At 40.1% G+C, this 144179-nt stretch overlaps 6 protein-coding genes and 1 long non-coding RNA gene across 16 annotated transcripts; 3 read left to right on the top strand and 4 right to left on the bottom strand.

The window, feature by feature from the left end:
- Positions 1-1883: 1883 nt before the first annotated feature.
- LOC122084591 (zinc finger protein ZPR1-like) lies at positions 1884-5533 on the top strand. 2 transcript variants are annotated; one of them, XM_042652964.1, is made up of 2 exons: positions 1884-2210; positions 3725-5533. In XM_042652964.1, the coding sequence occupies exon 2, from the start codon at positions 3834-3836 to the stop codon at positions 5319-5321; it is 1488 nt and encodes a 495-aa protein (XP_042508898.1). In that variant the 5' UTR covers positions 1884-2210; positions 3725-3833; the 3' UTR covers positions 5322-5533. The 2 variants fall into 2 exon arrangements, with proteins under 2 accessions (XP_042508898.1, XP_042508897.1); XM_042652963.1 differs by having other exon boundaries at positions 1885-2210; positions 3729-5533.
- A 4424-nt stretch (positions 5534-9957) lies between these two features.
- Positions 9958-12902, bottom strand: LOC122084497 (CASP-like protein 5C1). Its single transcript, XM_042652778.1, has 3 exons — positions 12285-12902; positions 10421-10553; positions 9958-10322 (listed from the first exon to the last, which is right to left on the bottom strand). Exons 1-3 carry the CDS (start codon positions 12422-12424, stop codon positions 10128-10130), a joined length of 468 nt encoding a protein of 155 aa, XP_042508712.1. The 5' UTR covers positions 12425-12902; the 3' UTR covers positions 9958-10127.
- A 1171-nt stretch (positions 12903-14073) lies between these two features.
- On the bottom strand, positions 14074-17228 carry LOC122084494 (RING-H2 finger protein ATL65-like). Its single transcript, XM_042652777.1, has 2 exons — positions 15335-17228; positions 14074-14573 (listed from the first exon to the last, which is right to left on the bottom strand). Exon 1 carries the CDS (start codon positions 17102-17104, stop codon positions 15890-15892), a length of 1215 nt encoding a protein of 404 aa, XP_042508711.1. The 5' UTR covers positions 17105-17228; the 3' UTR covers positions 14074-14573; positions 15335-15889.
- A 5556-nt stretch (positions 17229-22784) lies between these two features.
- On the bottom strand, positions 22785-30028 carry LOC122083140 (mitochondrial import receptor subunit TOM6 homolog). Its single transcript, XM_042650850.1, has 2 exons — positions 29722-30028; positions 22785-23033 (listed from the first exon to the last, which is right to left on the bottom strand). Exon 1 carries the CDS (start codon positions 29910-29912, stop codon positions 29748-29750), a length of 165 nt encoding a protein of 54 aa, XP_042506784.1. The 5' UTR covers positions 29913-30028; the 3' UTR covers positions 22785-23033; positions 29722-29747.
- A 31216-nt stretch (positions 30029-61244) lies between these two features.
- On the top strand, positions 61245-129385 carry LOC122084656 (exocyst complex component SEC3A-like). 3 transcript variants are annotated; one of them, XM_042653078.1, is made up of 25 exons: positions 61246-61548; positions 63888-63949; positions 65044-65124; positions 65303-65370; positions 65724-65826; positions 83954-84108; positions 94488-94605; positions 95309-95413; positions 96277-96378; positions 96502-96639; positions 104100-104228; positions 104334-104414; positions 104528-104602; positions 105076-105249; positions 105342-105492; positions 105613-105677; positions 106326-106496; positions 106597-106676; positions 109029-109110; positions 113600-113697; positions 113841-113949; positions 114235-114303; positions 125406-125476; positions 125548-125637; positions 129028-129385. In XM_042653078.1, the coding sequence occupies exons 1-24, from the start codon at positions 61365-61367 to the stop codon at positions 125594-125596; spliced, it is 2520 nt and encodes an 839-aa protein (XP_042509012.1). In that variant the 5' UTR covers positions 61246-61364; the 3' UTR covers positions 125597-125637; positions 129028-129385. The 3 variants fall into 3 exon arrangements, with proteins under 3 accessions (XP_042509013.1, XP_042509012.1, XP_042509011.1); XM_042653077.1 differs by having other exon boundaries at positions 61248-61548; positions 125406-125471; XM_042653079.1 differs by lacking the exons at positions 125406-125476; positions 125548-125637 and having other exon boundaries at positions 61245-61548.
- A 5124-nt stretch (positions 129386-134509) lies between these two features.
- On the top strand, positions 134510-141561 carry LOC122085109. 7 transcript variants are annotated; one of them, XR_006142020.1, is made up of 4 exons: positions 134510-134775; positions 134907-134949; positions 135469-141182; positions 141288-141561. It is a non-coding gene; the product is annotated as an uncharacterized LOC122085109 (long non-coding RNA). The 7 variants fall into 7 exon arrangements; XR_006142018.1 differs by having other exon boundaries at positions 134907-135048; XR_006142019.1 differs by having other exon boundaries at positions 134897-134949.
- LOC122085108 lies at positions 140850-143728 on the bottom strand. Its single transcript, XM_042653547.1, has 5 exons — positions 142513-143728; positions 142241-142318; positions 142021-142120; positions 141776-141912; positions 140850-141294 (listed from the first exon to the last, which is right to left on the bottom strand). Exons 1-5 carry the CDS (start codon positions 142870-142872, stop codon positions 141076-141078), a joined length of 894 nt encoding a protein of 297 aa, XP_042509481.1. The 5' UTR covers positions 142873-143728; the 3' UTR covers positions 140850-141075.
- Positions 143729-144179: the final 451 nt, after the last annotated feature.

Here is a 144179-nt window from a genome sequence, read left to right as displayed (position 1 = left end):
CCCGGAGCTCCTCAACTCTAGAGGTTTTAAACTCCCAACGACCTGCAGCCTTTGTCGATCTCAACCGCTTACCTCTAATCACCTTTTCTTTGACTGTCCATGCACTTATCAAAGGAAAATAAACAATCTCTATTCTGTTTCACTGTTTGGCATCTTTGGGTAGCCTTTTGGGGATGGGTGTTCCGTTAAGAACAGTTTAATCCGGCTACAGTTGTTCGATTGGCTATTAATGATTCCAGGGATTTTCTTTCTTCGCTTTCTACTTCAGTGAGACCCTCTGTACGCTTTGTCGCTTGGAGCCCTCCTGTTCCTGGAGTTTTTAAAATTAATGTTGACGGTGCCAGTCGTGGTAACCTTGGTCTAGCAGCTGTAAGCAGTATTTGTAGAAACTCTGAATCTCAGGTTATTGGGAGCTTCGCAATTGGAATCGGAGGGAATTATGCTATTGTCGCTGAAGCCTTGGAAGTTCGTCATGCCCTCCTTTTGGGCCACCGAGAAAGGTTTGCATTCAGTCACTGTCGAAGGAGATGATCTCTTAGTGGTGCAGCTCCTCTTGGGTTCTCACTCTTCATGTCCATGGCGTATTTTCTCTATTATTGCAGACTGCAAGCTTCTCCTCCCTTATTTTCCTTCGATCACTTTTCATCACATTCTTCGGGAAGGCAATGCCGTTGCCGATAAACTGGCTACAAGGGCAACGTCTGCGCAAACGAGTTACATCTTCTCCAATCCTCCCCCGATGTTTTCTTCTCCTTTATTTGCAGACTATATCGGAACTTTGTTCCCTAGGTATTAATAAAGTCTTTTTATCAGAAAAAAAAGAAGGTTATAAGGTAAAAGAATCAGGTTTTTCTTTAGATAATCAAGACCAATCGAGATCGGATCAGTGTCCAGCTTCCATCCTGTCCGATCCCGAGACCGATTCCGATATCTTTAGCCATGCCCAGAATCGAAAGTTGAAACAAAACTCTAAAACGAAATTTTTAATTTCTCTGGTTTTGAAACCCTAGCCCCTGCCCCCTTCTCCTCCTCCGTTCCCAATCGATAGCAGTGGCGAGTATCCATTCCCGGTTGATTGCAGCGGCGACCGGCGAGTCTCTTCTCTGTAAGCCTCTGTTTACCTTCTCTTCTCCGTAAGTCTTTTATTCATTTCCTCTTCTCTTCTCTGTAAGCATTTGTTCAGCTTTTGCTATCATCATAGTTTGTCTCATCACAAAAGTTTCAGAAACTACTGGAGTGGCGTAGTCAACGTATTCTTCAAAATCGAAACAAAAATGACCTACCTCGTTTCAAAATACAGGTCCAGCTTGATCTCCTCCATTTTCTGCATTATCATACTTCTGCAGAGGCACTAACTTGGAACTGCGCCTGTGTTCCATCCTGCATTTGTGTTACCCAGCCAGATTTCAAGAAACCAAAATAATGAAAGCAAAAATACATGAGCATTTCTCCATAGGGGATGCTATCGAACAGAGAATGTTCAATCCATCCTCCCAGGTTTAAGTTTAACCCATAAGTTTACGGGTCCCATTCAAATTGTCCCTGAATCAACTCGAAATCTTTAGGAAAATGGGAATTCTAGTTGGAAAAGTCCCTGAATTTACCTTGAGTGTACTCTAGAGAGGAAGAAGGCCCAAGCACAGCCGTTGATCTGTTGTCTAGGACAATTCTCAGTCAAATGAATCCTGTTAGGACTATTTTTTGCTGATCAAGTTCTGTTGGTCAAAATGCGTTTTAAACGCGGTTGCCGTTTGTAATCATTTAAAACGCGCTTTATATAATGCGGTAAAAAATGAAAACGGCAAAAAAAAATCATTTAAAACACGCACATTTAAAACGCGTATGCATATTTTGATGGTAAAATAAGGATTTTATCATACTCATGAGAGAGAGAGGGAGAGAGAAAAAAAAAAAACCATTCGATAGGGTTTTGGCGTTTGGACGGTTTCCAATTTTTTCCCCAATCCTTTAACCCTCATTCTCGGTCAGTCCGTCTAAGAAATCAGAGATTCAGAGCATATTGAATTTCGTGAGAAGAAACGGCGCATGGTTTCCAATCCCCCATACCCACTCCTCCGGTCCTCCACTCCTCAGTCCTCCCTCCTACATCCTTGAGAAGAAGCGGCGCACAGTGAAGTAGCAGGTCGAACTCGAAGTAGCAGTGAGCAGGTCGAACTTCGAAGTAGCAGTCGACAGCGTCGCAGCGGAAGGTTAGAAATCTGATTCAGATTTCAGAATAGCTCTCGCCATCTGAATTTTTTTTTTTTTTTTTTTCTTTTTCTTCTTGGTTTTCTCTCTTCATCTCAAAATCCTTTCTCACTTTTAATGTGGGTTCCTTTTTCTTATTAAATCCTTATTCATTTACAGGAAGCACCCTTGCTTCATTCGCTATTTAATATCCATGTATATCACTGTATTTTGTAACCGATACATTCATCCATTCACTTCCATAGATTGTCTCTGATATCAGATTCATCAGTTGGGATTCATTTTATTACAACTATTTTGGGTCTCAAATGTTTGGCATTGGCTTCGCATTATGATTTATGATTATGTTTTTGTATTCTTCATACTCTGTTTGTACTTTTAAAACAGTAACCATTTTCCCTGGTTTTTTATTTACCTGTCATTCATTATGTTTACTCCCTTGTGACTGTTGATATCAAACCCTCTAGATGAGGGAAAAATCACCCTGGTCTGTCTGGTTCTTTTTCATTTGTAAGATACTAGGATATGTACTAAATAAAACTGTAGGGAATTTTTTAAACCAAAAAAACTGGGAAAATGAAATAGATGTTTTTATTGCTTCTTAAATTAGGTATTTTTATGATCTCAGAAATCTTTTTTTTTTTTTTATGGTGTATTAATCTTTAATTTGGAATTTGCATTGGATATGCTATATTTTGGATGATATATGCATGAATTTTTTATGTTGTTGTAGTTTATAACATTAGATGTAGGTATACAGGTAATAATCTCTCAAATTGCATGAGTATACTGTCCTTTTTTTGGTTTCATATTTTTGAAAACTACATGTTTAATACTCGTACTGTTCATCTTCATCCGTTTGCCATTCCCTGTTTTTTTACCCTTTTTTTGACCGTACCATTCATCGTTTTTTTTATTCAAACATGGTCATTGATATATTACTGTCTAGGACAGTTCTCTGTAAAGTCTATCCTGCTCTGGCCTTTTTTTCTTGTAGTTGATGATTGCGGCCTAGGACAGTTCTCCGTAAAATCAACTCTGTTATGACCTTTTTTTGGTAAAAAATAATCCTTTTATGACTTTATTAATAATTTTGACTTCAGATTTTGCTTTCAATTTTGTTTAGCAAAAAGAATGAAGTGCCTAGCATGATCAGCTTCTTTTTTTGGTCTGTTATGACTTGATCAATGACTTTCACTTCAGATTTAGCTTCAATTTACCTGTAGTTATTTCCGTTGTGAGGCTTCCTTTTGATAAAATCATTTTCTGGGTGATATTATTTTGTTTACCAAGTGCTGTACATGTATGTTCCATGGTGAATTTATGCCTGTATTTGTGCTCTCAGATTTTTACAGAGCAACCGTATTAAAGATGTAGCATATCATTGTTGTACTCGCTTTATTGTGCCGGATTTTTGAATAGTATTATTGTTGTCTAGTCTGTTTAATTTTTGAGCCATATGTGCCCTTTTTTTCCATACTTGAACTTACTAACTATGCTCATATCTTATTGGAAGGAAGTATCAAGCAACTCAGGTGAGGAAGGAGCCTAGGTTTGCTGGAACTACCATATCCTATCTCTGGTTTCATTGAAGAAAGAAGGGTGAAAATAAAAGAAATAAAAGAATGGCATCTAGAGATCCAATTGTTGATGTAGGATCAGCAGTGGAAGCGGTCTCTGTGGATGATGATGCTCTGCCTCTTCATCAGATTGAGAGCCTTTGCATGCGTTGTGAAGAGAATGGGATGACAAGACTTCTATTGACTCGCATTCCTCATTTTAGGGAGATTGTGCTTATGGCCTTTGAATGCTCTCATTGTGGGGAACGAAACAATGAAGTACAGTTTGCTGGTCAGCTCCAACCTCGTGGATGTTTGTACCGTTTGGAGGTTCCATCTGGTGATCAGAAAATGCTAAACCGGCAAGTGATAAAATCTGATTCTGCTAGCATCCAGATACCAGAACTGGATTTTGAGATTCCTCCTGAAGCTCAACGGGGCAAGTTGTCAACGATAGAAGGGATTCTATTGCGGGCTGTGGATGAACTGCATGCCCTTCAAGAAGAACGAAAGAAAGTTGTTCCTGAGACTGCTGAAGCTTTGGACCAGTTCTTGATTAAATTGAAATCGTGTGCAACAGGAGATATACGATTCACCTTCATTCTTGATGATCCTGCTGGCAATAGCTTCATTGAGAATCCATTTGCTCCATCTTCGGATCCATCATTGACTATTAAATTCTATGACCGAACTCCTGAGCAACAGGAAGCACTGGGATTTCTTGTGGATTCATCACAATCGGGAGAACATGAAACACAGAGTACAGTGGAAGCATCAACTGAGGGAAGAAGAGGTGATTATGATGAAAGTAAAGGAGAGCCACATGGATCCATTGGAGCTGTTGCTGGTCATCGAGCTATTGCTCAGGGTAATAGTGAGGAAGTTGCTGCGGCCTTGTTTAGGTACTCTGCTCCAGAAGAGGTGATGACTTTTCCATCAACTTGTGGAGCTTGTGGTGTTAAATGTGAGACACGAATGTTTGTCACCAACATCCCATACTTTCAAGAAGTTATTGTCATGGCATCTTCATGTGATGCTTGTGGTTATCGCAATTCCGAGTTGAAACCAGGTGGTCGAATTCCTGAGAAGGGCAAGTCAATTACAGTTCGTGTGCAGAGTGTTAATGATCTAAGCCGAGATGTAATAAAGTCAGATACTGCAAGTGTGAAAATTCCAGAAATTGACTTAGAGCTAGCTAGTGGCACTTTAGGTGGAGTTGTTACAACCATCGAAGGCTTGATTACTAAAATTAGTGAAAGCCTTGAGAGAGTACACGGATTCACTTTTGGAGACAGTCTTGATGATCAGAGAAAAAGCAAATGGATAGATTTCAGGGTGAGGTTGATCAAGCTTTTGAGCTTGGAGGAACCTTGGACTTTAATTCTTGATGATGCATTGGCAAATTCTTTTGTTGCCCCAATCACTGATGCCCTCAAAGATGACCATCAGATGACATTTGAAGAATATGAGAGGTCATGGGAGCAAAATGAGGAGCTGGGTCTAAATGACATGGATACCTCTTCAGCTGATGTTTACAATTCAACAACGAATTGAGTAATTCCTCCACAGAGCTGGGTCAATTTCCTTTTTCTACTCTTGCCCTCCTTTTTCTACTGTTTCCCTTAATGTAGCACCTAAAATTTAATTTAATTTCCTTCTGGTTCCTAAAATTTTAATTGCTTTCTGGTTGGAAATTTTTATTTTTCTGAGGGATTGAGGCTGGCCAAACCATCTTGTATGAAAAAATCCTTTTTTTTTTTTCCTGGAACAGATTGCCATTTCATTGACTGCAATAAGAATACAAAGTAGGTTGAAATAAACAATTAAAATGAACTGATGATCCAAGAGTGTTTCCTCTTTTTGATCATCTTAACCTTTGTAGTCAAAAGAAACCCCCAATGCAATCAAAACAGTTAAATAAGAACAGTGGCATATTAGTAATTTTCTCACTTCAGTTCCATTAAATGCATTTTTCTGCAGGTATGAATTGTCGATACCATGGTGGTGACAATTTTATTTCATCGTCAGTAAAAAGGTCTGTTTCTCATTTAATACTGTGGAACAATTTTGTTTTGATGTGGTGATATATCTGTTCTTGGTTATATCTAGGGACTTATACCTTTATATTTTCTGCGGGGGTTAAGTCTGCATGCATTATGACCCTCCCCAGACCCCGTATTGGTGGGAGCCTTGTGCACTAGGTATGCCTTTTTTTATGCCTCGTGGGTTTGGTGAAGTATTGAGTGTTCCAAGAAATGGCTGTAACAAAGGGTATTCTGGGGAGTAGGAACAGGTTCACCATATTGATATTTGGAATGATCTTTGGATTCAGCAGTTGTCATTGTTTCATATTGCTCGTCCCTTACGTCCTATTCCAGATTTCCACAAAGTCAGTGAGATTATTACTGTTCAAAGAACCTAGAATTTACCCCTTTTGAATGTTATTTTCCCATATGAGATTGATGTACTGAAAGTGGGGATATCAACCAAATCTGCATTTAGGGGGGATCTTACCATCTAAAGAGGAAATGGATATTTCCACTTTATTCCAATGGGGGAAGATTTGGAAACTGAAGTTGACACTGAAATTCATGGTGTTCTTATGGAAATGTTGTCATAGTGCCTTACTGCCATGGGTAATCTCCCCAAAATGGGGAGAAAAACGTCATCTCTGTCATGCCCATTGGTGACAGTTACTTTTCTAGGGGAACCCATAGTATGTTGCTCTGTGCAGGACTTAATATTTGGCACTCTCCACTGTTGTCATTACTGAAAAAATCCTCTGAGAGAGGAACCTTAGTCGCCTACTCATTTGGGCAGGTTAGAAATAACCTATATTTTAATCAGCAACCATGGAACCCAAATCAAATTCTCAGTTTGTCCAACAAATGTTGTGGAGAAGAGTATCATTAAGCCTTTGGATTCTCTAATACTGTCCAGTGATGTACCTACGCCCAAGTGACTATTTTCCCACTCCTGAATTACTGCCATTACCTGGTCTCATTCTGGCTTTGCGGTGTAGCTGTTCACCTTGCCACTACAGTCACTCTTTGTTCTCACTGATGATGATTTTGATATGGTACCTGGCCTTGCTGGTTAGGCTGTTGTTTTATTTGACTAAGGTACAGGAGAACAGCGAGCATATGTTGAAAATGAAGATTTGGATCTGAGACATGCTATCATCGTCTCCAACTGTTTGGAAGCTGGCCTTGGCAACTATTCCCACTTTTATATGATTTGAGGAAAACGTTGTTTTCTATGGATGACTGTATAACATATTATATGCGGAGCAACGGAGGAGCAACGGAGGAATATGGTTTTCCATGCCTGCAATTTGGCCAAGGATTAAAGTATCGGTATCAGTTGCCATATCGGTCGGTCAAAATTAAGATACATATCGGAGGGTGTTGTATTTAAAGATGCACACATAAATGGATAGAAAACATTTTTTTAAACACTTTTGCATAAAGAATTTGTTAAAAAAAGCTATTGATAATATGTATTATGCATAAAACACTAAATTGAGGGTATCGCACTAAGAATTCAAGGTTTGTAGTTGTCTCATAAATGTAAAATCCTTGTTTCCAACCTTGATTTCCACTTTAGTTAGAGAGAAATATGATTGGCAGCAACTTTGGAACAAAAACCTCTCAAAAAATTGTGTTTTTCTGAATATCCATCTTGGTCATTATATGATCGTAGTGCATGTACTGATACTCACCGATAAGTACCGATCGATACATACCGATACGTATCGATACATACTGAAACGTACATTTCACCTTGATTTTATATTTTCCAGAGTCGTATCGGTGCATATCATGTCGTATCGTATCAATGTGTATCAGTGGTGTATTGATGCATATCGGTATGTATCGTAGGATATATATCGATATGAAAGGATTTTAAAAATTTCATGTATCATATCGGTGTGTATCATCTCGATCGGCTAAATATAAGATACGTATCGGAGGGTATCGTATCGATATCGAAAATACTTTAAACCATGAACTTGGCAACACTTTCTATCACAAATAAGCTTTCGAGATTTCTGAATGTGAACTTAGATTGCATGAACTCATCATTTTTGCAGTAGTGTAGTTCTATTTGCTACCAAAAAAAAAAACCGTTCTCAAATCTTGCTTGAACCTACCCTCAACGATCTCTGTAACTTAATCCTCCTTGCTTGTCTTTGCAACTCGATGTTAATAAAGGTGTCAATATATAACCGAAACCGTTTATTGGAACCGAAATAGATCATTTATAACCGAACTGAACCGTAGCATAGTAAATTAATCTGGTTTGGGTTTTATAGGCCATAATTTCGGTTTGGAACCGAATTGAACTGAATAACCGATGGTTAACCGGCACCTAGTATTAAAGACTTAAAGTGTTTTGAATTTTGATGGGTCTCTACAAAAAAAAAAAAAAAGCAAAGTACTAACCGAGAAAGGAACTTCACTTTCACATAATCACACTTACTTGATTTTTTAATTTCTAGGATCATAGTGAATTAGTTATAATATGTGTAGTCTTTTACATAGAAAGCATATTGTCCTTAGTAAAATAAATGTATATTGTATTAACTCTTTAGGAAATTTAATATATGTAAGATTCACATTAGTTAGGATGCAAACCAATTTCTAAAACGATACTATTAACCCCATGTAAATTGGTTGTAAACCAAATAACAAAAACTGATTAAAAACTGCTAAAACTGAAATCGGATGAAAACGATTCTGATTTCACCTTATTCCTATCCGATGCGGTTTTGATTTCACCTTATCAAAATATGAATCGAATTAGAACCGACCGAATAATCAAAACCGTACCTTTTGACACCCCTAGATGTTAATATCGACGGTGATATTGACATTGATGGTGTAGGGCAACAGGAATGGTGATGACATTTTGTAAGTTCTGCACCAGTGAACTCATGTTCAAGTTTCTAATGCATGTGGTAGCTTTCCAACGAAATTTACTCCCTCCCGAAGGAGACCTTCGAACTCCACCTAAGCACCTAAGCTGTGCAGGAAAGGCCCAAAGCCAATGTGAGATGGAGATACCGGAGGTCAAAAGTATACATTTGGGGCTGTGCAGTCTGATGGTGCCGACCAGGTGTCAATTGATTTCCAAGGAGATGATTCCATTTCGTGGGTCTGCATTGGCTGATGGAATGTGCATTCGTTTCATATATTCAAACAGGTGTCAAAACTATTTGATAAGCTCGCATGGAGGCTTCCAGTTGAAAAGGATGGGTTTGTGGTATTCAGGTTTGAGGGCCAAGTATTTCATAATGAATCCTTGTTGGACGATGGAATTTAGGAAAAAGAAGGTTTTGGTCATGGAATAGCATAGTGGGTGTGATACCTATCCTTCACCAAATGGCTTATAAAAGAATTGGAGACGGGGTATCAACCATGTTTTGGAAAGATCCATAAATACATGACATAGAAAGGTTTTGCATTCGCCCTTTTCTAAAGACTGTAAATGATGTTAGGAAAAAAGAAAAGCTACCCGATAGTATTGTATACGCTTAGACACATAGGAAGTAAAATCAAACTGTGAAAAGATCATTATGCCCCTGCTCCACTTCCCCTTGTCTGGGTGTACACAACATTATCGAGTAACATTCTTTCTCCCATGATTTTATTTGGAATGGGCAGTGGAACATTCCATCTCTGTCACACGTTTGTCTCGCATTTTATTTTGTCTGCTATCCTTGAAGATTTCAAGAGTCAATGGGGCTGATCGTTTGTGTTGTGTTACTACTAAATCTGCTTCCCTCTCAACCAAGGGGGCTGTCACTTTCCTGAGAAATCTTCCTCGGTGCTGGGGGCTTTGATCCCAGAAAATGTGGCAATAGGTTGCCCGTGGGAGTGCTTTAAAATGTTACGTGAAATTCATCCTTCTTGTCTCAGGATTCAAAACTGGAACATTAAGGTCTGTAATAGCAGTATAATAGAAAATCTTAACCCTCCTAGAAGACCTTCAAAGTTCAAACAATGCCTCAGTCCAGAAGTCTACATATTGCCCATCACCAATACACCACATTAGGCCTTTCTTCAAGAATCCACCACCTTCCAATATGATCCACTTCATTTTGTTTAAAATATGTTTGAAAATTACCACATTTCACCTTTTTTAATGGACATATATTTCACATTCATGAGAGTTGGCACTGATTCTATCTATTGAATTCTATGTATATTCGGTTATTCAGAAGTTCCCAACAACTTGATGGGATACATGCTTCAGCTAGCCTTCCTTGACTGTTCACTTGAACATTAAATCAAACACTAAGTTGGCTTTTTTACCAAATTAATCAAATGGTGACCACCACAAGGAAGTAATCAGTTATCACAAAGAAGGGAGTAGCCAAAGGTTGAAAAGAGATGAAGCTGCTGAGAGAAACCAAGAGAAGAAGGCCATCGCTGTAGATAGCTCATATCTGCAGCAGAACTTCGGAACACAGTGAAGCCCATCAATGGTGAGCATGAAATTTATGACACCTGCTGATGCACAAGCTGCTGCAAGTGAGAGAATCGACAAGACCTGTTGAAGGAGTTTTGCATTTTATTCAGAAGGAATGGTGGAAAGCAACACTTGGGTCCTAAAATGAAAGCAAAGGAAATCAAAAGAAGAATTATTACCCAATCTCCTATGACAATGATCAGTAGTATTCCTGAGTGACGAAGAGGACATCCAACAAGGACTAAGTACCCATCCACCAATGCCAATGTGAAACTCCATGGAATCACTAGACCCATGGTTGTCACCAAGAAGCTGCAAAGTTCAAAATTGGACAAATCATAAAAAATAAAAAATAAAATAAAATAAAATAAAAAATAAAACACTAGTTTATTACAAAACAGGAAAACATACTTGCAGATACAATAAGAAAAGAGGTGAGAAATGGGGTGTTGGGGGAACAGAGACAGAGAACTAATGAAATGTGAAATACAAATTTTCAAACAAAAACAATAACTTTGATGAAGTCCAATCACAAGTCTCTCTCTACAAAACAGGAAAGCATACTTGCAAAAAAATAAGAAAGGAGGTCGGAAATGGGGTGTTGGGGGAACAGAGACACAGAGAACTAATTAAATGTGAAATACAAATTTTCAGACAAAAACAAGAACTTTGATGAAGTCCAATCACAAGTCTCTCTAATGAAATTCTGAAACACAAAGAACTCCAACTCCCCCCCCCCCCCCCCTCCCCCACAAAATACAACATGATCAAGTCAAGTCAAAAGTGCTCTTACTTACACTAGAAGTAGAAGCCGGCTGTCTACTCCAAAACTTGAGGCCAAATCTAAAAAAGCTTGAACAAGCTTGAATGATGAAGATCCTTATGCAGCTATTCATGGGAGGGAAGGGGAGGTCTCTCTCTCCTATGACCTACCCAACCATGATTTTTTTCAAACATCTCTCCACAAATTACGAAATTTTATCGATGCTCGGTACAAAAAAAAAATAAGAAATAAAATAAATGCATGTAAATTGATTAAGATAAATAAAGTGGATTCCATTGTTTCTATGGTTACTTCTTTAAACAATGGTCCCCTCTATACACACCGGAGCCCTTCCCTTATTTATTGAATGTTATTGGTAACTTGTACAGTTCACACCCTTTAGCTACAAACATGACTGTAAATATAGTTGAATTCATAAAGAGTAGCCCAAGTGGAATGAAGTTCAGAAGTTGAATCACTTGGTTTTAATCAATCCCCAAATAATTATCTACAAAGTTCTGCAGACCCACTACCCAGTAGGCGAAAAAACCATATTCAGTTAGCTCAGCCACTGTTTCTCTTTATCTGAATTTGTGCCAGGGCCCATTGATCGATCTTGTCTTCCCTTATCAATGAAAACTTAAGACACTGTGACCAGAAATAATAAAGAGGATACACTAAACAATGAACCAAATCCACAAGTTTCTGATCAGCATTTTATAGAACTGAATAGTCTGAATTCCTCAGAGGGTCTTTGTGCAAGGAGCAAACCCTGACCATTTTGTTAAAAAATCCAAGCTTCCACTACAGACCTTCCTGGGTTGCAAACCTATATTCTCCTTCCCCGGCTAAACACTAATTAGATTTGAAAACAAATAAATTAATAAAAAATGAAGAAGACTATCATCATCAGACCAATGGGTCCCAATGAATCAACCAGATAAGCAATTAACTGGGACTGGATCATGTAATTAGGATTAAATAAACTTAATAAAAAATTTCATAGTTCCGTGTTGCATGGAAGAGAGCAGATTAACAAGTTCTGGGTTTTTGAAGATGCAAATAAACACAATCACCTTCCTTTATGAGGGCAAACTCTAAATATCCCAATATCCCACAGCATGAGATAGAAAGTAATTACAAGATTACAAGAATATCAGCTAAGCGAGAAAGACAGGGGATTGAGATAACCCCTTAAGAACACATATAAGAATGCCCAAAAATTTGCAGAGAAAACCAAAAAGGAAAGGGAAAAGACCAGGAAATCAGAGAGAGAGTACCAGAAAGCAGTGTAGCCGTAGAACTCAACTCCCAAAGACATAAAGAGAAGAGAAGCGGAGGAAAAGACGGTCTGCCCCAATCTCAAAGACAAGCTGCTTCTGGTTCCCAAGGACCCTGGAAGAACTTTAATTTCATCCATGGCGGATGTGATCTGCGGCTCAGATTATCATTTCCCTTGCAAAGTCTCATCTTGGTCGTTCACTCCTTCAATTTCTGCCATACCAAACTGCTCATGAATCCCAGTAATTAAAGAAGAAATTTTGATATCCCTTCTTCGAAACCTGTCGGCTATAGCTGTGAAGGAAGAAGGATCAGATCAAAACCAGGTTCAGAATTTTTTGCGAATTCACTTTTACTTCGATGCCTTCAACTTTATATCCTTTTTCTTCTTATTTACCATCCATTGAAAAGGAAAGAAGGAAATGGGTTCAGGGTACGTGGAACAGATTCGCGTAAACGTTCTAAGATGGAGAACTTACCTCCCTCAGATCATGGCAAGCAAATCTAGAAATTCGGAAAATTGTTTCGAGTATTCTGGGAGGTTACAGTCTAGGATAGTCATGGTAATTCAGTTTCGGCACATTTTATTCTTCCATCTTGGATCGACACTTGTTTTCGCTTTTCTCTCATGAGTTTAGTTTTATTTGATTTAATCACGTGAGTTTTATTTTTGCACGTGACCGAGAGCCTGCCAAGTGTCAAGTCGGCAAGGCTTAAAAGCACAGTGGATCCCATGCCACCACTCTAATTTGAAAAGTCATGTCCCCAAAAAGTGATGTGGTCCAAATGATGCTTAATAGCGACCATTAAAATCAATGGACGGTCAAAATTAAACGAGTTTGGCCTACTTGACATATGGCATATATTTTTGAACAGCCTTTTTTAGTTACTGTATTTGTCGTAATAAAATTGGGAGCAAGAGAATTATGCTCGCTTGTGTATTCATTACATCAGTATGTATCTCAATGAAAAATCTAATAAAGGCATTATGATAGGCGTAATATGATCTTTTCACGCATCAACATAGATCCACACAAGCGGACAAGGATCCTTTCTCTTAAAATTGGGGATCAATTGGTAAAACTCTTACTCGGCCTTATGCTTCCATGAGCTTGATTGCAAAGAATTTTTGCATGGGTGGGAGATACATACTGAAGAGCATTCTTAAGAAAGCAAATTTAAGTTCGAGATTTGAGAGAAATCAATATACATTGACACTACAAAGAATTTAAAAAAAAAAAAGATCCATATTTTGAAAATAATAACAAATTAGTCAAAATATGGAACTTATCCCAAGAGCTTATCGCTTTAAACAATGCAAGTATGCAACTACATACTATAGTCTGTATAAGAGCTTTTAATCATGAAGAGTTGATGGGACTAAGTAGTACCACTGCTCACTCTCCTTAAGAATGTAGTCGCTTCCTATGGTGCAATACATATTCGTGCAAATTGATGTCCAAGATAAAAGAACCCTTTAAGTCTTCCAGTAATTGTTGCACTCACTTGTTGGGTTATGTTCGAACACATTTAGGTTGTGCTCAATCAACCAAAGGAATGCAACTCATAAAAACTCCCAAAATGTAAGTGATAGGAGAGAGAGAGAGAGAGAGTATGGGAGAGAATAGAACACTTAGAATCTGTTTTAAAATGTCCAAAATATGCTCTTTATAAATGAGAAATACCCATTGGATACACTGGTATGGGAGGACCTAAAAGATCTAAGACTACGAAAAGATGCAAAAGACTACAAGAGAATTCTAAAAAGATACAAAGGAGGGAGTGTCATTGGATAGGAGGGTACATGATTGAATTCACAAAATTCAACATGTGACCAATTCAAACCACTTCCTAAATACCTAACAATGAGAATTAAACCCGTCACATCACTCATTTAACATGGCAAAAATAGATGTGCACATCAACCATTTTTCTCCATGGATTTCATCCTCCAATTGAGTTCACTTGCTAGACTTTTGAAACTTAAAATTCCACAATGGAATGTAGTCTAGGAATGGATAATGATGTAGATAATACATCCACCAAATTTGCGTTCAATTAAACTACCACATAACAAATAAGAAGGGCTGATAAAAGCCATCTCCCATTTTTATATTCTCATATTGCAAGTAAAAAGCACATTCCCTTCACTATCACAGATTCACTTTTTTACCTTCAATGCTCTATGTAATCATCTTGGCATCTGAAAATACATGATTCTTCTTGTATTCAGATTTTCTTGATTATCCCTCATTCTATAGATCAATTAACATTTTCAAATTCTCCACCTGCAACAGAAATAAACAACAAAAACTCAAAGCATAAGCCAAACCAGTCTTATCCTTGTGATATCATACACTAGAATTACCAGTAAAATGGTTTCTTCCACCTAATAATTAGTAGCATAACCAGTGACATGCATTGCTGTTACAATAGGGGCCGCATGCTTGCAGTTTAGGTGGAGCTTAAGTTTTATATATAGATGGACCCGAAGGTCCTGTGTTCACTTCTCAAATTTTAATGCAATCTGAGTTTTTCAAGTTATAAAATAAAAGTACCAAAAAAAATCAAGAACTACCGAGGAACTACATCTTGTTTAGGACCGAGTTTCCTCGTAGAATCTATTATTCACCACGGAACAGCCAGGCCGCTTGAGGAGCCTTCTCTATCTGATCCACATGGCAAATTCACAGCATGACTCAAAAAAACTTTGTCCCTTTGATTATAGTGTTATAGTTATCTTTTCTTCCCGTTCAACTTACTATAATCTTTCCCCCACACCTTTGTTCGGATTATTAACAAAGTCTTACGATATTTTTATAGCAATGTTTGGATAAAAACATATAAATTTACATAAAAAAAAGGAGTTATTGATTAAACAAAATATCAAATAAATAATTTGATAAATCAAATTTTATTATTATTTTCCCTAACTTTCCTAACGAATTATAAATAACTCTGCATGCTTTGTTGCCTGCGTTAAACCAGCAAGATTCTTCTACCCAAAAAATAAATTAAAGAACCACTGACCCAAATGTAAGAAATTTACCTTAGCGAGTCGTTGAGTCACTGAGTTGCTGAGTCACGAGCCCTTTACTATAATCCGCGAGTCACTCCATCAAACAAATGAAATTTTTTCTTTATTTTTCCTTATAATATATTCATGTCCACGTCCACGTTTTGCCCAATTTCTAGTTCCTTTCAAAACAGCAACACCACCGCCTGGATCGCATTTATGAGTTTACCCACCGACCTGCTTCGATACTTGTACTCCTCGTCCTCCTCAGTCAAGAGAGAGAACTAGAGATTCCCCACTTGCCCAGAAGTCCAATTATCTTCATCCCCTTCCACTCTCTCGTCAATTCTCATTAAATGCCCCCTCATTAAACCCAGAGACCAGTCACCAACAACAGAGCCGATCACCATTAATTCCTGCATGCGACCCTCATTAAATATACGGCCCCATTCAATTCAACTCTCCCCCCACTGTATTTATCAACTTCCCTCCACCACCCCCTACCCCAAATCCAACTCTTCCCTACCGTACCATTCCCAATCTCCCGACCGTCGATTCCCCGCCGAATATATCCACGTGGCAATCTGTTTACCGTCTGTTAAATCTCTCCGGCGACAACAGCGCCTCTGGATCTCCACACCTTAACCTGCTCGACGAGAACCCAACCCCAACCGATGTCCTCATGAACATCGGACTCGACGTCGATTTGCTCCGCCTCGATGACCCTCCGCCGTTAACTCCGCCGCCGCCCGAGAATCTTAAGCTCGATTCCGACAACGGAAAGAACCCCGATCTCCGTCTGAAGAACGGAGACTTCATGCCCCTGTATTGCCGGAACGAGAAAACTCTAGATTTTCCCAACGAGCTGAACGGAGATGGTCTCTTGCTCCAGAAGCTCGCTCGGCGATACCTCCACGGCGAAGCCGTGGTTGGCTCCAATACCAGACGATCGGTGGCGAAGTTACGCTCGAACCCGAACGAGTACGATCGCTTTAACAAAATATCACGACCGCCGTGATAGTTATAGCTATACCTATCTTCGCTCTCGTTTCGTCTGGGTGAGACTACTGATGCTGATGATTCTTCAACGGCGGGGCCGATTTCGGATTCGGGTGCCCGTCCGATTACCGGCTCGAGGAATAGGTTCTCCAAGACCCGTTCGTCAAGGCTTGGTCGTATCCGGCCGGCCATCATTGGAACAAATGGAGATTCCGGTCGGAATATGCCGGCGCGGCAGAGAGGACAGTTGGCATGGGACCTGAGCCACATGTCGATGCAATCAACGTGAAAGGCGTGGGCACAGACAGGGAGAGTACGGACGTAATCGTTGTCTTCGAACTCGAGTAAACAAACGGCGCAATCACGGGCGGCGTCGTAAGACCATTTCTTACTTCCGTTGCTGCCTTTGGTGGTTGTGTAGACGGAGAGAGGGATTGTTTTGATGACCATCTCATCGAGGCCGTAAGGTGGGGAGAGAAAGTGATAGGCGGCGGTGGCGGTAGCAGTGGAGTCGAATACGGCGTTCGATTGGATTGATTCGATGTCGCCGTTGGATGGATCGTAGGAGCGGCGGTGGCGCCAACGTCTCCACCGCCGGCGCCACCGCTTTATAAGGCTGAGAATAGGACGGAGGAGGTGGCGGTAGATGAGTCGAAAGTAAGTGATCACAAGGAACGCGGTGGCGACCACGACCACCATGGCAATTAGTGGCGGGCTGAAATTAACGGGAAGCTTCGCCGGTGTCTGATTGATTATCGCAGGAGATGGGCCCCATCCGTAAAACGGTGGCTCCGCCGGTGTCATTCTCTCTCTCTCTCTCTCTCCCTCTCCCTCTTAGTGCTTCACTGCTTTCTGCTAGGGAGAGGCTACTAAAGAGGGGTCTGCTTGCACTAGCAGTGTGGAATGTTGAAACTGGTAAATCTTTGTCAACTATGTCGACTCTTTGGGGACGACTATTTAGCCAGTAAAGCAACGTTAATCCTACGTAACTCAGACCACTTAAATCTAAATTTATTTTCTTTAATTAATTAAGGCAGAAGGTTCTTTGTTCTTATCCAGCTGTCAGCTAATAATTGGGTTTATGAGTCTTAGTGGGCCCGTTTGACTTCATGAAAATGACAGTATGTCGTGAATTTGTGAGTGGAGTAAATAGTGACGTGTGAAGATTGAAGGCCACGTCTTGGTTAAAGCCATACCACTTACCCCTGGCCCTGTATTGACATGGACCCGCATTATGTATATAATTCCATCAAAGTTTGAGTGCTTTTGTACTGTCTGCTAAGGATCAGAAAAATAAAAAAGCCCCAACCAGAATTTTGTTAACAAGTTCGGTAAATGTTGATGTCCCAAGTCACAACAACAGCTTGCAATTTAATTCGAAAATAACGACAGATATAAACCCTTCCCCACATTTTCCTTTTTGGTAAGGTGGACCCACGTATTCGGTAAAATCGTGTTTCTTCGTTGTAAATTTTCATGCAAATTATATTTTAAATGATTTTTTTATATTTTTATTGTCTTTTTTTTTAATATATTCATATTATACATAGTTGAAAAATCAAGGATTTTTTTACTCAATCCGTCCTTTTCAAAACTTGGTGAGTCAGACTAGTTAAGTGTCAAATAAAGTTGGGACGAATGATTTCTTTATTATCTCTTCTCTAACGGAGGAGGGAGTAAGACTATGGTGGTTGCTTCATATTGGGGTGTCAATCGATCGATTTGACTTGATTTCGATCCGAATTGAATTGGTTTTAGAATGAGAAAGATAAAACCAAATTAATAAGGAAATTTTAGTTTTGGTTTAATTTTAGATTCGATTTGGTTCCGATTTTGATTTGATTTAGTTCTGGTTTCTTGTATCGGTTTAAATCATGTTGATTTCGATTTTGATCCAATACAAAATTATGCAAAAAGAAAAAAAAAATTATGAGTTTTGGGCTTATTTCGGTTTCTTACCTAGATTAAAAATAAAAATTAAAAAAAAAAATCTTATTGACCTTTGTAAATGTGTCAAATAATTTGTAATTTTACTTTTTTATCATTTTAATCTTAGATTTTCTTTTTCCAATGAATATAAATCCAATCATTTTATATGTGTACTTGCAAAACATGTAAAACAATAGCAGCTCACTACATAATGTTAATTCACTTAAAAAAAAATATATATATATATATATATATATTGATATCCACTTTTCTAACTACGAGTTAAAGAAACTTATAAGATAAAACAACAGAAAATGAAAAGAATGTTACGAGTACTAAATAGACATAGAGAGAACAATCTATCTTCAAGGGTCCAACCAATCCGTTGCCGTCCTTTTGGGTTTTTTTTTTCTTTTTTTTTCTTTTTTTTTTTTCTTTTCATTTTTTTCTTTTTTTTTTCTTTTCATTTTTTTCTCTTTTTTTTTATGAAAATAAAAAACTTCATTAATTAAGGAAGATAAGATAGAACATTAATGTCTGGGTTAACAGTATTAATGTAGAGTCTATTGTTCATAGCCCTTTTGGCTGAGTTGTGCATTGATGACTAGATCGTTGTTGGGACTGAAACAAAAATTGTTTTAAACAAAACATTATGGACATCAAGCAACAGTCATAATGAGCTCCAGGGCCACAATTTAGTGCTTCCCTCAAAAAAAAAAGATCTTCTATCTCCTTAGAATCATTCCAAATCTCTTTTATCATCCATCTTCTATCTAATGTCTGCTTCATCCTATAGAGTATACCTCGAGCATTGACCTCCAAAGCTTGTCCTATGATCATATAATTAGCATATAATGAGACACACTTTCCTTCGTTTATAATGCAAGTAGTCCATCCAACAGTATTTTTTCTAGGGTCAATGATTGCCAAACATATCAGTAATGTTGGCATAATGCTCGGAATTACCCAGTTATGAAGGTTCTTATTATGATTAAAATGTATAGGATCAGGTGTTACCTTTCCCAAATGAGAGGTCCACTCATGAACTTGTTTTAAACAAAAAAAGGATTCGGCTTTACCTTGGTGAAGATAATTCAATTCCGAAGAGACCATAGAAAGTAACAAGTGATGATAAAAGTGCTAAAAAAATTGTTTAAATCTTCACCATGAACATTCATAGAATTAAACAACTGCATTATAAGGGATTGGAAAGGAGATACACATAGGAATTCAGTTCTTAATCCCAAAGGGCTAGCCGCCCATATTCTTTTGGTGAATTCAGAGGAGATAAAGATATGCCATAAAGACTCATTTTGGTTGTGATACAAACCACAATATTGATCTATCTGAATCCATTTACCCACAATATCTTTTGTAAATAGTCCATTATGAGCAATTCTCCAAAAGAATAGCTTAAATTTTGGGTGGATTTGGAGTTTTCAGAAGAATCGCCACCAATGAGAGCAAAGAGATATGCAAGTGCACATGTTTGAGATTCCAACTGGGTTAGTAGACGTTACATGATGAGAAATTGGCAGCCAATTTGAGATTCCTTTTGGGTTGTTGACACAAGCTATATAATAAACATTACAAGGAAAGTCTTTTGCACCAAAGGTATAGGTTGGTTTCATACCCTTGCTTATATCACTCCGATGGAGGGGATCATCTGGTTCTTCTCACCATTCAATAGGTTGGTAATCCTCTAAATAGGCCATGTATAAGTTAAACTTAATGCTCCATCTAAGCCATATGAGTATATGACCCATCTCTTCATCTCCTTTCTTCATAAAGTTTCAGATTCTTCAACAGAAGTAACCTTTTCATGCAATCTCATATCGGTTTGACTACATTGAAGTGGACTCAGATTCTATAGAGGTCATCACCTACACTGTGAACAATCAACAGAGCCCACCCCCCCCCCTCCCTCCCTCCCTCTCTTTTCTTGCTCTTCAACCTATAGTTCTATATTATCCATGTGTCCTCATACTTTTACATTGTAACTTCTGTTACATTCTTAGGGGATTGAACGTTTTGACGGATTCCGTAGCTTGGAAGGCCTTGTCTATATCATTTATAATAATTCGATAAATTTCATTCCATGATTGATGAAAAAATATACTCTAATTTCAACGAGTGTTACACAAAAATCAATAGATCTTTTTCGACCCTAAAAGAAAAAGTGAATAATTTTATAACGCTATAGTGGCATATGGAAAAATCAAATTGGGCCATAGGTTAACCCATTACAGATGGATGATGTGAATAGCATAACCACTTCAACTAAGATGAATAAAATTGTTATGTGGCAACTTTCAGTGTTCTTCATTCAAATGGTTGGTCTGGTTCTATTTTGATCGGTTTAATTTAGTTTTTATGCATGTATTGAGCCAAACCAAACCGTTAATGTGTTAGTCAGCTTTGGTCCGATCGATTTTGGGTTCTTAATATTTTTTTCCTAACGGGGCTCTCAATGTTAATCATCGATTTGTTTCTGGTTTGATTTCGATTTTTCATATATAAAATAAAGGGAGAGGAATAGGTATGCCGCCGATATCAAACATGCTAACGGATAGCACCAATAAGATCACATGATAGAGTATCATTAAGGAAGAATATGGGATCATTTCAGAAAAAGGGAAGAGAGAGAGAGAGACAAAATGGGTACAAGCATACTTGATATTGGCGACGACATACCCAACATTTTTTCATAAAATAAATATTGTACAAAAACTTTTTAAAACAGCGCTGGTTCCGGTCCAATCAGTTTCAGCACTGTGCTGGTTCCAAAAAACCAAAAACCGAACACAACCGATTAGATATTTGATCTGGTGCGGTTTGATTTTTCAGACCCGTTGTCCCCAGCCTTCATTAATATGCACTTCATAAAAATGGCTATGCATCCATACTCACGTATGACATTTCCATTGACCGAGAATCCTTAATTAATGTTTTAATGTCCTTATCTCATTCTCTGTTATGATTAGCAGATTGTTGTGAGTCCCTACCTTAACCAACTCCAACTCCATTCAGTCATTGGAAGCCCGGTTACTCCATTAATATTAACATGAGTTCCCCCTTGGCAATTAAGGCATCATTTGACAACGTTCCTAAAAATGCGTTTCTGCGTTTTCGTGTTCCTAAAAACTGAGAAACAGAATAAAAAACGTTTAATAATCTTGTTTCGTTCCACCCGTTTTTAGAAACATAAATAAGAATTTATGAAAATTTATGTTACAAGAAATGGCTATGAACATCATTTCTAGAAACAAACGAAGGCAATAAATCGTAGATTTGTGCCCCAAAAAAAGGAAAAAAGTGAGAAGCGTGACTCTTCTCAAGTTCAGAAGTAATGGAATTTTTAAAGCTCAAAAATGAAGAACATGTAATCAAACAATGTGTGCACAAATCGATCCAAGAAATAGGTTTATCAAATACTCAAAAATCCGTTTCTTGAAAATTCATTTCTGCTATTTCTGTTGTCAAACGGTGCCTAAGTTAGAATAATCATACCTGAAACACAAAGCCACTGGCTCCATTTCTTGAAACTCTGAGATTCCACAGGTTTAGATTTGGAAGTTTAAGACTAGTTTAGGTAGCTAAAGCCTAAATCAGATCATAGACTCTGATGAAAAACCTGTCTAGGGGAGAATATATCTAGATCAAGGTTCGGCGAGTCCAATGCCTATCACACCAGCTTGCAGCTTGAAAAGCAGGCACCATGAGAACAGAAGTTCAACCCGTCCCATGGGTGTGTTTGTTTGTATACAACCAAGCAGGCGCCATGAGAACAGAAGATCAACTCGTCCCATGGGTGTGTTTGTTTGTAGACAGCATGTCCCTCGTATCATTCCCCATAACCACGCTCTAATGCTTTTCAACGATTTATGTAGTTTTCTTCACCCATAGAGTAGGGATCATCAGCCAGACAGCCACCATTTTAGGGGTCATTCATACCTCCCATCCAAACAACTATAGACATGCACGCCTAGAAATTTCAGTCCCCTTGAGCTTCCAGAGTTTCAGGTATTAAGGAAACCAGTCTTCTCCCTGACAACTGCCACGGAAGGTGACCTACAGGTCGCACCATAAGACATTCATGCATAAGATTGATCAATAACCACCTTAGGCCTTAAGATACTTTTCCTGACCTCTTATAAAGGTAAGAAATAGAGGCTACACCCCCACTGCATGCACAGAAAACCATATATAGGGCGCAAAGAGTTATTGTATGTTCTTCAAAAGATAGATTGGTAGTTCTCTGAATAAGTCTCTTTTAACACTTTCTATTAGTCTTGTTTTACTATTTTCCTTACTCTTAAAAAATAAAACAAAATAAAAAAATAAAAAATAAAAATAAAAATATTCTGGTTACATCTACTTATTTAAACCCATACATCTCTTTCGTATCTGTCTTTTGGCTCTAATTTTGGCTAGTTGCCATTTAAAAAAGAGCTTAGTTGTTGGCAGATCAGTAAAAAAAAGACGGTCTTAGGTACCGGAATTACAAATTAATCAGAGGTTATGAATCCTTCTGTTTTCCCTTGTGCTTCAAGTATACAAGAAAAATATAATCATAGTTTTCATTCTGACCACTAGCACTTCATATGCACATAGCATTTATAGAACACATAATGAATCTAATTTTCCAAAATGTGTAAACCTCAATAAACAATCATTCATAAAAAATTATCCCTAGGCATAAGATCGAATGACAAGTTGGTCACAATGCCATAACTAAAAGAAATAATGAACTAAAGAACCGCAATACTTCTGCATCATCCTGATAATCCCCCTTCTGCATCCACTGAAAAGATTACAAATGAATTTAGGCACTTAACATTTGAACAATAAAATACAACAATCTTCCAACACTAATTAAGAAGGGGCAAAACTCTGATCATAAAATATCCAAGTCAGAATCAAGCACTCTGTCGTTGACACAAGGATCCTATTGATTTGCCACAAGTAATAACTATAAGAATAACATTTGACACAGGTGAATGTTACCTCCAAAGCACATAAAAGTCACCTAGCCATAACAACCATAAATGCAAGTTAGTTGGCCCTCAGTTTTTTCTGTGTTTGCTATTTGTCTCAACACACATTTAGTGGTTGCGGGTTCAAGTCTGGAAACAACCTAGTGATCGTGAGCCTAAGTGCAACGTTAAGGTTGCTCCATTGCGATCTAGTGGTCACAGGTTCGAGTATGTAAACAGCCTGACTCTCCCCATACCCCGCAGTGGTGGGAGCCTTGTGCACTGGGTACCCCCTAATGTAGTACTGAATTTGAAGAATCAAAACAGTACCAAAACAAAAACTTCTTCACAGAGAATAAAATATAGATTTAAGAGAGCTTGAATTAAAAAAAAATAAATAAATAAATAAAAATAAAAAATAAAAAATAAAAAATCAGATGAAACAAATGCTCTAAAACTCAAGTCGAGTTTAACAAATCAATGATAGAACAGCTGATGAAAATTAGGACTTGATCCACGGGTTGGATCAACAAGTATGGGGTAATCCTATTAGTACTAGGATAGGGGTAAAACAGTAATACCATGGAACTCAGAAATCAGAATTTAGGACAATGATGAACAATAGATTAAATAATCAACAGCAACAGCATAACAGTGTATTGATGGTAACTTCAGATGAATAGTGAGGAAAAGAACAGAATAGAGATTTCACAGCAGGGCAGATCAGCAGGTCTGATCTGGACAAAAAATGGAATCGGGTTCTCCTTTCAATGTGAGAACTGCTCAAAAGTTGAATGAATCCTAGTTGAAATAGGACTTAACCAATCCAAGATTGGAATCTAAAATTGATTACAGGTTTGGATAGAGAAAAAATTCAATTGAAATAAAAAGAATCAATAAACAGATTTGAAACCAGCACCATGAACCTATCAAAACTAAGCATCCAAGTAACAAATAGGATTACTGAAAATAACCATTAGAATCTGAAATTGAGAACAGCAATTGATTCAAGACAGAACCAACTGTTACGTTTATGAACCAAACCTCAAATCAGATCATTAATTCACCATCAAATCAGTAACCGACAATGGATAAACTGAACAGTCAACCAACACTTTAATGGCAGAAATCTAAGGGGAAAAAAATAGAACAGCACTTGTTTAATGGAAAGAAAGAAGATGGAATAATGGAAGAGCAAGAATAAACAAAAATTAAACACCCGGATTTCACACCGCAAGATGGTTCGACTGGATCAAACACCAATATAAACCTTGATCACACACACAAGAGGTTCCTTGATCAAGCACAAGGGATTTCTTCACCGGAGAAGACAGCAGCAAGTATAAACCCTTAAAATTGTGGGTTGCTAACTTGCTGTGTGCCCATGAGTTGCTTATACTGACAATTGAAACCTAGAGTTAGAGTTGGACTGGAAGATCCCCAAACAACTCTATCTGGTACATAACACAATCACCCCTGCTGACGTGAACTCCAATAACTTATAAGCTAATAAAGGAAAATCTCGTATGCAGACCCATATTTTAGGCTCATTAAAGTGGCCTATTACATTAAGAACCCAATGGACCAAAGGCCCAACATGTATAGAACCCAACCCTAAGCTTATTCCTAATAAAAACAACCCATTTTGGTTGTGTATCAACATCAAACCCACCCCACACCACTCAGCCCAAAAAAATAGGGTATTGTCTGCTGCACCATTTGCTCATGTGACAAGTTTCAGGATAAATGCATATTGCCACCTCATACAGATTGGTCTAACAGCTGGATATACAAAGGAAAAGTTAACAACATGGTTGGCTTGGCCAGATCAGCCATTCAGGTGGCATAAACACATTTTATCAATCCAAGCTTGCTTTACCAGGCCTGTCTAAAAGACATTCCCCAATAGAAAAAAAAAAAAAACCACCCTGTTAACCAACATAAGTTTCACTGATCAATTTATTTACAGAGATTCATAGTCCTACTTATGCAGATAAAGCCAGATTGGCATGACTTTGCAGAAACGCACGTAAGAACTGGGCACTAAATATGGGGCCAGTTTCTGCATCTTAAATTTACTTGCTGAGGAAATCATAAACCCTAAAAAGATACAAGGCATTTCACAGAGAATCTTGGACATGAAGGCAGCATGAGAATGGGGATTGACAGAGAATTTTGCATGCAATGATTCCTACAGCTATATTTGTTTGCTTTTCTGATCCTCTGTTGGTCGTGGAATCACAGTGCTGGGAGCATGTAGCTCTTGCTTGCATGCACATCTGGCATTAACCGAATTTATCAGTAATAACTTTGTAATAGCAGCTTTCCATAGGTAGGAATTATATAAAACCAACACAGCGAAACTAACCAGGAGGCAAATGTCCCAGTCACTTTAGTGAGTGGAAGTAAGAAGTAAATATCTCATTTGCCTCTTAGCTGAAATAACTGATAAACTGAAGAATGGGACTCAACCCAGGAAAGGAGCAACAAGAGCCAAGGCCCTAGACACCGTAGTAGACTACTCAGGGTCCAATGCAGAATATCCAAAAGTCTATGTTTTTGTACAGTGACGTCTAGGTTGCATTATGTTGTCCATGTAATGGGTTTTGTCAGACTTCGGTATTTCCACAAGGTCATGGACAAAAAATAAAATGTGTTAAGTGGGGTACAAATATCCCAGATCCCTTGGGGTCAGGCACCCAATATGGAACCAGGAGAGATTTAGAGCTAAAATTCATAGATACAAGGATTGAGTCCAGCTCTAACCCAATCCAAATGCAAGACACAAACATTTGACATATGAAAAATTACATGGCTCCCAAATCAGCTTGACTCATAATGTGCCGTGTTAGTAAAGAACTCTCCTAAATGAGACCAATCCTAAACAAAGCCAGCAACACAAAGAATTTCTTGAACTGTTTTAGCAGTCCTTGTTGGTAGAACCACAGAAGGGATCTTTCCAAAGCATGGAATCAAATCATCTTAGAGGTGCAACTGATAAGCAACAAGACCCCAAACTACCCTAGGATCTGACATTAACCCAGAGATCTCACATATTCAGATGAGAACAATCATCTAAAGCCTCAAATATCTATAGATCCTACTTGAAATATAAAAAATCAATTTCCACCAAAACAAAATGAAAACTTTATTTTAAAAAGTACGAATCACTAGACCAGGATCCACTCTCTGTGTGACTCCTAAATGACCCTTTGCGTTCAAAGGAACACCACATATATGCTTCTCCAATTAATGCCCCTACAAGTGCATGATCTCAAGTGCTCGTTATGATCTCAGTTGAAATCCTCTACAGTTCCAAGTTACTTACATAAATCCCTCTAACGGTGGCTGCATTGCAAAATGCATAGGCAAAACTGATGCAGATCCGGATCCCAAGGGCTGAAATCGGATCGCTTAGGGCCCACTTAAACACTCAATAAAACAAAGGCAACACCCAATAACAATTGTATTGAAATAAAGCTTCAACTAAATGGCAGAATTATAATTAAGCTGAAGTTTCCAATGAAGGTGGCAGTTTTGTAAATAAATGGAACTTTAGAAGGGAGTGGCAGACTTGTAATTAGATGGAACTAAAGGCCTAGGCTACAATATGCTAGTAAAAGGGTAATTTAGGACTAAGGAGAAAATAGCACAATAGATAAAAAAAAGAAATAAAAGTGATGGTAGTATGGAAAAGTAACAGTAATGGTGCTAAACAATAAAGAAAAAAAGGAAAAAAAAACCTCTTTTTCTTCTTCTTGTCGTGAGAACCAGAAACCAGCGGAGGCTTGCTGGTCTATGAGTACCGTTACCCTTCCGATAAGAACCCAATCAGCCAGAAATTTTGAAGAGAGTATTTCGACTCCTAATCTTCTTGATTGTAACTAGCAGCAGTTCGATCCACCCACCAGCTATGAAGATTGAAGCTCTGAAATCAAATCTGAGCGGCAGCTTCAGGTAACCAGAGTTGCAGGTCTTATTTCTCACAATAGGGGAATCAATAGGAAGTTAGGAACCAAGGTTCTAGGGTTCAGGTCGCATATGTGAGGGTTTCCTTCGATCACAGCGTCGACCCAAACAGATCTCACACAAGAGAGCTTGAAGCACTTCAATAGTGCTGCAACTCTCACCCAGAAACAGGGCAGATACTGTAGCTCAGAGCAGGGTAGGGGAAAAAATACGAAAATAATAATGGAGAGCAAGAGGAAGAAATAAAGAAGTAAAAGCATGGTAGGGAAGAGAGGAGAGAAATTCAAAGAGGGAGAAAGGTAAAATAAATAGCCATGGGTCACACCCAAAAATTCTTCAACCAAGTTGTAAGTCTCCAAAATTAAAACTGAAAAAACTCCATCGATTACATGTCCAATATAAAGGGAAAAAAAAATCAAACAATTAATGGAAACTACTTGAAAGGAAACTATTCTAAAATTAGAAGCTAGCTAATTTCAAAGGAAATTGTTTCTAAAACAAAAGAAAATCAAATCAAAAGATATTTATTTTTTTCTAAGTCCATCGTGCAACTGCATCAAAAACATTCAAGGCAAATGCATTGACAATTAGGCCTCTCACAACCCTCAGACCAAGGGTATAACTCGGACATGAAAAATACAAGTAGGGCATGTGAAGTGCAATAAAAGATAGTGCAGTTGACTTCAACCAAAAAAAAAAAAAGCAACGGTGATGCCACAATCATGTCCATCCAATCTTCAAGAAACAGTATGTTAGTACAGACTGCATCAACAAGGTTTTAACTCCTGATGAAATTTTTGAAACATCGGATGATTCCAGTTTTCAACAGTTAGTGAAACAGAACTTACATGAACAACTTAATATCTTAAATACCTACAGAGTACAGAAAAAAAAAATTAGATTAAAAAAAGATACAAGTTGAAGAAAGGGGAATCAGGGAAGAGCAAGACATTATTTCATTCCGACACAATTTCAGTACTCTCAGAGTATAATGTATGTTTTTCTTTTTTTCTTTTTTTCTTTTTTTTTTTTTTTTTTTTTTTGGGGGGGTGGGTGGTGGGGGGGTAAATAACTCTAGGAAAGGGTTTAGTTCCAAGCCAAATCAAAACCAGACTTTGACACCATTCAGAAATATACTTTCCATGAATCAAATTAAACAAGATGGCCAGATTAATCTACTAGCAGGTCACTTTGTCATCTCAAATAGCCACTTAGAATAATTGGATACTGACCAACAAATGCATATTCATCTTCCTTGTCAGTGACCTCATATAACACAGTTCAAACCCTCGTAAGCCTAACCAACCATCAGTGACCTTGAAACATGACAATGGAATGATTGAATCAAGTTCATCTCATTAACCACCATACATTAGAACAGAGCTCAAACGAACAAGTTCATTCTTGAATTTTCCTCATCTTAATGTAATATGCTACTTGATCATATGCAAGAGGCAGTTTTTTCATAATGGGGTAGCAATCGAAACCCTATTCGATTTCATCTGGATATTAAGCACATTAACACTGTGGTTGGACTAGAGGGCAGACCTTGGCACAACGGTAAGATTGCTCTATTGAACCTAGTGGTCATGGGGTTCAAGTTGGGAAACAGCCTCTCCACGAAGCCGGGAAGGCTGCGTACATTATGACCCTTCCCAAACCTCGCATTAGCGGGAGCCTCGTGCACTGGGTACACCCTTCTAACATTGCGGTCGGTCTCTTGATTGATGAGAGACTAAGCAAATGAAATCCTTTAATTCATAGCTGGATTGGATAGAAATTCATTTGAAATCGGAATGTTTGGTGAAAGTTTGTACTCTAAATAACAGTGGGAATTGTCTTCTAGGGACCTAATTTCCAATTCATGACCATTTTTATCTCAATCTGTTAAATGAACCACATTCTTCAGAGACTGAGCTACAACTATTCAAACACGTGCCTAGTCACTCTACACATCTATAAATCTGTATAAAGCTAACTCCCACTTAGACCTGAAGTAGGTAACGCTTCCAAGAGAAGGAACTATGGTCACCACATTCATGCCGGAGCACCCAGAGGTTCAGCCAGCGCCCCAAAGAAATCATTCTAATGTTCCATTCCTATTTGTGATATCTTTGCCACTTGAAAAGTCAGCTTTTCCAAGGACGCTAAAAATCATCGATTTTGTTACAAATTTAATAATAACCCTAATTATTTACTCTCTGCACAAATAAATCAAACATCTGTATGGCCAAAAGAGTTATCCTTTTGAATTGGGAGTACCCTGCAAGGCTCAAGCAATAAATCAAGAGAATGCTTCTCTATATAAAAATTAATAACCCTAAAATATTGACTCTTTGTACAAATCAATAAAACATCCCTATACCCAAAAGATCTATCCTTCCAATTCGGAATACCTTTTAGGCTTTCATAGAGATTGACAAAGTAAACGCATTTAAACCCAATAGAGATATCAACAGAACCCTTTGTTTCTCTAATCTAGACAGAAATTAAAGCAAATAGATAAGACTAAAAAAGGGATTCATGATTTTTTTCTCCTTCTCCTACCTCATATGCGCACACGAAGGTGAGAATCAGAGGTCGAGCTTGAGTTCCTCTTTTTCTTCGCAGAGGTAATGGAGAATGTAAGGAGTGACTCGAACAACTGCCACCCACACTCCAAATATCGTTACATGAGATCTCAGCTGCTTCAGCGCTACCGCCTTGTCCGGCTTCCGTGGAAATGCACCCAAAAACATCTTTCTCTTCTCCCCGCCGGCTTAAACCCTAGAGGTTTTTGTCCGCTCAAACTGATAGCAATAGAAAAAGCTTCCAAGGAGGACAAAAATCGACCCTAGGAGTTGTCCTGTGAAGCTGTGATGTGTTATAGACCACTAGTAAGTGCTAATCACGGGCTAAGAGATGCTCAACTTATGGGTTTGGTTGGGCCTAGTTTGATTAGACCATAATCAATCAGGCTGGGCTTGGACTATCGTTCCTGATCCAATTAGAAAACTTATTTGGCATCTGAGACTATGACCTATCACCTTATAATAGGGGTGTCAAAACCTAGCTTGAACCGATAAAATCGACCGAAACTGATCGATAAAACTCGAATCGAACCAAATCAAACCAAATCGATCTTTATTGGATTGGTTTTGGACTGAGGTATGTTGGGACCGGCTGAAAACTAGTCCAAACCAAACCGACCAATAACTAAATCGAAGAAAATCGATAAAAAATTAATAATTATGAGATTATAAATTGGTGAATTGATTATTCATTCTTTACAATATTAGTGAGAAAAAAATTTATTATAAGGGGATTTGTTACAAATCATTGAATATTAGGTTATGAATAGATAAATTGATTTGTAAATTGTAATAATGCTTCCATTGATTTCCTTATTCACCATACAAAACTAGTTGAATATTTAAATGAATGATTGGATAATAGGGTTCATTTTGTGATTTCAATCTTAGTTATCTTCTTAGTAAATTGTTATCTAATGGTTTCAATATGAGTTATCTTTCCCTTACAATGATCAACCATGATTTAATCATAATCTAAAGTGTTTTTTAGTCAAATCTTGTCACTATAAGTTATGAATGTAAGTGATACGCTCAAATTAGTTATCCAGTGAAGCAAGAACATGTGGCACTAAGGGATGGACACGTGGCGCCCAACCGAGAGATACCCACTACTACCATGACTCCAGAGATCAGAAGAAGGAGGAGACTTGGGTCCCCCTCAACTGATAGAGGCACGCGAGGACTCTAATTACATGAGGAGGAGGAGGAGATACCCGAATAAGAATATTCCCCACAAAGATAGGAAGGCGTATCCTAGTAGGACTTGGAAACGGGTAATCCTATAAGAAGGAACCCTAAAAGGCATAACAGGTAAGTCAATACGCTCCCACCATTACTCTTGTGAAAACACTGTTCTGCGAGTTTCTAACTTGGGCGTCAGAGGACTAATCCTGGAGCCACATCCGGGCCTCTGCCTTATGTGCTTGTGCAGGATCGGCACTCAACCTCATATAGATTCTAGGCAGCAACAGATCGGCGCCATCTGTGGGAATGACAGAGTAATGGTGGGGAAAACCTACAATCGTAAGAAAACAAGAGCAGTGCCGAGCATAAATATGAATGAGGGAGAGCCTTCAAAATCTCTCCCCCCCTCGGTAGACATCGGTGAAGAATGGGGAAACAACCACTAGGAGGGTTCCGCAAGGGACCAGCGCTCAGCTGGACATTCGGTGCGTAGAGATAGTAATCCCCCACCCCTCCTAGGACACAAGAATATGTGACTAAGGAGCAGTTTGACTCCCTTTAGGAAAAGTACGACTGAATGGCCGAGATAATGAAGGAGGTCTCCAAGGTCGTCTCTTAGAAGACCAATGGAGTAGCAAAAGGCTCGCATGTCCAGCTAGAGCGAGTTCAAGACAAAGACCAAAGTAGCTCAGGGTCGATAAGATTGGGCCAAAATCCTCAAAATCGAGCGATAAGGGAAAGCCCCGCACCCAAAGAAAGGACGCGATGCTCCACAGGGGCCAGGCATGAAGAACCACGTCAAGGAGATAGTAAGAGACATAAAGGCATAGGGTTGAAGCAGATGATCCTAGACTTGAAGGATAAAATCTGGAAGGTAGCAGAAAAACAGACAGGCACTCGTGAGCCAGACCTCACTAATGACATGGCTTTAGCTGATGAGGTCATGAGGGATCCACTCCCGATTGGGTTTCGTCTGCCTAAGTATGACACGTACGATGGGTCTGGAGACCCCGTCGATCACCTGGAGGCCTTTAAAATTACGACGCAATTTCATCGGGTTTTAGAAAATATCATGTGTCGCGCCTTGCCTTTGACATTCAGAGGATAGGCAAGGCTATGGTATAACCGCCTGCTGACGAAATCAATTCACACCTTTAGTGATCTGAGCTACTTATTCATGAAGGGATTCTCCAGCAGCCAACCCCTTTAAAATACCAAATTAGACCTGACCAATGTTAAAAAGTACGAAGGGGAGTCACTGTGAAATTACATGAAGCGTTTTCAGTAGGAGAAGATCACGATCAGAGGTTTGGACCCGAAGGAAGAGTTCACGGCCTTGTTGGGAGGCATCAAAGACAGAGCTAAAAAGGTCTTTGGCGAATCATACACCGAGGAACCTAGCTGAGTTGAGGCTCGGTGCAATAAGTACATTCACATGGAAGAAACCCTTCAAGCTGACAAATAAGCTGAAAGGAAGGCAGGGAGGAAAAGGACCTCAAGAGGTGATAATAAGCCTTCTGAAGGCAAGAGACGAAAGTCCGAACATGACCGGGCACCCAGTCCGTCGAAGAAGTTTGAAAGGTATGCACCCTTAAACCAGAGGAGGACAAACGTGCTAATGCAGATAAAAGATTCCCCTGACGCCAGAGCCATGAAGTGGCCAGGGAAGATGGGACGACATCTAGAGAGGTGCAATATGGATAAATATTGCCACTTCCATAGGGACCACGGCCACGACATCGAAGATTGTTTGCACCTGAAGGGAGAAATAGAAGGAATGATCTGAAGAGGATATATGGGCCGATTTGTAGACTACGAAAAGGAAGATGCCCAAGATGGCAACGACCGCAAGGACAACTGCGCAAAGGGACGGCAGAGGCCACCATGGAAAAAAGGGGCCAACCCGCAGAGGCAATCAGGAACGGTAAAGGAACCTGACACCCAAGGAAGCTGACCATCGCCCCCAGGATGATCATAAAAGCTCAACCAGGGTCATAACCACTATAAGTGGAGGCTTGGCCGCTAGAGAAAGTTCCATCTCAGCTAGGAAAGCAAAGGCCTATGCGAGAAGCGTACATGTGGCCGAATGGTCAAACAAGAAGGCAAGGATAGGGACAGTTATCTCCTTCTCAGATGATGATCTGGAAGGGGTGCAGACGCCACATGACGACGCCTTGGTAATTACCATGACCCTAGCCGATTGCAGAGTAAAAAGGATCTTGGTGGATAACGGCAGCTCAGCTGATATCGTGTTCCTCGAAGCTTTCTAGAATATGGGCCTAGACAGAGAAAAGTTGAAGAAGGTCGAACACTCGTTGCAAAGGTTCTCGGGTGCCCCGATCTAAGTAGAGGGGTCAGTCGAGTTGCTAGTAAGGGCTGGCACCGGAGACCGCCAAGTAACAGTCATGATCAGCTTCCTGGTAGTAGACATCACTTCGGCGTACAATGCCATACTAGGAAGAGTTGGCTTAAACCTGCTAAAAGTTGTCGTCTCCACACCACACCTCAAGATGAAGTTTCCAACTAAGAATGGGGTCGACGAATGTTGAGGTGATCAAGAGGCATCCTAGAAGTGCTACGGCACAACCTTGTGGGGAAAAGAAAAGGCAAGCGAGGCACTCTCGATAGAAGATCTGCGTGATGATACCAACTGTCAGAGGGGGAAACCAGCTAAGAAGTTGATCCAAGTCAACGTCAAAGAAGGGGATAATACTCACCAATTCCAAGTTGGGGCCTTAATACCAAGGCAACAACGAGAAAAGGTCATCTCGTTCCTCAGAGATAATTCTGACGTCTTCGCCTGGTCAGCCTCAGACATGCCTGGAATAGCCCGAGAGGTAATAGAGCATCATCTGAGCGTCAACCCAACTAAGAAGCCGGTATAGCAGAAGAAGATGACCTTCGCCCCTGAGAGGTAGCAGAAGATAGATGAAGAGGTAGAGAAGTTGCTAAAGGCCAAGTTCATCCGCGAAATCTGATACCTCGAATGGATATCCAATGTGGTGATGGTCCTGAAGGAAAATGAGAAATAGAGGATATACATCGACTTCACGGATTTAAACAAGGTCTGCCCAAAGGATAGCTACCCCTGCCAAAGATAGACTTGCTCATCGATGCCACTTCAGGACATGAGGTGTTGAGCTTCATGGACGCGTACTCAAGATACAATCAGATCAAGATATGTGAGGCCAATGTCTCGAAAACGTCATTCGTATCCGAAGGGGGGCTGTATTGTTATGAAGTGATGCCCTTCGGGCTAAAAAATACAGGGGCCACCTACCAAAGGTTAGTGAACAAGATCTTTAAGGAGATGATCAACAAAACCATGGAGTTGTATGTGGATGACATACTTGTGAAAAGCCTGAAGGAAGAACACCATATCCGAGACTTAGAGCAGGCATTCCAAGTACTGAGGCAATACGGCATGAAGTTGAACCCAACAAAGTGTGCATTCAGGGTAGCATCGGGGAAGTTCCTTGGCTTCATCGTCTAGGGAAGGAGGATCGAAGTCAACCCTATGAAAATATAGGCCATCCGAGATATGAAGTCTCCGTAGAATGTGAAGCAAGTCCAAGAACTGACAGGCAGAATGGCTGCCTTGGGATGGCTCATGTCTCGGTCAGCTGACAAGTGCCTTTCTTTCTTCAAAACCTTGAAGGGATCCAAAAAGTTTAAGTGGACGGAGGAGTGCGAGAAGTCCTTAGAGCAGCTAAAGGAGTACTTAGCGACACCCCTGCTATTGATGAAGCCAAACACTAGAGATACCTTGCAGTTATACCTAGCTATATCGACAGTGGTGGTAAGTGCGGTACTATTAAAAGAAGGAGAAAGACAATAATGGCCAATATACTATATTAGCCGAACCTTGTTGGATGCAGAAACAAAATACAGAAAGATAGAGAAGGTGGCATATGCCCTTGTGATAGCGGCAAGAAAGCTAAGACCTTATTTTCAATCACACACAATATATGTGCTCATGGACCAACCCCTGAAGAAGATACTGCAGAAGTCGGATATGTCCGGTTGATTAGTAAACTAGGCCATAGAGTTGGGAGAATTCAACATCCAATACAAATCGAGGACCATGTTGAAAGCACAGGTCCTAGCGGACTTCATAGCAGAGATAACACTCCCAGACGAACCCCAAGAGCTTGTCGAGGCTCGAGCGGAAAAGACTTAGACATTGTATGTGGATGGTGCATCCAACAGAACGGGAAGCGATGCGAGGATCATACTAATCAGTCCCAAAGGATTCAAAATCGAATATGACCTGCGATTCGACTTTAGTGCCTCCAATAATAAAGCTGAATATGAAGCACTGATAGCCGAAATTAATCTGGCACAGGCTTTGATGGTATAAGAGTTGGTGGTGCACAGTGCCTCGTAGCTCGTGGTGCGACAAGTGAATGAAGACTATGAAACAAAGGAACAAAGGATGGTTGAATACCTGAAGACAGTGCGAGAGAAAGTGGCAACCTTCAAGGAGTTCGAGGTAAAACAGGTGCCACAAGCAAAGAATGCCAGTGCAGATGCATTGTCGCAATTGGCCACCTCTGACTTTATGGACCTCGGACGTCAGTATATTTCAAAGTATTACCTCAACTAAGCACCAAAAGTGCCCAAGAGGTGTTGACCGTTAGTGAGAACGGCTCTAGCTGGATGGATCCCATAGTTAAGTACTTGAAGGAAGGAGTGCTCCCATAGGATAGGGACGAGGCGAGGAAGGTACGTATGAGGTCAGCATGGTTCCTATTGAAGGACGAGACATTGTACAAGATAGGGTTCACCACACTATACCTAAAGTGCTTGGACCCTACCGATGCCGAATATGCTCACCAAGAGGTGCACGAAGGGATATGTGGCCAACACCTAGGAGCTAGGGCCTTGGCTCACAAGGTGTTGCAGCAAGGCTTGTTTTGGTCGTCCATGAGGAAAGATACTGAGGAGTTCGTCAGGAAGTGCATAAAATGTCAAATGTTCGCCCCCGTCCCTCGGCAGCATGCCACTAAGTTTTCCTCCCTATTAAGCCCGATATCATTTGTCATGTGGGAAATGGACATCTTGGGCACGTTCACCCTAGCCATGAGGCAAAGAAAGTTTGTTGTGGTGACGGTAGACTACTTCACAAAGTGGGCAGAAGCCAAAGCACTGGCTACTATATCTGAGAAGAATATAAGGGATTTCTTTGAGAGGGCGGTGGTCTATCAATTCGGGATACCTCGGGTGATAGTATCAGACAATGGAACTCAATTCGCCAACCATACTTTTGGTTTGTTCTGTGAGGCCCTCTGCATTGACCACAGGAAAACGTCCGTCGGGTATCCATCAACCAACGGATTGATAGAGGTAACCATTCGTACCTTGCTCCAAGAAATAAAGAAAAGACTGGATAATGCCAAGGGGTTATGGGCAAAAGAGTTACACAACATCCTTTGGGCCTACCACACAACTAAAAGATCAGCCATCGGAGAAACACCCTTCAATTTAACTTACGGCACCGAAGCTGTGCTCCCAGTTAAGGTAGGAGCCATGACCCATCGAGTTTAGTACTACGATGAAGAAGAAAATGACAAAGGGCTTCAAGCTAATATGGACCTCCTAAATGAAGTACGAGAAGCCTCGCAGGAAATGATCGCAACCTACTAGCAGAAGGATGCGAGGCATTATAATTTCAAAGTCCGAAGGAACGAGTTCAGAATGGGTGACCTCGTCCTAAGAAGGGCAGAGGTATCAGACCCTAAGCATCAAGAAAAGTTGGCTCTGAATTGGGAAGGGCCTTACAGAGTCATCAGGATAATACTACCAGTCTCCTATCACTTGAAGACTATGGGGGGAGAAAGGGTACCCCGATCATGGAACTAGAAGAACTTAAGGACATTCCATCAGTAGCCGTAGCATGCACATTTACTTAGTCTTTTTCAATTATGGTTATTTGCCGCTTTTTAAGCACTTTCAATTTGTAGTGTTCCATCCCCATGCATTTCGGAGGATTTTTTATATATGAGCTAGTTTACGGCAATCGATTCCAAGTAATAGTTATGATTAGAAAAGGCATCCCTAGGTTGGGGGCTCAGGCTAATGCCGAGCATACCTAACCGAATGTCGTTCCCTCGGTTGGGTGCTCAGGGAAGGCCGAGCAGACCTAACCGAAGGTCTCTTTTTCGGTTGGGGGCTCAGGCCAAGGCCGAGCTGACCTGACCGAAGGTCTCCATATCGGTTGCATCTCTCAACATTCGGACATGAAGATAGCATCTTTGGCTAGAGCCGAGGGGAAACTCGACACTTAGTGAAATTCTATTTATGAAGGAGCCTCGGCTTTCATCAGGCCAAAAAACATACCAGGGCATCCCATGTACATCAAATAGGCTGAAGCGTACATTATACTTAGGGAGAAATTGGCATAAGAGCCTCGGCCTTCATCCCTATCTATGGGCCAAAGGCCCCCTGGCGGTCCGTCGGATTCGAGACTAGGCTTTGGGAATGCAAGAAAGAAAAAGGGAGTGAAGACAATATAGAAAGTAGGAAAATTTACAAGTTCATTCATAAAAAAAGGGCCCGAAGGCCAAAGTTACAAAAAATAAAAGAGGGGCCGAAGGCCAACAAGCTATATAATTAGGCTCGAAGGCCGAAAAGAACACTAAAGAGGGGCTTCAGGGAGCATCTGTCAGAAGGGTGGCCTCACCCTCGGCAGGATTGGGGACATCTCGGTCGGAGTCACCATGCCCAAGAGTTGGAGGGACCTTATGTTCTAGCTGGACCTCCTCTTCTTCGCTGCCACTCTCTTCATCGTCCGCAACCTCGGTGGCAGTTCGAGCTGCACTGACTCCCTTTTTCTTGAAGATGAGACTGCTCCCCTCGAAAGATATTTAGGGATGATGCTTGAGGATCCAGTCTCGAATTTTGATAGCACCCATGGTAAACCAGGGGTAACGGCATGCTTGACCACCTGCTGAAACTCCTCAGAAGCCTTGTATTATTCGATAGCTCGGGGTTCGACCTCCTGTAGCTTCGTGGTTGTTTGTGCCTCTAGCTCCGTGAGCTTCCGATCTCTCTCCTACCGAGTACGAAGGAGGTCGACCTCTAGATACTCCACCTTCTCTAGGAGAAAGGTACACTCATTGTCACGCTCGACCGCCTCAAGGTCTCGAGCCAAGGCCTCGGCTCGAATTATCAACTGGCCCACCTGGTTCTGGGCCTGAACAGGACACCAATAGTTAGAAAAGAAAAGTTGCGATAATAAAAAAACAACAAGGAAAATTAAAAGCTGAGGGTCGAAGATTACCGCCGCCATGAAGATGCAAACACTGGTGACTATGGCTAAGGTCCCTTGGCTCTGAGCCTCGACAACGGTCTCCCAGGAGACTACCCTTTTGTACTAACTCTCAGGCTACTCGCCCAACAAACAGGGAGTTGTCCACCTTGATGGACCACCGAGGGACGAAGCCAACCTCTACCCGGGCCCGGCTCATCCTCGGGCTTTAGAAGTCGGGACCAGGAGAAACAGAGCGAGGAGGGGAGATGGTGAGACCAGGGGCAGCAAGCGCCTAGACAGCCTTGGAAGTAAGGTCCCTTGCTCGGGCTTTCTTCTTTGGGGGAGCCTCGGAGGTGGAAGCTCCCCTCTTCTTCTCCTTCTTCTTTTGCTTCTGCTGGGCCTCTCGCGCCCTGGCCTCCCTCAGTTGGGCTTGCCTTTCGGTCGCGGCTTCCCTGGCTTCTACTCTAGAGCGTTGCACTACAATAAAGATAATGAAGATTAGTACGCGAAAAGGGTAATCCAAAGCAAAAACAATTTTGGGAAAACCTAGGACTCACCCGGGCTAAGCCCGAATCGAAATAGAAAAGCATCAGACTAAAGGCTACTAGACTCGACAGGCTGATGGTGGAGAATGTCCTTGGCCATCGACAATGACTTTGCATCTGTCCCGAAGAGAGCAGGTGTAGAGTCCCAGATATTACCGAGGGGAAACCCTTCGTGCACCCTCACAAAGAAGCACTTCAACTTCCAACCATGAATTGAGGTCAAATATTGCTTTACCAGTCAGAGATCCTTCCTGGGGCTGAAGTAATACCAGCTCGAATCTCCCTTGCTAGAACTGAGGGACAACCAGTTAAGGAAGAGAGGAAGGGAGAGGGGTCTCCCAATCCGAGAAAAGAAGATGATAAAACTAAGGACCTGTCACCACCCATTCAGGGTCAGCTGGATAGGACAGATACCATAGTGCCGAAACACTTGGCTGAAGAAAGGGTGGAGGGGAAGCCGAAGCCTGACCTTGAAGGCATCCCGATAGAAGCATAGCTCCCTAGGGTTTCTATAACTAGCTCTTTCCTCGGGCTTCGACAACCGAAGGACAAACTCGTCAGGGATACTACAGGAAGCCCGAAGCTCCATAATCTCGGCTTCTGTTATGGTTGAAACGGTTTCCCTAGCCTCAATGGCCAGGGCCTTATTAGTCTTCGCTCGAGACTCAATAACCCCCTCACTGATACCTTCACCACTCAGACCACTAGCGGTAGAAGAAGAGGAGACACCCGAAGAAGTGGACTCAGAGGACGAGTCCGAGGACATCCCTTGGATACGCCCAGGACTGCGTTGCCTAGACAGAGCCCCCTCGGAGGATGAGGGGTCATTACCTAAAGAACTAGACATGAACTTACTTTTGAAATCACTTTGGTCAAATCGAAGATCAAAGGAAAGTCAAGGATGAAGGACGAAGGGTCTGAGAAATGAGGAGGTGATAACAAAATAAGAGAAAGGGGCACTATTTATAGGCAAAGGGGCAATGATACGACTCCCTAGCCTCATTAATTGTAGTACACATCATCTGTGCGGGATTCCTAAAGCACGCTCTAGCAAAGCACACGAGCAGACCTGACCGAAGGTCTAAACCTCGGTTGGGGGCTCAGGCTAAGACCGAGCAGACCTGACCGAAGGTCCACACCTCGGTTTGGGGCTTAGGCCAAGGCCGAGTAGACATGACCAAAGGTCCACACCTCAGTTGGGGGCTTAAGCCAAGGCCGAGCAGATATGACTGAAGGTCCACACCTCGGTGGGGGCTCAAGCTAAGGCCAAGCAAACCTGACCAAAGGTCTACACCTCGGTTGGGGGCTCAGGCCAAGGCTGAGCAGACCTGATCGAAGGTCCACTCCTCAGTTGGGGGCTCAGGCTAAGGTCAAGCAGACCTGACTGAAGGTCCACTCCTCGGTTGGGGGCTCAGGCTAAGTCCGATCAGACCTGACCGAAGGTCCACACCTCAGTTGGGTCCTCAAACTAAGGGCGAGCATACCTGACCGAAGGTCCACTCCCCGGTTGGGGTCTCAGGCCAAGGCCGAGCAGACCTAACCAAAGCTTCACATTTCTGCTGGATGCTCATGTAATGGCCGAGCAAACCTAATCAAAGGTCTTCGCCTCGGACAGGACTAGGCCAAAGCCGAAGGAAGAAGGCCAAAGGAGCATAAAGAAAAAAGGAGGAAGAAAGACATGGTTACTCCCACTGGAAGGGTTTCTTAGTGGTAGCAAGGGAGCTTCTGATACGCTCAAATTAGTCACCCAGTGAAGCAAGAACACGTGGCATCCAAGGAAGGGACATGTGGCACCTAACTGAGGGATACCCACCACGACCATGACTCCGGAGATCAGAAGAAGGAGGAGACTTGAGTCCCCCTCAACTGATAGAGGCGCGTGAGGACTCTAATTACGTGAGGAAGAGATACCCAAATAGGGAATATTCCCCACGAAGATAGGAAGACGTATCCCAATAGGACTCAAAAATTGGTAATCCTATAAGAAGGAACCCTAAAAGACAGAACAGGTAAGTCAATACGCTCCCACCATTACTTCTATGAAAATACTATTCTACGAGTTTCTAACTTGGGCGTTGAAGGACTAATCTCGGAGCCACCTCTAGGCCTCTGCCTTCTGTGCTTGTGCAGGATAGGCGCTTAGCCACATATAGATTCTCGGTAACAATAGTAAGATTTTATTATGTTTCAAGCCCAATAATAAATGATCTAAACGTATTAACCCGATATTGAAAAATCGAAATAAATTGAAACCAAACCGGACCAAAACTGAAACCAGCCAAAAACTAAAGTTCCTTAATGAATTGGTTTTGGTCTCCCTCAATCTTATATCGAAACCGATTCAGCCTAACCAAAATTGAATCGAACTGACCGATTGACACCCCTACCTTAGAGCATGGCTCAAGTTCATGGTATCAGGTTCGATATTGGTGAATGGTGATTGCTGAAGTGCTAATAACAATCCTATACTTATTTGGTTCGCCGTATCGATTTGGTCAAATTTTTCACTCCTCTAAATACGGTATCGTCGTCTTTGACTCCTCCTTGAACCCTTCCACCCCACCACCCCACCCCAGAAAAAACCACTTGGGAGATGGGACCAAAGTTCAAAAATCCAAAATCAAACATGGGATCAATGTGTTATTATAATTGACAGGAATCTTCAACGTCATAAATTTATAATTGGAAAGAAGGGTTTAATATTTTTTCAAGCAAAAGTACCTTGTCCTGTTGGTCTAAGAAACACTTGCATGAGAGATCAATGAGAGGGTGCACGTCAGCATCTTCAGCGCCCTAGGCATAGGGTGCAGCTTTATCTTTTTGTGCGCACTGTCTTTGGGCATTTCTTAAGCTAGCAAGACAAGGTTCTTTTTTCCTTTTTTTGGTTTAATAGACTTGGGGGTCTTACAGATGAATTTTATTGTTTTTATATTATTTTACTAACTATAAATGAAAGAATGGAAAAAAAAAGAAAAAAAAGAATAAGATAAAAACGAATGGTGAGTGATTCAAAAAAGAGTTGCAAGTATCTTACCGTCCGAAATAATAATTGATTTTTGCCCCTTCGGATTTGAGTCTAACCGATTTGATTCTTATTCCTCAAACCATCCATGGAGGAGCTTATCTAATCAAAAAAGTTGTGGCAGGGAATTTATCACCTTGTCTCCCTTGTACTAGCCATGTGACAAATTATGGGCTCTATCTTCCTATGTGGTCTTCATAACAATAGGATTTTTTGTCCTCATATTTTCGATGATTAGAATGAACTTGAATATATATCGTGATGTATTTGCTAGTATGATGTTTGATCCTTTCCATATATGGTATGAACGAAACAACAGGAGATTTGATGGAAAAGGAGACCACCTAAAATAGTCCTTAAAGCGGTCATTAAGGATATTAGAGAAGCAGCTCTGGTTATGCCTTTCTGTTAAAAACAATGGGAGATTTCCTATTGGCGAGAGGGCTAGATATCAAAGTTAATATAATGCCAGGGAATTTATCAATTGTTGAGCTAAATGGATGAAACCGCTCTATGGTTGGACTAAGCTCAATGTTGATGGATGCTTTCTTGGGAACCCAGGCTTGCCAGGAGTTGATGGGGGCTTTATGCAATGATGTTGGTAATGTTATGTCTTGTTTCTCTTATTCACTGGTCATCAAAACTGACTACATAGCTGAATTTTCAGCATTTTTTATTGGGTTGAAGATTGCAAAGGAGCTACATATTACATGGTTATGGGTGGAGTGTGATTCAAAAGTTGTGGTAGCATCCATTCTCAGTCGTTCCATCCCATAGGATTTTCAGCAACATTAAAGGCATTACGTTCCCTTTTTTGGACATGATTACGTGGAGAATGATCCATTGCTTCAGAGAAGTAAACTATGTGGAGGACATTTTGGCAAAGTAGGGGGTTGTCTTACAAGTTTCTTCTATCTGGTCTATCCCTCCTAGTTTTGTCTCATCCGAGCTTACTTGGGACAGTGAAAAAAAGACCTAGGTATAGGTTCATGTAATGCGTCATAACATTTTCTCTCCAGTGTCTGTTGATGGCAAAACTAAAGATGGACCTCTGTCCAATTGTTTGAGTCCCTCTTTTTCCTTGCTGATGGCAATGCCGAAGGTGGGGGTGGGGGAAAATTTTGTATTATTGTATTTGTCTAGGTATGCTTGGACCTAAATCTGTACATCACTTTTATTTTTCATTAATATACTTTGCTTAACTTTGGCAAAAAAAAAAAGATTAAAATGAACTTGACCCAAAACTATAAAATCTTTTTTTAGGAGTGGGAGGGTTGGCCACATGAATGTTGAAAGTAATAATCCCGCATCAGAAGTGGGTAGCCCAATTCGAAGTTTTATAGGTACTTGGGCACCATCTCCTTAATAGCTAGCTTTTGAGGATGACGATGAGGATGAGTTTTACTCATGTCCCTAACAAGTTGTATTAGTCTATTAGGGCTGATGTCAAGGCGTGGGAGCTTGGTGTGCCTCCGAGGATGAAATAATAGAAGATCTAGCGGCTCCCACATTTAGGGAGAGATTGTTGGGGTTCTATGTGGATGGCAGAAGTGATAATCTCACATCAAAAGCGGGTAGCCCAATGTGGCGACTTGTAAGTACTTAAGCACATTCTCCTTTTTTTTTTTTTTTTTTGGTAAAACGAAATTCATTCAGATAAAAGGTGTTATAAACTTTTAGTTTGAAACATATTATCCAAAACCAAGGAATAAAGATTGATCAAACTGTCTCACATAGGACTAATAAAGTCATCCTGATTAGGGGATGAGGGAAACACTTCCCTAGAAACATCGTCGTAAACACATCATACATCAAAAGGATCATTAAACATATAAAAAAACATCTTGCTTGCCTAGGTAGGATTGACAGACAAGGAACGTGAGTCTCATACTTGCCTATACTGATGACAAGGATATGTGTGGGACTTCCAATCCAACCTGGCCATGTGACACCTACACCATACCAAACTTGGCTCCAGTAGTTCCGGTGATCATCCGCTTTAACATCTTCTCGATTGCACCCATTCAACCCATAACTCGGTGAAGCTCAAATACCAAACTCACCGCAACTGCCTCCACCACACTCGACATTATGTCCAACTCCGCCATAGTGTTCACTAAACTCATCGTACTCAAACACTACTGTTACGGGATGGACTGAGGTTGTCAAAGCCAGCCACTGCATCCCTTATTTTATGCTGAAAACAATGGCGTGAATATGGATTTTTTTCAGAGAAGGCCAAGAATATGGTTTGGTTGGTTGTGAAAGAGCACATGGCTACAACATATTTGGCAAGAAGAAGGCATTATAGTGGGGGGAGATTCGTAAATCTCCTTAACAGATCTAGGGGAGGAGCAAGAGTGGGAGTTGCAAGGGATGAGCGCAGGTGTTGAGGATGAGAGGGATAGGGGTGGAGCGGTGTGTGATTGAAGTGGAATAGAACGAGTAGAACATGTCTACTAGAGACTTGTACTAGCTCCTTAGATATGGCAAGAGAAATTCCATGTCATCTTCTTCCTCTCACCTACTGCCGTAGCAAGTCAAAAAAACATAGCAGTAACTAGGGTTGTCAATCCAAGCTTGCATTGATTCGATCGACCGTGGTCAACGATTTAAAGACAGGCCGGCTTGCCCGATTATTGAATGTGTTAGGCTTAGGCCTGAATTTGCCCGTTTACAAGCCCGACTAAGCCTGACACATTCAGTCCGAGGGGTTTATATGTATATTATGATTTTTTTTTATATATAATAGGGTATTTATTGATATTCTCTTATCAATTATTGAACATAATTAAGTGCAACATGTTTTCTAAATTGTTGATGATTTAATAAAATATATTAAAGTTTTTTGAATCTAAGACAATTAAAGACTGTTGAAGGCACGTTTAATTAGCTTAATTAGGAGAAGCCCGATTAAAGCCTAGAACCCGATCGAGCCCAACACGAGATCGATCGAGACAGACTCATTTCTTAAATAGGTAGGTAACAGTGCAAGGGTACATGCTCGCCAGGCCCGATCGAGACCGGTCAGTCTGGCTCGACCGATTGACACCCCTAGCAGTAACTGAATCGAGGCATAGAGAGGGCACAAGGTCATCATTGTCATTGATAGCTTCATCGCCATCGCCAACTGGACCACAACCAATGGTAAAGATTGGAAAAGGAGTAAAATTACACACATAGAGGCAGAAACTACAACATGTATAGAGGTAAGAACTTAACATGCACGGAAGCAAAGTCGCACCTTCTCCTTAATAGCTAACTTTTGATGATGAGTTATACCCAAGTCTATAGCGGGGGGTGGGGGGAGAGGGAGGCACTAGAAAGGAAAACTATATTAGTCATAGAAGATGACCAAGTTTTCCTAAGGCCACGACGTCCATTCACTGTGTGGCCTTAAGGCCACTCGATTATGTCTTGTCCCTTGGATCACGTAGTGAACATTGTTGTGTGGTCCAAGGAAACTTCTTCCAAAGAATATGTACAAGTGGGACTCTGTGAAGCTCAGGTACAAAAACTATTGGGGGGGGAAGAGTGAAAACTATTTGATCTATTGGTGTTGTCGGTGGCCCTGTTAAAATAAACTGATTGAAATGGTGAAAAGAGAGTGCTTGTTGATAATTAGGATGTTGACAATGGTTGGAGCCAACAGAGACAAGTCCCTTATCCATAGTATAGTGTCTGTGGGTGAGTTTCTTAAAAAAGGCAAAGCAGGAGGCGAGAAGTTTACAACCACGGCAAGGGGGAAATGATGGACCTTAAGAAGAATTGGTACTAGGTGGGATGTGGGAAGTGATATGCAACTATGAAGTGGGGGGGTCACCAATTGACATGGGTGAAGAAGCATCAGAGGATGTAGGTGATTAAAGAGAGCAAAGAGCCTTACAAAATTTTGTGCGGGTCACAAGTAACCTACCCGGAGGAGGTTCAAGGGGACATCTGTGACACCCTGTTCACACAGAACCGGGCCAGTGACCGGGTTAACACCGGTTAACCCAACCCTGCCAGGATCATCTGATACAGTATTCTACCACAGCATACACACAACTAAGAAAGAGCTTATCAGTTCAGCGGAAGACTTCATTTACCTGTGAATATTCCCGTAATACTTGATACCCGAATTGTGATACAATAGTTAAATACATGTGGGCCCGAAGGCATGATATTTACACAATAAGAGTACAATTCACATATCAAGTACATAAAAGAAATCATCAAAAATCAAAGTATACAGCTCGGCTCGGTATCAAAGCCTAGAGCTCAGCTCAGTATCAAAGGTTGAGCCCAGCTCTGCATCACAAGGTGGAGCTCAGCTCGGCATCAAAAGTGGAGCTCAACTCGGCATCAGAACTGCGGTCCCATAGCACAACTCTCACACGAGCAATCAGTGTTGTGCTCTAACTCCTCAGGGGCCCACCAATTCTCTTCAGGGAACTCAACCGTGGGACCCGCCCCGTGCTCATCTGGTTGATGACCTGCAAAATCATCTAAAAGGGGTGCACACGTGGGATGAGCTCACTAGCTCAGTAAGTGAAAATATGGACCACACAGCAGTCCACACAACAATTCACATCCATATGCACTACATGCTATGCAATACATTTTAAATCACATCCACCTAAGCAACATTACTAAGTCTTTGGCTTAGTGCTACTACAACCACAGTGCGCGTATGCTCTGGGTACGAGCCGCGAACTCCATCCCGCGAAACGCCTATAGGGCTATCGGAGAAGGCCCACCGTGAGTACTCGAAAAAATAAAAACATGCCGACCACCGGCTCCCAACATAAAGTAAATGACTAAAAATTAAAGGTGCTGACTCCAGCAATTTAAAAGCAGTACGATTGGCCCTCTTGAATATACCACCGGGTTTGCCGACTGTCCTAATGACCCTCCGGGCGTTATGTCTAACCGCCACAGTGACCCGACAACCGCGATCACTGCTTCCCCCCAAATGGTAACCCAACACCTTAACCCCTGTTGGGAAGGGTCGTAGCACGAGAAGGTGAAAATCCTAAACCGCATGCTCCTATATGACAATAGTACGATTGCATAGTGCCATCGCATCCCATACCACGGGCCACCAATACACTCGTTTCCAAGCCGACTACGGCATCTAGTCTATTTATGCATCATGCACAATGATGTCAACATTCATCACATAAGCACATCATCACTTGGCATTTAGAAGGTAAACATAACACCCATGCATAACAATGTGATGATGACTAATCTACATAGTATTTTCATGATGGCATGGCTAGACTAGATATGATTAAATGAATGCCAAACAATACCTTGAAACAAGGCCAAACGTTCTCTCCCCACTTACCTGTAGTGTACAAGGATTCACGCTCGGTACCGGTGAGATCCAGTGCGAGAAGCGTACAATTTGGTGAACCTATCATGAGTGAGTGGGGTTAGTACTTCACCACTTTGGAATCAATATTAACATGATCCAATGACAAGATCATGTTTAGAATCCTAAAAGATGGTCACACATCCGATTTGGGTCCAATCGGACGTAAGAATCACATTTGGAGCCTCTCGGGTGGGTCGGACAGCCCACCAGTCAGACCCACCGGTCTGGACCGACGAGTAGGTCGGCCCATGGTTGGCCCGCTGGTCTGGACCGTCGGTTGGGCCAGAGGGTCTGCTAAGACTGACGGGTAGGGTGGCCCGCCGGTCTGGCCCGCCGGTTGTGCCCGAGGCCCTGCCCTCTCAGGCGGGTGCCCACAGGCGGGCCAGATGGCCCACTGGTCTTGGCGGAAAACCTGCTGTTTCTTCCCAACTTCCCCCCAATCTTTGGGGATTCAAATGGGGCTTTTTCAAATCCATTATTCACACATTCAAGGTCTTATAGGATGGTTCTAACCTAGATCTAAGTTAGATTTAAGGAATGGGAAGCCATCTTACCTTATTTGCTCAAGAACACCTTAAAACCGCTTCTCCAACCTTGTAAATACTTTTTCAAATCCTTCAAGATCAACACATATATCATCTATTAAACCTTAGATTCATTATTTAAAAGGGGATTTACAAGATCTCAAGAAACCCTACCTAAATCAAGGGTTTTACTTGGGTATGGTGAAGGTTTAAGGAACCCAAACTTTGCTTACCTCTAAATGTTGATCTAGTGTTGAAGATCACTATTCCGGCGTCGGAATGGGAAGATCAAGCCTCGACGCCGTTGACATCCATCTCTTCTTCCTCTTCCTTATCTTCTCCTCTTCTTTCCTTTCTTTTCTCTCTCCTCTTTACTCCTCTCACCAACGTCCGAGTGTCATAAATGAGGAAGAAAAAGAAAATAAATGCTATATATATATACTTCTTAAAATAACTAAGTATTCACATAGGTGGGTCACTTAGGTGGGTGGATGCGCCCACCTGTCCGCCCACCTGAGGGTCAAAACTTGGGATTTTGACAGAATTCGGCCCTCGATGCGAATCTCACTCTTGACATATGATGTAATATACATATGCACCTTAATATACGGCTACATACCTGCTTTATCCGTACATGGCCTTATGATAGGTGCATGTACACGGCTTGGGTATTCCCGTCTGTTCTGGCACTAGCTCAGACTTGTTGGGCCAGTCGGTGTTTAAGGTCACCCTTGCCATCATAGTCCATAAGGAACCCGCTCTAATTCTCTCGGGTTCGGGTCCTGCATGGTTAAACCGAGTCAACCGTGTAATCAGACCGAGTTTAAGAAGTAGGGTATTACATTTACCCCCCTTCTGAAAAATTTCATCCTCGAAATTGGTACCTACTTGATAAAAAAGATGAGGGTACTTGGCTTGCATTTCATCCTCTTTCTCCCAAAATATTTCTTCAAGTGAATGATTAGCCCATCGCACCTTTACATAGGAAATGGAGCGGTTGCGAAGGGTCTTCACCTTTCGATCCAAAATTTCAGCTGGCTACTCTGTATAGGTCATGTCAGCTTCAAGGTATTCTGGCTCTACGGGTAATACATGAGAGGGATTATGAATGTATCACTTCAGCATGGATACATGGAATACATTATGAACATCCCCAAGTGAAGGTGGCAGAGCAAGCATGTAGGCTACTGAGCCCACCCGGGCTAAGATCTCAAATGGGCCAATGTATCTTGGGCTCAACTTCCCCTTTCTGTGAAACCTTTGCAACCCTTTAGTAGGAGAGATCTTGAGAAATACCTTTTCTTCTGGCTGAAATTCAATGTCTTTTCTGCGGGTGTCCGCATAGCTCTTTTGACGGGACTGAGCTGCTTTAATCCGTTCTCGAATAACGTCGACTTTGTCACAAGTCATCTGTATCATCTCAAGTCCTAACATTCGACGTTCACCTACCTCATCCCAATACAAAGGAGTTCTGCACTTCCTGCCGTATAACGCCTCATACAGAGCCATCCCAATTATAGCTTGGTAACTGTTGTTATAGGCAAACTCCATAAGGGGTATATATTCTTCCCAACTACCACACATTTCCATTGTACATGCCCTGGGCATATCCTCTAATATCTGTATGGTTCTCTCCGACTGACCATCAGTCTGTGGGTGGAAAGCAGTACTCAAATTCAATTGTGATCCCAAGGCATGTTGGAAGCTTTTCCAAAATCTGGAAGTGAACCTCGGGTCCCTATCTAATACAATGCTCACTGGCACTCCATGTAAGCGCACTATGTTGTCCATGTAAAGTTTTGCTAGTTTGGCCATAGAGAACTTGGTCTTGATGAGAGTGAAATGAGTAGTCTTAGTAAGCCGATCAACGATCACCCATATCGCATCCATCCCCTTAGGTGTACATGGTAGTCCAGTGACGAAGTCCATTGTAATCCTTTTCCACTTCCATTCTGGTACTGGGAGTGGCTGAAGAGTACCATAGGGTCGATGCCTCACAGCTTTTATTTTTGGCATGTGAGATAAGTCGCCACATACAGAGCTATTGTGACTTTCATGCTTGGCCACCAGTAATTTTGTTTGAGGTCTTTGTACATCTTTGTACTTCCCGGGTGGAGTGAGTACTCGGAGCTATGTGCCTCTCGCACTATCTTGTTTTGTATATCCAAATCATCGGGTACACATAATCTGCCTTGAAACATCAATGCCCCATTACCGGCTAAAACGAATCTGGGTCGTTCATTGTTTGATCTTGAACCTTAAATTTGATCCGCTGTAATTCAGGATCCAAAGGTTGTTTCATTATTACCTCTTGCCTAATAGCTGGATGCACCTGTAGAGCCGTCAAGGATACAGTCAACCATTTAAGGTTTTTTGGTTGACGTTTCAATTATAAGGTTGCTCCTTCATATAAGAGAGTTTCATCCATTAGTGTCGCCTCCTGCACAAGTGATGGGTTGACTGCTAAGCATGAGAGTGACACAGTCTGTGCCTTCCAACTCAACGCATCTGCCACTACATTTGCCTTACCGGGATGATACTGAATGTCACAGTCATAATCCCTCATGAGCTCAAGCCATCTCCTCTGTCTCATGTTCAAATCCTTCTGGGTGAAGAAGTATTTAAGGTTTTTGTGATCACTGTATATCTCACACTTCTCCCCATACAAATAATGTCGCCAAATCTTAAGGGCAAAAATGACTGCGGCTAGTTCTAAGTCATGAGTGGGGTAGTTCTTCTCATACTCCTTTAGTTGTCGGGATGCATACGCTATTACCTTACCGCGTTGCATGAGAACACAACCCAAACCAACTTTGGAAGCATCAGTGTAGACTGTCATTCCACCTGTGCCTTCAGGGATGGTCAACACAGGGGCTGACACCAACCTCTTCTTCAATTCTTGGAAACTCTTCTCACATTCCTCTACCCAGTCAAATTTTACACCCTTTTTGGTTAATTTAGTCATTGGCGCTGAGATTCGGGCAAAATTCTCAATGAAGCGCCGGTAGTATCCAACCAAACCCAAGAAGCTTCTAATTTCAGTGACATTCTTAGGGCTTTCCCATTCTACTACTGCTTTCACCTTATCAGGATCCACTTCAACTCCGGCCTTAGACACTACGTGCCCCAGGAATCCAACTTGTTCAAGCCAGAATTCACATTTGCTGTATTTGGCAAACAATTGTTGTTCTCTCAACCTCTGTAACACCATTCTCAAGTGTTGAGTGTGCTCCTCCTCTGTTTTGGAGTAGATCAAGATGTCATCAATAAAAATAATTACCCATTTATCGAGGACATCGTGAAATACTCGATTCATTAAATCCATGAAGGCTGCCGATGCATTGGTTAACCCAAAAGATAACACTAGGAACTCATACTGACCATACCGAGTCCTAAATGCTATCTTGGGGATGTCACTGCTCTTTATCTTGAGTTGATAATAGCCTGATCTAAGGTCTATTTTTGAAAATACCCTTGCACCCTGCACTTGGTCAAATAAATCATCAATGCGTGGTAATGGATACCGGTTCTTAATGGTTAGCTTATTTAATTCCCGGTAATCGATGCACATACGCAAGCTGCCATCTTTTTTCTTGACAAACAACACTTGGGCACCCCAAGGTGAAACACTTGGGCGAATAAACCCCTTTTCCAATAGTTCCTCAACTGCATCTGCAACTCCTTCAATTCAGGTGGTAAATGCATCAGATCATTTGGGAAGACGTCGGGAAACTCTTTAACCACCTTTACCTCTTCTAGAGGTGTAATCCTTGCATCAACATCAAGTACCGATGCTAAGTAGCCCTGACATCCACTTTCCAACAATTTTACATCTTGAAGGGCGGAGACAAGGACCTTTCTCACCCGTTTCATTTTATCTGCTCGGTATACCAATTCTTTCCCTTCATCATCTGTCACCTTAATCAGCTTCTTAGCACACATCACATTAGCTCGATGAGCCGACAACCAATCCATGCCCAGTATAACATCAAAATTCTGCATATTGAACTTAATGAGTTGTGCATCAAAGTTCCTCCCACTAATTTCCACTGGGCACGACCGATACACCTCCTTCAACTGTGTAACTTTACCAGTAGGCATACTAACAATCATTCCGTGATCTAGGATCCTAGGTGGCATCCCAAGTTTCTCGATAAATCTCTTAGATACGAATGAATGAGTAGTTCCTGAATCGAATAAAACATAGGCTGGTATGCCTGATATGGGTAGGACACCTAGTGTAACAATGCATATAATTTCAGCAGGTCATCAACATTTAACATAAGGAAATTCTTAATTTAAATATACCTGCTACTACTTCTGTACTGACCTCAGCTTCCTCAGCTGATAGAGCATACATCCTTCCCTACGGTTGACTTCCCCGAGTTAAGGGAGGTTGGTACGCCGAGGGCTGACTGGAGGGCAAGGTTGGTCTGACCCGACAGTCTTTTGCATAGTACCCATATGAATGGCAGTTAAAACAACGAATCTGAGATGTCGAAACTGGGGCGGGGCCCCTCTGCACTTGACCTGTTGCAGATGGAGGTCGGGGCGGCCTTGGAACTGTAGGTGCCGCACTAGTGTTCGGGCGAAAAGATGTGGAGCTCGAACCACCAGCTGGTCTAGGAGGGTAGCCAGATGGTCTATAGGGTTGCCTATACATAGGCCCAGAATTGTACGATCCACGGTATGCCTTGGAGGAGTTACCCATATCCGGAAATGGGTTTGTTCTCTTCCACAGTCCAGGGGTGAGGGACTGTTCTCCCTTTTGCTTATCCTCCATGGTCTTGGCCTTCTGCACAATCTGGCCATAGTCAGTCAAATTCAAGACCTCAAGTACAGACCCAATGGATGTTTTTAGGCCCTCTAGAAATCTCGCAGCCTTCTCTTCAGCTGTCTGCATATGCCTTGGGGCAAAATGGAACAAGCTCTCAAATTGCTGTTGGTACTCAAGGATAGTCTTACCTCCTTGAGTTAAAGCCATAAACTCAGTCTCCTTGCGGTCTCTGAAGCTGCGTGGATAATGATTGTACAAAAACAACTCCTTGAACTGTTCCCAGGTGGGTTCTGGATGGGCAGCCAACAATATGGGCTTAGAAGCTTGCCACCAGGAGTTGGCCTCCTTCTTGAGTTGCAACCCCGCACAAATGAGTTTCTGTGCATCAGTGCACTCAATCACCTCAAATATTTTCTCCAGTTCTTGGATCCACTAGTCTGGTTCCAAAGGATCACTCCCCACCTTAGAGAATACAGGTGGTAAGTTCCTCTTGAATGACTCCACTACCATTGACGTATTATTCGCCACCAGGTAATTGGGAGTATAAGTTGGGTAGTAATGGTATGGAGGGGGTACCCCATACAGAGGAATGCCAAATGGTGGATTTGGAGGTGTACCTCCCACTTGTGGCCCCGTACCAGACCCTATAGGCGGGTCCTGTGGAGTAAGTATTCGGGGAGGTTGACCTGATTGAGAAAGGTCCAATTGTTACTGAATAGCAGTCATAAATGCTTGCTGTTACTGAAGCATTTGTTGTTGAAAAGCCTGTTGTGACTGCTGAATTATGGTAGCAACATCTCCTGGAGTAATAACCGGTGGAGGGTCTGGGAGTGTAGTCATAGGTGGGTCCCCATGTGCCCCACCCTGACCAAGGGTCTCTGGAGGTGATGGAGGTGAGGTTTGCCCCACAGAGTGGGACCTCCTGGGATTCGGTGGTCGACCGACTAGACGAGGACCACGCGAGGTACCTCGGGCATTGCTACCGGATCTAGTATGTACCATCGTATCCCCGTACCTGGAACATATCATGCACCACATTGGTTAAACACCATAGAATTGATTTCGGCACACAAGTATATGCCATCACATAGGGTATTGTAGTGTATGATAGTTTACAACTAACCGCAACTTAATTCCAAGATACAAGACTGGTGCTCTGACAAGTATGTCAATGGTCCCACTTGACCATAACATGCAATTATAAGAATAGTAACAACAATCATAATAATTATATTAATAATAATAAAAAAAAGAATTTCCAATTTTTCCAAGTTTTCCTCAATCGGTGGGCTGCACCGGCAGGTAGGTTGGCCCGTCGGTCGGCCCGCCGGTCCAAATCAGCAACCGACGGGTGATACCGGTGGGCAGGGTGGCCCGCCGGTCCTACCCGAGTGAAAAACTTGAACAGGGCCCTTTAGGATTTGTTCTGTCTTATTTCCTTCATTTCCTGCCTCTCTCTCTCTCTCTCTCTCTCTCTCTCTTCCTCGGGCGATCTTGGAGGTTTACTTGACGCTTCCACTCGCGATTCCACTCATCAACCCGTCGCTTTTTACGAAGATTCAACTCCTCCGCTTCCAAGTAAGTTTCCTTCACTTTTTCTCAGAATTTTTACTTGGGGGGTAGAACTCATGTGTAGACTTCAATCCAGGTTCTTTTCCCATGTTTCTTTCCATAGAATAGTGATTTCATGTGTTTGTGATGTTCTCTATGTGATTTATTTCTAGCTTCTAGGAGTTACTTCTCCATTTTGAGAAAAACCCCAACCGTGCCCTAGTTTTTTTCTCAAATTTGGGGGTTTCTTCATTTCTTGCTCTTTTTCCCCAATTAATGATTCAATTGCGATGCATTATGCTTGATTTGTACTTAACATGCTGTAGAAATCATGGAAAGTCCCTTATGCTTGAAATCCCCATGTCTTCCCATAAAAATCCATCTTTTGTGTTGGGTTTTCTTTGATTTTCTTTACATCCTTGGTATTTGTGGACCTCAATAGCATATTAGCGTATGTTTTTGCATGTTCATGATCTCACTACAACGGCATTTCCGTCTTTGACCTGTAGCTTCAAGCTTTACTCCATTGTGAATGAACTTGCGCGTTGAAAATTTGAATCCTCTTTATCATTTTTTACTTGCCATGCTACATATGCCCCTTTCTGTCACATTGCTGTTTTTTTTTTCCATGATTCTATTTTGTCACTTACCGTGCATCTCGTCCATAGACTCCCTATCATTCCTCGCTTGTCGCATTTTCTGTTTTGCGAGAATTGGGTTTTGGGGCTCCCTCTTACTGCTCACCCCTCTTTTTTATTCGTTTTATCATTCTCTTTTTCCCTTACTCACCCTGCTTTCCTCTTTTCTTGCTAGGATGTCATCTCGTAAAGGCAAGGAGCCTGCATCCTCTGGCACTCGACGTAAGACCAACGCTTCTAAGCGGAAAAATGCGAGAACTAGCTCTCCAGCCCCCATATAGGGAGACCCGGACCTGCCCAGTTTTATCCTTCTGACTACGATGAGGAGCTCTTCCACAGTTCAGAGGTAGCACCCAACTGGCCGGCCTTCCTGAAGAGGTCGGTAATGATGGAGAAGACCGTGGTAGTCGACGACTTCCACAAGGCTCGGCTTCAGAAGAGGTTCTCAGCACTGGGCTGGGAGTCTATCCTCCACGTAGACTGTCCGTGCTACTAGCAGCTGGTTCGTAGGTTCTACTGCAACCTGGAGGTTTCCTATCGGTGCGGAGAGTACGCGATCATCAGTATGGTAAAGGGGGTGGACATCCAACTGACCGTGGACACCCTGGCCAGCATTTTGGGTATCTCTGCAGTTGGGCACCATTACTACAGTCCTCCCAGGAGTAAGCCCCTGGGCCCGTTCATGAGTTTGGAGACACCGGACTATATCTACGAGACCATTTGTGGCAGCAATGCCAGTCCGGAGTCCGAGACATCCTTCTACCCGGAGGTTCGCGTGTTTGCCTGTTTGGTCCAGTTCAACTTGCTCCCCAGAGGAGGTCATCGGAACCAGGTGGGCTTCATGGCGGCCTTCATAGCTTACTGCATCTACACGGCCTTAGAGGGAGGTGCCGAGCACTTGTGCTTTCCATACATCATCCTCAAGACGATGGAGCACCATACTTCTCACCCCGAGGATGGAGGATTTCTATATGGCCGGATCCTCACTAGGATCTTTGAGTTCTTCATAGTGGACCTGAGTGGTGAGGAGGGGAAGACTCCGATGGACAAGTTCGACAGGGGTAACCTCTTGAGGATGGGTCTCCATACCCTTATGGATACACCTCCGAGAGCAGGAGCTCAGAGAGGTATGGATAGGAGGGTTGTCCCTATGGAGGATGTTCTCATGGAGGAGGAGTCCAGTGAGGAGGATGAGGACTATGTTCCTCAGGATGAGGAGGATGACTTGGGGGATGAGGACATCCCTGAGGAGGTGCCTCAGGAGTCGAGAGGTACCAATCCTGGCTTCACCAGAGCTGTAGCCCCACAACATAGAGCCCCACCACCTGAGAGTGGTGCCTATGATTTTGAGGGCATGATGTCCACCATAAGGGTTTTGAAGGATGGCCAAGATCAGCTGCTAAGAAGGCTGGACGAGAGTGCTTCCAGGGAGGAACGCATCTTAAAGAGGCAGGCTACTTTGGAGGATTCCTTCCTCAGACTGGGTCAGGATTTGGACACCACGACCAATGCCATCTCAACAGATTTTGGCCGACTTCAGAGGAAGGTACGGCTGGTGAACTCGAGGTTTGAGTACTACGACCATGGCCTCGACGTTAACTCTAGACCTCAGGCGAACATAGTAATAATAGACGACGACGACGATCAGTGAGGACTTAGCTCGTCCACACCAGCTTCTCATCTGTTCCATGTTGTCTATCCGATTGTATTTTTCCTTATTTTTCCTTTCTTTTATCATTCTTTGTATTTGCTCTGTAACTGGACTTATTTGTGGGATAATGTACTTGATAGTGATTTTTGTGGTGAATTCGTATGTGTGATGACTTGTGTAGTTTAGTTGTGGTGTCTTTGTAAAATTTTTTATCATTGTTGTATTATATATATCTGTTGTTTATCAGGTGTTTGTGTGAAAATTTTTGGAAATTTCATTTTACGCCGTTATGCTGTCGAAATTTTGTTAAACTCTGTACTCGATGGGTTATGACACCAATTAATTTACCTTTTATCTACTCTCATGCATGCCATGAATGCAATCTATAAATGCAACCATCTTTAACACTTTCTTCATTTGGCTTTTAACTCTTTAAAGCTTTTACATTAACCCAATCCCATTTTCCTATTATAGATTCTACGGGATTATAATGGTATGCTGTGAGTGGAGCAGAGCATCACGCTCTGATACCACCGTTGTCACACCCCATTCACATAGAACCGGGCCAGTGACCGGGTTAACATCGGTTAACCCAACCCTGCCAGGATCATCTGATACAGTATTCCACCACAGCATACACACAACTAAGAAAGAGCTTATCAGTTAACCGGAAGACTTGGTTTACCTGTGAATATTCCCATAATACTTGATACCCGAATTGTGATACAATAGTTAAATACATGTGGGCCCGAAGGCATGAAATTTACACAATAAGAGTACAATTCACATATCAAGTACATAAAAGAAATCATCAAAAATCAGAGTATACAGCTCGGCTCGGTATCAAAGCCTAGAGCTCAGCTCGGTATCAAAGATTGAGCCCAGCTCGGCATCACAAGGTAGAGCTCAGATCGGCATCAAAAGTGGAGCTCAACTCGGCATCAGAACTGCGGTCCCGCAGCACAACTCTCACACGAGCAATCAGTGCCGTGCTCTAACTCCTCAGGGGCCCACCAGTCCTCTTCAGGGAACTCAACCGTGGGACCCGCCCCGTGCTCATCTGGTCGATGACCTGCAAAATCATCTAAAAGGGGTGCACACGTGAGATGAGCTCACTAGCTCAGTAAGTGAAAATATGGACCACACAGCAGTCCACACAATAATTCACAACCATATGCACTACATGCTATGCAATACATTTTAAATCACATCCACCTAAGCAACATTACTAAGTCTTTGGTTTAGTGCTACTACAACCACAGTGCGCGTATGCTCTGGGTACGAGCCGCGAACTCCATCCCGCGATACGCCCATAGGGCTATCGGAGAAGGCCCACTGTGAGTACTCGAAAAAATAAAAACATGCCGACCACCGGCTCTCAACATAAAGTAAATGACTGAAAATTAAAGATGCTGACTCTAGCAATTTAAAAGCAGTACGATTGGCCCTCTTGAATATACCACCGGGTTTGCCGACTGTCCTAATGACCCGCCGGGTGTTATGTCTAACCACCACAGTGACCCGACAACCGCAATCACTGCTTCCCCCCAAATGGTAACCCAACACCTTAACCCCTGTTGGGAAGGGTCGTAGCACGAGAAGGTGAAAATCCTAAACCGCATGCTCCTATATGACAATAGTACGATTGCATAGTGCCATCGCGTCCCATACCACGGGCCACCAATGCACTCGTTTCCAAGCCGACTACGGCATCTAGTCTATTTATGCATCATGCACAATGATGTCAACATTCATCACATAAGCATATCATCACTTGGCATTTAGAAGGTAAACATAACACCCATGCATAACATTGTGATGATGATTAATCTACATAGCATTTTCATGATGGCATGGCTAGACTAGATACGATTAAATGAATGCCAAACAATGCCTTGAAACAAGGCCAAACGTTCTCTCCCCACTTACCTGTAGTGTATAAGGATTCACGCTCGGTACCGGTGAGATCCAGTGCGAGAAGCGTACGATTTGGTGAACCTATCATGAGTGAGCGGGGTTAGTACTTCACCACTTTGGAATCAAGATTAACATGATCCAATGACAAGATCATGTTTAGAATCCTAAAAGATTGTCACACGTCCGATTTGGGTCCAATTGGACGCAAGAATCACATTTGGAGCCTCTTGGGTGGGTCGGACAACCCACCTATCTGACCCACTAGTCAGACCCATCGGTCTGGATCGGCGGGTAGGTCAGCCCTCCGGTTGGCCCGTCGATCTGGCCCGCCGATTGGGCCAGAGGGTCTGCTAAGACCGGCAGGCAGGGTGGCCCGTCGGTTTTGCCCGAGGCCCTGCCCTCTCAGGCGGGCCAGATGGCCCACCGGTCTGGCCCATCGGTCTTGGCGGGAAACCTGCTGTTTCTTCCCAACTTCTCCCCAATCTTTGGGGATTCAAATGGGACTTTTCCAAACCCATTTTTCATACATTCAAGGTCTTATAGGATGGTTCTAACCTAGATCTAGGTTAGATTTAAGGAATGGGAAGCCATCTTACCTTCTTTGCTCAAGAACACCTTCAAACCCCCAAAATCACTTCAAATCTACAATGCTTCTCCAACCTTGTAAATACTTCTTCAAATCCTTCAAGATCAACACATATATCATCTATTAAACCTTAGATTCATCATTTAAAAGGGGATTTACAAGATCTCAAGAAATCCTACAAAAATCAAGGGTTTTACTTGGGTATGGTGAAGGTTTAAGGAACCCAAACTTTGCTTACCTCTAAATGTAGATCTAGTGTTGAAGATCACTCTTTCGGCGTCAGAATGGGAAGATCAAGCCTCGGCGCCGTTGACATCCATCTCTTCTTCCTCTTCCTTCTCTTCTCCTCTTCTTTCCTTTATTTTCTCTTTCCTCTTTACTCCTCTCACCAACGTCCGAGTGTCATAAATGAGGAAGAAAAAGAAAATAAATGCTATATATATATACTTCTTAAAATAACTAAGTATTCACATAGGTGGGTCACTCAGGTGGGTGGATGCGCCCATCTGTCCGCCCACCTGAGGGCCAAAACTTAGAATTTTGACAGAATTCGGCCCTCAGCGCGAATCTCACTCTTGGCATACGATGTAATATACGTATGCACCTTAATATACGGCTACATACCTACTTTATCCGTACATGGCCTTATGATAGGTGCATATACACGGCTTAGGTATTTTCGTCTCTTCTGGCACTAGCTTGGACTTGTCGGGCCAACCGGTGTTTAAGGTCACCCTTGCCATCATTGTCCATAAGGAACCCGCTCTAATTCTCTTGGGTTCGGGTCCTGCATGGTTAAACCGGGTCAACCGTGTAATCAGGCTGGGTTTAAGAAGTAGGGTATTACAACATCCCTTCCATCGCTTAACTAATTGTAACTTGTCAAAGGGGCACCAAACGGCAAGAGGATGAGGTAGGTGTGAATGGCAACATAAGCGAATCGACATAAGTTCTATTTTAGAAGAAAAAAAAAAGCAAAAGATCTCGTTGAACAACATGATGTTGAAAACGTGTGGCCCAATACAAATGTATATTTTGTTTTTTTTTTTTTTTTACATACTATCAACAACAACAACAACAATGACAACAACCATAACCTTGTCCCAGCATGGGGACGGCTACATGGATCCGATATGGATCCCAACTTTATGTTTGTTTTTTTACACATTATCAACAACAATAACAACAACAACCATAACATATCCCAACTTGACGGGGTCGGCTACATGGATTTTATATGGTTTATGATAATAGTAAGCATAAGAATAAATATGAGTACTAAAAAATTTTTTTAGTAGTAAACAAAGGAAAAAGAATAAGGCAAAACAATAGCCAAAGCAACATCATTGGAACATCCCCTAACACATTATCATGGGACATTTATATTTATGTTTTATTGTGTGGCAAGTGGCATATATTTTTGTGGTCCGTAAAACTGATTATTTGGTACATTGTTTTTGGATTGACAACACCTTCCTCTATTTGCAATTTAACACGGACGTGATCTCGAAATCAAACCTATTCATATTGGAGTCAATAGTTTTATATGTGAGTCCTAAGTCCTAATTTAGGTGATGACTCTATTGTAGGGTCTGAGTCAATAGTTAAGTCAGCCATTTTCTTCTCCATTGCAGGTTCTGAGCTTCTTCTCCATTCGGTTCAGTGAGAAAGGGGAAGGGGAAGGGGAAGTGGGTTTGATTGACAGAGTATGGTATGGGGAAGAGGGGTTTATTTCATTAAGGGTATAATGGGTATTTCATGTTTAGGAGGGTAGTTTAGGCATTGTGAGAAAAAACTGGCTGGCAACAACCATTTCAAATGGTTGGGGATATTAGATAAAATCTTTTTATTTGGGGAAGGTGAGTGACATTTTTAAAAAAATGTAGGGTCAAGTTGATATTTAGACATAGTTCAGGGAGAGAAGTGATATTTCCTCAAGAAAAAATAGAAAGAAAAAAAAAAGGGAAAATTACATGATTACCCATTTTTGGGTTTCTCTTTACAAAATTACCCACAAAAAGTTTTGGTTAACAAAAATACCTAAAATTAGGTTTGAGTTTACAAAACTACCCACCCAAAGTTTTAGTTAACAAAAATACCCAAAATCAGGTTTGGGTTTACAAAACTACCCAAAATAGTGATTCTTCATCTTTCACAAATAATCATGTATTTTTTTATGACTAAAACTTTGAGTGGGTAGTTTTGTAAACCCAAACTCAATTTTAGGTATTTTTGTTAACTTAAACTTTAAGTGGGTAATTTTGTAAAGAGAAACCTAATTTTGGGTATTTTTGTTAATTGAAACTTTTTATGGATAATTTTGTTAAGAGAAACCCAGAAGTGGGTAATCATGTAATTTTCTCAGAGAAAAAAGCCCACGCATGGATAGCATGATTCACTCATGATACCAGTCCAACGGTTTACATTGGCATATCTCGTGCGGGACCCTCGTCTCACATGGTTCCCATCCGTACCGTGGACTGCCGGGTCCTCGCGATCGCAGTTCATTTCATGTCGGTAGAGGGATTGCCTGACTGAAGCTATTCCTCCAACGACACTCGGAGACCGCTAATATTTTGTCGTTCCCTGGGCTTGAATTGCAGGGTAACGATGGCGAAATCGAGCGCAGACGACGAGGAGCTCAGGCGAGCTTGTGAAACCGCTATAAACGACGGTGGTGGTGGCAAAGAGAAGGTCGTCTTGTCGATCCGCGTTGCAAAGAGCCGTGGGATATGGGGTAAATCGGGAAAATTAGCTCGTAACATGGCCAAACCTAGAGTTCTCGCCATCTCCGGTACGCACTTTCTCTTGCCTTTTAATTGATCTGCTTACCGATCTGCCTTGTAATTTACCTGTTCTTTTTCTCTTTATGTAGCGAGATTTTGGATAATCGCTACTAGTTGATCTTAGTCTCCTGCTATCATGCATGGTTGACTGTAAATTGAATCTATTGTAAATTTAGGTAGTTTTGTAAACAATTTTTTTGTCCTCCCGGACGTTTTGTTTTAGTCCATCTGCGTGAAGTAACTTGATTAAAGCTGCATATAATACGGCCGTACGAATTCCAGCTCACAATGGTAGCCTATATTGCCAACTCATTCCTTCATTCATATTACTTTCTGCCAATTTCTAAGTATCGAGTATGACATGGAACTGTGAACACGTAGAGAATTTCGTTTTGTAAGGCAGCGGTTCTGTCAATAAGTCACTTAAAGTTGGTCTTAGTTAATCCATACGTTGATAGCAATATTTTTGAACCTATTGGTTGCATCGGAGTAAGAATAATGAATAATGTTCATTGAATAGAGTCAATGCCAATTGCAGTTGGGTTACAATGGAGATCAGCTTCAAACTCCGATTTGTTTGCACTTATCATGGATGGATTAACCAGAGTTATTCAAGATGAGATTCATTGGTGTATGTTTTTTGCTGATGATATTGTTTTGGTGGATGGGACAAAAATGGGGATTAACGGCAAGTTGGAGTTATGGAGATTAACCTTGAAATAAGAAAGTTTTAAGGTAAGTAGAATGAAGATGGAGTATATGGCGTGTAATTTTAATTATATAAGAATGGATTATGAGGTGGTGAAAATTGATGAGAGGGGGGTTGTGCAAAGTGATTATTTTAGTTATATGGGTTTCAATCATAAATAAAAAAGGTGATGTAGAGGATGATGTTTCACAAAGAATTAAAATAGGATGGATGGAGTGGAGAGGTACGTCCGAAATCTTACATGATTGATATATTCATTTAAAACTTAGTGGAAAATTTTAGATGATACTCATACGACCTGCTATGATGTATGGTGTGGAATGTTGGGCGAGTAAGAAGCATCATGTAGCTTTGATACATGATAAGCTACGACAATGTTGTTTGAGGTGGCACATGACCATGTTCAACGGAGGTCTTAGGATGCTCTAGTACGGAGGAGTGATTTTATTCAGATTGAAGGATCTAAAAGCTAGGGGTAGACCTAAAATGACCTTAGGAGAAGTAGTGAGGAAGACATGCATAGCTTAGGCCTTGTAGGAAGTATGACGTCAAATAGAGTTGATTGTAGGGCAAGGATCCATGTAGTAGACCCCATTTAGTTGTAATAAGGCTGAGTTGCTGCTGTTGTTAAATAGAGTAAATGCCAAATTACAATTTTAGGGTAATGTGAACGTTAATGGCAAAAAGAAAAGGGTTTTGTGGATGATCTTGCCAAGTTCATGCTATACCAATTACCAAGCTATATTTACACGAAGATCTTATAATTTTGCATTCAGTTTCCATGGAAGTGATAAAACTTCATTAGTGAATCGAAGTAAATTTCCTTATTTCAAAATTGAAGGGGATGCAAAAATTCTTGGTGAAAAGTGAAGATTGCAGTGATGTTCTTGTTTGGGCTTTGGCCGTTTCATGCTGTAACATATGAAAACTTGTGGTTTTACACTTGGAAGTTTTCTAACATGAAAGGAGAATTTAGAAGTTTTCCATTGGAATGATAAAGTGCTTTAATACTAACATCTAGATGGTACAATCCTAGTTATGCTATTGCAGGCTGTGCAATTGTCATGTTGGATTGTTCTGGGTATTGCAGAAGAAAAAGCATACCTAGAAGCTGTTTTCCAGATTGCACAGGACAAACTGTGCATGATAATTCTCAACTTCTTGTTAGAACAGTAGTTTAGGATGAAATTGATGTGCATGAACATAACTACTCGTGAAACTAATGTCTGATGATCGAAAAAAGAAATTTCTCCGAGGAATCAATGTTGAAGGCATCAAACTACAACAACTCAGTGCCCCTTAAAGATTAAGGGAGAGTCACAAGGGCCCTGTGTCTAGTCTAATTTCTTGTAGAATCTTTTCGGAAATTCATGAGACCTAACTTTTCTAACACTGGCCTTTTGTGTAATCCCAGAGTTTTTGGTTGCTACTACTATCACTACTATCTCCTAAGTTCTAGGCTGCTAGCTATCTATATCGGAGAAAAATGAAGGCCTCATGTAGGTCCTTAATTGTAGTTATGTTCTGTCTTTTGTCAAGGAACATGCGCTGATGAATTTCAGCAATTTGTTGTTAGTTTGATTTATTGCCAAATATTATTTATGTTGTACGGGCTGTAACTGCTTGTTATTTATGCAGCCAAATCTAGATCTAAAGTTTTTCTTCGCGTCTTGAAATATTCTTCTGGTGGAGTCCTTGAGGTAAGTCAGTGATCTTTTTAATAAGTACTTGTGAGGCATTTGCTGCTCTGTGTTTGTGTAAAAACAAACTTTTTGGGAATCTTTTGTACTGCGAAAAGTATTATGCAAACTTTTTGTAATGATCCCACAGGATTTGATACAGCTGGGATGTAACTACTGACTACTAATAGTTGTATTATTTTGAAGAAAGTTGTGCCAGTGGTATGTTGAATCAGTTGCATGGCAGTGTGGCTTATCCATTACATTATTGGTGATACCATGATCCAAACTACAACCATCAATGGCTTTAATCAAAATCGCAAACCTGAAGGATTTATAAATTAGCAAAAGCTCTCAATAACTAAACAAGAAAACAAGTTCATAAACACTATACTTTGTTTTTTGGTTTGGGGGGGAGGGGGATAAGTCAGAGTTCTATCAGAGATTTATAGAGGAAGAAAGAAGGCCCTCTAAAGTCTATAGTCTATACTATACATCACCCTGCGCAAAAGCTGTCAAAACTTACTGGAATATCTGCAAATAAATGATGTGGAATGGTCCTTGAACTCCTTGTATGTCAGTGCCCAAAGCTGGATTTTATCTACCGCCTTTAGAGCCACTTTTTATGATGTTTCAGAACATCCCTCAGAAGCCCTGATTTTCCTCTCTTTCCGGAATACTTCTAGTGATGGCTCCCAAAGCCAATTGCATATCTTTTTCCCTTTAAATTTTCTAACAAAGATCATGAAGGTAAGTTCATAAATGCTTGAATGTGCAGGAAAAAGAATAAAATCATTTGTGCACTCCCTTAACCTGATAAACGGACATATGCCCTTGTGGAAAGACAAGTTCTGCTTTAATGACCATAGTAAATCAATAGTAAATCAAGAATCACTAATGGAAGACAGTCTTGCCTTCCTGCTTAGGGTATTTCCTGAATCAACCCCCTCCCTAGTCCCTGCACAAAAATATTAAAAAAGAAGAGAAAATGGACAAAAAAAAAAGTAGTGCCTATAACATATTGCTATTTAAGTTACAGTGATATTCTTTAAGGCTAGTACCTGATAGACTTGCCTTGACTGATTCCTTCTGAAAATCCATTGTTGCATTTGTAGCCTGCAAAATTGTACAAGCTAAAGCATCTTTCTAAAGTGGAGGTTATTGCGAATGATCCCAGTGGCTGTACATTTTTGCTGGTAAGGCCTTTCTCTTCCTCGTGAGATTTTTCTTTCACCTTCTGATATTTGATTGTGGTGACATATGCAGTGGGTTTGCCAAATGCCAAATTAAAGAAATCTTTGCTCACACTCATGATGAGAGGTTCAGTTATAATGTTTTGATTAGGAATTGGCTTATGATTTTGACTTATGTCAGGGATTTGATAACCTTAGGAGCCAGAGTGTTGCCCCTCCTCAGTGGACTATGCGGAACATTGATGATAGGTGCACATTATCTTCTTTGCTGTTCTTATAGAAGTCTTCTGAATCTATATTTTAATTCTATTTGTATCCATGATTCTTTTTGGTTAGTACCATAGTTGTTGATGCCTAGGCATCCAGGCACCTTGGCCACCTTGGTTGCCTAGACGCCTTGTTGGTGTCGCCTTTCGTCCAGGCCCCCTCCAACACCTTGGGTCACCTAGATGCCGTGAAAACTACGGTTGGTAGTTGTTACTATACTGAACTGCTGTATGCAATGTTATGGTTCTATTGATTTTTCCGAATGGTGAACTTTAGAGTCTTGATGTATAGATTAAGTTGTTGTTTCATCTTCATTTTCTTTTCTTTTCTTGTAGGAATCGTCTTTTACTTTGCATCTTAAACATGTGTAAAGAGATTCTGGGCCGTCTTCCTAAGGTTGTTGGTATAGATGTCGTTGAGATGGCACTTTGGGCTAAGGTGAATACAATATTGCATTTGTTTTTGTTTTCTTGGCATGCTTATTATCTTTCTAATCTTCCATTTTATTGCATGTCTATTGATGGAATATGGTGTTTATTCTTTTTTCTTTCATATGTTTATTGTCTTTCTATTTACATAATTTTGGGGGTGGGGATAAATCACAGCTTTACTAATGGCAAATCAGAATACATTGGTGGTACGTAGAGTACATAAGAGTAAGATCCTCATCAAATGGACACCATACTAAAGCCCCAAACAGTACAACTAGGGAATAGAATGCCCAAGACATGCTCAGGTTCTAATCACCCCCTGCATAGCAATTCATCTGCGATATCATTTGCAATTCTTTGTTTCCAATGGAACTCTATGTTTGCTTGAGCTACAAGTCGTAACCCCTACAACCATAGCTTGAAACCACGCCTTTCTGAACAAGAGTTCAATCTTTCTAATCTTACATTCATGGAGTTTCATTTGAAGTTGGTGCTGCAAGATATATTTTTTTGTTTGATAATGCTGCAAGATCGGGTCTTTTGATGATTTAAACCTTGTCAGATCCTAATTTATTAGTTTTATTAGCATAATAGCATGGCCTGATTCAAAATTCTTATGGAATCATTACCATATTTGGGTTTTGGTAGTGCAATGTTTGATCTGAGATGTATCAGGGAAATATGGTCCCTTTGGTAGTACTTCTGTTCATCTCTTAATAGCATTTATACCGTACACATTGTCTACTGTACTGACCCATTACTGCTTTTTATGCCTATTTTAACTAATGAAGTTTAGTTTGTTCCATTGGATGGTGGCTGTTTTTCCTATAAGATGCCTGCTCTTGAGGCAGATATGGAATCTGTCAATCAGTTGTTCATTCATTGTGTTTTTATGAAGGAGATATGGTATCATATGCTAGGTCTCTTTGGAGTGTGCTTGATGCCTTCTCTTGATATTCTGTACTTATCCTTTTTTGGTATGCAATCCCTTTGAAGTAAGGGGAAGACTCTGTGGAGATACACCTTCGTGGAGGTAATATGGAGTTTTTGGCAAGAAAGGAACAATCACATTTTCAGGGAGGAAAGCAGATCTCCAAAACAAACTCGTGAGGCAATCATGGTAAGGGTTGCTCATTGGACCATTAGTCAAGACAGTTTCTCGAATATACCATTTGATTACATCATAAGGGAGTGAGGAAATGTAGTATGATCATGGCTTGCTAAAGAGCTTGGTACTTGGGTGGATAGCACCCTATACATCGTTGGCGAAAATGAAATTGATGGAGTAGCTTGGGAAATCCAGGGCTGGCACGAACAGGGTGTGTGTTTAGAGATCGTATGGGCAACATTCTCATGAGTTTTTTGGGGTCCATTGGAAGAGCACACTCAAATGCAGCAGAAATTCAAGCACTGATCCGGTATTTGAAATTTTTCTCAACATCCTTGGGCCTATCATGTGAATTGTGATGGAGGGGGACTTGGGCACTAGTTATCAAATGAATTTCGCAAGAGTTCCAAGTTCCTTGGAGATTGGCTCATCTGGTAAGGAGGGGCAGACATCTTTGCAGCCGCAGGAATATCTCATTCTTATGGAATCCAAGGTCCACTAACTACTTAGCAGATCTTTTTTTTTTTTGGATGAATAAATAATTCATTACTAAGAGAAAAAGAATATATAAGGGAAAAAGGGGGGGGGGGAGATAACACAAGGACAAGCCTCAGCAAAAAGGAAAACAAGGGGGGCAACAACCCTAAAGGGGAAACAGCTTGCCAGTTACAGCCCGAGAAGCAAAAAACAAGGGAACACAAACTAAATAAAGGGGGGAGGGGGAGACAAGATGGACTAAATAAAGGGGGGAGGGGGAGACAAGATGGTGGAGGAAGGCCCTAGGAGAACAATGAGCCTGTTACTTGGGGAATCCCTAGCAGGTCTAGGATGAAGTGAAGCTAGCTTGAAGCGAACGTCAAAATAGATGGCATTTCAAATCTTGTCAAAGGTACGAGAGTTGGAAGTCCATCTTTGAAGATTCCGCTCCATTCAGATATGGTTGATAGTCATACAGAAAGCAAGTCTTTTAGCAGTGCCACAAATAGAGGAATCAACGATGGTCATGTCCATCCAAATCCATTCTTTGCTAAGGGGGAGGGTTCTCCTTCTGGAAGCCAACAACTGGGTATGAATTTTTTCCAAACAATGGAGGAAAAAGGGGCAGCAAAAGAAGAAGTGATTAACATCCTTTGTTGCATTCCAACAGAGGCAGCATGACGATGTCACCTGAATGTGTCGATAGACGAGGAAGGACTATGTGAGGCGGCAGTTGGACATGGCACACCAGGCTGTAAAGCTATAGCGGGGGATGTGACCTTTAAACTAGATGATTTTGTGTCAAGGAATGGTGGGACTAGAAGATCAGATGAGGTTCCAAGTGGAGGCAGAGCTAAACTTCCCGATAGGGTAGGGGTGCCAGGAGACAGAGTCCTCTCTTCCATGATTGCCTGAAGGGAGAGGAGGCAAGGAAGACCAGATTTCAGAGGGGGAAGGGGGGGTTACACCAGGTTTCATTCAAAATAATGGAGGAGACTAGTGATTTATCCCCTAGCGAGGAAGTGAAAATTGATGTGGGAGAGGTCCCGCAATGTGACTGCTTCAGATATCTGGGCTCTACGTTAAACAAAGAAGGTGAGATTGATGATGATGTTTCCCACAGAATTAAAGTGGGATGGATGAAATGGAGAGGGTGTCTGGAGTGTTATGTGATCGACGTATTCCTCTAAAGCTTAAGGGAAAATTCTATAGGACAGCCATAAGACCTGCTATGATGTATGGGGCAAAATGTTGGCAGTCAAGAAGCGTAACATAGATAAGTTGAGTATTGCTGAGATGAGGATGTTGAGATGGATGTGCGGAAAAACCCGGAGAGATAGAATAATGAACAATTAAGTTAGAACAGATTTAGGAGTTGCACCAATTCAGGATAAGCTCAGAGAATGTCAATTACGATGGTTTGGGCATGTCCAAAGGAGGCCTTTGGATGCCCCAGTACGAAGAAGTGACCAGATGCTGATGAATGGAGCTAAAAGGGCTAGGGGTAGGCAAAAAATGACCATTGAGGAGGTAGTTAGAAGAGACATGTAAAAGTTAAGTCTTCACCCTAATATGGCATCTAACAAAGCTGTCTGGAGGGTTAGGATCCGAGTTGCCGATTGTTCGTGAGTGGGATATCCCAAAATGAATTTTTTTTTTTTTTGTGTGTTTTGCGGATCCATGTAGCTGACCCCATTTAGTTGGGATAAGGCTAAGCTTTGTTGTTGTTGTTGTACTAGTGATTTATCCCCAAGCCAGAGGAATAGATAATTTTGGGGCTAAACATATCGAGCAGAATAATTGCAAGATGCTAGGGATCAAGCCAAAGGTTGGTGTTGGAGCCATTTCCTATGGATATAGAGATTGCTCTCAAGGCGTTAGGGCGAGCATGGAGGATATTGTGCCAGACCCAAGAGGCATCGGTGTTAGGGGAGACAATCCAGATAGAATCGTTCTTAAGGAGGTGAGAATAAACCCAGGAGACCCAAATACCACTATGATTGGAAGCAATTTTTCAGATGAGCTTGAAAAAGCCCATAGAGTTGACATCCTTGATTCTTCTAAGCCCAAGGCCTCCTTCCAATTTGGGGAGGCAAATAGAGGCCCAACCCAGAGGGCGAAATTTTTTTGAGGAATCCATCCCTTTCTAAAGGAAGGAGCAAAAAAGGGATTTAATGGATTTAATGATGGAAAGAGGGAGGACGAAAACGCCAGACCAATAAAGGTACATGGATTGAAGCACGGGTCTAGTAAGCTTTAGATGACCCGTATAGGAAAGGAGCTTGCCTTTCCAAAGCTAAAGCCTTTTTCTAATGAGGTCAATCATAGAAGTGCAGTGGTGGGCAGTGAGCTCGACAGAGATGAGGGGAAAACCAAGATATTTGACAAGGAGAGATCCCAAAAAGAAGCCAGTAAGCTGAAGGAGGACGGCTTTGAAGGAATCAGAAACCCTAGAGAGGAAGAGGCGAGATTTGAGAAGATTGATATAGAGATCCGAAAGGTGTTAGAAAAGGTGAAGGGGGGATATGATGGAGGCTATGGAGAGAGGGTCGGCTCTGAAGAAGATCATAAGATCATTATCAAAAGCTAAGTGGTGAGAAGGAGGGGTTTGCATTTGGAAATAGGAGAGATAAGGTGGAGATCAATGGATGATTGGATAGATCTTGATAAGACTTCAAGGGCTACAGAAGATAAGGGGGGAGAGAGGACAACCCTGGCGGATGCCAACAGAGGAAGGGAAGTATCCTGCTAGGCTACCATTGACAAGGACAGAGAAGTGGACAAAGGAGATGCATGGATCCAATGAACAAAAACAGAGTGGTGGAAGACATTTGGAGTAGGACTCTAGAGATGAAATCCCATTTGATAGAGTCGAAAGCTTTGTGAATGTCAATCTTGAGGAGAGTAGTAGAGGAGTGGGATTTATGATCAAATCCACGAACAATTTCGAAACAAAGGATAATATTGTCCACAATGCTTCTCCCAACAATGAAGGCGGATCGGTTGGGACTAAGAAGTCGATTGCATTGGATTCTATTGGCAAGGATTTTGGCAACAAACTTGTAGATGAGGTTGCATAAGGAGATGGGTTTGAAATCCGATATGGAAGAGGCCTTTGGGACTTTGGGAATGAGACAAAGAAAATGTATGATTGATTCCTCTGATTTGATTAGGGTTGAGGAAGAAGCTGCGGACCGCCTTAATGGGATGAGATCTAATGATGCCCCAACAAGAAGAGAAGAAACCCATACTGAACCATCAGGCCTAGGAGCTTTCTTGGCTTTATGGGAAACGATGGTAGCAATGATCTCATCATCAAAAGGGATGGATTGGAAAGGGGTGGAGGGGAGGGGGATGAATTTATTGAGAAGGTCCTTTGGGAAGGGATCATGAGAGGGCGGGTTGGGGGGTGGAACAAATCATTGAAATAGGAGACAACTTCAGCTTTGATGTCCTCAAGACTGATAAGGGTGGAGCCATCATGGTGAGAAGTAAGCAGCTGGATGGAGTTGGCATTGTTTTTGGCTTTTAAGGAGCAACGGAAGAAAACAGATTTTGAATCGCCGAACTTAACTCACTTGATTCTCAATTTTCGCCTATGGAAACTTTCTTCTTGGTTAAAAAGTGAAGAAAGCTTAATGAAAACTGACTTTTCTTCTTCAGCGAGGGCTCTATTTGGGACATCCAATTGGAGCCTACTTTGAATGGAATTGAGCTTGTCTTTACATGTGGTGACCTTAGAAGTAATGCTGCCAAAGGAGGAGTTTAAATCTTTCAAGGCAGCCTTAACATTTTTGAGCTTCTTGGAAAAAGTGATTGGGGGGGGGGTAGAGAAAGCATGCACTGGGATGGACCAGGCTTGATTGACAATGGGAAGGAAATCATAGTGGGAGATCCACATGTCAAAGAATTTGAAGGGCTTGAGGCCAAAGGAGATGTAGGGGAGAGCGTGGAAGGAGATGGAGCTATGGTCTGATATGCTAGGAAGATCAAAAGTGATATGGGAAGAGGGGAAGCTAGTCAGCCAGGCTTCATTGACAAGGGCCCGGTCGAGTTTGCATGCAACTCCGTCAGGTCTGCATCTACGGAAGTTAACTTGGAACTGGACCATCTCAAATCATTCATGCCAATGTCATCAATGCAGTCTTCGAAAGACTCAACAGAAGAGAGGTCAATGGGAACTTCCCCCCACCTTTTCGTGACTGAATCGAACAACAATGAAGTCTCCTGCAATGCCCTAGGGAAGGGAACCCATAGAGTGGGCGATGGAGCGGAGATTAGACCAGAGGGGGAGCTCTCAGGGGCACGATTAAGGGTATATATATATAGCTGTGAAGAAGCAGTGGTTTGCACTAGAAGGGTCGAAGATGGATAAATGGATGAATTGAGGGGAGGAGGAGATGAGGTTGACAGATAATTTGAGAGAATTCCAAAGGATCCAGATGCGGCTGATTGGGGGAATGGAGGTAATTGGAAGAGAATGATCAGGATGGAGCTATGAACTTAGCAATTCGTGAGGCATTGGCTTCAAGGACCTTGGTTTCTAGCAGGCAACAAAGATCGGAATGGGAGGAGAGGATGAAGGAGTGGATGGTGGTTCGTTTAGCCGAGGAATTCAAGCCCCGGACATTCCCAAATGGTCCAAAGAGTCATTGAGGGGGGGAGAAGGGTGTGTCGAAAGCAAGGGCTGACAGTAGATTTACTCTTAGGACGACAACTGCATTCTTTGAGAGATGGATTGGGAAGGTCAAGTGTTCTTTGGGGTGGTGGCAGTGCAAGTGCTACAAAAGGCTTTGCTGTCATTCTTGGGCACAGAGGATTTAGAGCTCTTAGCAAGTAGCGTCTTTAACTTGGTGGAAGGAGAGGCAATCATAGGTCTAGGGGTGGTAACAGAATTGAGAAGGTCGCAGGATGGGCCTTCTTCTGTAGCAATATGACAACGGTGGATTCCTTAGAGAGAGATTCTAGGTAGTGGCAAGGTCTCCTTCTATAGCAATGATGACAATGGTGGATTCCTTGAGAGATATTCTGGGTAGTGGCAAGGTCTTCTGTAGCATTGATGACGGCTTCAGCATAAAGGGGCTGCATAGGATGGGCTTGTGCGGGCATGAGAGTTTCTTCAAGGCCGACAACGGTGGATTCCTTGAGAGGCACCAAGGCAGTTGCTGGAATGTGATCAACATAAGATGTATCGGTGGAGATGGCAATGGCGAGGAGATGAACTGGAAGGGAATCAGAATCTATGGTGTGTTGCTCAGGATGGGCCCATGTGGACCAAAGTGAATCGTCGGAGGTGGTGGCAGATGGCGTAGGATGGGCCTGCGCTGACCAGAGATCGGCGGGGAGGAAAGGCTGATCCAATTCTATTGTTGGGGTGCAACTGTGGTGAAAGGAACAACAACAGTCACGAGGACAGACGAGAGAGGGTGGATTGGTGGACCAATAATCCTGCAGAGGTGTCGGGTAGAAGAGAAGTAATCAGATAGCATGTTGGGACATGGGTGGAGGGGTGGGTGTAGCCAGTGGATGGGTTAGTGGGGTAGGTTGGTTGTGGAGTCAGGAGATGGGTTAATGGGTAGATGGTTGTGGTGATAGTGGATAGAGGAGAGTGGGGTGGGGTAAACAATAGAGGTGGTCCGAATGGTTCGAGATGGGTTAGAGATCGTTTGGTTGAGGTTGGATAGTAAATGGAGGGGCTAAGGAGTTGGAAACAGAGGTGATAGTGGGGCCCTCAAAAGGGGGAGTTAGAAATAAGGAGGACTAGGGTTAGAGATGAGGGAAGAAGAGTGAAGAGAGGAAGGAAGAAGAAGGAGAGAAGATGAGAGAAGGAGAAGGGGACATGAGACTGATGAGAGTAAAACATGAGTGAGTTCTTTACTCATCTCACTTATATTAGTTTCAACATATACGTTAGGGAATTACATATTCCTCACTAAGGGAGGTGAAAAAGAAATAAAAGAAAATACAAATTAGGACAACTTAACATAAGACAGTACCCTATTATATACTTTCCAACACTCCCCCTCAAGTTGGAGAATAAATGTCATACATTCCTAGCTTGCATAAGAGGGTACTGAACTGGCGAGGAATGAGTCATTTGGTGAAGATGTTTTCCAGTTGATCACCTTTCCTCACAAAGGGTGTGTAGATGTTGCTAGAGCCAATCTTCTCTTTGATGAAATGCTGGTCTACTTCAATGTGCTTTGTTCTATCATGTTGCACTGGGTTGTGGGCAATGCTTATAACTGCTTTGTCATCACAGTAGAATCTCATAGGTCGTTCAGTGTCATACCCCATCTCGAGAACCAACCGATGTAGCCAAGTGAATTCACAAATCGCATGAGCCAATGCCCTATACTTAGCCTATGCACTAGATCTAGCTACAACTGGCTGTTTCTTGCTTTTCCATGTGACCAAGTTACCATTCCCGAATGTGCAATAACCAAATGTAGATCTCCTATCAGAAATGGATTCAGCCCAATCAGCATCGGAATAACCTTCTATTCTCAAGTGATTGTTCGTGGTGTACAAAAGTCCTTTTCCTGGAGAGGAAGTATCTGAGGATGCGGTACACAACATCCAATGTGCCCACTCTTGGGTGCATGTATAAACTGGCTCACTACTCCCATTGCATAAGAAATGTCTGGGCGAGTTAGAGGCAGATAAATCAAATTCCCCAATAGCCTCTGGTATTTCCTTGCATCAAAAGGGAAGGGCCACAATATTTTCCTAGCTTATGATTCTACTTAATAGGAAAACTTGCTGGTTTACAACCCAACATCTCTGTTTCTTTCAACAGATCTAGTACAATTTTTTTTTGCATATGTTGATTCCCTTCTTAGACCTTGACACTTCAATACCCAAGAAATATTTAAAGTATCCTAGATCCTTGATCTCAAACTGTTTGGAGAAATAAGCTTTTAGCCTAGTTATCTCCTCATCGTCACCTCCAGTCACCACAATATCATCAACATACACCATCAATGTTGTGATGGCCTAATTACCTCGCCGGGTAAATAATGTGTGGTCTGCTTGAGTTTGGGAATATCCAATCTTCAGAATGGCCTGTCTGAATCTCTCAAACTAAGCCTTTGGTAGTTTCTTTAAACCATAAAGTGCCTTCTTTGGGAGACACACCTTACCATCGGCTGCCGGAAACTTGATGCCATGAGGGGGTGCATATACACTTCCTCTTCTAAATCCCCATGGAGGAAGGCATTCTTTACTTAAGGGCCAATTTTCTGTTTGACGCCACAGATAAAAGGACTCTTATTGATACGTTTGGCCACAGGAGCAAAGGTCTCGTGATAATTAATTCCATACACCTGACTGATGAGCACATTTATGTGTGAAATCTAGGGTAGTAAAACATGCATTTTACATATTTAGAATGGAGCTACCTTGGATTTTACTCTCTTTTTGCAGATTTTATATTTTCAAGGCCTTAAGGACTATCGGGCGCTATATCTCCAATTTTACACATAAAGAGGTCATGTTTCTTTTCATGGTTGCGAAGAGGACGAAATTCTGAGCAAGATGAACGTGTTTAATCAAAAGTACACATCCTTTTGGTCACCCGTACAAGTGATTATTCTTTTTATGCCAGAAAAAGAATAATGGATCAGAACTGAACTGAGATGCAGAACCAGCACGTTTGTAGTTGTCCGAGAGGTACAAGGAATATTTCTAATGCCAACAAGGATCGATGAACCACACCCTTAAGTGATTGAATATTCGTTTTTGGTAACAACAACTACCTAGCGTAGTTGGTGAGTTGTGGTGTGCAAAATCCCTTCCTTATTAGGAGGTCTCAAGTTCGAACCTTTTGGTTGCTATTTTTTTTGTGGAGGTTTTTTTTGGAATATTTTCTCTCTCCTACTCATCACTCAAAGGAGGTCAGCCAAAGGGTTTCTTACGCAAGAGGAGAGAGAAATAAGAAATAAAAGAGAAAAATAGAAAAAAAGGGAGAAAAAATAGGAAAGGAAAAAAATAAAAGAAAAATCATAGAGGCTGCCCATGTTTGAAAAAAAGAGGAAAAAATTAAAAAAAGAAGGAAAAAAAAAGCAAAATCATTGGAGATTCCCTACTTCCTACGATTCTCTCTCTTCTCTTTCCTCCACCTCACCACAAAATCATCCAAGGGGATCCACCCTTGGACGTCCTCCTCTCTCTCCTATTCCCTATAAAAGGTGGTCCACAAAACCCTAAAGGGTGGTCCCTCTCTTCCTCTCTACTTCTCTCTTCTTAGGTTTTTTTTAGTTGCTCTTTCTTTCTCTAGCTCTAGTTCTAGGTTTATGCTTTAAACACTTTTGTAAGTTTTTTTTATTCAATTAATGCAAGCACTTTTGTTTTTTATTCACTCTTTTTATTTTTATTTTTATTGTTTAAGCAATTGAAGTTGTAATTTTCAAGTTCTAGTTCTAGGCTTAGTTCTTGGTGACAAGAACAAGCTATGGAGCATGTCTTTCAAATTCAATTTTTTTCTTCAGATTTGTTTTCTCTAGTACTAGAAATTTCAGATTTGGTTTATTCCAAATCTGGTTTTTAGTATTGGTAGTATCTCAAATCGATCAAGTTTTCAGTTCAAGGGTTGAAGTTCAAGTAAGTAGGCTCCTTCACTAGTCTTCTCACCCCCCTCTCATTCCCTTTTCTGATTACCCTTTCTTTTTTAATTTAGGATTTTAATTTCAGTCATTACATTATTGCTATCCCTTTCCCCCAAGGTTCATGGCTAGTGTATGTGTTGGCTTTGCCCCTCCTAGCTATAGAACCATCATTTTATTATTTTTATTTTAATTGTCTCCCTTTCCCTAAAGCCAAGTAGAGTAACCCTTGTAAGAGTGACTCTCTGGTCAAGTAGGGAAGCTCATATTATGATGCATCCCTTGGGCTAAGTAGAGAAACTTACTTGTGAGCCTCTCTCTAGCTTTATCCCCTTTCTTTTACTTTATTTTTATTTCAGTATTTTTTTTCCTTCATTGCTTTTTGATTGCGTGGGGTGTTTATTTTCAGTTATTTATTTATTAGTTTTAATTGCGTGGCTTGCGTATTTCAATTCTTAGATGACGAATGGTTAAGAAAGAAGCAAAAAATAAAGTGGCTGTTCTCCCTGTGTTCGACCCGTAGCTACATTGATCCGTACGCTTACTGTTACATTTTAAATTTCAAACACTGACTATACCCTTTGGCCACCAATTTTTCTTGTACCTCTCAATAGCACCATTTAATCGGTACTTGATTGTATAGACCCATCTGCATGTAATCGAAATTTTCCCCTTGGGAAGGTCAACCAGTTTCCAAGTACAGTTCCTCTCAAGTGCCATCATTTCCTTTGACTTGACATGTTTCCAGTTGGGGTCTGTTAATAGCCTTGGTAACAGTTTTGGGGATGGAAGCAGAAGAAAGAGCAGCTGTAAAGGTAACACTTGTAGGAGAGAGAGCACCATGGGAAACAAACTAGGCTATAGGATTAGTACGAGCTCTCTTACCCTTACGAACAGCAATAGGGAGATCCAACTCCGAATGAGAAGAGGAGATGTTACCTAACTGAGGAAGGGGAAGCTCAGGATGTGGATTCAAAGAGGACTCTTGGCAGGTATTGTTTGTCCTTGTGTACACAATATTAGGTGCCTTCTCTGTATAAGTTCATTCACAGTATCAATATCATCCACCTCTTTATGTTTCCCGATATCAAAAGAAAAAGGAGTAAGAGGCAATGGGGTAAGAAACGATATGGCATCGACAACTTTTCACTTTCATTTCCATTCTTCCCTTAAAGAGGATGCTGATGAGAGGCAAAGAGAGGCACAAACTTGAGGAAGGTGACATCTTTGGAAAGAAATCGCTTGCAAGATGAAGGATGGTAACGCTTGTAGCCTTTAGTGGTGGAAGAATACCCAAGGAAGAGGCATTTGAGAGCCTTGGGATCGAGTTTGGTGAGGGAGGATTTGGTAACATGGACATAACAAACACAACCAAACACCCTAGGAGGAAGAGTGAAAGCAGAAGATTGAGAAGACAACTGGGGTTTGAGACCCAAGAATTTTGGTAGGCATGCGATTGATGAGAAAATCCGCAGCAAGAACAACTTAGCTTCAGGCCAAAAGGTTTTAGGAATAGGCATACCAAATAAAAGACTTTACTGACTTTTAACAAATGACGAATTTTCCTCTCAGCTATCCCATTCTGTTGGGGTGTATCGACATAAGCAAGTTGAGGGATGATACCATTGTCAGTAAAAATTTCTTGTAAACTACCATACGTGTACTGCCCTTTTTATCAGACAGGACTATTTTGATCCTGGTTTCAAACTGGGTGTGGACCATTTTATAAAAGTTTTTGAAGGCATCATAAACATCACTCTTATGCTTCATAAGAATGGTCCAAATATGACGAGAAAAATCATCAACAAATGAAACAAAATAACAATGGCCAAACAGGGAGGTATTGGGACAAGGTCCCCAAACATCACTATGCACAATGTGAAAAGGAATTACAGATCTATTACCATGATAGGGATAAGGTGAATGACAATGTTTAGCAAAAGTACATGGTTCACAATGAAATACATGAGAAGAAGAAAAAGATGTAAACAGATGAGGTAACTGTTTCCTCATAATAACAAGGGAAGGATGTCCCAAACGCTGATGTCAAAGCATCACAGAATCTATAAAACTAGCATCACTACGGCCAAAGGCATAGGACTGTGGTGTAGTAAAAAAACGTAACTACGGCTCAAGACGGTATAGGCCGCCCTCCTCATGTCCACGGCCAATAATCCTCTTCGTCACCAAATCTTGAAAGAGGTAATGAGAGGTAATAAATGTGATACAACAATTCAATGTTTTAGTTAAAGTGCTCACAGACAATAGATTGAAGGGAAGATTAGGAACATAAAGAACAAAAGCAAGTGAAATGGAAGAGGTAATGGGGATACTACTTTTACCAGAAATAGAGGAGAAGGTACCATCAGCTACCTGAGTCTTATCCTTATCAGAACAAATGGAGTAGGAGTCATAGTAATGGGACGTGCCAGTCATGTGGTCAATAGCACCAGAGTCAATGACCCACGATGGAGCTGTGGAAGGTGCAGAGGTGGTGACATGCATAGCGGAAGCTGAGGCATTGATGCAGTTGAGCATAGGAAAATTTGGGGTTAATTCAATATTTTGATTATTAGTTTGTTTCCTTATTGTGAGTAGGTTGTCCATTAAGTAAGTTGAGAGATTTTATTCAGTTGCTAATTTAAGTTAGTTTCCATTGTTAGGTTTAATTTTTCTTTTTATAGCCATGTAACGTAGTAGAGAAGGACAGACGTGAAGCATTTAAATTGAAATTGAACGAAATAGTCTCTTTGGTTGAAATCGTGAATGGTTTCCCCCTCCTTGCCTCTCTCTGAAATTTTCTCTCTATCTTCCCCTCTGAAATCTCTCCTCTTCCCTTTCCCCTTCAATATGTTCTTGCTGGAGTGTTATCACGATGATTCTTGCTGCCTTGTTTCGAAGTGGACGTTGGTGACCCATAGAAATCGATAGATCTCCTTCATCTCATCTTCATTCTTCACAAACTTTTGGGGGATAGTTCATCATTTAAGGGAGAGTCTAACCTTGAATTTCAGGCCTGAAAGTGATCTTTGCTATAAGAGATGCATTTGCAACCTTACCCAGATCTGTACCTGCCGCCCTTGTGATTCCAAGAGTTGAATTTGAACATAATACTTGGTCTGTTGGGTTTATTTTGGTGGATTTGATAGAGCTAGATGATGCGATCCTACACTTGCAATTTCAGCCCAATCCTAGGCCTGACCTATGAGATCGTTCACTTGGAATAAAGGCAGTCTTGCTGGTTCTGAGTCTATCGTGAATGCTGAAGGTTGAAGAAGGCTAGTCCTCTATATTACAAACAGACTTCCATAATTACATAAAACCCCCCTTTGACTGAACTTTAGTTCTATTATCTTCTAGAATAGTCCTTTATTCTAAATTTTTAATTCCAGAACTACCCCGACTGCTATTTACTTACTTCTAAAGACATGTTTGTTTTGGATACTACGGATTTGCCACGTAAACTCTTAGTTTGAACTATCTATTATTTTTGGCGGCCCATAAACGATCTCCAATTTTGGAACTAGGATTCGCATTAGGCATTCTATGAGGTAGATGGGCTATCAAGCTGAGACATGAATCGGTGAAACATTGCAATATCATCCGTAGAGAAAGAGCTGGTATCTTCCTGTGAGGGGCCTCTAGTATCAGTCTTTGTCGTAGTAACATGGGCTATAGCCCCTCCTTTACGGCCACCACGTGTGCTTGTAGATCCACCTCGTGTACTAGAATGGCTATGAAGGACCCAACACCTTTCTCGAGTTTGTCCAGGTTTCCCAGAATGATCACACTGTCATTTATCTCTGTTATCTCCATGGGATGGCCCTTGACCTCGGCCATCTTTACGCCATTCTCTGTGGGTAGTGGAAGAAAGAACAGAGAGCTCAAGTGAAGGTGTAGAATCCATGGCAACTCTCCTGGTCTCCTCACTCAGGAGGTAGATACACACCTCATCAAAGGATGGAAGAGGTGACCGACCCAAAATTTGTATTCGGATTTGCTCATAGTCTAAATTCAGTCCACCTAGAAGAATCAAAACATGCTCTTTTTCAAGAGATCTATTGACATTGGCTTCACATCAGGATTGGTCAACTGAAAATCTCGGTAATGATCATACTCCTCCTAGAGTCATATAATAATATTATAGTAGTCAGAAATGGACTTAGTCCCCTGCTTTATGGAGAGGGCCTGCTGAAGAAGCTGGTAGACCTTCACAAAGTCACCCACCCTATCATAGGTCTTAGAGACACTATCCCAAATATCCTTAGCAGTTTCCTTCCTTGTAAATCTTCTACCTATCTCAGGTTTCATGGAGAAGAGTAGCCAAGTCATAATAGTAGAGTTTGCAGTTTCTCATTTCTAGTACCTTGGGTTTGTGGCAGCGGGAGCCTTGATAGCCCAATAATATACCCTAGCTTCCCTCAACTCCGCAGGGACAGCTTCATAGAATGTGACCTATCAAGTAGTTGGTACTATCCAACTTCTTAGGAGAAATCTGAGTGTTAGGATTGTTAAAGACAATCGAACTAGGGTTGGTACTACTCGACCCACCCAACGTAGGTTCCGTAGGTTCCGTGAGATCAGACATGTTGTAAGGATACTCAAACAACACCAATGGAGATGCAAACCAAGTGGGATACACAAGTCCCAAATATCGTCTTCTCAGGACCCAGAAAAAAAAAAAAAATTTCAGCTAGCTAGTAAACCATGAAACCTTGAGAGGAAGCCGCTAAAAAACACTTATAACTGTAGATCTTCATCCCAATAGCATATACAAGCATCATATGAGGTAGCACATTCGTAAAAAAACAACCAATGATAACACTACTAGCCATTTTCAGACCAAACAATAAAAAAACAGAGAAGCTGTCAATACCTGGCAGCAAGGAGAGATTTGGATTGTGTTCCAACACCACACCAAATCACAAGCCAGCACTTGGGGGGGGGGTTTGTAGGGGACCCTTGGGCAATTCTTTCAAGCCCAACCACATCCCCAACCTACCGTTGAGGAGAGAGAACCAAGAAGGGGAATCCAGGGCTGGCGGTAATCCAAGGAGACTCCTCCTTTCTCGGTTTGGGCTTCAAATGGTCTTTTTGGACTTCAAACTCCCTCCAAGTGTCTTCAAGTATAATCTAAAACTCCATTAGGTCTTCTTGTATACTCTTCTTACATAGTATAGCCTCTAATGGACCCGTTTGCTTCTAGAGAGAGACTTAAAGAATGATGCCGGGATGCTTGATCGACTCTCAAACCCTTGTACAAGCTATGATACCAAGTTAGAAATAAAGAGGACTAGGGTTAGAGATGAGGGAAGAGAGAGAAGAGAGGAAGGAAGAAGAAGGAGAGAAGATGAGAGAAGGGGAAGGGGAAATGAGAGCAAAACGTGAGTGAGTTCTTTGCTCATCTCATTCTCACCTATATTAATTTCAAGTAATACCTTAGGGAATTACATATTCCTCCCTAAGGGAGGTGAAAGAGAAATAAAAGAAAATACAAATTAGGACAACTTAACATAAGATAGTTCCTAAAGTACCCCTATTACATACATTCCAACAGGGGGTAGGTAAGGGAAGAATGGGAGAAGAGTGGGGCGAAGAGTGAGGGAGGTGGATAGATATATCAGCGGTGGAGTCGGTGACATGACAAGGTGAGCCAGAGCCGTGCGGACAGAATGAAACAGGGGGAGTACAGGTGGAAGGGGCTTGGCAGGGAGGAATATTGACTGCAATAGTAACCGGGATGGCATGATAAGACAGGGATCTTTCAGAGGATCGGGGAGACAGAGAAGCTGAGTCCTCATCAGAGCCTGAGGAAGCTGACAGGAGGGAGAAAATGTTTTGTCCAGCGGTCTCAAGGAGATAGTCCGAAGGTCAGATGGAGGCAGCACAACCAAACGGAGATCTGTCAGCCGGAAATTTTGGGAGAGCCATGCAGCTACGGTTTTGACAACGGCGGTTGTGGGGTTTCCTTCTATATCTTCCAGTGATTTGAGATGGGGACCTTGCCCTGGACGGAGATCTTGAGGGAATGACAGGAGCTTCGGTATTTGCAGGGTCAGCAGAGAGAATATCAGCAGGAGCTTTGGTAGTGCATAAGCTTGATTGATGACCAAAAAGCTTGTTGTGGCTGTAGCCATTCATAATGGACTACTTGGTTGAATGAGTGTCCATCATCAAATACGGTGACCAAGGTGGGAGAAATGATGTCCGCAGTAATCTCTATGCATATTCTGGCATACGCAGTCCTGTCCATCATCTTTGTTATGAGATCTGATTAAAGGGGCTTCCCAATTACTGATCCACGATGCTCAGCCCCTACTAGCACTAGAAGTGGAGAGGTAAATTTGGAAGGGCAACCCAAATAGGTATGGAATGGAGGTCGACCTTGGTTAGCGTGGAGTATTTGTCCCACTGACGAAGGAATATAGGTTTCCTTCCCACTTGCCAAGGTCCTCCTTCAAGTGCAGTAGTCTTATCTGTTTCCTCTGAGAAGTTGAAGGTTAAAGTTCTGTTGTCCAACAGAAAGGTGGACATTGTGCCGTGAATCCTCCATTGTTTGGATGGGGAAGCTTTTACAATTCTGTATGGAGGTCGGCTTCCAAGAAAATGTTCTATTAAGCAGTTCTTCCACCTGGATATTTCTGGCTCAAGCAGCCCTGAAGGATAGACTCCCACCAGTTTATCATCGATGGTAGTGGCAGGGATGATGTGCAGGGAATGTCCTACATTGGAAGGATGGAGGGAGAGGAGGAGGAGACGACTTTGGTCCAGGTTTTAGGAGTAGAGGATGGGGGAGATGGAGTAAGGTCAGGGGTGGAGGAGGAGGCATTGAAGGAGGGATAGGAAGAGGCTACTTGGGTTGGGGAAGGGTTTGGGGGAGGGAGAAGAGAAGGTCCGATGGTGTTGACTGTCGGAAGGTGGTCGGACATAGGAAGGTCAGGTCATGTTGGAGGGTTAGGTCACTTGTTTAACTATCATCCTTCTTTGGTGCTTCTTTTGATTTGAATATTTCTTCCCACACCCCCTCGGTTTAGGGCCTTTTGGTTTGGGGATATACTTGGCCCCTCCTTATGGGCATGGATCAAGATCTCGGCGAGATCTCGCTAATATCTCGTTTTTTCAACAAGGCGAGACAAGATGAATGGCGAGATACAAATTGTACAAGAACTCGACCGAGATCTCGCCAAATCTTGCCTCTCTCTACTTTTTTGAAGAAAAAACACCAAGGAGTAAGGATTTTGGTGCTTTTGCTTGACGATCTCCAGTCCTACACTCATTGAAGCTTAAAGAGTAGAGAATATTACCTCCTCATCTACATTTGGAGTTACTTTTCTTATATATGATGTATTTTAAATTCTTATGATTATGTTGTGTTATGTGTTGATTGTGGAATGTGGATTAAGGTCCGAAGAGTCGGAGACTACTTACATAGGGTACGAAGTGAAAGTACCATTTTGGGTTTTTTTTTTTTTTTTTTGCAAATCTGATGTTTCCATTGTGTTTAAAATGACTAAAATAGGTTAAATACAGAGTTTTAGAGCCTACAAAGGCCATATGCCCACCGAGATCTACCAGCGAGTCGACCGCCCAAAAAATACAAGGTTTCACCGAGATCTCGCCAGATCTCCTTTTTTTGGGATAGCGAGATGGCTGGCGAGATCGAGTTTTAAAACCTTGCTTATGGGGAGGGTCGTAAGAGTTTCACCCATGCATTTATAGCTGAACGTCTTTGCTCTTTGGCTATTGGTCCAACAAATATGTTAATTCTATCAAAAATAGGATGCCTGCTTATCTGATTTTGAACATTGTTTGCATTATTGTTTCTGTTGTGGTATTTTTCAAGCTTAATGTAACTTTATGGAGTAGTAACATGGGCATTTTATCATCTGATTGTGTACTACTGCGGAAACACACTATTAATTATAATTGACATGTATTTTGTGTAGGAAAATACACCCACAGTCACCAACCAAGCAAAACCTGAAGATGGGGTTCCAGTTGCATCTGTTGAGACAGACAATGACTTGACATTGACAGTAACCGTCGAAAAAGATCTAGTTTCACAAGCTGAAGAAGAGGATATGGAGGCTCTTCTTGGCACGTATGTAACATTTCATTTTCCCGTAGTTCCCTTGTGGGACTCTATTTCATATGCACCTCCACCATGTTCACATTGTTTTCTTGAATCATACATCTTCTGAAGACAAGTTGATGATGATCACAAATAGTGATGGCATGTGGTTGTTTCGGGATTTCTGCTTTCTTCCTCCATCTTCTTGCCTTCTCCGTCTCTACTGCATATAGGGAGGAAAGAAAGTTACAATAGGGTGTTCTCATAACTATCACTGGACCCTTCTGTATCACTGGGAAATTTCATGTTGCCATTTCTTTGTTTTTCGTTTTATTTTGTGATTGATCGGGATTACTTGATTTCTTGTTGTGGGCTTGACATGGCATGTCAGTTAAATGCTTATGAGCAATTGACACAGGCTACTGTATATTACAAGTTGCATAGCTTTCTTTAAAAGCATGTGTGTTCCTATGTTAACTGAAGGCATCTTTTAGATGATATGAAAATGCATTATCGGATTACTGGATGAGTACCGGAAAAAGTGCTTTGCCTAAAGCGTTTCTGTTGATAGGAATCTAAGAGTGGTGACCTGCAAGTGTTCGACACCACATAGTGCTTTCCATGACAAAATTGTGATGTTCAACAAATGTTAGAAGGAATGAGCTGTTCCACCTTTGCAAAGGAATAGTAACAAAAGACCATTGATCATTATGGTATTGGCTTTATTAGTCTCATGCAAAAGGCCAGTGTGGGTGAGGCTTCTTGCCTTAGCCTGGGTGGCCCCTTAATCTCTGTTTCTGAAGATACTATGTTATGTTACCCGAAAAGCATATGTAAAAGGTAGCATGCGTCCTTTGCTTTGAAGGAGTAAGGGGCCTCAGAAGATATCTGAACAACGAAAAAGTGGCTGTTGTTTGGCAGTTTGTAATTTAGTAGAATCAGGAGGTGCTTCTGTTGTAAAAGTGAAGAGGTAGGTTTTGGTGAAAATCTAAAAAGAAGAGGTGGTTTGTGAAGAAAAGCTCTGTAAACAAATAGAATACAAATTAACTGAGAATCTAGAAGCCTTAACAGTTATACATGAACAGAATCAGATCAAGAATAACCAATATCTAGCCTTGCTCAAGAGAAGAAGAAAAGAAAGAGAAAGACGAAAAGAAGTTAGAGAAGAATTTACCCTACTCGGCTGGAAATTATCATATTTATAATAAATTAAATTCTGCTAATTACAATAAGCACCCTGACTTATGTGTTTTACTGTTTTTACACATAAGCTCATGAATATGTATTTATAGAGAACCCCTACGGCTTCTTAACATTCTCCCCTTAAGCTGGAGCATAGATATCATCCATGTCCAGCTTGGAACAGCCCTGTACAAAGGTATTTCAAAACAAGGCCTTGGTAAACATGTCACCAAGTTGATTCTCTAAACTAACAAAACAAGTGGAGATCAACTTTATTTTCACAACATCTTGAACAAAATGACAAATCAATTTCTATATGCTGGGTACGGCCACAAAAACAGGAATACTAGAAGTGTAAATAGTGGCCTACTTGTCATGGTACATATTAATAGGCTTGTTTTAACTTATCCAAACTCCTAAACAAGTGATTTCTGCCACATCAATTCAGTTGTAATATGAGCCATAGCTCTGTAATCGGCTTTTGCACTAGACCTAGCCACTGTAGTCTACTTCTTACTCCTCCAAGTAACTAGATTACCACCAACAAACGTTTAGTAACCAATTGTAGACCTTCTATCACCTTCAGTTCCAGTTCAGTCATCATTAGGATAACCAACAATATCAATATGACTATGACGTTTACAAATAAGAACTTCTCTTAGAGCACCTTAAGATATCTTAAGATGCAACATGCTACCTCCCAAGTGAACCTGTTTAGGTTTATCCATGAATTGACTGATGACACCAATTGCAAACGATATGTCAGGTCTAGTGATGGTAAGATAGATGAGCTTGCCAACCAACCTTTTGTATTGGTGTTTGTCCACAAAATCTTTATCATCACTTACTCCAAGCTTCAATTGAGGATCCATAGGAGTATCAACAGGCTTAGAGCCTAATATGCCAGTCTCAACAAAAAGATCTAATCATAGTTGTCATGGTGTCTTGGCGAGCTAAGGTGTTGGAAGGGGGGCCTAGACGCAAGGTGATAACAAGGCAACCAAACAGTCCAAGGGGCTTCGACGCCTAGGCAACTATGGATCTATCTAATCATAATTGTCAAGGCATCCAATGTGGCTTTGCCTGGACTGGTGAATTGCCTAGGCGCTTTGTTGGTGTCACCTTAAAACTTTTCCCCCTCGACTATCTTTGTAATGCCCCGGTCCTGTTAAGGTTGCACAATATTGTCCTCTTTGGCTTATGGGCCTCAAGGCTTTAAAATGTTGTGTGCCATGTTAAGGAGGCTAGGTCCATACTTCCTCTGAGGTAAGCTAACACTCTTTTTTCTTCGAACAACTTCTATTCCCAGAAAATATCTGAGAGCTCCCAAATCCTTCATTTGAAAGTGTTGTTGTAGATAAGCTTTGACATGGTTAGTACTTGCTAAATCATTACTAGAAATGATAATGTCATCAACAATCAACATACACTCCTAACACCGTCACCTTGGAACCATGACAACAAACAAAAACAAAATGGTCAAAACAGTATTGTGCAAATCCGTAACCAGTGGTTACCTTGCTGAACTTGTCAAACCAGATTCTCGGTAACGGCGTCAGACAATAAATGGCCTTACGAAGCTTACACACTTTTTGTGCACTCTTCCCTTGGGAATATCCAGGAGGTTGCTTATAATATAAACTCTTCATGTAAATCACCATTCACCACACCAAGATGCATTTTTAATGTTAAGCTGATATAAGGGCCAATTAAGATTAACTGCTAGAGAAATAAGAACACGTATATAATTGAGATGAGCATCAGGGAATAACGTCTCAAAATAATCAACTTCAAAGGTTTGAGTGTAGCGTTCAGCAACTAGCCAAGCTTTTAGCTGCTCAATAGTGCCATCAGGGTTGTTCTTAATTGCATACACCCAAATGACACTTGACAAGTTCCTTACCAGGAGGTAAATCATCTAACTTCCATGTTTGGCAACTTTACATAGCATCTATCTCAATATCCATAGCCATTGTCTACCCAGAATGAGAAGGAGCCTCTTGACAAGTTTTGGGAACAAAATTCTTATATAAGAACAAGGCAAAAGTAAGCAGTGGAGTAGGAAGATGAGAAACAAAAACAAATTGAGCAATAGGATAGTAATTGAAGATTTTTTAGTACATGAATGGATACCTTTTCAAATGGCCATAGGTAAGTCAATGTCAGATGGTGTTCTAAGTAGGATTCTGACAGTATACTGGGCGGCAAGAATTAGAAGCTTTACCAATTGCTTTAGAATGACACTTATACACTTGAATAGCCTTAGAGCTCGATTGAGGAGAATCACCTACGAGAGGAACTAACACAAAATCAGCAGGAGTGACAGAGTAAGGAGAATGAAGGAACTCATTGTCTAAAACATTACCCTCATCAGAGAAATATGGAGAACTCTCAAAGAAGGTAAAATCAACTCTAATATATTGTTGATGAGAAATATGATCATAGCATCGATAACCTTTTTAAGTATGATATTACCCAAGAAAAACACACTTAATGGCATGAGGGGACAACTTTTCAACAGAAAAACATTAGGTGGTTTTAAAAAAAAAAAAAAAGAAGAAAAAAAACAACAGATACTGGAGATTGATTTCCAAGAACAGTAGAAGGCATATGGTTAATGAGATAATAGGTAGTGAGAACAACATATCCCTAAAAAGTTATAGAAACATTCATATAAAGTAACAATGATCTACCAACTTCTAGCAGATGATGGTTCTTCCTTTTAGCAACACCATTCTGGCGAGGGAAACATGAACAAGTAATCTGATGAATAATACCATGCTCAGAACAAAATGCAGAAATTTCAATACTTAAGAGGATTATTTGAATGAAGCACCTTTGAACTGATACCAAACTGAGCTTTTATTTCAATATAAAGCTGTTTGAAGATTGGCAAGAACTCAAAATGATCATTTAACAAATATATTAATTGAGAGTGATCATCCACAAAGGTTATAGAATAATGAAACTAAACTTCCTTTTATTTCAACACGGACCCCAAATATCTGAATAAACTAAAGAAAAAAAATAGAATCCTAAAACCATCATGAGAAAGAAAAGGTGAATGATGATGCTTGCCAAGCTCATATGTTTCACACTTAATATGCGATATAGACTTGCAACTAGGAACCATTTGCTGAAGCTTGGAGAGAGTCAAGTCACCCGACCGAAAATGATATTGAATAGGAGCTTTTTGGAATTGGGAAAGTACATTTGACTTACGAGTCATATGAGGAGGCACCTAATTCTATAACCCATGCAGCAGATGAAGAAGATAATAGCGCAACTTTACTTGTGTGGGCTAGTGTAGCAGTGAATGGGGAGGTGGATGATTAAGTCTCAAGTTGTTGTACTCTCTTCAGAAGATGATTATCATTGCTAGACAGTCACTGATTGACTGGATCTAGATGAAGTAAGTCAAGTAACCAGATTAGTATCATTAGATGCCACCATTTCAGAGTTGTTATCAACTACTGATGTATTGGTCCACATCTCCCACTGAGGCTTACCATGCTTTTCCCAGCACTTGTCAACAGTATGATTTGTTTTAGTACAATAAGTACGGTGGCAAAAAATTTGGTTGGAGCATTGTCCTCCACGACCACCAATACCATGTTCTCGACCTCTCTCTGGAAATCCAGAATTTCTGGCACGACCTCCATTGCCAACCTCCAAGTAGAGTTTTCTTTGGAAGAGAGGTGATTCAGATTAAGTGAGGAGGGAAAAACAATACGGTGAATACGGAAAAACACCGAACTCAAAGAAAGAACATTTTCTCCACCAAAAATGTGACTTTTTGACAGGCTGCTGTCAGGATTTAAATCAGACAAAAATTTAGCCACATGAAATTCAGCACGTTAAATTTCTGACTGTTCCAAGTCAGTATTGATATGCTGATATACATTCAGTTCTTCACATGCCGTTGAGTGCATTTTACTATTCACCCATAGACTTGTTACCTTGTTTAAAATTAAAGATCTTTTCACACATTGTACACTTGTGACTTGTTTTTAGCATGAGAAAAACTCTCTTTCACATCATGCCAAATGCTGTTTGCTGTAGTATGAAACTTAACATTTGCAACAGTGTTCCATAACCAAACCAGTAATGTATCGCTTGCACTGATGTAGGTTGGATCATCACATCGAGTCAACCTAATGCTCCAGGTCTATTCCCAACCTGCTTCAGTTTTGTTCATCGAACCAGCTAGGGAAACCCTTAATCGAGCAAACAGTTCTCTTCAGTTTTGTCCTCATACGGTTCTTCTAGAAGCCCCACAGTTGTTCCCATCAATTGAAGAAGAAAGAGACTTGTAGAAGCAGCCCCTTTAGTTCTAATGTTCTATCAATGTCACCATCAATTCTGTCTTTTGTGGATGCTTAGCCCCCAAGTATCGATTTCAGTGATTGAAGAGAAGATTTTGTTTCTACTTTTAATTTTTAGTTAGGCAGCAATATTTGTTTCACTTTAGGAGAGTCTTAGTTTAGTTTCTATTTTGCCTCTTTCTTGGTTAGCAAGCATAGAAGTTAGGAAGTTTTTGTTTCCTAATTTAGAATTTCTAAGTTGTAATTCAACTTTACAAGGCTATATAAACAGCCTTGATCGATGGAATGAAGGAGAAGTTTCGAGAAGCAATTTTTATGCTTTTGTTTTTTTTTTTGGCTATTTTCTATTGAACTTCCCAATGGGAATTTACTCATGCACACTAGAGGGGTAGGGGGAATGATAGGGAGAGGGAGGGGGGACACTAAATGCAACTCACACACCCATGTGACGAGTCGATCTGGTGACCTCCTGGTGCCTGCTCTTCAAGCAAAACCCGCAAGCCAGTGCTCTAGGCACTAGATCCACATTATTATGCTTGTTATGCATATTGTTTCCTGAGAAAGGATGATCAACAGCTGAGATAGCTGTGGGTGAGAGACCAGGGCTGAGAGACCTATTCCCCCACCCACATCTATCCCTCTATCCTTCTCTATTCTTTTCTTCTTCTATTTTATTTGTGAGTTGAGTGGATAATCAAGCCTGAACTAGCCTGATGTCAGGTCATTTACCTAAGCAAACAGCCCCATTAACTGTGCAAACTCCATACCAAACTCAGATTTAAATTTCAGATCTTATCTCCAAGTTGAACTACTCAGAATAGAGAAAATTGGCTGAAATAAAAGAAAATTGATAACTCACATACCAAGGCTCAGATGAGCCTCAAACTTGGGTTGAGTGTGGCTAAGGAAACCTCCAAACTGTCCTCCAAATATTGCTGAAATCCACCAAGTGGTTAGGGTTTTAAGGCTGAGAAGGGAGAAAAGCTGTGACTTCCTATGGAGGCCTCCAAGAGGCCTGCTGTGCTGGTCGAGTGGCTCTTTTGGGGGCTGGAACAAAACCCTATAATGGCTGGTTGGTCAGAGTTCAGATCAGGGAGATCTGAGGTTCGACCCTTGTCCAAGAAGACCCTCTTTTGTGCTGTATCGATTAGTGGATTCTGGGCTGTTCTTCAAGGGCTGCAGGTCTTTAATGGCTTCAGTAGGCTTGATTCACTCACTCAATTACTCAATAAATAATAATAAAACAGAAAAGGAAGAAAGGGAAGACGATGAGAATCGATGGAGGAAGAAAGGGGGATAGGGAATGGCTATCTTATTCTTGGGTCTCTCACCCTCAACTCTCTCAGTTGATGAACAAACATTTCTCAGGTCCAAGTAGTAAGCATGGCTCACAAAACAACTTCGTTAATTAATCTCCAGCTATTACAATTGACGGGGGATGTATATACAGCCTTACAATTGATTACAAAAGGATATATTTAAAATAGGAAACTTCAAACTGAATAAAAATAATTGCTAACTAAGAAACCTTCAAATAACGGTCTAACAAATAAAAGAAAACAAAAAGGAAACTAAGATCTACTAACAATAAACCTAAGAAAAGGAAACTACTTGCTTCCTAAGAAAGGAACAAAGATGGAAACAAAATCCTAGTCTATTGCTGAAATCGATGGACAGAATTGATGGGATAGCTGTAGGCCTTCTAGAAGAATCAGATGAAGACAAAATCTGGGGGAAAGTTTGCTGCCTGATGGAGAGAAAATCCATCCTGCCGTGCTGGATCGATGGAGAGAAAGAAGGAACCAAATCTGGTCCAACAGAACTGGATCTGGGCTGGTTCAGTGGGAGGCTGGACCAAAGAAAACCAGTTCACAGCTGGACCAGCCTGGCTGGTTTGAATGGCTTTCACATCTACATCAAAGCCCTCTTGAGCAACCAATCGACAGCAACAGATTGAAGGACAAGAACCACCTTTGCTGCCCAGATCGATACCCAATTTGGTGGATATTTGGACCAGCTGTGACTCCCAAACCAGAAGGCGGGAAGGCGGTTGAAGGCACCTTTTTAGGGTTTGGTTGGTTCCCCTAGGAGAGAGATTCGACCAGCACTGGGGGCCCATCTGTGGGTTGGTTTGTGAGTTGTTAAAAATCTCTCAAATAACCCTAAATTCCTTCCTAGTTCAGGTTATAGTTGTATCCCCTCAAGCTGAGGTCAATTCCAGCATCTGGAGGTTTTATCAAGTAATATAAGAGTAACACTTGACCAGCATATGGGGCTCAACTGAGCCTTGATTAGTAAATGATCAGGTGGTGGTATTTGACCTAATTTCTGCATTTTTCCAGATCTATCTTTCCTATCGAATCTGATCTGTTCTAAGTACTTGTTGGAGCTTATAGTGGACCTTATTGGGACCGATTACCCCTTGGTAATTTAGTCTGACTGACATCACGCGCACATCCAATTATTATAGGCTTTGGAATCTTTAGGTGGAGGTTTTGAATTTAAGTAGGCCGGTTTTCCTTTTGCATTGATGTAAAGCTTCACAGTTTGTGCCCACAAGAACTAAATTTTATAGCTTTGATTTGGACATTGCAGCATCCACCGATGGTTTAGAATCACCCATTATGGATATATGAAGAAAGCACAGCAGAATAGAAATAGTTTCAGCTCCAATATATCGAATCATAAACAGACCACAAGTTACAGACCAGAACGACATGGCAGATCACTTAACAGAACCATAGGGAGGAAACTGTACCATATTTCAGGAAATAATCATAACCAGATCTCAGAATCATAGTTCTCAAGGCGTTGCCTCGGCGCTTTGTTGGTGTCGCTTTGATTTCCCCCCTCCTCTAATGCCTAGGTTAACGTATCCGCTGTGGCAACTATGCTCAGCCTAGAGGCAGTAAGTATATCACAGCCGAAAACAGTAGCCAGACCATATATCGGATCAGAATCAGGCCAAATCTCTTGAAGAAAGCGCAACCAAATCCTGGAGAGAAAACACAGCTAAATCGCAGGGAGTAAAACAGCCCTGATGGCTCTGAAATTTAGCTCGATTACCTTGTTCTATTAGGATAGAAATATTGCAAAGAATGGATTAATTTTGAAAAAGGACAGTTGCCTTTTTGAAAAATCCTACTTGTGGAAAGGATTCTTAAAAGACTGCAGCCAAACAGATCTGATGATCCTGAATCTAAGGTCGATTGACCACTCTTGATAGTAGAACAAGTCTACAAAATTGGCTGGATCCAACAATTTAAAGATGCCCTTTACAGATTTTCACAACTTGATTCAGACTGGCAGAACTGTTCCAATGAAGAAGTCATATCACAGAGAGTAGAACACCTGGATTGCTTGAAGAATAATAACCAAGACAAATCAGATCCCACCATAGTCGTCACCAAGGCGACGACTAGGCGTCCAGGCGGTTTGCCTGGGGCCTAGGCGACAGTCGCCTTGTTGCACTGCATGCCGTAAATGCCTTTTATATTTGTTATTTCATTTACTTAAGATATTATTCATAAATAAGCAAATACCCCCTATTTGAATCCAATAAAAATAGTTTAAAAATCAAATTCCAAAAGGATAAAAAGTCAACCCCCCAGTCCAAGAACAAAAACTGGATTTTGGTTATAGGGGCGATTTTCAACATTTAAATGCTGGGGTTTTTCTCAATTATGAAAATTTTATAAATTCTATCATGTTAAAACATTGCTAAAAACCAAAAGTCCAGTAAAATAATCTTTTGTTTTGATATCTATAAAATTATTTTCATTCAGCCGATTTTAACAACATTCGCGCACTTAAAAATAAGTTTGACTGGAGCATAACTTTGTCATTACAACATAGATTTAAGTAATCTTAGACTTGTTTAAAAGTTGGTTTTATATTATAACTAATACAAAAAGTCTCATATAAAAATAAAATCATTTGACCAGTCAAACTTATTATAGAACAAGAGCATTTCTCTAAATTTTTATTTTTGTAAAACTTGATATGACTTAATATAATTTTTTTATGATTTAATATGGTTAAATGTTGATTTTTAATGAGTTGATGTTGTTTAATCTTTATTTTTTATGATACAAGGGATATACAACTTACTAAATAATGATAAAAAATAGGAAAAATAAAAAAATAACACTTGGTCACCTAGTTCACCTTAAGGTGGGTGCCTTCTCGCCTAAGCACTTAGATAACCCTCCACCGCCTTGGTTAACCTTGATGCCGTGACAACTATAGATCCCACGCATTATCAAACCACGCCTGCACCATGATCAGTCCACATACCAGATGTCCAGATCAGTTACAGCGACACATCAATTCCTTGTTTCCTTATTTCAACTAGCAAGGGAACTAAAAAGGGAACACACCGTGAACACAAGCAACAGTAATTGATGCACAAATCACAGGTGCCACCTTGAAGTATCTCTAACCAGAATCGATATACTAATTAAACTTGCTTTGATACCATGCAATGTAATCAGATCAAGAATAACCAATATCTCTAGCCTTGTCCAAGATAAGAAGAAAGGAGAGAAAAAAGAGGAAAAGAAGAAGATAATAGAAGAAGAAAAAGCAGACTGATTAGAGAAGAAGTTACCCTAATTGGCTGCAAAGTATCATATTTATAATGCGATAAATTCTGGTAATTACAATAAACAACCTGACTTATGTGTCTAAATAGAAAATGCATTTACAGAAAACTACCTGTAGCTTCTTACACTACATATGTTGGTTCTCATGTGAAAAAATGACATCCTATACTTACTAACAGAATGATTTACTTTCCTTTAGTAAATGTATATCCAGATACTCTGTTCCCCTTCCTGTCGCACATAATTGCTAGTTGTGCTAGTTGTTGAATTAGTCCTAATCTTGTTCCTACGATTATAGTTATGTCATGGGTATTGGTGAAGCCGAGGCTTTTTCTGAAAGATTGAAGCGAGAACTTCTTGCCTTGGAAGCGGCAAATGTGCATGCCATTTTGGAAAGTGAACCTTTGATAGAGGAGGTAACCTTATATTTTGTGGAAGCGTGGATACTTATAATAACTTCATTTCTTGTGAAATTTAGCCTCTCCTTAATCTTATTCTCTTTATTGTGCCTGGTCTTCATAATCCTATAGTAACTGAATTTTATGGAGGAAAAAGAAAAAAAAATTCAGATTTTACGTCCATCATTGGCATCATCCCTGTCTCAAATGCTTGGACTGCTTACTTGGGCCATTCCATTCAATCCTGGGCCATGCCTTGCATCAACTTACATGCTTTCCCTTTTCAAAGCATTTTTTTGACCTGAATACTCATCACCTTGTGCCTTTTAGTGGCTTTCTTTGCAAATGGCTGGACCTCACAATAAATTTATCCTTTTTTAGGGAGCGACTCCTATAAAACTGCTAAAGCTTGTTTGTTGACCCTTTTATGTGACGTAACAACACGCCATTCTCTTTCTATTTTTATTTTATGAATGATTGTGCTACATGTCTCTATATCTTCTTAAAGCGGGAGGTAGTCAGTTTTTCTTGTTTTTGGGTTTTATTTATGTTTTCAAGCATTTCAGCAGTGACAAAGATGGACCTTTTCTTTTCCTTCCCCTCTTTCTGATTGGTAATAAAAAATAGTACTTATAAATATAAGACTTAAAAGTGATTGTATGAAGGTCAACGGCTCATTTTGAGGGGCTAGTTAATTGTTTTGGCTTTTTGAATCATGCAGGTATTGCAGGGGCTAGAATCAGCATCAATTTGTGTGGATGATATGGATGAGTGGCTGGGCATTTTTAATGTAAAACTCAGGCACATGAGAGAGGATATTGAATCGGTACGGTCATGTTCATTCATGAAGTATGAATGCTGTTTTGTCCTTGAGGATATCCTTGTTGAACACATTTTCTTTGTCTAGCATTTCACTTTGGCAGCCCATAACGAAGATTTAGCATTTCACTTTGGCAGCCCATAATGAATATTTACTTCTTATTTATGCTGTTTTATTAACAAATGCTTTTCAGGATGTTTTCATATGTTTGCATTCATATGTGGCTTTGTTTATGCTATTCCAGTTTTCAATACAGTATTTTGCTTTATCTGTATGGATATGGAGATTTCTTCGTTCCTCGGTGGAAAATTTTCTGTTCCATTCCTTGGTGGAATATCTTGTGTTCCTTGTATCTTTGTTTGGTGTTGGTGCTTTACTTTCATTTTAATGAACAAGTCAATCAATATGGCGGGTATACCGTTCACTTCTTAACTTTAGCAGGCATGTCCTTCCATTAGCTTTCTAAGTAGGGCTAGTGATGTACATAGGCTTCCCCCTCTGTGTTGAGAGCTTCCCTCTAATGGATCTCATATGGATTGTCATTCCATACTGTCAAAGCTTTCCCTTGGAATTGTTCTGTCTGGTCAAGCAGTTAGACTTCCATATTTTTCTTGGTGTTTTTGTGCTAGCATTGTGCTTCTTTATCATTGATAACCCTGGTGGATGGATACATTTTACTTTGAAGGCAATTGATGCTCTCTAATCTCTATTTTGTTTCGCTTATATATGCTGTCTTCCACTGGGGCTGTAACAGTATTCTACTAGTATCTCTGACTTCCAAGAAATTGTTATTTATAAAAAATAAAAACTTGGTCTTTTATTGCTGTCAATTACCTGTCTAATTCCCCATCTTCTGTTGTCATACCCAGATAGAAACTCGTAATAATAAGTTGGAGATGCAGTCTGTAAATAATAAAGCGCTTATTGCAGAGCTTGATAAACTTCTTGAACGGTTGCGTGTTCCTTCTGAGGTATGATGTTGTATTGTTTGCATTTGTATGGGTTCATCATGTGTTTAATTGCTTCTACTTCACTCACATTTTAACTTTCCTCTTATGGTTAAAAATCCTTCTAATTCCATATCTTGGTTTCAGTTTGCAGCATGTCTAACAGGGGGCTCTTTTGATGACGCACACATGCTTCAAAATATTGAAGCATGTGAATGGCTAACGGGTGCTTTACGTGGGCTAGAAGTACCTAATTTGGATCCTGCTTGTGCAAACATGCGAGCTGTATGTTCTCTTCCTTACCTTTTTTTTTTATAACGTTAGTGACTGGAGAAATTTTGAAATCTCACATGGATACATATATCTACCTTGTAACATAGGCTCTGAGCCATGATGCTTTTTTTGAAAAGTCAAGTACAGTCAACCATGTCCATGGTGCTGTCAGCAATGAAGTAATTTAGGATTTATGAGTCCTGATGGTAATTTAGAAAACTCAGATTCAGCTAACCATGCCTGCTATATGTAAGATTGATGCAGCACAGATTAAGGTTAATGGATTTTCAAAGGCTGAATCACAAAGAATGGTGGTGGGAAATAGGTTAAAATTTATTAGGGTTTAAGAAATAGTACAATAGAGGGAGGACAAGAATTAGGTATGGTATGAGATAGTGAACAGTACATGTGAACCGTAACTTCTGAAGAAAAAAGAACAGAGAAGATACCTTAATTCGTAAGCTGTCAAACCACTTAAGAAAACTACATTTTATTCTGTCAACTTGAATAGCTAGAGGGATGGGTACATTACATTTTGTAGAACTCTCAAAATCTGACTCTTATACGACTGGAACTTCCCAAATTCTAGGACAACTCAAAACAGTACTGATTTGACCAATAGTAGACTAAAAGAACATAATTGGACTCCTAAACTGACTAGGAATTAGAAACTTAAGACAACATCAGAAGTCCAAATGACACTAGGATGAAACAACAAATTAGACTTCAAAACTCCTAATGCTACTAGAAAAAGACCAAAAATTGATAACCCTTGGACTAAAATTTTGGCTTTATATGTGAGCCCATTACAACCAAAATATTAAAAACAAAGGCCCATAACCATCTGATACAGGAACAGGGCTGGTTCTTGGCCTCTGACTGCACTAAATATTGTATTCAGCGATGTTTCTTAATTCTGTTGGCAGAGGTGGACAAACACTTGCACCTTTAATTGTTGGTTCTTCCTATGAGATTACCTTTGCTGCCTTTTGATCACTTTCTGGTACTCCTTGAAGGCTTATTTCTGTTTCTGTTTTTGTTTGTTTTCTTATGTTTAATCAAATCTTTGGTCCTAATTTGTCTGGTTATGTGCATCCTTTTGGGCTCAATGAGATCACTTTTTTTGAACCCTTTTGTTGAAATGCATTGCATTCCCTGTCACGTCAATGTAGTTTTCCATGGGTGAGGGGGTAGATGAAGGCTGGGGAACTCCCCAACTATCGTAGTTTGTACCATAAAAAACCACATCTGAACTTTGACACTGGTTTCCCTTAATAATTCTAGGATTTTTGTAAAAGCCCTTGCACTTGAACTTTCAATTAAGATAACGAAAAGATCTCCAGGGTTATCTCCATGAAATATTCGTGAACATTTGATGATTCTCTGGTTACATAGATGGAATAAATAATCAATTAGGTTGATCTGTATTCTTCACTAACACCATGTAGCTTCAGAGTCGTGGGAGACATTCCCATTTTATCTAATTGATTCCTTTCCTGTAAGATACACAAGCTTTAACTCATCGAATTCGAAACTCTTAAGTCATTTTCGTCCAAAATTGCTTTAGAACCTGTGGGTGAGGGTTTATTTCATTTTAGAGCCTCTATAAAGTTTCAGCTCTAATTTCTAGTGGGCTTTTAGTCTCTTTTTGAGGCTTCATAAAGTTTTTTATGGGCCTTATCCTTAAATAAAAAATTTCCGATTTATCAAAATAAAAAAGATGCTTAAATGTCTAGAAATTCTAAAACTATCAGTGAAATTGAACCGACGACCTATTGCAGTTGGGTTTGAGGTGGAGCTATTCATCTCGTCCGATATATGGGTGACAATTGTAGTTTGAGATTTTGAATTTGACTGACATCCGGTGCATTTTTGTTGGCCATGTTTTGGCCCGATATTTCAGGGAATCCCTAATTAAGCATCTCTAAACATATTTGAACTTTTAGACTGTAAAAAAATACACCCAAAATGGTAGTTTCTTTTCAGAACCTAGAAGAATCTATTAAAGTCCATCACAACAACACTATAGGTGGAAAGTTTGAAATTTGGCCAAAAGGATGCTTCAAACCTACCCAATGTTAAAATGGATGCATAGTTTGACCGCCAAGTCTTGATTCAGTAGAAAAATGAAGGACTCTGATGCAGATTAATTACCAAAATAGGCTTGTTTTATTAGGAATAAGCCTAGGGTTGGGTTCCATACATGTTGGGCCTTTGATCCCATGTGTTTTGAGTGTAATAGACCACTTTTATGGGTCTAAAAGGGGGGGTCTAAGATTAAGTACGGGATTACTAGTTAGTTTCCTTTTTAGTTGGGTTTGATTTGAGTTATATTTGTTTCCTTAGGAGTCAAGTTATTAATTGAGTTAAGTCATTAGTAGTTAGTTTCCTTTTTTAACTAATTTCTAATTTCAGTTAGTTTATAATTTTAGTTTTTAGTAACTATTGTATTAGGAGAATATTTGGTTTCCTTTTTGAGGAACTTTCTATTTTATAATTCCATCCCCCATTAACATTATAAATAAAGAAGAGGAGGCTCCTGAAAGCCTAGAACGATTTTGACAGTTAAAAAAAAGTTCTCATGCTGCTGCCACTGGGTTGTTCCATGGCTGTACCTTTGTGTTTGATCAAGGGTTAGGGATTGGTGTGTGATCCGATCGACACTTTGCGGCAAGAAGTCCGAGTGGGTCTTTTAGTATCTGGTTTTCTTATTGAATCTCTTCTGTAGTAGTTTAGGTAAGTGATCTAACTTCTCTGCAGATTTCTGGGTTAAACTTCTCTGTTTTTCTTCCTATCGGCCTATCTGTTTTTGGAGAACCAGCCATCCAATGGCCTCCATATTCTGATCGAAGGATAATCCTATCCAGAGGGAGGATCGATCCAATTTTGGGGTCAATCAGACCACTGGATCTGCTGAAATGAACTGTCAAGCAGTTCTGGCCGATTGTCATATCTGCCCAGATTTAGATTCTGTTTTCTGTTGTGTTACTGTGACATTCTGGACTATTAGCATCTGTGATCTGAATCTACTGGAGGTGTTATATTGTTATCAAAATTTCTGGTTTAATCCTAAGACTGCTGCTGATTTATTTTGCTTTTGGTTACTGTTCATTGAGATCGTTTATCAATTCTGGTTTGTGGTCGAAGTCTGATTTTCTGCTATAAGTTTGCTACTGGTTTTGGTTGTTCTCTGGTCAAAAAGTTCCTACAGATTTGGGTCTAGTTGGGTGTCCAATTTAGTTCTACATTAGACTTTGCCAAAAAATTGAGGTTTTCTAGTAGTTCTGGAGTTCACTGGCAAAAGGGGGCAAAATCTTGAAATTCTGCCGAAAGGAGTCGAAATTTTGCGAGAATGAGTCAAAATGTCATCAAAATCTTGCCGAAATGAGTATGACTGAAGTTGCGGTTGAAATATGGTATTCCTATAGAGTTGACCCCTTTTTTTGTTTTGAGGCTTCTTGTAACCGAAATATTTTGTGAACTTTCGGTCAGTTCGGCAATAATATATATATATATATATTTCATCTTTAGAACTTGAGCAACACAGTCACTGGAAGCCTTAGGGTGCTGGCATTGCTCCAATTCCATTACTGCTGCAAGCTCAAACTCAGTGGTAGTCCTAAAGTGATTGGCTTGTTGGTACTTGGTGGGGGCCCATTGGGTCTTTTTGGAGCCTAGAAAAAAAATCCTGTTTCTCTTCTTGTTGAATTTAGGTTTTATTAGGTCCATTTCTACCCATTAGAAACTCATGCAAGATGCCCAAATAATTAACTTTGTAAACAATTGTTAAGCACTTTCTTTTTTTTGGATAAATAAATAAATTTATACCCAAGGAGAAAAAGAAAATACAAGGGCAAGGGGGCGGGGTGGAGGGGAGGCTTAAGCCAACAAGGAGAAGCCAACTCTAGGGGAACAAAACAAAAGCTACAGAAAAACAGAATAAGCAACAACCACCGAGGGGCCTAAGAGGAGAATCAAATCAAAGCCACAACAAGGTGGGGGGGGGAGAAGGAGAGAAGGGGGGATCGAGTGGTAGTGGAGGGGGAGGCATAAGGTTCTAGGAGGAGATTATATGAGCATTTTTGGCGGAAAGGGGAATCGGCCAGGAGCTAATGGAATGGTGGGTTTGGATTTTTGAGGTAACATCAAAATAGATGGCTTTCCAAATCCTCTCCGGGGAACGGGAGTTGGGAGACCATCTACGAATGTTACGCTCCATCCAAAGATGATTTATAGTAGTGGAGAAAGCTAACTGTCAATAGTATCACAAATGGAGGAGCCAACAAAAGTCATATCAACCCAAATCCAGTCCCTATCGAAAGGGAGAATTGGCCTGGGGGAAGGCCAGCAGCGAGCGAGGACAGTTTTCCAAACCAAGGAGGAAAGGGGACAAGAGAAGAAAAGGTGAGGAATCTCTTCAAGACCGAGGAGGTAGAGGCAATAGGAAGGATTGACGACAATGTGACAGTGGATGAGAAAGGATTGTGTGGGAAGGCAGTTGGAGAGACATCTCCAGGTGGTAAAACTATGGCGAGGGATGTGGCCTTTGAACCGGACGAGGTTACGCCAAGGAACCACATGGCCAGAGGATCTCACAAAGGACCTAGCAGAGGTAGAGGAAAACAACCCATTAGAAGAGGGGAGCCAAACATAGTTGTCTTCCCTACCACGGTGATCGGGGGGAATGGGAGGAGGGAGGCCCACAGATCCGCAAGAGGGGGGGAGTCCAACCCTGAGGGGAGAGGATGGAGGAGAGGGAAGGAAATGGAAAGACCCGAGGAGTAGATGATCCTAGGAGAGACAATGGAGGAAAGGATGCCCGAAGGGTGCCAGGGGTCCATCTAGAGGGAGGTCGATTGCCCATTTCCAATAATGGTGGAACAAGCAGTAAGGGCAAGGGGCTTGAGGGTGAGGATCTTACGCCAAATCCAGGAGGCATCAGAAGGTGAGGGACAAGTCTAAAGGGAGTTACGGGATAGAAGGGAGTAGTAAACCCAATCAACCTAGATACTTCGACGCTTAGAGGCAAGCTTCCAGATGAGCTTCAGGATGCCTGCAGAGTTGACCTCTTTGATCCTTCTGATATCGAGGTCTCCTTTAGACTTGAGCAGACATACCTTATCCCAAGACAAAGGATGGAGGAACTTAGAGGAGTCAGAACCCTTCCAGAGGAAGGGACAGAAAAGGCTTTTGATGGATTTGATTGATGAAGCAGGGAGGACAAAAATTCTGGACCAATAGAGAGATTGGAGGACATATCTGATTGGAACAAGCCGACCAGCATAGGAGAGGAGTTTACCTTTCCATAGCTGAAGCCTCTTTCTAAGGAGATCAAGCAAAGGGGAGTAGAGATGGGCAGAGAACCTGGAGGAGATGAGAGGAAGGCCTAGATATTTGACTGGAAGGGAGCCCAAAGAGAACCCGGTAATACTGAGGAGGGATTGAGTATCAGAAGAGACTCCAGAAAGGAAGAGATTATATTTAAGGAGATTAATACAAAGACCCGAGAGGGATTCAAAGGATTGAAGGGAGGATATAATGGAAGAGATGGAGATCAAAGGCCAGGTGGGTGAGGCAAAGGGACTTGCACTTGGGGATGGGGGAGATGAGATGGAGATCAAAGGCCAACTGAATGGAGCGAGGCAGGATCTCGAGAGAGAGCGGGAAAAGAAAGGGGGAGATAGGGCAACCTTGACGGATACCTCGACCTGAAGGAAAGTAGCCAGCAGGACTACCATTGACTAAGACAGAGAAACGGGGGCTGGAAATGCACAAAAGATCCAGTGAACAAAGGAAGGGGGAAAGATATTTGAAGTAATACATTTGAGATGAAATCTCAGCTGACAGAATCAAAAGCCTTGTGGATATCAATTTTGAGGAGAGTAGAGGGAGAGTGATTTTTTCGATCAAAACCCCTAACGATCTCATGGCAAAGAATGATGTTGTCAGCAATTCTCCTCCCAGCAATGAAGGCGGATTGATTGGGGCTCACCAGAGAATCAATGACTTTCCCAATCCAATTAGCCAAAATTTTAGCAATGAATTTGTAGAGGAGATTACAGAGCGAAATTGGCCTAAAGTCATTCATGGAATCAACGCCTTCCTTTTTAGGGATAAGACAAAGGAATGTGTGGTTGATCCCATTGATTTGAGAAGGATTGAAGAAGAAGCTTCTCACAGCTAGGATGAGATCATTTCGAATGATATTCCAACATGAGGAAAAGAAACCCATACTGAAGCCATCGGGGCTAGGAGTTTATTGGCCTTGTGAGAGAGGATGGCAGAAAGGATTTCATCATCTGAGGGGATGGAGAGCAAGGAAGGAAGAAGATCCTCAGAAACCAATTTGTTGAGGAGGTGGAAGGGAACAAGAGGGGGAGGAAGGGTTAGGCTGGGAGAAGATTCCAATAAAATGAGAAACGGCTTCAGCTTAATTTCATCAGGATTAAGGAGCTGAACACCAGAAGGAGAGATGAGCTTTGTAATGGTTTTGGCATTGTGCCTGGCTTTAAGAGAACGATGGAAGAATGCAGAATTGGAATCACCAAGATCTAACCACTTGATACATGCTTTTTGTCTAAGGAAACTCTCTTCTTGGGAAAGAAGCAAGGCAAGCTAAGAGGCGGTGGAGTGCTCCTCCAAGGCCAGGACAGGGTTCCACAAATCAAGCTGGATTTTAGATTGGATGGATAGGAGCTTGTCTCGACAAGAGGAGACACGGGAGGAGATGTTGCCAAAGGCAGAGGAGTTCCAAAGCTTAAGGACAGCTTTGACAGATTTGAGCTTTTTGGCAAAAGCGATAAGAGGAGAGGGGAAGGGGGAATGGGAGTGGACCAGGCATCTTGGATAATGGGGAGAAAGTCCGGGTGCGAGGTCCACGTATCAAAGAATTTTAAAGGCTTAGGGCTAAAAGAACAGAAGGGAAGAACATGAATGTCAATGGGGCTGTTATCAGAGGCTCCAGGAAGATCAAAACAGGCATGGGAAGAAGGGAAAGTCTTAAGCCAAGCTTCATTGACAAGAGCACGATCAAGCTTACAGGCAACACGAAGATTACCGGCTCTTCGGTTATGCCAAGTGAGCTTAGTACCAGACCATCTAAGGTCACTAAGACCAAGCACTTCTTTCTTATTTTGCTTTTTATGGTAAATTACTGCCTATTTTCTGCAGTGTCTTGGCTGCTGTGTAGTTTTGATTCCTGTGTGTATGAATGTGCAAACATTGTAGTTTTGCTTCTTGTGCCAGTTAAAAATTTATTCCTTTATGATCTATTGCTCACTGATGAATTGATTGTATTCTGTTGAGACGAAAAACAGTGGGTTATTTGTAGATCTCGTCATGAATGTACCTGAATTTCTTGATTAATCATCAGAAGTTGCTCTGGCACTTGAATGCCTGGTTGTTGAAATTTCATTTTCTGAATGATTCTTGTGAGTTGTGGTCTTTTTAAATATAGGAGTGAATTCATTCAGGTTAGAGAGAAGCGTGCGGAGCTTGAAAAATTAAAAACGACATTTGTACGTAGAGCTTCTGAATTCTTGAGAAGCTACTTTGCTAGTTTGGTGGATTTTATGATAGGCGATAAGAGTTACTTCTCGCAGGTATATCATCCACTAAATGCTATATGGATCCTAATAACTATCAAAGGTTTTTCTGTTTTCTTTAAGTAGTGAAGTTTTGACTTCTGTCTGCTTCGATGTGCACAGAGGGGACAGTTAAAGAGGCCTGATCATGCTGACCTGCGGTACAAATGCAGGACATATGCACGCCTTCTGCAACATCTAAAGGTTTCACCTACAGATACTGTGATCTCATATAGAGTGTCTGATATCCTTGGTTCATTCTCTTTCTGATTCTCTTCTTTTTTTTTTTTTTGGGTGGTCCTTTGCACTAATGCCAGAGCCTCGATAAGAATTGCTTGGGCCCATTGCGGAAAGCTTATTGTGGCTCCCTTAATTTGCTTCTTCGCCGGGAGGTTAGGAGACATTTTTCTGCCTTTTCAATGATCTTGAAGCCACTTGCATATATATATATATAATTTTAACAACCTATCGTTAGTTGAACTTTATAGTGTCAATTAATGCAATGTCTGGAAGGGTCTTGTGATTTGTTTTATGCTGCGATATTAAAATATGTCAACATAGTTTAATTGCATCTTTTGGAAAGTTCATGCTCTTCTTACTGTCACCCGGAGTGTATCAACCTTGGAAATATATCCAGTTTACATGTGATAGTGCTTTGTTCTGGCTCTGGTTCTCATTGATTTAATGCCTTACCGATTGCCATTTATGGTATGTCCTGTTTCTAAATTGTGAAATAAATGTCAGGAACTAGTTTCATTGTTATCTTGTACTTGAGATAGCTGGTAATGATTTTAGGAATATATTTTGTCTTGGAAAATGAAGTAACATCAATACCATGTGGTTGACAGTCTTTGATCATTTACAGGCCCGAGACTTTGCCAATGAGCTTCGTGCTAGCACAAAGGCATCAAGAAATCCAACAGTCTGGCTTGAAGCATCTGCAGGTTCCAATCAGACTGTGAACAATGCAGACACTTCTAATGTTTCTGATGCATACGCAAAGATGCTTACAATTTTTATACCCCTCCTTGTTGATGAGGTTATATTCCAGATTCTCTGCTTGTATTTTGAAAAATTCTCTTTTAGTCTGATGTTTGAGACATTAATCTGATAACTTTGCCCAAATGTCAGAGTTCATTCTTTGCACATTTCATGTGCTTTGAAGTTCCTGCACTTGTTCCACCTGGAGGTCCTGCCGCTGGGAACAAAAATGGATCTAATGATGATGTAAATGATGACGATTTGGGCATCATGGACATTGATGACAACGACAGCAAAGCTGGTAATTTTTCTCATGTGGGCTTCTGTAGGAACTCATCAAAGTTAAACTTTCCATAGTGTTTGCATCTTGTTTTAGTGACTGAAACTACTTGATAAAGCTCTAACATGATTCACTTTGCAGGTAAAACTTCGGGGGAGCTGGGAACATTAAATGAATGTCTTCAGGACTTGCTTGATGGGATCCAAGTAATTTTTGCCTCATGGGAATGGAATCATATTTGCTGGAGAATTTGTCCTCTTTTTTTTTTTTCTTTCTTTCTTGATTATGATTATCTATTGGTGATGGTGTAAATATATCTGTATTTTGAACAAAAAATGCTTTACCATAGGTTTTTTTTATTTTTTTTTGGGGGGGGGGGTGTGTGGGAGGGGGTAAAACTATTGGGTTGGTTTGCATCCATTGAGAAGTGGGTATATTACACAAATGGATGAGAAATCCTCAGCAATGTGAAAATGAACCTCATCTACACCATCCAAGAGAAAAATTGCCAAACCCTAAAAGAGCCCCTTCCCACAGTGTAACAGTGAAGGATGGAGTACTAAACAAAAATGATGGTTGTAGGAAGTAAACATTGGCAAGATGAATGTGGCATCTGATCTGGCTATGGCACAACCGTAACTTGTGATTCTGGTGGCCTTACACTGCTACGTAGCTCTAAACTTTTTGTTTAACTTTTGTCTTGAAATTCAAACAAAATATCCCTTGTGAATGATTTGAACTTATTGTTGTTGCCTGGAGTTCAGCAATATTAGGTGGTCTCTAATGTTTGATCTTTCAAGGGAGTTTCAGAAGTTTTAACTAGTGAAACATTTTCTGTTTCTATGCATTTTTAGGAAGATTTTTATGCCGTGGTGGACTGGGCATACAAGATTGATCCTTTACGCTGCATATCAATGCATGGAATTACAGAGCGTTATCTTTCTGGTCAAAAAGCTGACGCAGCAGGATTTGTACGCCTTTTGCTTGATCACCTAGAGTCAAGAATTTCGATGCAGTTCGGCCGGGTAAGCTTTGGCCTTTATGATATATTATTACTTTGTTCTCTTCTAGACTGTCTTGATATAATGACTTCCACCATTGTACATTACAATTCTGTGTTTGCAGTTTGTTGATGAAGCTTGCCACCAGATTGAGAGGAATGAGCGCAATGTTAGGCAGATGGGTGTCTTATCTTATATCCCAAGGTAAATTGGATGGTCTGACCATGAGATGCATTTTGCACTAGACAAGAGTAGTAACTTCGATGATCTAGTTATTTGTTGGTGACATGGTTCTTATATTATACTGCTACGAAGTAGTGATGTAATCTGGTACGATCCCTGTTCTATTAAACAAAAAAGACCGGCTTTCCTTGTTACGGATGTGTGCTGTTAAGTAGCATATTGTTGAAAAATTCTTGCATTTATATGGGTGCAACTTGGGCTGCCCAACAGGAACCCTGCTGGCAAAATGCATCTTAAGATGCAGTTTTTTTTTGTTGTTTCCTGACCTCAGGTTGGGCTTGGGCTGAAACTTTGTGCAACTACATCGAACTCGGCCACTTGGGCTTGAAATGTGTTCTGTCTGCTATGACACTTACATGCACGTCGTTTTGCATACGTGCATGAAGTTTGAGTCACTATTTCATGTGTAAGAGGATGTTTATTTGAGTCTTACAGTGTCAACCCTGCATAAACTGAGTCTACCAAACTGACCTAGGTTTGGTCCATGAGTTTATGCTTCACTCAGCTTTAGTTTGAGTGCCTTGACTAATGTTTGGTATGGTTCAAGTTATGGAACAACTATTCTATTCTTTGTGTTGTATTTGGGACATTCCTTAGGACAACTTTGCAGTGGTTGTCCCTACTTCTGGTTGCCGATATGCAAATAATTTTGGACATGTTAATTGGTTTTCACAGTCTCTATGAGCAACAATAATGCTTGGTAATCAAAAATAGATATTTATAAGTTATTGCTGTTGGCATCAATTTTAAACACTAATTAGAATCTTAAAAGGCAGAGATATTATGTGTGTGGGGCAATGATGCTAGTCTGTGAATCCTAAATGTTCTGGGTTCAGAGATGCTTCCCAAATGAAAATTAGTCTGGTTGTTACTATAAAATAGTAAGTGATGATAATATTGTAGTCAGAATGAGAGGTGAGCTTAAAACTCGAAACATAATTTTACATAAAAGAGATTCTAGAAATAGAGAAATAGAAGCCTATGGGTTCTCTGGGAAAATTTCGATGTCCAAGAGTTCAAGGTCTTAACTCTTAGGTTGGTAGGTAGGTTGACATTCGAGTTTGTTTTATATATTAGATGTTACGAATTTATGATAAATTTCCCCTACACAAAAGGTCAAAACACGGCCATAGAGAGTAATGTAATTTTTCTTTTTTAGATTTTCCATATGAATGGGAATTATATTGCTTTCTTTTTAAAATGTTTATTTTCTGTACATGTTTTTTGTGTAGAGGCACACTATTGCTTACTTTTTCAGTTTTAGTGTATAATCTTTTGATATGCAGTGTTAGAGCTTATCTGTAGATCTTTTGCAATGTATTTCAATAGAAAATGAAAGTTCTCAGTACTTACTTGATGAGCTTAACTTTATTTAGCTGTTTGTGAATTTGAATTCAAAAAATTTAGATGAACCTTCATCGGGCCTCTTCAAAAGAACTTCAGTTAGCCAGTATAGGGGATGATTTGAGTGACAAAGCTTCTGCTTGTTAGGTTTTCTTTGCCTCATTGGGCATTAAAGATCATATTGAAGTTTAAGAATTTGCTTTCATTGGAAAATCCTTGGCGTCCTTGACAAATTGGAGGAAATTTCTTGTCTTGTTTGAGCATATAGGCATGACTTTTGATCCTTTCAGACTGGAAAAATTGCATTCCTTATAAGAAAAGCAAAAAATTAGCAAACCTATCATGGTGTCTGAAACCCATCTCTTACTATCTCAACCACTTTCAGGCCCTGGTCACTGTTGATGACAGACTATCTTCCGAGGAATTTGTTGCTTCTGTTACCAACCTCTTCTGGTGTCTATGATTCTTTGGCAGTCTTTGCAGTACCAGCAATCTCTCATTCCCTTTTTCCTTCCTTCCCTTCCTCCTCTCCCTCTCTCCCCTGCAACTGCAGCAACAGTTATTTTTTTTCTGCCACTCCAGCCATTCTGTCCTCTGAAACTCTATTCTGTCACAATTTCTCTCTTCATCTGCAATTCTCTGTGACTATTCGCGGGGGTTCATGGGATTTCATTGGTTTAAGTTTTTTACTGTTATAGGGTTCAACTTTCAGTTTGATTTTTATGGTGTAGAGAAAGTTGCCCTAATTACTGATAATTTTTTTCTTGGTTTAGACTTGGTCATGTTGCGAGGTTAGGTTCTCTCTCATATCTCATCATATGGTTGCAATCTCATATGTTTTACGTTTCTTTCATATAGTTAGTTAATATTTCAAAATCTAGTTTCTTGAAATGGCTGAAATTTTCTTCATATGTTTGTGTCTCAGTTGAGCGAGTTTATTTCAAATGTAGTTTTGCTGTTTCTTTGTAGATTTGCAACCCTTGCAACACGTATGGAGCAGTATATCCAAGGGCAATCCAGGGACTTGGTTGATCAGGCTTACACAAAACTTGTAAGTAATTCCATCATGTTCTTTGATACGTAGTTTGTTCCGTACTCTTCATGTCTTATTCCCTCTGTTGAATCTAAAATGAGAATTGGGTCAGGATTAATGGTGGATTGTAATGTAGACAAATTTTTTTGAGAGGAGTTTAAATCCTGATTCCTGAGTGAGCCAGCGGTGATACTATGTCAAGAGACTCTGGATGAGGGATCTTGTATAGTGTCTAGAACTTTTGTTGTTAAGCTGTCTTGGGTCTCACCTAGAGATATGAGGTCTGTTTTCTCATCTTGGTCTGCAATCATCTGCACCCACATTCATTTTGGAAGATTTCCTTTGCGATTGTGGGGAATTTGAAAGGGAAGGAGGACAATGTTGGAAGATAAAGTCAGATCTTTTGCTGATATGTGGGGTAGTACAGACTACAGAGGCTCTTCTTCTGGTTGGGCTTGTATACCTTTGGGCTTTGATAGCTTTATAGAGTGTTGATTGACATGTTCAGAGAGTTGGTGGTCTGTCCTAATAGATCATAGACAAGTATTTGTGTACAGTGGACTTCTCTATCTAAACATCTTTGTAATAGCGATCAATGTGTTCATTATTTTCATCAAATCCTCTTCTTCCAAGTCACGAACTTTTAGGTTTTGATGTGGTCTTGAATGGTTTAAGGGTGGGTGCAGTCTGTGTTTACACAGCCAATTATTGGTGTGTGTCAAACAAAGGACTTTATCCAAGGATTTCCATTCCTTTTCTTGAATTTGTACGTCTTTTACTGAGTTTCTGATGCAGATCGATTGATGGGTCTGCAAGTGATGACCATAAAAGAGAGAAATAGAGATTGCAGGGATGGAGAGATGGGAGAAAACCCACATCTTTTTTTTTTTTTTTTTTTTTGTGGGGAGGGGGTTAGGAGAGAGAAGTGAGAACAATCTCAACTCAATAACTGAACTAATTATATTCCATTCAATCAAATTGTGGGTGTGGCATGAGACTTACATCCCTTTTTTCTGGGGTGTAGGTGAATGGACTTACTTCTCTTCGAATAGAACTGAAAACTGAATTTAAACTAAACCTAAAGAGGTAAGAAAAGACTAATAACAACCGGATCAGGACTCTCTAATTCTCTGGCTGCTTTTGGAGAGTCACTACTTGACTCAAACAATCAAATAATAAAAAATGAAAAATCTAAACTGAATTGAGACAACTTAAAATCTGGCTGGACTCATAGAGTCCCTAATCCAGCCAACCACTATTTACATTAATGTGAAAATAAACTATAGGTTAGACCCAAAATAAACCCCATGAATAGACTGGTCCATTTTCCTGAAATCTGGAAATTTTGGAAACCGCATGCCATTTAAAGTCTTCAAACTGGGTTCCACAACTTGGATAAACCTTATCTAAGTAAACAACTAAAAAATAAAAATAATACCTCCCCAATATGCAAGGTTTTAAGTATCCCTCTGTATCTGTCGATACTAAGTGATACGTATCGTATCTTTCAGGTTCCGACACGATACAGTGCCGATATGATACCTAAAAGCTAAAACAATCTAGTATTACTATATGTAAGAAACCTCATCCTTTATAGATAATCTATTAATGCACTTGTCTTGTCGTACTTTATTCTCCTTTTTATACATGATATATTTTACATTTTACTTATTTGTAGTGTTTTATATAAGATTAAATGCATTTTCTAATATTTTGATCAGGTTTGTATAAAATGTTTATATGCAATGTGATGCATGGGATCTTGCCTTTGTATTAAAAAGGAAAAGAAAAACAAAACGAAACCAAAGACAAAAAAAAGAAAGGGCGAAGAAGATTTCATCTTGGGATGAATGAACCAAAGTTGGGATCCTTTTCTACTAGCTTCCTTGTTTAGTTGGTTATTTTTGCATAAATTATTTGGATTTAATATAAATGGTGAAAATTATAAACAAAGGGATAAGGAAGGAAAGAGAAAATAGAGTACAACTAGTGGGTGATATTTATCCAATTGTGCCCACGCATCCTTTTCCAACCGGCTGTCTCAAAAATGTTTCCGTGTGCCGTGTGACTCCTCGTCTCTATGCTCCACTACCCTTACGATGCTTTTAGTGTTTAACCAAAACAATTATATATATATATATATATATTCAAGTGAACTTGTTTGTTCTTACTTACAAACTTATAGTACACCAAAGGGGACTTTAGGGTGGACAGTTGTATCCATATACCATGCCACATGGTTTGTATCCCTTTGGGTTTGAGCAGTGGGAATGAAACTGTATCCGTGTTTTAAAATCTTTTATGCATGCTTAGGTCTCCTAGGCGCTGCCTAATCGCTTAGGAAGGCTCTCCAACACCTTGAGTCGCCAAACGCTTTGACAACTTTGCCTTGGTGTACATTTTTTTCTTGATGATATTATTTTGGTGGATGAGAGAAAAGCAAGGATTAATGCCAAGTTGGAGTTATGGAGATCTACCTTGGAATCGAAAGGTTTTAAGATAAGTAGTATGAAGACAGAGAATATGGTTCTTAACTAAAGTTACACTAGGATGATAATGAGGTGGTGAAAATTGATGAGAAGGAGATTCCGCAAGGTGATTGTTTTAGGTATTCAGGTTCAATCATAAATAAAGAAGGTGAAATAGAAGATAGTGTTTCACAGGGAATTGGAATAGGATGAATGAAGTGGAGGGGTGCGTTTTGGAGTGTTGTGTGAATGATCGGCTATGGTGTATGGTGTGGAATGTTGGCAGTTAAGAAGTGTCATATAGCTAAACTCAGTGTAGCGAAGATGAGGATGTTGAGATGGATGAGAGGAAAAGTAGGTAGGATAAAGTAAGGAATGATCATATTAGAGTGGATTTGGGAGTAGCTCCGATGCAGGATGAGCTACGAGAAAGTCGTTTGAGGTGGCATGGCCATGTTCACGAATGCTTTTGGTTGCTCCAGTATGGAGGAGTGATTTGATTCAGATGAAAGGATCTAAAAGAGCTAGGGGTGGACCTAAATTGACCTTAGATGTGATGAGGGAAGACATGCATAGCTTAGGACTTGTATCAAGTATGTCCTTGAACAGGGCTGATTGGAGGCCAAAGATCCATGTAATTGACCCCATTTACTTGGAAAAAGGATGAGTTGTTATTTTTGTTGTTGTAGAACATTATGCCAAAAGGACAACCATAAAATGGACCAACTCGACCCCCTAGTTGTTTGAAATCATTGGAACTTTCCCAATGCTTTGTAGCCTGGGTAAAACTACCACTCAAGTCTCTTGTCAAATGGGCAATGCGAGAAAACCAAAATATGGTATTTTTGTTGGTGTAAGTAACCTGCTAGAAGTCCTTCCAAATAGGCCACTTTCCAGTCTGTTTTGTTTCAAGAATCTCTAATAGAACCTCAAATGCATCCACTGGTATAATCTTGTCTCAGTTCTATAATTTTGGATTTATCCTTCATTTCACCGTCTTGGCTTTTCGTGTTTAATTAGAATCTTGTGTTTTTTTTCCCATCGTCAGAATTGAGGATAGCTGCTCTTCGTCATGGTAATGGCTCAACAGTGATTATATGGGGATCCCATCCTGTTAAATCTCTAATTACTATTATTTCTACTATCGCCGTGGAGTAATACAAACTTACCAGAACAAATTTTCCAGGAAGAGGGTTCTTACATTCAAAGAGGATTAGCAAATGCCTGATCTAATTGGAGAATTAGCTTATCTGCTCACAGTATCATCATTTTTAAAACTGGGCCAGGCATTGAACCAAAAGGGAGCCTGGTACCAGTTTTATCTGGTTTTGACCAGCCAAACCATGGTTTAAAAATGAAAAAAAAAAAAAAAAAAATAGTCTTTTTATTCAGCAGAAGCACTCAGTGGCACAGCGGTTGGTATGTTCATGCTTTAGTGGGTGGTTTTCTGTTCGAGTCTCTTGACTGCATTCAAGTATTTCAATTTTACAAAAGCAAAACTCAAACCGTCTGAAAACTGATCAGTTATATTCCAATTTTGTTGTAAGGTGTTTCTATGACCAGACAAACCTAGGAAAGAGGGTGCTTCCGGTTGGACAATTGGTCTGGTCCTGTTAAAAAACTATGGGTGCTACAGATAATGCCACTGCAATGTTATTTGTAACCTAATCGTAGAATCGGTTGATTCTCAAGGCCTCTGATATCTGAGTGTGCCCTCACAATTACAGAATAATGGTCTATGCTGAATATTTTTCTTTCTTGGCTCTGTTTTGAGTAATGGGATCAGGGACTATATTTTTCTTACCTGCTCCCAATCTGGATTGGAATCAGATTGTCCAATCCACTATGACTTAATCATATTACGCATGGATTGGATGGTCCATTGTATTTAGATCTTGGATTGGTTCTAGCTGATCCCAATCTGAATCAATGTTTCGGATTGAGAGTTGGCCGATCCTTGAAACGGTCTATTTTGATGTTGATATCGATTTTATTTATTTTGAAATCCAAGCTCACATTACGTGGTACTGTTTGTACAGGTTAGCATAATGTTTGTGATACTGGAGAAAATTGCACAAACTGATCCAAAGTATGCTGACATTGTGCTTTTAGAGAACTATGCAGCATTCCAGAACAGGTATTCAAAAAAATTTTGCTTCTATTTTTAATTAATTAGTTATTGAGGTTATCTTCAGATTCATTTGGAGAGTTTTTAGTTTTTCTTTTTTTTTTCCAAAACTAACATCATTGAGGATGCTGATTAGAAGCGGTTGTTTGCAGCCTTTATGACCTAGCCAATGTTGTGCCCACGCTCGCAAAGTTTTATCACCAGGCAAGTGAATCTTACGAACAGGCTTGTACACGTCACATCAACATGATAATATACCACGTAAGTACTCGGTTACCGTTATTTCTTTTCTTGTCTATTTGGAGTCATGACTCCTATTCATAGTTGTCAAGGTGTTGCCTTGGCGTTGAAGATGCCTTGGTCGCCTGGTTGGTGTCACCTTGTGTCCAGGCCCCCTCCAATGTAGCTAGATGCCGTGACAACTATGTTTCTATTTTTAGATGCTTTTTTCCATGGAATATGTTGAAATCCCATTATCTATGCTTTTATGTTGCAAATTTGATTGTGGTGTTATGAAGATGGATTTTCACATTGTTTTATATGCAGCAATTTGAAAGACTTTTCCAGTTTGCCCGAAAAATTGAAGATTTGATGTACACAATCACACCAGAGGAGGTTAGTAAATCATGAAACACTTTCTTTTTAAATAGTATATTATTATTATTATTATTTTTTTTTTTATTTGGCTAAGAAACTGTATGTAAATACCCTAGCAGCTTTTGTATTCTCAACTACTATTTTTTTGTTTCCATCATGTAGCTCCTTAAGATGGAGCTAATTGCGTGGGTTCTTGTGATAGCGAAGTGTTCAATGGAATACTGACTTGTGTCTTATGGGACACACGCCTCCTTTATTTATAATGTGGAGCGGAACATTCCAGAATTTAGTACAAGACAGAAATACCCCTATAAGACAATTCTACCCTTGTACCCAATTTACAACACTCCCCTTCAAGTTGGTGCGTAGAGATTGCACATGCCCAACTTTGCACCAACTTGCAGATAACAAGATGAAGGACCTTACTATTTAAATCTATAAAAACTTCAGCCAGTTGTTCATTACTAGGAGCAAACGACACTCAGATAAGTCCTGAATCCAGCTTTTCCTTGATGAAATGACGATTAATGTCCACATGTTTCGTCCTATCATGCTGGACAGGGTTGTGGGCCATACTGATGGTAGATTTACTTTTGCAGAAGAGCTTCATAGGAAGAGTGACAAGAATTGCCAAATCGGTAAGAAGGCCCTTGAGTTATAGAAGCTCACACACACCATGAGCCATGGCCTGGAACTTAGCTTCGGCACTTGACCGAACAACAAAAACTTGCTTTTTACTCTACCAAGTAATAAGTTTACCTCCCACTAAGGTAGCATAGCCAGAGGTAGACCTTGGGTCATCATGAGATCCTGCCCAGTCCGCATTAGTAAAGGCTTCGACTCAAAGATGACCATGAGAAAGGAGAATACCACAACCATGAGTAGACTTTAGATAACGAAGAATACGCAGTACAACTTCCATGAGTGTAGAGTGAGGATCATATTTAGTTAAAATGAGAACGATAAGAAAACTTTGTCTGGGACGACGCATTAAAAACAGCAAAAAAAAAAAAAAAAAAAAAAAAAAAAAAAAAAAAAAAAAAAAAAAAAAAAAGGGATGGTAAAAAAAGGTCTATTTTTTTTAGAATTGAAAAAGAATGGAAACGGACGGTATGTGTTTTAAACATTTAGATTTTTCAAGTACGAGATAAAAAAAAAAGGATAGTACAACAACAACAGCAACAACAACAACAAAACTCAACCTTATCCCAACTTATAGGGTCGACTACACGGATCGGAGTTGGGACAAAGAAAGAAGAGGAAAGAAAGGGGACAGGAGAGGAAAAAAAAAAGAGAAAAAAGGAGAGAAAAGAAACAAAGCACCACAACACCTCTGGGACATCCCACTTACGAGTGATCGGTAGCACAGATCTTTGCCCTCTAAGTAGTTCTGTTATATGCCATACTAGGATCAAGACCTAGCTTCGGCATGTCTCTTCTTACCAACTCATCAATGGTCATTTGTGGCCTGCCCTAGCCCTTTTAGCTCCATCCATATGGATCTAGTCACTCCTCCGTACTGGAGCATCCAAAGGCCTCATTTGGACATGTCTAAACCATCTTAATCGACATTCTTTGAGCTTATCCTGAATCGAGGAAACTCTCAAACCAGCTCTAACCCAGTCATTCCTCACTCTATCTCTCAGAGTTTTGCTGCACATCCATCTCAGCATCCTTATATCTGCCACACTCAATTTATATTACACTTCTTAACTGCCTAGCATTCCACATCATACATCATAGCCGGTCTTGCGATTGTTTTGTAGAATTTTCCTTTAAGCTTTAAAGGAATATGTTAATCACACAACACTCCAGATGCCCCTTTCCACTTCATCAATCCTATTTTAATTCTGTGGGAAACATCATTGTCTATCTCACCTTCCTTGTTTAGGGTTGAACCTAGATATCTGAAATAGTCACTTTGCGGGATATCCCTCCCCTTAAATTTCACCTCTTCATTATCAGTCCTCAATCGACTAAAGTTGTACATTATATACTTCGTCTTCGTTCTACTTATCTTAAGACCTCTCGATTTTAATGTAGATCTCCATAACTCCAACTTATCATTAATTTCTGCCACTGTCTCACCCACCAATACAATGTCATTGGCAAAGAGCATACACCATGGGATCTTTACTTGAACGTTCCTGGTTAAATCATCCATAGTAAGTGTAAACAGATAAGGGTTCAATGTGGACCCTTGATGTAACCCGACTGTAATCCTCCCGCTGATCTCACACTGGTCACCAGATCCCTATACATATCTTTAATCATATCCACATATTTGCTTGACACCCCTTTCTTCTATAATACATACCAAATTAATTCTCTAGGGACTCTTTTGTAGGCCTTTTCTAGGTTGATGAAGACCATATGGAAATCCCTCTTGTATGTTCTAGATTTTTCCGTAAGCCTAGAAGGTAAATCACTTCCGTCATGGATCTCCAATGCATAAAACCAAATTGGTTCCCCGAGATATTTCTCTCTTCTTGTGCAAACTTCTATTACATTCTCCCATAATTTCGTAATATGACTCATGACTTATAGGCCTCTATAGTTATTGCAACTCTGGATATCGCCTTTATTGGGGAATTATCAGAGAACATACTATTCTAAATTTTGGGTGAGGGCATGATGTGGATGATCATATTGTTTACCTCATCCTTATCAATCAAAATTTAAGGAAATGGCCAGCTGAATATAGTTTAAATTCAATAATATTCACTTTAAAGACACCTAAAACAAAATTTTCTATGGTCAATTGAAGTTCAACTGGATCACAAATTAATTGTTAAAATGAAAAATCCCAAGTAAACAAAATATTCAAAACATGTTCCTAATTCAATTCAAACTTCAAACACATCAAAAAGGGCTATGAGAACATATGTTCCAAAATTTAACCAGCAGTAAAAGAACTCCAAATGTTATAAAATAAAAATCCAAAAATCAAGATTCAAGATGTACGATCCCATAGGATCAATCCCATCAACTCCAATGTTTAGTGGATTGGGTTCATCTTCAAAATATGTTTCTTCAAGCCTCTCCATCTCTGGCTCAGTTTCTTCTTCCCGTAAGTCACTAAGTAATTCCAAATCAATGGGCTTAGTATCATCAAGTTGGCGCCTTTCATACTTCTCCTTCATCAAAGAGTTCATCCTAATGTATACTAAATCTTCTAACATATCTGGGGCCAATCTATTTCTCTTCTTTGATTCTTCTGCATCCTAGGCACTTCTTTGATTCTTCTGCATCCTAGGCACTGCAATTCCGCTCACAAGGAGAAGAACTACAAGGTTGGCTTAAAATTCTCATAGCAACCTTTTGAACCAAAGGAAATACACCACCCATAAATGTCCACCAAATCCCTACAAATGATTGCAAGTTAATGAATATATGAATGCTATATTTAATAATGGAATAACATAAAATGAAATAAACTAAAACACTTACTTGGATGGCTTCTTCTCATCATTGACATTCCTAAGATAGAGAACACCCTTGTGTTCTTCCAGTTATATTCAACCATTTCATCGATGAATTGATCATGTTCTTCTCGAGGAAGCATTTTCACCTTAACATAATCTTGTGCTGCTGTAAATTTTTTGAGTCTATATTCAGTTTGTCATCAAACATTAAAGCAAGATTTAAAATGACAGCAAACAAATGAACCTGATGAATAATGTTACTCGCCAACCTACCATTAAACAAATCCATAATGATTAAATATTTGGTTCTATCCCTCTCAAAAATTAAATTAATGTTTCCTTTGCTCTTTCTGTTGCTTCAAATAAGTAACCTGCTGTGGAACCCTCTGAATCAGCAAGGTGAAGAATCTGAATGAGTGGCTCCATGAATGCAACAACCTCCTTTGCTCCCTCCCAAAATGCATCAGTTTGAATGATTTGAACAATTCTTACTGCCATTGCAGCCCTATTAAAGTGAAAGCTTCCCACTCAGATGATGCAACTAAAAGCCTCAACTCATCTCAACTACAATGAGGGATTGAAGCATAGTGAAACTAGTACCAAACCTTGTCTTGCAAGGTTGCTTAAGCTCTTTATCATTGATGAATTTTCTCATTAAGGCCAAAATAGCAGTGTGTGTATGTGCATATTTTCCACAAGTTTCCCCATCTCAATAAATTCTGTCACCCATATAACATGTTTGTGGATATCCCTCAGAAGCAAATTAATTTCATGTGCAGCACAACCATTTTCCTGTCAAGATATCACTACATGAGTTGTAGTTAAGAGGCATTATCTGAAACAAACTATACAACATATTGTGGTCCAAGGTCTTCAATGACAGCAGAAATTTCATCACAAAGAAATGTTGCAGTTATTCTATTTGAACCACAATCAATACATTTTAAAATACACCACCACCAGGAGAAAAAGCTATCACATTGACCCAAGACCTTTTCTTTAAATCATTCCTAGAATCAGACATAATTGTGTAACCACTTTTACCCCAACTAGACTTTATGTTGCTAACATCCTCCACTATCTCTACCTTTGCTTTGACAATCAAATGGGTATGAAGCACAACAATACCTGGCCCATACTCACATAGTCTTTATCATTTCAATAAAAGACTCAGTTTGAATAACACTGAAAGAAATGTTATGCTTGACAAAGTATTCAGCTATCCGTTTTTCCAACGGCTTATTGTCTTTTCTTGGAAGCCATTTCTGGCGTTGTGGCTTGATGAGCGCCTAATGTACTTGTGGAACCAATTCCACTTTCCATAGTATCACTCTTTCTTTTCTTAGATGCATTAATTTCTGCAAGAGATTCAGCTTGGATGTGTTCAGGTACTTTCAAACAAGTTTGAACATCTTGGCCAGTTACACAAGCCAAATGTGCCTTCACTCTTTTAACACTCTCAGAGAAACCAATGTTACAATACTTACATTTGAAACTATTATTACCAAGTTTCTTTACATATTCCCAGAACTTATCCTTCTTCCTCACCATTCTTTTTGGGGCTTTCAGCTATCTACATGGAAAAAAATTATACACACTGTTATATTGATTCATTCAATTCGAGAATCCAAAAAACATTAATTTAATGATCATGGAATGAGATTAGAGAAATAATAATTAGGGAAATGGGATAGGGGATTGGGGATTGGGGATTGGGGATTGGGGATTGGAGAAGTACACAAGGTTTCATACGATAATCAGAGACTTTATATAATAATCAGAGAATGGGATTTGAGAAATACACAAGAAGATTTCATATAATACCTCTTATAATATACAATGATCAAACCAATAAGTAAAATTGTAATTTAGGAACAGAGGTTTCATTGTAATACTGCTTATAATATATAATGATCACACAATGCAATGTGCATGAAGGTATTACACCTTTTCTTAAACAGCCAATCACAATCTGGAAAAGAGAATTTAAGGTATTTTGGCCCATACATTTGGGAAGTATTTTACTGAAACATTCTGCATTAAATAAATTACATCGATCAAAATAACCCCAGATAGCTCTATCACAGTCCACAACATATACATTGGTTGCTTAGAGGCCTCGTATATTTCTTGGGTAGTTGGGCTCAGGGAGAGTCCATTTTTCACCTTTTTTTATTTGAAGAAATATTGATGTAATATCATATAAGAGTTCAATGGGAATATTTAGTTACCTACAAAAGTGGGCAGCATGCAAGCCAAATCGATTTCTTTTTGACAAGAAGATCTGATAGAAATTGGTTAAGATTGTTAGTTTATATCTAGAGAGAGCTAACTGCTCAACATCGACTGGTGGTCCTAGCTATGTACCTCGGTACGAGGAAATGCAAGAAGGCACAGTAGATCTATCCTATGATAAAATGGGGGCGACTACAAGGAGCTCTCCTAATAACGATAAAGTGGTGCCACAGGGAAAGTGAGATTTTGAAGGAGATGTTAATGAGATGTGGATTGAGATGACATCCTGTATTAAGAAAGTGAATAAAGAAGTTCTAGGGATATCAAAGGGTGTGTGCTGAACTCCTAGAGAGACTTGGTGGTGGGATGATGAGGTTCAGGCTGCCATTGAATCTAAGAAAGACTTTTTTAAGACTTGGCCAATGACTAACGAGGCAGAGGATAAAGTAAGATATTACTCGGCCAGGAATGAAATTAGGAAGAATGTGGGGAAAGCAAGGGCGAAGAAATATGATAACCTCTATAAAAAACTTAATACAAGAGAAGGAGAAAGCGTATATAGAATAGCTAAAATTAGAGAAAGGATGAGCAAAGATGTGGACCATGTTATATGCATTAAGCGATGATGGTAGAGTACTTGTACGGAATGATAACATTATGAAGAGATAGGGTGATTATATTTGCAACCTACTAAATGGAGAAACATCAAGCTAGCACACCTCATGGATAACTACAAGAAGTTGGTAATACCGAAGTTAAAAAGGCCCTATGAAAGATGAAAGTAGGTAAAATACCAGGACCGGATGAGATCCTAATTGAAGTGTGAAAGAGCCTAGGAGTATTGGGAGTATCATGGCTAACCAAGATGCTTAACAAGATTTTGAGTACAAAGAGAATGCAGGATGATTGGAGGAGAGCATTGTGATTCCGATTTATAAGAACAGAGGTGATATCCAGAACTACAATAACTATAGTGGCATAAAACTAATGAGTCACACCATAACATTATGGGAAAATGGTTGTTGAAGCCCACCTTAGAGAGGAAACTGAAGTAATAGAGAACCAATTTGGTTTTATGCCAGGGAGATCCACAATAGAAGCTATTACCTTCTAAGGAGGCTCATAGAAGTATTTAGAGCTCACAAAAAGGAACTCCATATGGTCTTTTATTGACCTAGAGAAAGCCTATAAAAGAGTACCTAGAGATCTCATTTGGCATGTCCTAGGGAAGATAAGGGTCTCATTTAAATATGTGTGACGAGTGTCAAAATGACAGAGTACCAAAGTAGCTTCCCAATTATAATTGGGTTCCACCAAGGATTATTTGTTTACGCTCATCACGGATGATCTAACCAGGCACATCCAAGACCAGGTCCCATGGTGTATGTTATTTGCTGATATTGTTTTGAGACAGTGGAAGGGATTAATATTAAACTGGAGCTATGGAGATTAATCTTAGAATCAAGAGGTTTTATGATAAGCAGAACAAAGACAAAGTATATAATATGTCCCTTTAATAAAACTATGAGAGGTGATGAAGTTGGTGAAACTTGAGGAGCGAGAGCTACCACAAAGTGACTTTTAAATACCTGGGGTCAATTATTAGCAAAGAGGGTGATATAGGGGATTTTCTATAGAATTAAAGTGGGATGGATGAAGTGGAGAAGTATGTCGGGAGTGTTGTGTGACAAACACATGCTTGTTAAACTTAAGAGAAAATTCTATAGGACAGTAATGCGACTAACTATGACATATGGGGCGGAATGTTGTGCAATTAAGAAAAGTAATTTGAATAAATTGGGTATAACAGAGATGAGGATGTTGAGAGGGATGTGTGGTAAGACCAAGAGAGATAGAGTAAGGAATGATTGTCTTAGAAATGAGTTAGTGGTCGCACCAATCCAGGACAAGCTCCATGAGAGTCGGTTGAGGTGGTATGACCATATTCAATAGAGACCCATCGATGCCCCAATAAAGAAGAGCGACCATATTCAATTATATGGAGCCAGAAGGAGAGGCATGCCTAAAATGACTATTGACGAAATGGTAAGAAAAGATATGCAAATGGTAGGGATTGATTTTAGTATGACCACAGATAGAGGTAAATGGAGGACAAGGACCAGTGTAGCCTGTAGGGGATGTTCCAGTGATGCTGCTTTGGCTACTGCTTGGACTTCTTCTTTTATCTCCTTTTACTTCTTTTTGGTATTTCTTTTTATTCTTATGCCTACTACTGTCTTAGACCATATCTGATCCATGAAACCGACCAGTTGGGATAAGGTTATAATTGTTGTTGTCGCTATAGTTCAACGGGAACATTTGCGTAGTTAATAGACAAGCTAAGTGAAAACAATAAGGTTTAGAACTTAATAAGGAAGATAACTACTGTCTAAAGAAAAATATGACCAAGATGCTATTCATTCTTTAAATCTCCAAGATGCTATTCATTCTTTAAGACAGAGCCTTCGGATAGTATTAATACCCAGTTCCCACTTCTCGCTAGCACACGCACTCTGTGTGTGTGTGTGTGTGTGTGAGAGAGAGAGAGAGAGAGAGAGAGAGAGAGAGAGAGAGTTTACTGGCGGAAGAACTCAAAAGTGAAGGATGGCTGGTGGCTTCAAAGACACTTGGTTGATTCGTTGTTAGGCTTGTTGGAAAGCTGGTTTCATGCTATACCTAATACAAAAAGTCTCATGTAAAAATAAAATCATTTGACCAGCCAAACTTATTATAGAACAAGAGCATTTCTCTCAATGTTGCTGACTTAATGTGACTTAATATTGATTTGATGATACAAGGTATATGTTGAATACTAAATAATGTTGAAAAGAAGGAAAATAAAAAATAACACTTGGTCGCTTTAGATGCCTTGTTCGCCATATGGCGGCGACTTGTCGCCGAAATGCTTGGGCAGCCTTCCAACACTTTGGTTTGGTTTGCTTTGACGATGTCACAACTATGTTTTTCCCATCAAGTTGCTGGGCATACCCGGTGCACAAGGCTCTCGCATATGTGAGGTCCAAGGGGGAGAGAACTACGCATCAAGTTGCTGAAGATCCCAATTCAGGTTGACTGCACAGGACAAGACTGGGTAAACCCCTTGGCAACCAACTTGGCTTATATCAATCCACCGTACTATCAGCCTTCTGCTTAACAGTGAAGATCTACTTGCATCCAACTGTTTTCTTCTGTGGAGGAAGACGGACCAGCTCCCGTGTTTCGTTCTTTTTCACTAAGAGAAGCTATAGTGAGGAAGAATGGCTGGAACACACGGATAGACCCACCGCTGGTAGCAGGGACACTAAAAAGCAGGTAAAAAACCTTGATACCCAAAAATCGATAATGGGGAAAAATCTTGAAAAATCGATATTGGGTATAGCTCTAGAACATAGTTCTGAGATGAAATTGTGGCTAACACATACCACACCAAGAAGAAGTAGCACAAAACGGAGTCATCTTCAAGACGATCGATGCATCAAACAGGGAAGAAAAACCTTGATAAGAAAAGTCGACCAGGGTGTGAAAACCCTGAAAATCAATTAGAAGTGGAAAGTGGGTCCCTGAAATCATTGGGGAATAGAGATCTGAGAGCCCAAGAAGAAAGGGGGAGGGAATAGGGGCCTCTCTTGGTGGTTTGAGAGAGTCCTTAGGGTTTGGATCTAAAGCTTTGATACCCATGTTGAATGGAATAATGACTTGTATCATATGGGATACTGGGACACATGCTCTTTCATTTATAATGTGGAGTGGAAAATTGAGTACAAGACAGAAATACTCCTATAAGACAATTCTACCCCTACACCCAATTTTCAACACATAAATTTTTCCTTATCCATGTAAACTCAACTCGGTAAGACATGTCCCCGCCACATTCAGTTGTCTACTTGTTCCATCATTCCACTCTGTTTAAGGCTGTGTATCTTCTGTTTGCTTATAAGAGGCTTACAACCCTACTCTTTAACTTCAATTAAGTCATTTCTTTCCTCCTTTCAACATCTACAATTTGTACAATATATATCATTCTCACTGGTGCATCAATTGGTCTTTGTTGCTCATGGCTAAACCATCTCAATTGACTTAACCCAATCTTGTCACTTAATTTGTGCTACACTTAAGCTCCTTCAAATGCATTTACTTGGGATTCTAGCCTTCCCAGTATCGGCACTGGATTTCAGTTGTCTACAAATTCGCCCATAATCTATAATGGTGTAATTATCACACGACTGTCCAGAAACTCCTCGAGCTACTTCATCCATCCAGTTCTTATTCCACGGTCAACATTTCCTTCAATCATTCCCTCGATTTATAATTCAACTTAAATAGTTAAATCAGTGCTTGGGGGTATCTAATGGTCTTTGATCTTCTTCTCTCCATTTCTACTTGTGTTCTTACATGAATTGCACTCCACATATTTGTTTTACACTAGCTGATACTTATATTAAAACCTTTTGATTCTAAATCATTGACATAAATATCATATTTATTCCCCCTCCCACACCCCCCCCCCAAAAAAAAGAAAAATAAATAAATAAATAAAAAAGAAAAAAGAAAAAAATTATTCACCACACAGGCAGTCGGTTCTCTGTTGAATCTGATTGGAAACCCCTTGAGATGTGCCTTCAGTGTTAACATAACTTTAGCACGTCATAGAGCTTGAAAACACACCCCCAGATGGCCAAGCAGTTGGTGGCGTCATCTGGGTTATTTTAGCTGGGACAACCAGCTGGTATTATGCAATTATTAGAATTTACAGTATCTCTCAACTAACAATTAATCATAATCTATGGATAACTGAACAATTGAATGCTAGGAATGTGAGAAAACTCTTACTACGAAACACATTGCCAAGTGTTTTAGTCAGTAATAAACATTTTTTTTTCAAGATCTTGTGATTTGATTTTATTATTTACTATTATATCATAGAAACGTTGTATATCTATGCACAGTTTTAGGTTCTGCATTGGATTTGTGGATGCAAATGTGGCAAAAACAGGTACCTGCTTTCATGTGAAAGTTAGTGGTTGCATATAGACCCTTAGGATGTACTTGAAAAAAAAAAAAGGGCATACCCAGTGCACGAGGCTCCTGCTACTGCAGGGTTTGGGGTGGGGCATATGTACACAGCCTTACCTCCGCTTTTGTGGAGAGGCTGTTTCCTTGTTCAAACCCATGACTGTAGGTTGCAATAGAGCACCCTTACCATTGCGCCAAGGCCCGCCCTCACCCTTAGGATCTACTTATTCTTTGATTAAGAAAAAAAAAAATCAAATTGTGTCACTGTTGTGGATGTTTTACCCAGATCACTTTCTGACATGCCTATGAAATTACAGCTTTTACTGGTGATAAGCATTTTTTATCCTTATGTATAGGCTTTCTACAGTTTGTTCATTTGCTTCTGTAGAAAAAATGTTTCGGGTGCTAGATCTTGTGGCTGACTGCATACTCTTTAATAAATTTCAGATCCCTTTCCAGCTTGGCCTGTCAAAAATGGATCTCCGAAAGATGTCAAAATCTAGTTTATCTGGTGTAAGTTGAGTATTTTGAAATCTCCAGTCCCTTGTCGGTAGCATGCCTTAATCTATTTTGGGTTCTGCTGGTATAGGTTGACAAGTCCATCAGTGCAATGTATAGAAGGCTACAAAAGAACTTGACTTCTGAGGAATTGCTGCCATCTTTATGGGATAAATGCAAGGTAAACTAATTATTTCTCTTCTGCATTATGTAGGACATCCTAGGCTTTCAAGATCTATGGCTGAACTACAATATAGAAAGACAGTGGGAAAAGGGTAGGATGGATTATGGTTTAAAAGAAGAGAGAAGAAATAGGGGAAGTGTTAAGGTAAAGCTTCTGTTTTGGGATTATGAACAGTACTTTGAGGTGTAACTAAATTTTGGACGAATATGATATCGTAATATCAGAGCTCGAAACTCATTTGGAAGTTAGTTTCCAAACATAATAGCATTTGGGGTTTTTGGGTTTACTCCTCCCTTCTTCGTAAAGAATCTTTGGAAATAGCCTTTCTTGCAAAGTAGGGGGTAAGGCTGCGTACATTTGCCCCACCCAGACTCTACAGTAGCGGGAGCCTCGTGCACTGGGTTGCACCTTTTTTCTTTATAAAGACTCTCTCTAGACTGCCCCCTCTCACCTCAGAATCTTCCTAGGTTTGGCATACTGTTCTCAGCCTTCGCCCCATTGCCCTCTCTATTATCTGTTCCTTTATCTCTGATGGAAGTTAAGGATAAAAAATAACAGAGGGTGCATCACTTTCTCTGAGGTTATTCTCCTTTCTGTGGTGGGCTCCAGATCTGTCTACTCCTCCAGCCTGGGCAGAGACTCCCCTGTAGCCTCCACTATTTTAAATGACACCTGGTCCCCCCCTCCTTGATGTCTGGTCTTCCCTTTCCCCCATCCCCCCTGGCCATAGAGGAAGGGGTGGCAGAGTTATAGTCCCCTTTGCCTTTTGACATCTTTAGCTCCTCAGCTTTGAATTGCATTAATTCTGACAATCCTCTTGTACCTTGGCATAAGATTGTTTGGTTCTTTGGTCACATCCCCCAATATAGCTTTACTGCTTGGAAAGTCCTCTCCAACTGCCTCCCTGCCCAATCCTTCCTTCTTTACAGACACTTTCAGGTCTCTTCTTCCTGCTGTTTCTGTTGGAATGGATTAGAATACCTAGTTTACCTCCTCTTTAGTTGCCCCTTTGCCGCCTCCGTTTGGAAAAGAGTTCTCAGATGTTGGCCTAGCATGAGACATATCCATGGCCTCCATAGAGAGTGGATATGGGTTGACATGACTTTTGTTGGATCTACTATCTGCGACACGACTAGAAAACTTGCTTCTTGTGCCACCATCAATTATATCTGGATGGAACGAAATCTTCAAAGAGGACATCCAACTCCCGCTCTCTTGAAAAGATTTGGAATACCATCTTCTTCGATGTTAGTTTCAAACTCAAAATGCCCCCCCACTAAAGGGGTTTATTGGCCTCTTGTTGGCTCGTCTTTTTGTTTGTTTTTTCCCCCCTTCTTTTCCACTAGGGGGCTGTTTATTCCTTTTCTCGTTTCTTCTTGGTATTGAATTTATTATTCATCCAAAAAAAAAAAAAAAAAATCAGAACTCAAAGAAGAAAGAGATCTGACCTGAAGTTCAACAGATATTAATGTAATTGGACCTAAGAAAGTGGGGAAGAAACAGAGTATTAAGAAAAAGATGGAGGACGGGAGTAAGAGAATGAGAATGAGAAAGGAAAAAGAAACAGAATTTAAAAGGAAGAACCAGAGAACAAGAAACAAGAGAGGATTGTTAAGACAATATTCAGAATTCGCTAAACCGAATTCTCTTTATTCAAATTCAATTCTTGGGTTCAAGCAAAGTATTGCAGGATAGTTTAACCTTTTAGAAGTTTCTAATTTTGGATCTTATAAATTTAGAAAGGAAAGAGTCCTAATCTAAGTTATATTCTTCTGAATTTGAGTAAAAAGAGAGAGAGAGTTCCTCCTTCAGGGGAGCCATTAGGGATGGAGTTTGTTTCTCCTTTGATATATGTAATGTAAAAACAAAACTCGATAAAAGTGCTTGCCATCTAGCAAAGATTTGTTTTGATGCAATGTTTTGAGCATCATTTTTGAAACATGTTTTGCAACAGTGGGAGGGAGGGAAATCTGGTAATGTTCTGGCTGCTTCATAAAAGCGTGACAATCTCAAATTAGACCACATTAAAAGATTCTACTAATGTTCCTGGAAATCTCCTCAACATTTTAAGTTTTAAGGATTTTCTCTAGTGAATGCAACTTCTAGGGATGACCTTACTTGAACAGGATTTGTCGGTAGGCTTGTACCTCTGTGTACCCTTGAAGTCTAAATGCAACTCCTAGAGTCGTTTATATTATGAATCTTGTAGAAGATGATATGCAAGTAGAAACTACCTATTAGTGTAGTTATATGTGTATTGCAACATGTTGGTCACATGTTCAAAACTTGGAAACAACCTCTTCTGTGAAGCAAGGGGGCTGCGTACACTTGCCCCTCCCAGACCCTCAGTAGCGGGAGCCTCGTGTGTAAGACCCAAGAATATGGAAAGTACCGGACCCGCTTGGGAGATCGGTGAGGTGTCCCCACCAAGAATACGGCAAGTACCAAGGGGTTTGGGAGATCGGTGAGGGTATGCAAACTTTAGTTCCACATCGTCTAGAGAGATTCCTATGCTAGTTAATAACCTTTAGCCTCCTTAACCTGGCACAACGCATTTTAAAGCTTTGAGGCCCATGGGCCAAAGAGGACATTATTGTGCAAGGTTAATTGGACCGGGGCGTTACAAATGGTATTAGAGTAGACCCCGACATCGTGTGGGGCCACAGTGGGGACGTTGTGCCGAAAGGGAGGAAGTTTGTAAAACCCAAGAATACGGCAAGATGGACCGGACCTGCCTGGGAGATCGGTGAGGTGTCCCCACCAAGAATACTGCAAGTACCAAGGGGTTTGGGAGATCGGTGAGGGTGTACAAACTTTAGTCTCACATTTCCTAAGGAGAGATTATTGGGCTAGTTAATAACCTCTAGCCTCCTTAACATGGCACAATGCGTTTTAAAGCCTTGAGGCCCATGAGCCAAAGAGGACAATATTGTGTAAGGTTAATGGGGCCGAGGCATTACATCATGCACTGGGTTGATGTTTTTTTATACTATTGTGTATGCCAACCTTATTTCTTCTACTTGCTTTTGTGAAACATTTCTCCTCGGGATTGGAGTTTTGTTTTCATAATATGAATGAACCTCAGTTGAAAATGTGGGGTTCGTTTTGTTATTTAATTATTTATTTCTTGGGAAGTTGGTTGGTGGGTTAGAGCAGGTAATGTTGTAATGGTGAGAATAAGTTTTCAGCCTGTTGTAGTATCAATTCCCTCTCTCCAGTTCATGATATTTATAGCCATCAATCTGAGAATTTCACATGAGATTTGCTGGTGAGCTGTCTACCCAAAATGAGAAGGGAAATTAACCTACTTGGCTATTTCTAAATCTGAAATAAAGAAAGAAATGGGAAAGCATCAATATCTAAAGATTGTTTTATTTTCTTTGGCAGAAGGAGTTTCTGGACAAGTATGATAGCTTTGCACAACTGGTTGCTAGGATTTACCCCAATGAGACGATCCCATCTGTAGCAGAGATGAAAGAGCTTCTTGCTTCTTTGTAGAGGGATAAAGTTGGTCTCTTTCAGATGTGTACAGTCTTACAGGATGCTGTCTGGGTAAAAGGGTATGTAGTTTATCCTCTTTTTTTTTGTGTGTGTGTGTGAGCGCGTGTGTGTTTGTGTGTAATTCAATTTATTCTTAGGTGAATAGAGTTGTATCAGATGTTTCTCTTGCCCCTCCGATGGGAAGAATAAGTACTGTTGTCTATATCATCTTTGGTTTGGGAAATTAGTTTCTCAGTTGGTTCCAGAAGTTGATTTATTGACTCTCTTCATTTTGTTCTACCTTCAATTCCCATTTGGACAAAGGTTGAATTGTCAGCAAGTCTTTCCATATTAACTTCAAAAACAAATACTTCCTTGTTTAATGTTTTCCTTTCGGTGGCCTGTATAAAGAATCAGAACAATCCTTATGTGTTTTCAGAATTGCCATGGTTCCGTAAGCAGCCACAGTCAATAGGGCTGTGAATGGTCTTGTCTGCTTGCCAGAAGAAGTCGAATTAGGCTGTGATCAGCCTAGGACACCAGAATTTTGATAAACTGACTCAGTGAGTACCTACACAGTGTTAGTTTAGTTTCTTCCAAGCTTGATGTTCAATTTACACAAGGTTCTTGTTTAACTAGAAACTGGATTAAAGTATTTGCTGAGTATGTTTCCATTTAATTCACTTCCAAAACAGATGCACCATAAGTATCTAGGTCTATTATGACTATTCACAGTCGGTGAATTTTAAAGGTCTGAGTTGCATGTGGTAGGCGGTGTAGACGTGGTTGATCTTGTCATAACGAATAATGGGTACTGAAAATTAATGAATAGCCTCCAGTGACATGGGTTGTGGAACCTTCAGCACAAGAACCCACTGAATGCTTGATTTTTAGTTTGTAAGCAAAATTCAATACCTTGCTTTTATTCAACATTTGTTGACTCCTAAACAGGAGAGTACTTAAACTAGCTATTTTAGTTTCTTCCCACATGCCCACCGGCTGTATTAACGTTCTTTTGCCTTATCTTGTTTGGTTTGTGCCATGGGGTTATGCAAGGCTCAATAGCTTTCATCTGCCCTATCAAACGGTACATGGTTTATTTATTGCCCGTCAAATCTCCTGTTCATACTTCATCCTTCACACCACCAGTTGCCATATTTGTTGAACCTTCCATTGAACTGACTTTTGCATTTGGCTTTCCATGGAAGAATTTAGAGGGATGAAATTGAGTGGTTTCCACAGGAAATGGTTGAACCTTGGGTGGGTATGGAAATTTTTAAAATTTTTTTTATTTTTAATTATTCAAGGATTGCATGCGGGGCATGGTTATGAGATACTGATTAGGCCACGATTCCATGAATGGGTGAAATTTCCCTTCATTAGGCTCTGGGCTTGGAATTATATAAATTGAATGAAGTTAAAAAAGGATTGCAGTCTTAACATGCTCTTTTTATTTTTCCCCTTCACCCCCTTAATCAGAAAGAAAATGAGTTTTATTCCTCAAATTAGATCAAATTATATCTCTTCCAGACTTTTGGGAGGGAGGAATGGGATAAAATTGAAGGTGGGTTTAACCACCAGATGGAAGGAAGACAAAACATTATTGCGCCACAGGCCAGAAGGTCAGTTCTATGTACTTTATTAGACCGGATCTACAGCTTGTAGATGAGAGGGTAGACCTCAGTGCAGTGGTAAGATTGCTCCATTATGACTCAGTGGTCGTTGGTTTAGGGTAAGAAACATCCTCTTGGTGAAGTGGGGTAAGACTACAAACAATATGACTCTCACTAGACCTCGCAGTAACAGGAGCCTCTGTATTGGATAAGCTCTTTTTTCAGGCCGAAGCTTGTAGATGAAGGAGAAAGATGAGAAGTGCCGAATCTAAGTGGTGTTGGATAACGGAATTACTTCTCCAGTCTCAAGTAATGGGATAATTGGTGGAGCATGTCCAATGCTTTCTGCCGGAGTCGACTCCAATTTGAAGGTGTCGCCTATCTTATTCACCAAACTTCTTTACATGCAATGATTTCAGACAAACAAGGTTTGATTCAGTGAGAAAGGAATAGGTGCTTGTATATTGTACAAGTCAATATCTAACACTGTATTTTTTACTTTTAAATATATCCCTCCCATCCTTGTAATGACAGAAAATGGGACGGTATTGGATGTTGACTCGTATGATCAGGTGATTGTACAAGTAAGGGATCCAATTTTCTACTTCGTTTGGGCCTTTGCGACCAGAGGAAGTGAAATTACAATGTACCCCCTACTTTAAATTTCAGAAACAGTTAAAGTTGAGGTAATATTGACAATTCAGTTACAAACATATTTGACCACAAAATGGGGGAAAATATTCCAGCACCCTCGTTTTGAAGTAGATCAGCACTTCCACGAGAAAGGGTGATCTGAAAATTTTGATTTTTGAACGTTTAGGATATGTGGATTGGTAATATGTTCATTTTCAGATTGAACAAAAGAAAAGTAAAAAGAAAATATAAAATCGAGATTCAATCCATCCTCTAATAGGTGGTCTCATGTGTATGTCCATGTACCTCATTGTAGTCCCTTGGTAATCTTTTATTTTTTTCAATAAATTGCTTAGACACTTGGTAAACTCTGATTAAGCTGAAGCTTGATAACTGGTAAACTCTCCGTATAAAAAAAAGCAATTCATCCCCCCAGTTGAAATACTGAGTGGCAGTTCTTGGAGGGAGTGTTCAACGTATGGGTGAGGGTGTAACCTCCCCTCCCCTCCACTCCCAAAAAAAAAAAAAAAAAAAAAAAAAAAAAAAAACCTACTTATGAATTTTTTATTCTTATTTTTATTCTTTGATGGAAGAAAGAAAAATCATCCATGCTTAAAAGTTAAAACATCAATATTTGGGTTAGTGCTTGATGTTTGTGTTTGTTTTATCATAGCCATATGTGCTATTTTACGCATTAGAAGTACCACTTCGATGTTGGGTCTTAGACAAAAATATGGTATAAACAAAAAAGTATGAACATCCTAAAATAGGAGGATTGCGCTCCAAGGCCATGATGTGGAATTACTATTAGAAAGTAGTATGTGTAATTCTGTTGAGTCACTCCAAATTTCCTTTAAGCTTCATCCTTTTTCCTTTGCTCACTTTACACCATAAAGAAGGCTCTTACAGTTGACATCACTGGTTTTCCCTATCATCATATAATTAGCACATAATGAGACATTTTCCTGAATTAATGATACAAGTTACCCATTCAGAAATGTTGTCCTTTGCATCAGTCACACTCACGCATATAAGAATTGGTGGGTTTAGGACAAGAAATCAGGTGTATTAATTAAGGTGGGTTGGGTTGGAATCACCTGTGGAATAAAGGAGTGACAAGATTGAGCATTCCATTGTTTCATGGGTTGTAAGATAGAGAAAAGATTAGGCTTAATATAAGTATAAATATCCTTATTATTATGGTGTGACGAAATAAAATAGTGTGTTGTAATAAAAATATCAAAGAAAATAATTTTATGCACATCTAGAAATTGTACTAGAATTTTAAAGATGCATAATCAAAGTACTAAAAGAGTTAGTAGAGGAAGCATCTTTCTTATAAGTTTTTATTTATGAACATGGTTCTAAATCTCTGCGAAAATTTTCAGTTTTGATTTAGCTCTGGAGAAAAAATCAGGGATCAAAACTAAAATGTTACAAGTTCCGGCCAGTTTTGACAAAATTTCCCAATTTTTGTATGTTTCAACCAAATTCGTACAAGCCATGGTTTCTACAAGTGAAATGTTCCGATGGAAACATATTGTTTCCTATATTTCAACAGGATCTATCAAGTTTCTTGGGCTGTGAAAAAATGCCCATGTCCCCACTGCCACTGCGTCATGTTTGGCCTTGAGGAATGCAAGTGGACAACATTCTCTTACTCTTAACCACATTCTCTTACTCTTAACTTATATATAATGTATACAAGAAAGGTTATAGGTATGCAGTATGCAAATACAGATCGGGCAGATCTGAATAGCATGTCAAAACCTAGTTCGAACCTATGAAACCGAGCTGAATTAACCAAAACTAAACAAAAATGAGCTTTGCACAAAAAAAAATTATATATATATATATAGGTATAAAATATAATAAATGAATAAATAAAATGAGCTTATTTGATCATGATTCGAGCTAGGGTTTTGTGAGACAGGAAAACTGCTTATTCGATCATGTTTTTGGCTGGGTTCTTGTGACATGGAAACCAAATTGGATCACATCAAAATCAATGAAATATCGAACCGAACATAAAAAACTAAACTAAAAACCGAACTTGTATCACATCAAAACCGATAAGATATTGAATCGAACTTAAAAACTAAACTAAAATTGAGCTATAAAGCATCAAACCGAACTTAAGAATCAGACCAAAAACTATAACCAATATTTGAATCAAGGGGAATTTACTATCACTCCCCTACACTTGGCCTATATTTACTAAAACTCCCTTAACTTTTGATTTTTACATCTCTTTCTTCCCTGTTCTTTTTAAATACCCAGATTACCCTTCCTTTTCACTTGTAACCTATTACACTTTTTTCATATTGATTGGTTTAAAGTATGGTTTGAACCAAACCACTTACAAATTTTGTCTCATCCAATCATCAAGGATATTAACATAGCTGATGTGTCCTTAAAGATATTATTTATTTATTATTATATTATTTTTTTATTTCATCTCATCTAATCATCAAGGATGTTGTTTATTTATTTATTTATTTATTATTATTATTATTATTATTATTATTATTATTATTATTATTATTATTATTATTATTATTATTATTATTATTATTATTATTATTTGTCTCATCCATCATCACAAATTTAGCAATCTATTTTTTTATCGGTATTAGATTGGTATCGGCCTCATTCAATCTAAGGATTAAAAAAAATAAAAACGCATGGCACCCGATTGGAACATATGATACGGATGTAGATATAGATCGGATACAAAATTATTCTTTTTTGAATTTACAATATCCTTGATAATTAGATGAGACAAAACTTATTAGTGGTTTGATTCAAACCATACTTTGAACCAATCAATTTGAATAAAAAAAATGTAATAGGTTACAAGTGAAAAAGAAGGGTAATCTGGACATTTAAAAAGAGCAAAGGAGAAAGAAACGTAAAAATAAAAAAACAGGGGATTATCAGTAAAAAAGTAAAAGGTAGGAAAATTTTAGTAAATATAGACTAGGGGAGTGATAGCAAAGTCCCCTTGAATTAAACAAAAAATTAAAAAAGGCCATCGATATAATTAAAAGGTAAAATTTGGAAATTGTTTATTATTTTATTTGCTCTGAACAATTCACAATTTTGGAATTGTTTGGCTTTTGCCTCTTAATAATTCCGTTAAATGGAACCCACAAAACCAAATGCTGGGTCGTCGGGAGGCCGATGATGACAAAGTATAATTTCGTTCCTCTTTCTGTCTGGTCTCTACGATCACTATCCCCCGGAGAAGGCAATGGAGGCCACATCTCAATTTGTTAAAGGAGAAGAAAAGAATACCCAACAGAAGTTGAATTGAAACTTTGACTAGCGGGTCCATTTGTATGGCACACGTGATTATGAACAAGCCATCAAAATTGGGTCTGCCATCAGAAGCTGCAATATTAATCCCGTAAGCCCCCTTGCTAGTTTCTGTTAGTTTTCTCTCCTTTTTTTTCTTCTTGAGTTTTGTTTTGTTTGTAAATAGCATTTCTTACCTAAAAGGGTTTATAAATTTATGAATTGGCATGGAGATCGTTGTAGCATATGTGGATCCAACTGCTCTGTGTGGAGAATAGCAACGGAGGTATACTTTCTTTGTTGATGACTAAGAGTCGCGAAAACAAGTTATTTTACATGCCATTGCAATGAAAACTCAATTGCTGAAGTGTTAATTGTTGAACAGGTCTGTTCTTTAGTCTTTATTTTGGGCCAACTAATTACATTGAATTAATAATTATTTTTTTTTGGTTAATTTGGCTTTTAAAGAATGAGGAATCAGAGGAAAAGTTTAATGCATTACCATATTTTACTGAATTATCTCAAACACCTCATGATCTTCATGCTATGGTCTAGTTCCCATGCATTTTTTCATTCCACCATTAATATAAATTGTGGTCCTTCCACAGGCTTGTAACAGCCACGGCATATACCTTGGTAGGCCGTCTTCATTGGGGACGCTATTCAGAAATTTCATTTAATCATTTCTATGGAAATATTGACTGTTATAGAGCTACAATGATAGACATTAATTACTGCTGTGAGGAGGGTGGGGGGCCAAAACCAGCAATGTTAGAACTGTTTTTCTGTTCTGCTTGTGTTGCAGGTGATATTGCAGTGGAGTTCATTATCAACCATGCTGAAGTCTCAATTGTATTCGTTCATGAGAACAACATCAGGCTCTATATTCATCCTTATCATTTATTCCTATCTACTTGAGTTTGATCACCACAAGGTTTCTGTTTCTTCTCGCCAAATTGGAAAATATTTATGGATATTCTTTATTCCTGAGAGATAACCTAAACCAAGCTACTTATGTCTTAACTCCTTGTTCTCATGAAACGGTTTGAAATTCGTGCAGCTCTCCATGTGATTAGTAACAATATTCTGGTTAGCTTTGATTCAATCCTTTTTGTTGGTGAATTTTGATTTCCAAACTAGTCTTGGTGATAATGAGATTACATATACTTTGCTCTTCTCAAGTCCAACATTGACACAGTAGGGATGCATACTTTAGAAGTGCTTGGGCAAGTAACAAGGGATCTTCCTCAAATTTACAAGGAAAGATTATCCTTGTCTTTGTTAATATATTTAGGAATGACACTTTTTAGATGTAATTTTTATTTTACCTTTCAGATCCAAGGGATTTTGGTTGCAAAGTAAAGTAAAATTTAATAATCAAATTTGGAATGATTTGGAGTTAGTGATACAACCATGTTTGCTAATGCTTACAAAAGTTTCTTTTTAGGTTTCAAAATTTTCGCTTCCCTTCCCTTTATTCCCTTGCATTCAGATGGAAAGGTGGGTTCTATCAGTTTCCTTTGCACTAAGAATAATGTAGTATATAGAATTGAGCTTCTCTTGTTACATTTATGTGTGTTATGTTGCTTGCTACGTAAAAGAGCAGCATATACCTTATGTATTCATTTGATGTTTGTCCTCTCTCTCTCTTTCTCTCTCTCTCTCTCTCTCTCTCTCTCTCTCTAACACACACACACACACACACACATACATGCAGAGATGCAACCACCAAGACTCGGACACAGATGAGCACACACAAGTTATCTGTTTCCTTGTTACGGTCTAGCTTCTAAGATCCAATGCATTATACATTGAAGAGTAAATTATAGATTATAGTTAACTTATTATGTTTTTCCTCTATCTATGTTATCGTTTGTTTTACTAAAATTAGTTCTTTCAATACTTGAAAATTCATGATCTCAGATGAAATGAAAAATATTCACTAGGTGATGGAGAGTAACTGTTTGTGCATGCAAAGGATCCTCCAAAACAAAAGGTGAAGGAAGAGAAAAAAAAAAAAAAAAAAGGATGAGAATGAGAAAAGAAAGATGAGGGTAAAAGATGGGAAGAGAGTAAGGGGCAAGAGGCACAGCCCAACAAGTCAGGATAGTCATAGCTAGGTGGGTTGGCTACATAAATCCTTGCCCTCCAATAGGCTCTTTCCGAGGTCATACTTGGGACAAGAACGAGACTAAGCATGTCATTCCTCACCACTTCGCCTATGGTCATTTTAGGTCTATCCCTAGCTCTTTTAACTCCTTCAATCTGAATCCGATCACTCCTCTTTATTGGGGCATCCTCAGGTTTCCATTGAACATGGCCATACCACCTTAATTGACTTTCACGGAGCTTGTCGTTGATCGTGGCAACTCCCAAATCTGCTCTAATATGCTCATTCCTTAATTTATTTTTCCTGGTTTTGCTGTACATTTATCTTACAATAAAGGGGTAAAATAACTAACTCTGGACTTTTTAATTACAATATGTTCTATCTCTTAGAGTCCTTCGAACTGACACGGATTCTCAGATCCCAGAAGCAAAAAGTTTGTGTTTTTTCTGAAGTTTCAGTGTTCTCTGTTTAATTAAAGTAGACATTTACTAATTACACTCTGTTCTCAATATTTTAATTGATTTTTGTGGTTTGTCTAGTAAATTAAGGACATGCACCTTTTTGTAAATGAACAAATCATTATTATTATCTTTCACATGTACACATCAGCATGTATATCACAGTTTGCTCATCTCATGTAGGTCATGGAATTTTTTTCGAAAATGAAACCTATAAGATAGGATTCATACACTGTTTGTTGAACTGGAAATCCTATATTGGTGGTCATTGGGGCTACATCGTCAATGGATAGCAGCATGTAATTCCAAGCTAGGTAACAAGGACATGGACAAAGGTGCTCCATGTCCACCACAGCATGTTCTACATAAATTGTGTAGGCTTTATTCATAATTCATGTCAGTGTCAGACACTGTAGAAATTTTTAGGTCAATTTATTGTTATAAATATTCCAGTTTAGTGTATAGCCATGCATACCCCAGGAGCAATCATATGCTGCGTTTGTCGAGAACTGAACAATCCTACATTCAACAATTGTGCTGAACCTGCTTATGGCTAGCTTCAGGGCTTAAAAGCATCTCTTCCTTTCAGCAAAAAATTATTTATGGGTGGGGATTGGATTGATATGGCCGACCCCATGTAGTTGGGGTAAGGCTGAGTAGTTGTTCTTGCTGAGTGGATTGATATACAAGAGTGGAGAAGATATTTTGTGGTTATATAAAAGTAATAGATTGACACTTTTGATCTTGCATTCTAGTAAGTTTTTTGGGTTCTTTCCTTCCCTTAGTGAAGCTCTCTCTTTCCCAAATAGGGAAATGCCTTCCCAGACTCCCAGTGAATGACAAGTGAGGTTTTCTCTTTCTCAAGCAAAGAAATGCCTGCTCTGTGAATGACAAGTTACTACAACAAACCTTCAATACTTGTTGTGGTTGTTTCGGTTTGAAAATTTAGTTGTTCTTGATATAGTTAGACATCACATAAGAGTAGACTTACAACTGTAATGGGAGTGATCGCCTCCCTTTTTAAGGGGTATTTATGAGTTTGTTTTGGTCCAGCTGCTTTCAACATGGGAAGTGGACGAGATAATGGCTGGTTATGGTATATTTAATTTTTGATATAGACTCAATCGATTATCCATCTGGTAACCAAGGGTTAGTTGCATTGATTGTGGCAGTTACCTCATATTAGCAGTAGCAGAAACCTAGAATGAAATTAAGTTAGAATTCTTTCCACTTACGGTGACAGAAGAAGACAAACTTTTTTGTTCCTCCCACTGGCCCATATATATGATCAGATATCGAAACTTGTTGCATCTACAGGGTTTCTTTCATAGGATTTTGGTGAGGGGTATGTTTTTTACTCACTTCCAGTTTGATTTAACTCTTTCTGCTTTCTGTTTTTTGCAGCCGATTTAGAGTCAAGACTTTTAAATTTTATATATTCTTGTATTTCATTTATAGCATGTTAGGTACTTGTTTGAAGACATTCAAGAATTGAAGCCAACAATATTCTAGGGGTACCTCAAATCTTTGGCCATCGATACACAGGTTTGAATCTTATTAGTGAGCTTTACCTTGTTTGATTTCTTTTGTTCTAAGAATTGCCTCTGCAATTCTCATATGAAGGTATAATTGATAATGTTTCATTTGAAGGAGCACTAAAGAAGGGATTATTCCAACAGGATTATAGCTAGTATCTTGGATTTTAATTTCGTTTGTAGTTGCTGATATAGTCTGTTCATTTTTCCTATTTCCTCCCTTCTAATCTAACAATTTTGTAACAGCAAGTTGAGAATTTTGAAGAATGGACTAGAACAATATGAAACAGCCCCTCTCTGACATAGTCTATATCCCTATTTTCTCCTTTTTGCCTTCAAGGAGATGTGATGGGGACATCCACACGTATCAACGACCTAGACGCAAGACCCAGCCACTCTTGCATTCTATTTGGCTGGAAGATAGTCTCACAGAAGGAAACTAGAAGAAAGAAGAAGGAAGAAAAGAGAAAGAAGGCTGCTGGTCGACCTCTACCATGAGAATGAGGAAAGAGACTATCGATGGTCTCTTTCTCTCTCTCTCCTATCGTCCAGATCTTGTGGACCCCGCTGTTGATTTGTTATTTACTAGTTTTATTTCCTAGTATCTTGTTTATTTATGTCTTTGAATTAAGTAGGAAACTACTTTATTTCCTATTTGTTTTTGGAAACTTCTTTATCATCTAGGATTAACCTTTTCTTTTTTAGTAATTATTTCACTATTTATGTGAGGCCATTGACCATGATGGAATGAACGAAATTGTTGAAAGAAAAAAGGCAAAGCCAACTCCCCCCTCTCCCTCTCACGATCTCCTTTCATTCTCGGTCTCTCTCCCTTTCTCGCCATCTCTCTCTCTGTCTCGATTTTCTCTTCCTTTTCTTGCCTGCTCCCTCCATCACGACTCTCTTTCTCTCTCTCTTTCATCCCTTATCTCTCGGTTATTGTTGTTGGCTGCACCTGCTGTTCGTGGGCTGCTGAAAGTCCCAACACACACACACAAGCTCCATCGGCAACAATAAAGGACACTTCTCTGCAGGCTGGATTTTCTTCATCAATTAAAGTGGACTGCATCTCTTTATTTTAGGAGGACCTTGGTCTCTTCTATTCTCCTTAGATTTGGATAGCAATAAGGTAGGTAAATCCCCCCGCCATTCCACCTCCATTGACTCCTTATTATTTCCCCATTATTCCCCCCACTGAAATCTGAAATTATTCTCTGTTTTCATGCCATTTATATTTTTCTGTTTTCCTTTAAAAAGACTCTGCTGCTTTACCTTACTAGCTGGCTGATTTTGGAGAACTGTATGGTCTGCTTATTATGCTTGGTGTCTTGACTGATTTGTGTTAAACCTAACATATGCATGCTGCCATGTACCTTTTCCCTATATCCCCATTTGACGCTTAAGTAGCTTATGTGCTTTTCATGTTTAAACTATTATTGATTGCTGCTGCCCTGTTAATTATTCTATTATCTTGCATACTAAATCTGTACTTTTGCTGAGCAACTTTGAACCCAACCCAATTCAAGACCTATTGAGTATTCCTTACTCTAGTGGATTGACCCTTGTAGGAAACCTAGTTGTCTAGACACCCTCCCTACATCAAGATGTATTCTCCAGATTTGGGTATATGGGAACCATTTTCGAGTCCTTTCTTGTGGCTGTAGTGGTCCTTGAAAGAAAGGCAGTTAAAGGATTGGGCAGCAATCCACCATGAGATTGGAGATTTCAAATCATTGTGCAAAAACCCAGTGACAGCAAACCATGTTTGCCATGTGGCAATGAAGCACGACCTTGGGACAAGTGTAATTTCGACACTTAATGTTTAGCACGTAATCCTATAGTACATGGTAAGTTTCCCAGCTAGGCACCATAAATCTGTCTATAGCTTAGGCTTAGGAAGTGAGATTTCCATGAGCCCAAGTGTACGGTGGTAGGACATAATTGCTATCATTGTCTCTGTTTTATGCTTCTAATCATGTTTATACTGACATAAAATAAAATAAACCTTCTTCTTTTTTATTCATTTTTCTTATTTCTCTTCTTTTCTAGGAACTCTTTGGATTACATCAGAGGACTCTTTTGCTTTCTGAATGGTATTTAAACATATACAGTTTATACTAAAAAAATAATCCTCCTCTTTTTTTTTTACTCCTTTCTTACAAACTCTTTGGGGATTACATAGTGGGCTCTTTTCCTTTCTGAAAGGTAAATAAACATAAACAGTTTGTACTACAAAAAGAATCAGTATGATTGAATCTGTATAAAATTTTTGTCCCTGTAAGCCATGAAAGCCATTTGGTTTGCTAACTTCATCCTTTTGTTCCACCCATGGAGAGTCTTGAGAGAAGGAAAATGCCAGCTGAAGAAACTATTACAGCCCCTGCAAAACAGGCAAGATCCAGCCCAGTAACCAATGGTATGTTCTTGAACTTCTCCAACACACCAACCTGGAGTATCATCATCACTGCATGCCCTATTTTGGATTTTGCCTGAGATATTGACTGCATCTCTGCCCAAGCAGGGAGCATCTGAGAATGTACAGACCTGATCAAGCTCAATAATATATGCATATGCAAATCTACAAACATGCAAGTATATATATACATACTTTGTCTAGTAAAATTTTGTGTCTTTTATTTTTGGTCATCTGAGTTGAAATTGTCTACCTCTTCTTTGTAATGTTTATGTTTAGATACCTGTTGGTGTGCTCAGCAGAACCTATTGGCTATTTCTACTCTGCACTGTCTCTCTATTTTATTTTCTTTTTCTTTGCTGCATTTCTCCTATGGATGCCTATAAACCAATCGTATTTCACCATATTCTATCATAGAACTCTCCAATCCCCATTATTAACTGTAACCATATGCACTTTAGCTTCTTTTATGTTTATAAACTACAATAGTGTCCTACATCACATATGAAAAATGATAAAATGTCTTGCAATAGATTTGTCAAAAAGGATAAAAACTTGATTGAACTTAATACTAATTACTAGGATAATATACTGACCTTAAGTTGAAAGAGCCCAAAAAAGCTGGATCGAGGAATCAGCCCTGTGCCCTTCTTCTTAATATAATTGGAACCAACAAACAAAACATATAATCCCATCCCAAAAATAAGCATGGCGGTTCCTACAAGAAACATATCTGTAACAAAAAATCATATGTTAATTTTTAATGACAAAAATCCAAAGTATCAAAATTAATGTTCTCCAGTTCTATTGGAGGAGTGGAGACACAAAGAGAGGAGCAAACCTATGGCCTCTATAAGTAGCTCAACAACGTGTCCATGATCTGAGTGTTCCATCATCGTATGAAAATAATTGAAATATGATTCAAGAACAAGGAAGCAACCCTGCAATTTCAGTAACAAATAAAGAAAGAGAACAGTTTAATTGAAAGTAGCCAGTATTCATAAGAATTAAATCTGGTTTAAGAAAAATAACTCAGATTCTTTAGTAGTAAAATATAATACCTCAACAAAACACAAGATCGAGCCTAACAAGGATCCGGCAACAGCAAAAAATGTGAAAAACCTGCAGTCAATGATTGCCTGCATGGGAGATATACCACAAATTAGATCTTAGTTAAGTAAGTCTTAAGGTGATACTTACCCAAAAAAAAAAAAGTATTAATGTGAGGATGATTAAACTTCTAGTACCGTTAATGAACTACTTGACTAGTAAAGGGAGTTAAATATGAAATCTTGGGGAGGGGTGTGAAGTAAAAAAGAATAAAGACACCTACTTTCTCCATGAGCATCTCAGCTTGGAGCCTCCATGGTCTCCTTTTCAAAGAGTGTCTCAAGATCCTGAGAGCCGTTTCTGTGACATTTGACACAAGGGAAGGCAGACTGAATCCTTTTTTTGTCTGTGGCTCCAAAGAAATCATGGTTGCTGAAGTCGTTGAAGCTTTCGCTGCAACCGACAACTTCCTCTCACCATTCACAGAAATTTCCTTCCCTCCGGTCATCCCTGCTTTGCCTAATGAGCATCTCAGTGATGTTGATGATGAGGAACTAGTAGAGGTAAGGTAAGAAGAAGATGATGGACAATTGAATTGCTGTGGTTGCCTGGACAGGTGAAGCAATCTGCTAACCCCTGCCATTGTTGAGGGATTTGGTGTTGTGGGATTGAACTATGTGACTAATGAGGTTGGGTTAATACTGACTATGGTTTTCTGAGTTCTTGAAAAATTGAAGTGGAAGAAGTTCTGGGGCTGAGTCTCTTATTATATGGTGTGCCAGCTGGGAGAGGCTAAGAGGAGGAGAAAAGGTAGAGAGAAGAATCATAGTGAGTGGGAAGAGGGGGATGTGTACAAGAGAAGGAACATTCGCGGCATATTTAGCTGAGATTGTCGGGTTGCGGGAGCCAATTTTACTTGGAGAGGTTGGTTTTGAAGTCTCTGATATTTGAAAGATACAAAACAACAAACAAACCGGCGGACTCAGAAACAGAGGGAGGGGAAGAGGGAGTTGAGATTTAAGAAATAACGTAGAAAATGATATCCACGTGGCTCATATGTCGTTGTCAACGTGTGGGGCCAGTTAATTCCAGCACCGAAAACGTGTCCGAATCGTATCTTTTTCTTGTTGGATTGCCGGGCTTGTTGCCCGTCGTTGAAGCTGCGGAGAGCACATGAGAGAGAGAGAGAGAGAGAGAGAGAGAGAGAGAGAGGAGGAAAGCCAACAGGATGACGTGAAGGGCAGTCAGTTTCCGATCTTCAAGGAAGCAGGCGTAGGCGTGGCCGAGGCCGTCGGTGCACACGTAGCCGTCAAGTCGACATTGGAAGAGAACCTGAGCTTTGCTTCCTTCCTTTCTGCTTTCTCTACGTTGGTTCGTTCGATCGTTCGCTCGTGCGCAACTGCTGGATACTTTTAACAGAAAAAACAAGCAAAACATCACTCCACTGGGCCCCGATGACTTGTGATAATTTTCAGGGCAACAGTGTCGGCTTCCCATGCAATGAGCAACTAATAAACCTCAACTCACGTTAGAGCAACACACACCACAAAAAATAAAAGGAAAAATAATGAGGTTGATGGTTCATTGAAGGACGGCCCAAGCCTTCTTCCCATTGGAGTACTATTCCTTTTTCAAGGGATCCTTCATATTTGACCACATGTTAAATTCACAGTTTAATTCCATTCAGTGACAAGCTGGGAATGATTTTTTCCTCCAAAATTATCAAAAATTGATTTTTTTTAAGTGATCAAACACAAACCGTATATTTTGAGGATCTGAAATGGCCACATTAGCAGGGTCGATGGGGGATAACCAGAGCCTGATCCCTGAGATCTGATAACGAGTCTCGTAGCTATAACCCTGTGGACATGGTTTTACGTATCAGGTATTGGATGGAATATGGAGATGGTATATTGGGATCGGATGTCTTGGACAGTTTTACTTTCAGAG

The sequence above is a fragment of the Macadamia integrifolia genome, chromosome 7 (assembly GCF_013358625.1).
Source record: "Macadamia integrifolia cultivar HAES 741 chromosome 7, SCU_Mint_v3, whole genome shotgun sequence".
Lineage (NCBI taxonomy): Eukaryota > Viridiplantae > Streptophyta > Magnoliopsida > Proteales > Proteaceae > Macadamia > Macadamia integrifolia.
The sequence above is the reverse complement of the archived record's forward strand: the minus strand, read 5'-3'. Positions and strand labels throughout refer to the sequence as shown.

Bases quoted from the DNA above. Each gene is read 5' to 3' on its own strand.
- LOC122084656 (XM_042653077.1), top strand. From the start codon at position 61,365: ATGGCGAAATCGAGCGCAGACGACGAGGAGCTCAGGCGAGCTTGTGAA. The intron at 104,603-105,075 runs GTTAGGAGACAT...GATCATTTACAG, and splicing joins ATTTGCTTCTTCGCCGGGAG to GCCCGAGACTTTGCCAATGA. The intron at 113,698-113,840 runs GTATTCAAAAAA...GGTTGTTTGCAG, and splicing joins TATGCAGCATTCCAGAACAG to CCTTTATGACCTAGCCAATG.
- LOC122084497 (XM_042652778.1), bottom strand. From the start codon at position 12,424: ATGGATGAAATTAAAGTTCTTCCAGGGTCCTTGGGAACCAGAAGCAGC. The intron at 10,554-12,284 runs GTACTCTCTCTC...TGAACTTTGCAG, and splicing joins TACGGCTACACTGCTTTCTG to CTTCTTGGTGACAACCATGG. The intron at 10,323-10,420 runs GTAATAATTCTT...CTCCTTCAACAG, and splicing joins TCATTGTCATAGGAGATTGG to GTCTTGTCGATTCTCTCACT.
- LOC122084591 (XM_042652964.1), top strand. From the start codon at position 3,834: ATGGCATCTAGAGATCCAATTGTTGATGTAGGATCAGCAGTGGAAGCG.
- LOC122085108 (XM_042653547.1), bottom strand. From the start codon at position 142,872: ATGGCAGGGGTTAGCAGATTGCTTCACCTGTCCAGGCAACCACAGCAA. The intron at 142,121-142,240 runs GTATTATATTTT...CTGAAATTGCAG, and splicing joins CGATCTTGTGTTTTGTTGAG to GGTTGCTTCCTTGTTCTTGA. The intron at 141,295-141,775 runs GTCAGTATATTA...GTACATTCTCAG, and splicing joins TTGGGCTCTTTCAACTTAAG to ATGCTCCCTGCTTGGGCAGA.
- LOC122083140 (XM_042650850.1), bottom strand. From the start codon at position 29,912: ATGTTTTTGGGTGCATTTCCACGGAAGCCGGACAAGGCGGTAGCGCTG.
- LOC122084494 (XM_042652777.1), bottom strand. From the start codon at position 17,104: ATGACACCGGCGGAGCCACCGTTTTACGGATGGGGCCCATCTCCTGCG.